Below are 144,179 nucleotides of genomic sequence, written 5' to 3'. Positions count from 1 at the left end.
TTCTCAGGATATGGGAATTTTTGACATGTGCTCTGACTATTGTCTACCATAAAAAAAAAAGACAAATAACATATCTCTTGTTGAAAGCAACGCTCTGAAATAAGGGGTTGCAAATGGTACGGCTTAGACATGCTTGGAGAATGTCCACTAAACTGAGACCTTCATCGAGAGGAGTGGCCTATGAGGTTTAGCAGCTGCCAGGCTAGTGCTTCATCTGACATAGCTACAATAGCTGCTTGGGTTTAGATATCCAAACTACATAGAAGTCCCAGTTTGGAGATTTCAGCAGAAGCAGACGCAGAAGCAGAAGCAGAAGGAATCCTAAATTCATACAGTTTTCCATGTATGCACTGCAAAACAAAACCTAGTTATACTAGGGCCAAGGTGATCAACAACCACAGTTAAAGTATGGTTCCTCTCACAGACATCAGAGAAGTCTTGTCTGCAATCCACCTGCTACACTTTCAGAAATGTCTTCTGAGTAAAATATTAACAAGGAAGTTGAGAGTGCCCTCTTTTACCTTTTGACCTCATTTTTCCAGTTGGAAAGGTTTTTAGTAAAATTAAAAATCTACATTTTCAGCCTTTGGCCTTGACCTTTTGCTTTCTCTGTTAACTTCATATAATTAGTCTCCTTCAGTAAACAGAAGCTCTTGGCATGGTTTGCTGCTTGAGTACCTTAACATCACCAAATCTGGAACAACCTCAAGCTGTACTTAAATTACATTATGTCTCCAGCCCAAAGGAATTATTTAAGATCTTTTTTTTCTTTTTTCCTTTTTTTTTTTTTTTTCCCAAGCAGTGTTATTTCGTTCCACAAGATTATTCACCAGAAACCCAGTTTAGAGGACAAGCATAAATAGACTTTTAAAAAAGCTCATAGAGATTTTGCTTGATTATAGAAAGTGAGAATGGATTGGTATAAGTAATAAAACAGGCAAGATCAACTTGCACCCATGGACTGCATGTGACCCAGCACAGCCCTCAGTGTAGCTGCCCTGTGCCATCTGCCCTGGCAGAGTTTTAATAAATAAATAAATAAATAAATAAATAAATAAATAAATAAATAGATAGATAAAATAAGCTTTGCTATTTATGCACATTAATGATAATATATATTTAATGAGGGCTGCTCTGGAAGTAATGCCTCATATTTTATGATCCTGGACCATGACATCAGAGGTGAATGTTGGTGGTATGGCAGTAAAGGCTGAACCTTCCCACCCAATATTCCATTACATGTTGTTGCCATGTGACAGATGGCAGCAGAGGGGCAGTCTGACAAAATGGTGTCTGACATGGAAATGCAGATGAAGCAAAAGTGTGGCACTGAATTTTTCCATGTAGAAAAAAATGGCGCTCACTGACATTCACTGATGCTTGCTGAATATTTATGGAGATCAAGGAGTAGATATGAGCACAGTGAGGTGGTGGGTGATGCATTTCAGCAGTGGTGACAAAGAGCCACTTCTGCTGGTGCAGGTTGTTACAAACATGGCATGCAGGCTCTTGTTCATGACTGGTGAAAATGCTTAGCTAATGGTGGTGTTTTGTAGCTGAGACCTTGCACTATCAAGCAGTGTTATTGTGCTCTTTGTATCTGTTGTGGTTTCTATGGAAATAAATGGGAGGCATTAATTTTGGAGTGACAAAGGTATATGCGGCCCTAGACAATTCCTCTTCACTCAGTGCAGCCCAGGCAAGACAAAAGGTTGGACACTCATGGCATAAACAGTGTTTTTTTCTACAAGAAGTTCAATTTGGCTTTTAATAGAAATAAAGGCAGAATGTTTTTATTTTGATCAGTGTATAGATTTGATTATATATACCTACACACATACATGCTTATATTCGTTATATGTGAAAGCATTTAATCACATTTGTAGGGTAATAAAATAGTTTTCTCTCTAAATAAGATGCGCAAATTCGTATGGAAGAAGCAAGTCAGATCTTAAAGTTTTGCTGTTACAATTTTGTCACAGCAATTAGATACAACTGCACAGTCTTCTCACATTTTGAAAAGGCAGTTTGGCTGCTTACAGTTGAGAATCTTTGAAAATCTAGACTTGAATTATGCAGTGAAGAGCACGCAATTTTTTTCCCCCAATTATTTTATGTTTAGACAATTTCTCTCGTGATTTGCTAATTGATCCTTATCTGTAAGCATTTTGAGACAGACGGCAAAGAAGATGAGATGATTTAGAAGCACCTCTTGGATGTGTCTCAACAACAAATATTAAACAGTGTCATTGTCTTGCTGATAGGATGAAACACAGGTGAGAGCTTTTTGACAGAATGCAAAATGTATGTAACTTCTGAAAACTTCTAGTTCAGGTAACACAGTGTCAAAAATTTAAATGGCAGCTTAGACAGAAGCCTTTTCTGTATTAACCAACCTCTACTTTGATAATTCAAGTAATACCTTTTTCTTAAAAATAATACTTGCAAACAGTATTTCATAGGTCAAATGGGATAGAAAAGTGCAAACTGAAGGTCCAGCTCAGCAGCACTGAATAAATTAGAAAGATTGACTGTCCTGTCAACAGCAGAGCTGTGTCTGAGGACAGGGGAGAAAACAGGATAGGAGGACGGGAGAATTTTTGGGAAGAAAGAGTGAAATTAACGGAGGGATCATGCTATTTCCATAAAAAAGAAGCTAGAAATTTGGTTGAAGAAGGTGAGGGATCAGGAGGAATCTCCAAGTTCTCAAGTTACTGAGGCAGGCCTGATATCAGAGTTCAGTGAACGTGCAGGTCATTAAGCAGGTACTACTTAAGTATCAGTCCATTGGAGCAGCAGATCAATAGCTGTCGTATTTCTAACTTACACTGAACTTTAACAATTACTTCCTCGGCAACAACCTGCATCATATTGTAAGGAATGTTTGGTCAAGGAGTGGAGAGCAAAGAGCACTTTGAAACCATCTTTCTGCTGTACTGGATGGTGCTGTTTTTGCTGTGCAATGGTCGGACATTTTAAAGGTTTCTCCCAGTCCCGTTGGCTTGCTAGAACCAAGTCTTTCTTCCAGAAACATTCTGAATGCTCATAATACCCTTTGAAATCTCTAGTCAGTACTATGATTTCTTTAATCTGTGCAAATAAAATATTGAACTTAGACAAAATCTGATGCTCTGCATTGTATGCATGCATATATTCACTGATCTCCCATAGTTACTTGTATCTACTCACGTGCACCTTGCATAGGAACCAGAGGCCAGCTGGACAGCCTTTGAAATGCAACACAAACCTGTGCAAGCTGGGTGTCTTTGAACACATAGATTAACCAGGAGCATGAGTTCCTGCCCCTTCTCTCTTGCAAGCACTGAGCATCTGCTCTGTGTCATCCAGTAAGGGAGAAATCCGTCAGTGCCATAGCAGAGTTATCCCTTCTCTCACCAAGAGCTGAAGTGAAGCTCTGGCACTCCAGAGTGCCCATTCATACACAGGGACTGCTGATATGCCCTGGGGCATGGTATTTCAGCACGAGGATCAATCAATGCACAGTGAGGACAATCCTATAGGATGTGTGCCTCCACAAGCAGCTTGGACAGGCAGGAGTAGTGCTCGTGCTACATCTGTGCCAGTTTGCAAGTTTGGGCAGCCTCAGGGAGGCTTAAAGCTATCCCAAACTTCTCCTGAACAAAGCTGAGAGCTTTCTTTGGTGCTTGAAGAGGCACAGCCCACCTTCTACTGCTTTTTAAAAAGATGGCATGCTTCAATGCCTTGTGTATACGAGCAAATATGATGAGTTCAGGGATGGCAGCAATACAGACTGCATAACTTTAATCTGCTAGGACAGTTCACTCAGTGGTGAAGGCAATGTAAAGAGATGACTTTGCCATTCTAAAATTGTTTTGGTTTTTTTTCTGCTGCCTCTTCTCTCCTTCAGTTCTTAGCATATTGGTTGGAGTACTAGAAAAAATTATTTTGTACAGGAAAAAATATATTCATACTGACTAGATATACTAAACTGAAAGTTTCTGATAATCTCCATAGGGAGTTACTAATCAATAGCAGAAGGACACCAACTTTACTATAGGAAAGAAGGAGAAGGACCAAGTGCAAGGAGAAGTGAGCAGCAAAGACCTACTGCTTACAGCCCTGGCATCCAATGCGAGGCTGAGTTATCATGAATTGGCTACAGCTGTGTATTTTCTTCCTGCAGCAAGAATGGAATTGAAGGCAGCTCATACCCACAGTCATATTGGCAGTATTTCTCAACCTGATTCTCTTCTCCCAGTGGGCAGAGCTCAAAAGTACTGGCCTTAGTGTAAAGAATGTGCTGTGGAAGCTTAGCCTGGATATGGTTCCCATTTATTTAAAGGCCCAGTGCAAATCAAAAGTCCTTGTAAAACTAGTTACCTAGAGAATACTGGTATTCTTACCCCATAGCTATCACTAATTTTAGAATTTTCCAAAAGTGAGAACTAAAAGGAGTTGGAAATGCTTTTCTGCTCTCTTGGCTTTTGTGCTGTTTAGCTCATGTTTTGCCACAACACTGACTGAGTTAGTTCCCTGGTGGTAAACCACTCCATTTGTTTAGAGGCAAAGATGAGATGTCCAGCCTCGAAATTCAAGGCTTGGCAAGGTTAAAGGAAAAAAAAATAATTAAAAAAACTTTCTAGGGTCAGGAAACAGTAACTTGATTGATTTCTGGCCCCTTTTCAGTCTCAGTGGCTTCTTCCCACTTGTACCTCTTAGCAAATATTTGATACAAGTGAAGATGATACACACATAGAAGGGATGATGTGATGTATCTCTGTATTTGCTTTCTGGCTGAAATTTAGAACTGATTAGTAAAGACAGGATCGATGACCTTTGTAAGATATGTTTTACTCCTACAATACAAGCAGCATGGCCTCTCCTATGGGAAGCAATGAAGGAAGAGCACTGAAATTCTTCTTGTCAAACTTTTAATAAATTCTGGTGTGGGTTTAACGACGTGTTCATTTTTACTTCTTCCAAGGTTAAGTCCTGTTTACCAGACTAGTATGGAAGTTACTTAAAATTGAGCCAACAATTCTTCCCTGGAAGGGGGAGGGAGATTGCTGAGGTCTTCAGGAGGATCTTGCACTGAAATCCCAGAAGAAAGAAATGGTTGCAGCTGGTAAGATGTGCTTAGTTTGTCTTTCTAAAATTGCAACTCAAAATGAAGGCATTTCCTTTTCTATGGCTGCTCCATGTTAAATTATGCTTGAAATATCAGTGACTGAGGAATCATGTTTTATATTCTGTCCTTTACTGTTATTGTAGTTGACTATTATAAATCCCGAGAAAGCTATAATATCTTATATCTAACTAATACAAACAAATGGTTGAACTTTTGTGGGGGAAAAAAGCTCTTTTTCAGGTCTGAAGTAGCTTGTCTCTTTATCTTAGGAAGCCAAGTGTGTGTGTCTGAAAGTCTGCTTGTTTATCATACAGGGTAGTAAAAGTTATTCCCACCTGCTACAAGCACTGCTGTTCTTCTAGCCTTGACAAGCTGTGATTCCTCTACAATTTTTTTACTTTAGATTTTTCTGAAGGTTGTGCAAATAACTGACTTGCTCTTGGAAGTTCACTATTGTTTCACTTTAAAATCTTGGGATGTCAAACAAGGGTTGAAAAATTGGCCCCTGTGAGCAGCTTTTGGCTTGCTGCCTCTTTGTTTCATCTGATGGCCCTTATTTCCTGTATTACATGTCAAAGAGAACAGTAACTCCCAGTTTTGTTTATTGGTGAGCTATATGCCTTAAGGTAAATGGATTCAGACTTTCTAACTGCACTTTACAGAGGAGTTGTTTATGTCCTTCATAGTTATTGTGCTAAACCTCTGCCTGCTACAGTTCTGTCTAATTTATTTGAAGTATCCTGTAAGCACTGTTGGCTTCATTCAGAATGAAATTATGATGGTTTTACCCTGGTTTAATACACTGTCTCAGTAACTGCGTAGTATTGTAAAAAATGGAATAGGAATTATTACTTAAAACAGGAATTATTACTATAACAGAGCAACAGGAAGAAAAGCTGAAAACAAACAAACAAACAAAAAAACACCCCCGAAAAACAAACAACCAAGCAACAACAACCAGAGAATGGCTCATCTTTCTTTCCTGTGTGTGTTTTCTTTATTCAGTCTATTACAGAAAAGTTTTGAGACCAGTTGTCTTGCCCTATATAAATATGAGAAAACATTGAAGTTATTTTTTCAGTTACATATCCAAGGTGTTACCAGCTGGATAAAAGAAAATGGATCAAGTTTTACTTAACGCTGCCATACATCATTAACCATTTGAGTGAGTGCTGTGCAACTAACATGGCATTAAAAATTTCCTTCAGACAATGTTATTTCCTTGCCTGGAGGATATACCTATTTTCATATACTAGCTATTTCCATAGGTTATAGTACAAAAAAAGAATATATATTAGGCTGAGTGAGCAAATCAAATGCACTTCAGTGATAGAACACATTGTGGACCATGGGAGACCCAGTCTTGCATTTGCAGGTATGTGGGTGATGGTTGTGGCAGGAGCCATATGTGAATGACAGCAGAGAAGGAGCTGGTCTGCATGCAGAGGCAAACTGTTGTTTTCCTTCCCACAGCTAAAATACTATATATCCATTACAGTGCATATCTATTTCACTGTTAAAATTTGGAGGGAACTTCAAAAAAAAAAAAAGTATCTACAACAGTCAGCACTAGTAGGAGTAACTGAGTAAATTTGTGGATAAGTAAGTTTGTCATTTTATCTTTCAGAGGCCAAATCTGATTCCAATCTAATGACATATAATGAAAGCAGACTTGTTATGCATCAGATACCAGCAGTACACAATCTTACAGTCTAGAAGTTCACTAGGTTGATTCTTTCCCTTTCCAACCTAAGACATGGTAATTCAGACTCCCAACAAGAAGTTGAAATGTGAATTCAAGTCAAAATATTTCATTCAGATGCGTTTAAAGTAATTTGTGTTTCCCCAATTGATTGCCAAATTGCTAGGAAATTCTATCAGCAATACTTTATTCCCTCAGCTCTTTTCCTCCCCCACAAAAATTACACTAAAGTCAGGGCTGATAGGTGCAATTTAAAGGAAGTATTTTTCTGTAAAATGCAAGCAAACCCTCATTCAAATGAACACTCCAGTTTATGCTCCATAAACAATTCTGACATCAAAATTAGTATGCGTTCCTAAGAAACACTGTTTACTACAGTAACAGTGGAATGCAGTCTTGTAATGCTGGCTTTCTTAACCGAAGAAAGAAAAGACGAATATGGTGCAGATAACTGTTGTAGCTTCTGGGGTAATCAAATTCTTGTCTCCACTTGACAGCAACTGATAGGACCTTTACACAGTGTGATCATATGTTTGACGGCAAAGCTGTTGCTTCAGCCCCATGACAAAGGAAGCGAGTTGGTTTCATCTCTCTGCTAAACATCCAAGCCATGACCAGTTCTGTTTAGTAACCCTCCTAACATTACTGGAAGACAAAGTTTGAAATCTTGTGACAGAAGAGAAAAATAATTCTTATGGTAGGATATTTTTTATACAGGAGTATCTGATGTATTCTGAAATGCCTGTGGTGTGTAGGGGACCTGTACAGAAGAAATAATACAGCATTCTTCTGCTCTGAGATCAGCAGAGAAGTAAGAAATAAGCAGCCAACTCATGCTGACCCTTAAAAAAAGGTGAGTCAGTTAATGATACCACAGAGTGGGAGTATCGGAAAGGAGGTTATAAAGGAGATGGAACCAGAGTCTTACAGAATAATGCACAGAGAAAGGACAAAAGGCAACAGTCAGAAGCTTTAACAAGGGAAATTCTAGGTGAATATAAGGAAAAAAATCCCCATGAGGATGTTTAAGCACTGGGCAGGGTTGCCTGGAGACTGTGGAATTTCCCTCCTCAAAGATATCAAAATTCAATTGAATGATGTCCTGAAGAACCCTACATAATATTGAAATTAGCTCTGCTTTGAGAGGCAAGGTGGGCCCAAAAAGGTCAATAAATATATTCAGCAAACTGAACCGAAAGTGAGCTATTTGGTGGCTGGTACACTATTGAATGGTGTGAAACTGCTGCATGGGGAAACTGTAAATGCAGGCTTCTCTATGTGGAAGCCAAAGGTGACAACCAACAAGGGCATGGTCTCTCTGTACCCCAAAAAGAAGAGCAGGGTAGGTCTGGTGACAGTAATCAGATTCAGCTGAGAGTCCAGTGGCCACCAGTCAGTTCACTGAGGTGAGGCAGGTCCAAGGTCATGCTGAGAAGTCAGGTCAGCAGGTTGGGTTCAGGATGAGAGAGGTACATGAGTGCACCAATATACGTATAGCATAGCTCAGTTGAGGAGCAAGGCAAGGGCCTGAGCTTGGATGTAGCCATGGAGGTGAAGGTGGGGAGGACCAAAATGTTAACATCATTCTGGTCATCTAAGATTTTGCAGATGGCCTTGAGCTGGTGCTCCTTTTCTCCAGAAAAGAGGAAGGAGAGCAGAAGAGGAATCTGAATGAACAGATAACTGCAATTTAACTCAATGCATTTTTATCTGAAAAAAATATTGCTCAGTTTTTCAAAATTCACTTCATATTTCTTAAAGATTTTTCAAGTTTCAGAGAATCTGTGGGTCAGAGAAGGGGAAGGCCTTATTAGATATATTCATTTTCCCTAGAAACCTGTGTGAGTTTTACAGCCAATTTTGGTGCTCTTTAGGAAGGAGAGCAGCTGGAACTAAACCAAAACTGCAAAGATATCTGATCTTCTCGTTGCTCTGTTAATTACTTATTACTTTGAACTGAAAATAATAATTGCATATTTTATTTCCTTTTTCCTTTTGTCAGCTTTCTCAGTTTTGTCTTCTTGATAAAGTTTATTAAATATTTTATCAGGAAAGGAAGTCCCCTTGTATTATTTGCTCTGTCAATCTCTTTCTCATAGATTCCCAAATTCACTTCAAGGCAGCACTTTGCAAGATAACAGTGACATTTTGGTCCTTGTTTCTTGTTTTTCCTGTTTATCTCTCTTCAGCAGCAATTTCAGATCTGTTTTGTTTGTGCTTCACTGTGTGACCTGTAGATATGAAAACACCCCACTGCCCACTTCATTGTAAGGTCACCAGGGGACCCAAGGACTGTCAGCAGCACCTTGCTCACAGACCTTCTTATTTTACTGTGCTGGATTGAGTAACCATGTGCTGCAGATACTCTTAAATAGAAAAAGGAAGAATTATTCTAGTAAAGATTAAGCCTGTAGAATAGAAAAAGTTACAACAAAAGCAATAATAATAGAGGGCAATACAGTATACCTTTGCACACACAGGCACAGCCTTTCCTGCTATCCTCTCTCTGTTGTAAACCAAAGAACAATGATGAAAGAAGACCTGGTAAAACTGGGTTGAAACTGTATCTGCAGCTGGGCAGGATAGTCCCATGTTCTGGGAGCTGATATTATTGTATATTGCTGTTTTTTTGTGGTCTATAATGGCTCCACCCTCTTCCCCTTGTACCACAGCATGCCTAATATGTGGCTGGCTATAGCTGTAAAATTGCTTTAAAAAAAGAAAAAAAAAACCTAAGAAGTTGGAGAGTTGCCTGTTGCCTTCTGTAAGTGGATAGAGAGCAAGATGAAGGCAGGCTGATTTGAGGAATTTACTGTTTGCATGGATGATTTGATGAAATTCAATTTTTTGAATACATCCCAAATGTATGTGATTATGTCTCTACTGATGCAGACGTTTGTCTGAGTATTATCTTCAATCATGAATTCAAAGATACTTACACTAGTAGAATTATCATTACTGCTATAAAAAGAAATCTTTTCTCTTTTTCTTCCAACAATTTGACTCACCATTCTGTTAAGCTTCATTTGTTCTTATTTAGAAGCTAATTTTCAGGTACCTGTTTTCAGTCCAAGCCAACAGTTTTTTTAACATTTTTTTTCCAGTTCAGCTAAAAATGATGCAAACTGACAGAAATAGACAGATTTCCAGGTACTGTTTGTCATCCTACTTTTACTAATCCCTGGTTTTACCTGTTTTCCCCCTGGCTGTTGGTCACTCTGTAGCCATTGCAGTGGACAGTTATGTGGAACACAAGATGAGGTAATTTCAGTATAGATAGTAAGTAGCTCTACATAGTTCTGCATAGATACAGCCCTGAGAAGGAGCAGTCAAGATAGAAAAATTCATGCATTTCTCATTCATGTCAACTTTTTCAGGATTCTGTGGAGGGAAAAAGAAAGTGTCGTATTCCATGCCAGGAAATTCTAAAAAATAGTAGTGACTGTAGGACGTTGGCCTGAACTTAAGGTTTGCAAATGCTCTAGAGCATTGGTCATTTTATATAAATGCCACCACATTGACCTTGGTCCTGTGGCTGCAGGCACAAGGGCAGTTTGGGACTGCAGAGGACTGTTTATTGCTTTGGGGATCAGTAAGATTTCTTTTACTGACATAACTTCTGTGTGAATTAGTGATGCATTCACAGGCAGTGAGAGCAGGCAAGAGACATGGTACAAGGCAGGAGGCAGGACTGGAAGAGGAGCAGAGCATGACCCTCAGTTGTAGGACTCTCTGAAGAGTGGTCTTGTGAGAATGGGCTTGCATGCAGGCAAGGAAAAGTAAGGAGAAAATGAGGGGGAAATATGTAAAGAATGGTTGTACACAGGAGGTAAGAAACTAAGAAAGAAGTGAATCAACTGAGTAATTGAAAATAAACTTTTATTCCTTTGTCTGAAGAGAAGTGTGACAAGAGATCATGTCACAATTTTCAGAAATATGTAATAGTTTGATTAAAAGCTTGAACATATACTGCATCTTGCAACACGTAAAGACTGTTACTGTCAGCAGATAGTGCCTTTATCTGGTGATAAGTTACTTAGAAATCACTGTTTCCTCTGATCACCTTCTTTGGGGGTTTAACCAGTGATTCTGAGTCATTCCGGGCAAGACAGGTACATGTTGAGATTGATTGTCTCTTTCAGTTTTCAGGCTTTTGATTTATGCCCACTGGCTATTCCATGAAGAATGGCAACAGCTCTATTTGTAGGGAGCAACCTGAATTGCGTATTTGAGAGATCCCCAGGGAACTTCTTTAATAATATTGTAGTTGCTTTAGTGTTCTGTGTTTTTCATGTACAGATCCTCTAAGAGTCTCTTAGATTCCTCCTCGGGCTCTGCACCCTTTTTTATATCTTTTATTCGAGTTAAGAATAAAATGCTCATCAAGCTTTAAGATTTATGTCAGAATGATTCCTCTCTTTTTCGTCTGTTGAGGCAAATGACTTGTCAGTGTTCTCTGTTTTGCTCTCCGTTGCATATCTCTCTGATCTGACCTGTGCTTTGCAGCTCCTGAGCTAAGCAGAGCTGCAGTTCAGAGCTCTTTCCACCCATGCTTGTCAAATTGAAAAACATTTTTGTAGTGCTGAACTTGGGAACTTAAATATTTTCTTACTCTTTTGTTTCTTTTTGCTGGTTCAAAATGAGTCATCTCCTGAAGCCCTACCACTTGACAATCACAATGAATAAAGAAAGCTATTTTCTTTTAGGCAGATCTTTCAGAGAGTTCAAGATGAAAAACATGGCAAACCAAAGGGTGGCTGTCCTCAGCCTGAAGGTGCAGCACTGTAGATGGTACAATGTCTTTGGCTTCTGTCTGATCAATGGGTGTTGAAAGTCACTTCAGAAGGTACATGGAAGAGTCCAGGTAAAGTAAGTTGTTTGTCAATAGGCTCTGCCTTATATAAAAGTCTGTGTAACCAGTGAAAACTTTTTAGGTCCAGTAAATAGGAAAACACTGACAAAAGAGAAACTGGAAGATTTTCTCTTTTTCTTGTTCCTCATTTGAAAAGAGGAACATAACCAGAAAGTTTTGTGTAACATTTACTGAGGCATGGTGATGATTTATGTGAGCATTCACTTCAAAAAGTGGGGAAATAGGTCCTGTTATCAGAAGGCACCAACTCATTGCAATGTCCAACAGAAATGAGAAACTTCTTACCAGGAACTGTCCTTGTCTTGTCCCAGCTCCTGGACTCTGCCTGGGAGATTTTGGGGAGACTGATGGGGGGCAAAAGGCGTTTATCTCCTTTTCTGACAAAATAGACCGTATCTTCTCTAGAGTGATCTGACAGGTAGTTTCTAATAACAATAAATTTAGTCTTGGTTTATTATTTTAATAGTTGTCTTGAGCTTAACTATAGCATTCACCTAACCCTAATCTTTTACATCTTTTTTTTTCTTTTTTTTTTTTTTTTAAAGTGTGTGAGGAATGTGCAATGGTTAAATATAATACCATATAATATAATATATTATAATTTAATATATATATATATAATATAATATAAACAATTAATATGATTCCAGAGATGACTTGACACATCCCATAATAATAGGGTGCACTTTGAGAGTTGAATTCTTACCTTTGTAGGTAAGAAATTGTGGAACTTAATGCATATGCAACACATAATATAAAAAGTCTTATAAATTTATAGAAAACGATGCTTTTTTTCTGGCAGCTCTAACATGTTACACAATTAAGTAAGTTCCAGATCTGTTATATCTGAAGTAACTTGGGCGTCAGTTTATTCTAGATGGTGGTACACACAGCCTGTGTGTATGTGTTGGCTCTTGAATACAAAGCACACTGTAACTCTAGAAAAGGTTCTAACTGTGATACACTTGTGTGCTGGCTGTTTCAGAGGAACATGGGACCTGGTTCAGTACCCCAAGTTTGGTGCAGTGCTGTGTGGATATAAACAGGAATCCAGATTTAGGTCGACTTACTCTCAGAAATCTGAGAGTCCTCATCTTCCAGCTGAACTATTTACAAATAGTGCACCCATTCCTCCATAGCTGGAGATCAAAGCATGATCAATGGCTGAAAGCACTTGCAAATAATATAGTTCTGCAATGGCTGAATAGATTACAGATATTTGATTTCTTACTTTTTAAGGGATTATCAGAAAAAGACTTACAAGAAATTTCCTGTGAAGATACAAGAGGAAAGGAAAATGGACTGTGGCCACTTGTCCAAACACAGTAACAAGGACCGATCCCACATATTTCAACTCTATTTGCTAGGCACATTCACATGTTCTAACCTACTTCACTCATGTGCTTACATTACTTTATTATTACTTATTCTCACTGGAAAGCATACTGATAGTAGAAAATAGACTTTGCTAACTGGGAGAACAGTAGTAATTATTCCATAGACACATTGTTTTAAAATCATATTTAGATAAATTCATAACTAGAATGATTTTTTTTCTAAAGCATAAAAGCTGTGCACTTAATAGCTGGATCATTGTATTTGTAATGGAAACAATTAATATTGCATTTTAGTGTCTGCTTTTGTATTAAGAACCAACAGAAAGATCCAGGAAGAAAAAGATTAGAGCCTATCTGTATTTTAAAAAAGCAACACATGGTATAAATATAAATTATTGTTTCCACCTTGTCTGACTGGGAGGTTCTGAAAGCATTGTGCAAATTAAGTCAAGTGATTTTCAAAACATGAGAGATGCTATTTGTACATTACCATCAGAAGAAACCATATATGTGGATTGATTGTGTACTATGAATAGCAGTAATAGCATTTACACAGCATTTCCAGCCATGAAAAAAATACCAATTAAAAAAAAAATTGCAAAGGGGGAAAATGAAGTAATGGCTTTTTTTTTTTTTTTTTTTTTTTAAATCATAGTTTTTCACACCATTATCTATGCTTGAGAATAAAACTGTTCACTGCCTTTAGGCAGATTATGCAATGAACTGGAGGTACAGTCTCTTGATTCTCCATATGTGACTGAAGTTTTATTATCATTACAGTGACATAAACCCTGGACTAACTTCTGCAAAGTTACACAGGCACAATAAAAGCCAGAATTTCTCCAGAATTTGGAGGATGATATTTGCTTTAGGAAAATACTGTTTTTTCAGCTTCTTGATCTAAAATTGAATTATGTGATCCTGGAAAAAAACCTTGTATCCAGGCCGTCTTAAAGATGGGGCAGTATCTTTGGTGGGAGCAATGCAGTGCTGCCAATCACTTATCACCATGATATTCAGATGTTACTTATTCATCTGTCTTTGTGCCAGTGCCCGGTTTTTCAGCTTTGCAGCCTCATATATCTGGTGCAGAGTGATTCCAGCAACTCTAATAGCTCTGATGAATAGGCAATGTCAAGACAGACAGTAAAAGAATAATTTGGATAATTTTTAGGTTAATTTCTACCCCTGTGTGTCATCTCTTTCTTTTTAAAATTAATTCCTGTAACATCTAGAATAAGAAGGTGATCATTAGAATATTAAGCAATTGGACAGAAATCTGACTGAAGCAGATTTGATCTCTGTGTGAATCATGTTGCAAAAAGCACTTTGCTTATGCTTCTTCAATACCAGTTCAAGCAAAGACACTTTTAAATTATTTTGAATAATTTGCAATAGCTAGATTTTGGAATCTCTCTGCATGCAGCACTGGGGCTTGACTTTTTTCCAGTGCTCAGGTGTTGGTAAGAAAGCCTTTTTTCAAAGATGCTTATTGCCCAACTGGCTGTACTCATTTCATTTCAAAATCTAATCATTCCTGCTATTGCTCAGATTCGTTGCAAACTCTCTTGAAAAGAACTGCCTGTTGCCACTAGCATTTTAAAAAAGAAAAATTCGATAAACTAAACATTGCCATTCCCTAGTGCTGAGTTGTGAGCAGCAAATAAAGTAAGCATAAGAAATATGACCAACAGTAGAAGTGGGAACATATTTAAAACTAGTCCTGATTCTTTCTTACTGCGGGAGAAGAAAGCTTTAGTTGTTATGAGCAGCAAAATTGAGGGTGATGTATTATTTTTAGGGGTACATTTAATTCCTCTTCTTTGTTATACTATCAAAGTATTTTCAAAAATTTTTTCTTAAGTCCTTTGGTTATTCTGCTATTTCAGCAGCTGGCAAAGTGAGGCTGGTGAGTGAAGATAATTCTTAATATTTGCCAGCTATTTAGCAACATTTTCATCAACATGAGGGCTTTTTGAACAACCCTCTCGTAGGTAAAGAGAAATTCTATGGACAAGATGAAGAAAAATTTACTGACTAGTAGACTGGTATATAAGAGAAATGCTGTAAGATGAAGATGGAGGTTTCTATGATAGCTGACGCACTTGGATATATCCAGTCTTCACTGGCATTTTCAGCACTCTTCAGAAGTACTTCTGAATGACTAAACTCCAACCAAACTCTTTGAGGCATCTCTTTGAGGCAACCTCTTTGACTCATCAACATTGTAAATACTTATAAATGGCCAGTACACCGGGTATAAATTAGGTAGCCCATGAAAAAAAGACCTAACAGTGTTTTACAAGCAGGAGATGGTGATATCTGCCCAGGGTTCCTGCGGCTGCTGTAGACAACAAGTTTGGTTTGTGATGTGGTTGGCTGTAGAATGAGCTAGGTAGGCTTATCCCATAGGAGATGTGCCTGGATGGCTTCCTGCCACGGTCAGGTGATCACATACGTGTAAGCTCTTGAACCAGAAGAGCCTTGCTACTGGTGAGGTGATGTAGACCAAGTATAGGAAATACGCTTTATCTGCCCAAGAGTAAGATATGACCCATGAAGTATGGATTGGCCACATCCACATTGCAAATGGAGTTTTATAACAGTGATAAAAAAGAGAAATGACATGATTTTGAAAGAAGGTCCCTTCTATCCCCAGGGTAGTGGGTACTGAAGTCGGTTACAACTCTGAACAGTATTGTCACGTTGAGCACAGAGAGCCATATCTTTATTAGCAGTTTCCAGGGCCTGAGAGCAAATTGTGGTGGGATTTATCTGACAAATGAAGGTGGGCTGTTAAAGTTCTAACCCTCTCCCTGTTCAGATGTCCCATGCGGTGCTGCATTCCCTGTTTAGAGTGGGACAAAGCTATACACTGTCCTTGCTTAGGACATTCTTCCTTCAAGCCACTGCCACCCATAGGCAGGACAGAGCTGTCTCTGGTGAATTCAATTTTATCCTGCTGCTTAGAAGCATGGTGATTTGCTTAACTCTGATAAGGATGACCAGCTTCCCTGGCTTCAGTCAGTTTCATATTGCAACCTTTCTGAGGCAGAGTCATCAGATCTCTCATGTGCCTCCAACTATTCCAGCACCAAAGGGTAGAAAAGACCTTGAGAGGATGATGAGCAGAAATAAGAGTACCTCCTTGGTAGATTCTGCTCTCAAACAAGGTTGAGTAGGGTCTGCAGATAGGAAATGCTTCAATGTGCCTATGGCTCTCACATCAGTGCACCACTGCTTGTCATGCTAGCACTGCAGTGATATTTGGGATGCTGGGAGAAATTCACATAGCTAATGTGCCATAGATCATTCTTAGGGTATGCACTAGAAAAGCTACTAAGTTATGTGAACATGCTGATGCTTAGAGCATATTTTACAGTGTTTCTCTCCCCCCAAATGCACATACTATGTAACTACTGAAAACAGATGGAGAGCTAATCCCAGAATTTAATTACCTTTGCTGTGAAAGTACTAATATTCTACAACTCTGTGTCATGTTTATTGTGAAGCAGATGTTGAGCTTTGGAATATATACAGAAAAAAAAATGCTTTCTGTTTATTTTCAGCACAGTATTTGTTGCTTGAGTCATTTGAGAAAATTAAGCTTGTGCCTACCAGATTCCTAGTGCACAGCAAGGTTCTTTGTAAGTTTTCTGTGGTTAATGGTGGTGTTGACTCCTTTATACTGCACTGCCTTAATGAGGCACTCATTCACAGTACCCAGTCCTGATGACACAAACTGGAGACTTCCACTCCAGAATATAAAACAAAAATTGCTGCTGCCACTAAGGTCAAGCCAAGAGAATAGAACTGTTCAGCAGCAATTTTTGGTGTGTGGGTTTTACTTCTTGTTTGGCTGCTTTTCTGCCAAATGGTGTTAAAGCGCAGTGTAGTTCAGTACTATATCTTTTATATGTTGAAGGTTTCAGCTGTAATTACTAGGCGACTTTCCAGATCGATACATTCAGCATTATAAATTCTAGATGCTAATTAAAGCATTTTTTCTATTCCCATTGATTTCCTTTTTTGTTTTTTTTTTTTTTTTAATTTTTCTTTTTCCATCACAGTCAAGAGGAACACTGTTGTTCCCAATCTCTGTGCAACAAGTACTGTCAAGCTCAGTTTGGTACGTTTTAGAGTGTTAGCTAAAAACAATACAAATGGCATAGCTATGGCTGGCTCCTCTGCTGCTGTGTGAAACAATTTAAGGGTAAAGTAAGTTTTACTCATGAAAAAAATTGCTCTAGCTTGCTTGTTAGAGACAAAAATACATCGGTTAAAAGGAAGAAAGGCTTTTCTGGGTGAAGTCACTCAAAAATTCAACAATTGTTTCCCATATCCTGTCAGTTAAGAAAATTTCACTGAAAAGATTTGATTGCAGTGTGGAAAAAAAAAAAAAAGCATGAAAGATTAAAGGCACAGAAATACAGGTTATTCCATACAGAGAAGGAAACAGCTGTGCCTGATCTGTGGCTTATGGGTTCCCAGCTTGCAGTTCTTTCCCAAACAGGGCCATGGGGATTCAGGGGCATTTCGAAGCAGTCAGAGAAATTGTTATATCCCTCCTTCCACACAGCTTCTGGCTGTTCACTCTTGTGTTGTGATCCTGTTGGCTTTATTGTGCCTTGCATCATATTGTCAGTGTCCTATTCCTGAAGTTTGAATTTGCTCTTGTCAGAAGATCTGGCACAGGCTGCCCAGGGTGGTGATAAAGTTGCCATCCCTGGAGGTGTTCAAGAAATGAGTAGATGTGGTACTTCAGGGCATAGTTTAGTGGACAATACTGATGGAAGATGGAGGGCTGGACTGGATGATCTTAGAGGTCTTTTCCAACCTTGGTGACTCTATGATTCTATTCTTCTAATGGCCTAGGGTCTAGCATTCAAGAGTTCGAACCTATTTAATCACATATTTTTTCTATACACATTGTGCTAGAGTATATAAAAAGATGCAAGCATCAATAGATTAATACAACTCTCCATACTACTGCCAATATAAACTAAGCAATGCATAAGGTACTTCACTATTTCAGTATTAAGAAAATAATAAAAAGTCATGAGACATTCAAGTTGCTAGTTAAGCCATGTGAAAACTTTATATAGGCCCAAACTAAAAAATAACTCTTGAAAACATATTTTCAGTGATATTTTAAGCTTCTCTAAGTTCAGCAACTATGATTTGAAGTGTAGTGCTATTTGGCCCTAGATTTGCACAGACAGTTTACATGAAAGTATATTGATAGCTAATACAACCTTTGCATTAATGAATGGGAATTAATGTCTAAAATCCAACTTGGCAGGAATCCCTGTGATCCCTCTTTGCTACTTGTGCATAGCTGCATTTATATTCTAATGGATAGAGCCACCTCAGTGATGATTTCTATAACTACTTCTTTCTAACTAAAGAAAGTAAATCATTGAACTCTTCACAGATATATAAATCACTATATGTAAGTATCTGTGAACTGTTCAAGAGAAGTACTTCAATATGTATGATTTAATAAAGTCATACTGAATCCAACATGTGTAAGAAAACAGAGTGTACTGGATTTTATGGATTACTGCTATTAGGATATGGAATTTCTTCTGCTGAAATCTTGTAAGCCACATAAAGTCATTATATGCCTATTAATGCATAAATATATACATGGATACATATAAGTAGAAATGCATTTAAAAAGCTCTGCACATGAAAAAATATATATAATCCTTTCCCTAGCATGGATATGATATCCACAATTGCAGTAACAGCTCTGATAACAAAATGCATTTATTACCATGGTTGACCATTTTTGTACACAGTCTCTGTTTTGAATAAGAAGATCTCTACATTTGTAAATTACATTAAAAATTAATCACACTGCACTATTAACCCTACAGCAAGAATTTTCTTGAGTTTGAGATGCACATTTCTCTGTGCATATTATTTGAATATATTGTAGAGGAAACATCTGAAAGCAGCAATTATCCTAAAATAACTACTAAAAAAAAATACCCCAAACCTTTTTTCCCCTGACTGCCTTCATAACTACAAAAGGCTTTTAAAATTGATTAGCATTCTTCATGCCTTACTGAACGCATAGAAGGAATAACTATCTAATAGCTTGCTGTCTCAGATGTTTTGCTCTCTTTTTTGTAGTGAAGTACATTATCTGATTCAGAGTGATTAGTCACCACTGTGACAGAAGTGCATTTGACCCATCAAAAAAAAGTAATGTCGAACCAAATTGGTGCACAACAGCACTGTCATTGTCAGTGGACAACCACACCTGAAAATAAGCAAACTTTTCACAGTTATTTTTAAGCAGTGATTTTCCCTCAAGGTGGAAATGTTCATGGGAGTTTATGCTACGTGTTAAGCTGAATGTGGTGAGGATGCACCTCAGGTCAGAGGGTCAGTTGGCAGAGCCAGGCTGGTCACTGCTCAGCATTTGTCTGTTATTTCTGCTTCTCACATTCCCTTCACAGCTTAGTTTTTATCTGAGAGGCTGTTGTAAACATGCAAAAATGCACTTAAGTGGAGAGGTGCCAGTCCTTCTTCTGACATGAAGGGAGCTCCACAGCCCCAGAGCTGTGAGAGGAGAGCTGGCTCTGTGAGAGAAGATAAGAGGGACTCCTCCAGCCTTGTCACCTTCTTGGACTTTTATGATTTTTGTTCCTGTGATGTTTTTATTCAGCAGCAATGGTGAGGCACTGGAACAAGTTGACCAGAGAGGTGATAGAAACCCCATCCTTGGAGACATCCAAGGTCAGGCTGGACAGCCCTCTGAGCAAACTCATGAAGCTGTAGGTGTCTCTGTTCATTGCAGGGGTCTTGGACTAGATGACTTTTAAGGGTCTCTTCCAACTCAAGTGATTCTGTGATTCTGTGATTCATCCTTGTTCTCTTACATGTAAATTCAACCAACAAAAATGTAGACTGTGACAGGTATTGTGAAGATGTTACATGAGGAGGAATTAAATAAATGCAACGCAGGGCTATTTTTCGGTTTTATAATACAAGAGAATCTGCTCTCTTAAGTATTTGCAGCTTAGATACAGGCAAGGGCTGGAGTCTTTTGCTATGAAAGACATTTATTTACAAATGATGAGACCACTAAAAAATACAGAATGAAGCAATTCTTAAAATCATAAATATGAAACGCAGAAGGTCATAGAGCAGATTAAGCATATCAAATATCATCTTAGTAAGTTGTAAAAGCTTGTTCTTTAAGCAAATGCTAAATTAAAGAGGGATTCTGCTGTCGGCAGTGACAATATGTGGAAACTCAGCCTGACTTTACCCTTTGTAAGGAGGGCACATTGTTTGAGTTGTTTATGTAGGTCAGACAAATATTACAGATGCCTAGGGCAAATCCTTTCATCGTACTAATTCCTACAGAGCAGCTCGCAAAGTACAAAGCAAATTGTAGAGTTCTTTTAAATTTCACTCTTCCTAAGAAGCAGTAGTATTTTAATTAACTGGATAATAAACCACAGGGCAGGAAGATTGGCAACATCTGTACAATCTACTCTTGACTGGACAAGGAGCCAGTCCTGCAACATTTTCATGTTTTGACTTTCATTCATGTTGGTAATCAGTCATTCTTACACCACTGTAAGCATATTTTCAGTGCTGCAAAAAGGCTTTGAATGAAATCCGAATCTGCAATGGAAACAAAGGTAAAATTTCTATTAGCTTTGCTCAGGAAAATGTCTACAGTTTATCCCAGTAGACATCCCAGATTCCATCTCAAGTATTTAATGGTAAAACCTCTCCAGGATGCACAGCGTGCAGATCCAGAGCTGCACTGGTTTTATACTTTGCTATTTTTTCATTTTGGTTTTGATTATGAAGCAGAAGCAACCTGGAAGACATCCCATTTTAAATGTAGTGCGAGGAAAAAAAATTGGTCTGATGGCACTATTCGTGGTATAACTGATCAAAAGTCACTGTCAAGAAGGAATCTATAGTATGAGATACCGAAGAAAGTATTGTCACCAGCTACTGTGTGCAGTTTGGGGCACCACAGCATAAGAAGGACATAAAATTATTGCAAAGCCTCCAGAGGAGGGCTACAAAGATGGGAAAAGGTCTAGAGGACAAGAAGTATGAGCAGCAGCTGAGTTTGCTCAGCACAGAGCAGAGCAGCTGAGGGGAGGCCTCATGGCAGCTGCAGATCCTCATAGGGAGCGGAGGGGCAGCGCTGAGCTCTGCTCTCTGTGACAGCAGCAGGGCCCGAGAGAACGGCGTGGTGCTGTGTCTGGTGAGGGGCAGCTGGGGGTTAGAGAAAGGGTTTGCACCAGACAGTGGGCATGGAACGGGCTGCACAGGGCACGGCCCCGAGCTGCTGGAATTTGAGGAGCATTTGGACTCTGCTCTCAGACACAGGGTTTAGGTTTTGGGTAGTGCTGCATGGAGCCAGGAGTTGGACTTGATGATCCTTGTGGGACACTTCCAACTCAGGATGTTCTACGATTCTGATTTTATGATCTTTCATTTGAAAGACAAAAGAAATGTCTTTGCCTTCAAATTACATTTTTAAAGTCGTTCCAAGGAGCGTAATGACAGTGAAAGCATGTATGATGTGTTACAATTTTCTGTCACTTCTAAATTTGAAAAAAAGTTGTCTTAGTACTTTGAACAATTTTGCATTCCAGAGTGATCATCTCTTCATCACCTCCTACATCCTGTGTGCTGACACCACCCACTCCATTTGGATTCCATTTCTTCAACCCATTAGCTCGTACCACAAGGCTGACCCCACCTACAAATACAGTTTGAGAAGAAAAAAAAACCAAAACTAATAGGCTTTTTAAATTTTAAGTGATCCATACCAGCTGTCACAGAAAATACAGAAACTTGCCAGACATAATGATCCACCTCCTGCTATTGTTGTATTGTTCCATTTTTTTCTTTCTTACTAATACTCATTTCTAATATTTATCAGCCAATGTGAATAACCAAAAGAGGCTTGTACCATGTAATATCTTTGCAAAATTGAGTTAAGAAGCTCTTGGAAAGAGCAAAGAAAGAAACTTCAGTACACAGTTTTCCAATGATTATCACTAGGCGTAATGTTCCAATTTGCATTTGAAAAGTTCCTCTGTATGGAGAAAACTTAGGGGCTTTGGTATTTTTCTGGAAACATATAAAACTGAATGTCTGATATTTTTTTTCCTACTAGTGCTGGGATTTCCCCAGTTCTATTGGGGAAAATGGGTCAGCTCATAGTTCTTACTGCAACCTGTAAATTTATGACAGTGTGACTGAACAGTGATCCACATGGAATGTCATCTTACCTCCATGAATTATGTACATATCTCAAAAGGTGAAAGATGGATGTAATAGCCAATTACAGACCACTGAGCTCCTTAGAGGAAGTTCTTATCTCTTGTTAGTTGTAGCTTTTCTTTTTTCTCTTGCCTAATTTCAATTGGAATGTTACCATAAATTTAAATATCTAATCCTAATAACATCGATTAATTCTAGTTTCTTCCAACTAATTCTAAAATTTTAGCTATGCATTTACATTTTTTTCTGTTACCTTTATATTTATTTTTAATTGCTCAGTCCTGAGCCATTCACTATAAAAACAAGCCATCTGTCTTGCATTCTTTTTTCCTCAGCCATATTTCATCCTGTTAACCTATTTAACTTTCCTTAACCTTCCTAAAACATAAAAAAAACCCTAATCACCTAAATCCTTCTATGCCTTTTATTAAAATAGGGGAGAGCATACATGTAATATTACATTTTTCTCATGTTTCCTATTGCCATTCCTTTGTCCCTTTTTTTCTTTTGATCACTGGTGCAAACTGAGCAGTGGTTTCACTGTCAACTCAGAGTGATACCTGAAACTCCTTCCAGCATGTTTTATACTAGACGCTGGAAGACTTTATTTGGCTTAACCCAAGCTAAACATATGTAAATACATCCTGTTGCCCGAGGGACTTAAATACAAACCTGTTCTCTAGTTGGATAAAAAGAGTCTTAAGAGTTCTTTTGATGCCTTGAAAGAAAGCTCAAATGCTATTAAGGACAACTTTTCAATTCGTACATTCATTTTAAGGCATATTTGAAACTGGTTCTCTTACTACATTTTAGCAGTCATTTGAGCATCACTGGTCAGGAGAAGTCTTGAACTAACTTGACTGTTAATCATCCAAATGATCTGTCTATCACAGCTCATGGAAATTATCAGTTAGGAAGATAAGGTTTCGGCAAGTCAATGACTTGCTGACCACAAATTGTCTAACCTTGGTTTATTGTGGTGCTGTTTTAAAGTAAATATAATTTCTTATACTGGTATTTACCTCACATTTATTTAAGAGATATAGTTCCATAGAATTAAGAAAAAGCTCCATTCTTTCTCTGAAGAATAATATCCAAATGGCCTATTTTTATTTTTATTTTTTTAAATTATGAGAATTAAAACAGCCAATCTTTTACAGTGGGATACCATAAAACAGTCTCTCTGTACGCATAGGCATATAAAAAGAAAGTAAAGTTTAGCTCAAAGAGATGAATCCATATGAAATTTGGGCTTGTACTGCTCAACCAGTTCCAACTTCTGCCATGTGCAGGGCTGCCCCCACCAGCTCAGGCTGCCCAGGGCCCCATCCAACCTGGCCTTGAGCACCTGCTGGGATGGAGTACTCACAGCTTCTCTGTGCAGCCTGTGCAAGTGCCTTATTAAAGAACGTCATCCTAACACCTAATCTAAATCTCTCCTATTTAGTTTAGGTCTTATCATGGCATTTTACAAATGGCAGCTTACAAACAGCAAACAAATTCATTCTTATTTGTGCTCTTAACACACTGTATTTCAGAGGGCCTAGCAGGGTTATATTTTGCTTTTTACTTTTTGGAATTATCTTAAGACAATCACAAATTCCTGTAACCTCATGCATTACTTTGTTCTTTAACTAATGAACTGGAGTAGGAGGAAATTTAGCAGAATTGTAGAAGAAACATGTAAAGGAGCCCTGATCATCCTCTCCCCGTGTTTCTCTTAGGTCACAGCAAAAGTGATGTTAATGCAGCTTAGCTTACCAAGGAAGGCAGTTGTAGTGACTCAGGTTATGCTTGATTGCTTACTGAGCTGTGATAACTCAATTATGAGCTCATGCACCAAGCCTTTGTCATGAAATTCACCTCTTCACAGGGTTCACTCTGTAATAACATCACTTCCAGAGAGGATTAAGTTCCATTCTGGACCCAGAATGGAACTAATTGCTCAGTTAACATAACAGCTGGAATCTTGGAATTTACAAATGTGCTTCACCATTTGGGTCTACATAGTTCAGATTTTTAGACTGCGTTTCAGATGCTTTTTCTGAACTTGGGCTGAAAGAAAAACATGGCAGGTGTCTCCTAATCATGCTTTAGTCTGATTTGTTCTTCCTGTTGTGTGAGGTGATGGGAGCTGTAACAGTTTGCATGGTGATCTCTGTAAGGAAAAGCACATAAAAATAGTAAAAAGGAAGAAAGAAAATTTCTGTTGTTTTCGTGTTTTTTTTTTTTTTTTTTTTTTTGCATTTGAGCCTGAAGATGAAAATTCTCCCATATGGCTGAAATACATCTTCCCCCACTAGAAAGCAAATCCCTGTGGAGTGAAAATTGGCTTCAGAACCCAAAGTATGAAATTCAAGTTTTATGTATATTTGAGATTTCAAGTTTTGCATATCTCTGTACCAAAAAGTCATTTGACTGAATTTCACATCAGAAAGAACTTTAGCAACTCAAAATCACTGATAGCAAATGGCAGCTTTCTGCAAAAAAGGCCCCCTTTTGAGGTTCAATAACTCTCACACACCTTTATTTCTACCACTAGCCAGTTTTAATCATCTACCCCTCACCGATATCTGTATTTTTATTTCCACAGCCTAATAATATAAACATATGAAAGAATAAAGTCACTGGAATCTATCGTGGGAAGCAGAATATAAGTAATACTCCATAAAATATACAGTTTCAGGGCTGATATTTCTTCCCCATAACTCCCAACTAGCCAAAAGCAGAGTCCAAATTGAGTTGAGTCGTTCATATGAAGGGACAAACAGCCTTATACTGGGACATACAGAACATCCAGAGAGCTGAATGTGGACAGCTGAGGAGATTCAAATTTAGCCAGAAGAAAACTTCCATCACGTATTTAATTCCAAAGATTTATTTTGCAGTCTTTGTGCGTGGACATGGCTGATCAAGCACACATAACCCACCAGCAATGCTTGTACAAAGAAAAACCAAGTAATGGTATCTCCCTGAAACTGGAGAACTGAATCTGGCCCCACACAGCACCACTGACAAACACAGGGCTGCAGACAGTTTGACACAATCAACAAGAAAACCAAACAACACAGTGGTGATATTTTCTGTGTTGTCCTCTTGCTGTTGGAGAAGCTATAGCAGCATAACGTTGGAAATAAAAATTACCAAACAAATTTTACAACACAAAACTCTCTTCAGGATCAGAGATGAGAAGTTACACAGTACCTACACATCTGCAGCTTCCTCAGAAACTTCCACAGCCCCAGGCAGAGGTGACAGCAGCCACTTCCTTAGCCAGCAAGCAGAGCATCTGCACATCTGCACCACTGCACATCTCGACGATGGAACTATTTGCAACTGAGCCATGGGCTGGAGCGAAGGGCAGAGGAGAGGCAACTGCTATCCTTGTCTGTAGTCACTGTCTGCAGAAAGTGTGTATATGGAGTGTGTGTATCTGGGCTATGGCGAGAGATTGGCAAGGGGGACACAACCCCTATTGTTAATAATGCACAATCCCCCAAGCTGCGATATGAAATTCTATTGGACGTCCTTTTATCAACATGCTTATAGCTGGGCTCCAGATGCAACTTTAAACAACTGTAAGATAATTTTATCCTGTTGCAGAAGTCCAACTGAACTGCTTTATCAGGCCAACATGATATTTTATTGAAGTTATCTGATAGGCATTATTTGTTGATAATGTTGCTGTAATGCACATCAATGAATAGCACTGTGTGCTACATTTTTCTAATTTTAATAATAATAATAATGGATTCTAGTCCAGCCACCTCATCTCAGTAAGATCACAGCATTTCATGTCAGTAGCCCTAATTGCAAAGTGATTTTCAACCTGAATGAGAGGGTCTGAACTTGCCAGTCTTGCTCTACAGGCAGTAGAAGAAGAATTTCTCCTGGAAATGGTCTGCAGGGGTGGTTTCAAGTTCATTTTTTACCTAGCCACCACTTAGAAAGCCTCACGAAACATGTGGTAGGCAACAAGAGCCACCAAAAGAAGACATATCCATTTGTTAGGTATACAACTTTAGAAGGGGTTATTGAAGACACCTTTCTTCATTTTTCTCCATAGTATTTGATTAGCTTCTATATCTCATAATCAGTTGGTATAGTCCTGATTCACTCAGTTTCTTAAAAGTAGCACCAGTATCATAAATCTGAATCTTCATTCTTAACTCTCTTCCTTACATGTATCTTTTTTTTTCATCTTACTTGTTGCTGAATCTCTATCCCAATAAAATAGCATAAATCCAGGCATAAAGTCTCAGAACAATTTTCTTCTGTTACCCAGTGGTGAAATTGCCCTATTAGGTAATCTATGCTTACAATGTGTGCAGCAAATATTCCATAAATAAATAAATCACAGTATACCCTATACATCATTTAGAAGTAATAGCTATCCGGATCTTTGATCTTAATTTACAGTATGAAACAAAACAATAAGCAGCTTATTAGTCAGGGAAGTCTGAACAGAACAAATACTAGAAAGCAATTCTCCATTTATTTCTCGCTCTATATATGAATATATGTATAGCCATATACACATTTATATTTTGTATATATATGAGTATATACATATATACATATATACTTTTTTTAAATCCCAAATTTATGAATTTACACATTAATAAATATAACTTATGGAAGCAGCTGGCTCTACCTAAATGCTGTACTTGCTTCTTGTGCCATACTCCTCACTGACAGTAGCACTAAGACTTACTGACTTTTCATATGAAACAACAGCTATTCAAGTGCTTATCTACACTGTTAGCATCCAAGTTACTCAAAGAAACAAGAAAAACCATTATCACAATTACAAACTGGAAATAAAAGTTCATTAAAAATATCCTAAATGAAAGGCAATGGATCGCCTACCACTTGGCAACCTGCTGAGTCTTGCTATCATGACATTACGCAGACCTTAAGGCCAGTTTTAAGAGCATTAAATAGCTTAGAAACTTATAAACATGGAGAAGGTCCAGAGCTTAAGAATTAAGCCCAAATTAAATTTATGTCCAAATAAGAAATAGGTTTCCAAGTTCCTTTGGAAATTTTGAGTGTTAAGAAATGGTGTTTATTTGGTTTCAGGGAAATTTTGGCTCCTAAGATTTGTTTTGAAAGGAACTCGAAAGAGAGGAATTGGTTATCATTTTACACAAACAGAGAATAAAAAAAGAAAGCCAACCCCAAAGAAAAATTAACAACAAAAAACACCCTTGGGAAACTTGGTATTTGATTTTCTTTTCAATGCTACACCCTACAACTACTATCAAAGTTCTTTCCCTTCAATATGAGGGTTAGATTTCCTTTCATACTAAAAATTCTAGAAATAGTCTTATAAAAATATGTATATCTATCTCACAGAAATGCAGTACCAGCAAACTCAGAAACTATAGGAAAATGATAGATCATGATTTGCAGGTCAGATAAAGAAACCAATCAGGTCCTGCAGCTCCCCAGTTATGAAAAGCTGGGAGGTCTTCATAAGAAGCAGAGAAAAGCCAAAACAGCTGGAGAAGGACTGGAAGGTTGGAGGAGCGTCACCTGTGTTCTTTTTCCTCACTTCTCATGTTTAGGCTTACTGTCTGGGAGCAAGGCAAGCTGGTCCCATTTCAGGTTGGCTCACATTGATTCCTAGCAACCCTATCCCTGCTGGCACTCCTTCCCACACACACCTCACCATCAGCACACAACAGCCCCTGGCCAACTACTGCTCCCCACTGCCAGTATGCTTCCCCAGGTCTATATCCCTCCACTCCATTACTTTGCAGGTGTCCAAGAAAACTCTGGCCCTTATTTATTTAAACAACTGCTGCTACTCTGCCTCCAACTTCCCCTACATCACCCTGGCTGCTAACAAGTTCACCTGTACTCACTTTAAAACATATTTGAGGAGGAAGTAGTTAATATTGTCACATTAAAAATACAATTGCTATAAACATACTCAATGAAAAGAACACATTTTTCCCCCAGCCATCCCAAAAGAACATCCCTGTTTTACATGATTGCTTGTTTTGTTTCCCCATTGTCCACTGAAGAAGTGAAGTTTGATTCTTGCTCAGCACTTGATTTCCTCTCTTCTGGGTAATGGTTCATTTCTTGCATTTCCAAGGAGACTTTATTTCTTTTGGCAAATGCGTGGCTGATCTCACTCAATGTCTTGTTCTTGGTTTCAGGCAGGACAAAAAACAGGTAGGTTGCTCCTGCAAAGCAGATGGCAGCAAACACGAGGAAGCAGTAGTTCTGTAAACCGCTCTGTGAACAGAAAACAAGTGAGATATGGTCATTGCATGCATCAAGGCGAAAAAAAGTCATAAGAAAATCAACACCAGGAATGGAATGAAAGCCCAAGTGGGTGGTGTGGAGCAATTTTTAAGCAAGTACAGTAAGTGCTGGCATTCACTGCAAGTCAGAGTGCCTTAGAAGTTCATAAAAATGCATGAATCTGCAGCTCTTCCAGGACCAGTGGCCCAAAGACAGAAGAACAGGCTGCAGGCAGAGGTGCTAGAAGGCACCAGGCTGGGGCTGCATGCACTAGGAGCAGGGGGAAGCAGGGCTTTTGCTGCCTGCACAGCTCAACCCAGCCTTGCACTTGTGCAATACTGCTGGAGATCAAGCAGGTTTTTCACCAGGCTGCTGTGAACACAACCTCTCAATTTCTAGGTACAAAAAGAAGGCATGCTTTTGTGATATCTTGCAGCTGTACATGACAGAAGAGAAACCTGTCATAGCCAGAGGCAGTGGCGTCACAGATGGTACAGCTCTGAGATTTGCAAAATAAACAAGGAGGAAAAAAGGCAGACATTTCTATCATTTCCGAGGTTACAAGAGCTTCAAGAAGAAAAAATTCCATAAAATGTACTTCATTCTTGCTGGAGAGGAGTGTGAGAACTACTATCCCTAACTCCTGAAGAAATTCAAAGGGTCCAGGATCCCTGTAGTTGTTTTTGAGCTCTTAAAGCAAATGTCTAATGAACAATTTTACTTGCTTTAATTAACAAGGGCAAAATTAACAAAAAGTGGTATCTCCAGATCCACAAACAAGGCAGTCTTTCCACAATGCCTTGTGTGAGGTCATGAATAGTGAGCATAGGGAGAAATTGATGTCTCAGACTCAATCTGAGATATTTGAATGGAGAAATCTGACACTGGTTAAAACTTGTGGCTGTGAGTTCCTAGACATACGTATTTACAATTGCCATTAAATGTATGTGCATGAAACAAACATGAAAATACTAAACCATGACATAACACCAACTTTCCACAAATTTTCTGCTATATGTCCACCATAATTAGATATCTCATTTCTATACTGTAGGGTGGGTAAGGAATCCTAAGGGGTTATGCAATTCCTGGGACTGTTTTTATGTTTCACTTGCTCAATATACATAATATATAGCATGGAAAAAGAATACGAAGTCATGTGTGGAATGAGGAATAAAAAAAATAAACTTCTGAAGCTTCATGGCTGCCTGGTCACAATGTTTTCCATGGGTAATTCATTACCTAGTTCAGCCCCTCGGCTCCTGACTGTAATAGGAAAGGCTTGAAAGTGCATCCTCTGAAACACTGCCTGTGGACTCTTGAAATCACTGACACATTTTTTGTTAAATCTTAGAAGCACAAACTCCTGAACAACCTGACAATCACAAGCCAATGAGCATGGGTGATGAGGAGGAAAAATATTCTGGGAAAGAAACTGATATGGCTTTCAAGCTTATACAGAGGCAAAAGCAAATGAATTTAGTAGACAGGAAAAAATAACTTCACAGTGCCTCATAAATCATTCTGTCATGTTAAAAAAATCCAAATTTTGCATCTGGCTTCTCTGCATGTGTAATTACTGTTCACTGCAATGGTACAGTTCCAATCTAGAATTATGTTTTTCCCATTTTAAGATGTTCATTGAACTAGACTTTCTCCTTGATGCAAACAAACCATTAATGCCCAGTTTTACTTAGCCTGACCACCAGTTCACTGTGCATCTTGGTAATGCTGCCACAGGTTTCTCCCAGCTTTGTCACTCCTGATTATTTCTTTGCTGACCATTATTTGAATTAGTGTTTATTAACTTCTTTGATTTGTGCTAACTGAAACCTTTTCTAACTGCACTGAATATTGTCATGACTGCACGATTTATTTGCAATTATTTTACATAATATGTTTACAATTACTGGTAATAAACTTGCTATCCTTAATTTCTGCATTTCTTTTAGATATAGCCCCCAAGGGCCTCCAGATGAAATTTCACAGAGAACAAGATAAAAAGTATTCTTTCTTATAAATCCTGCAAATGAGTTCTGCAGGAAGAGACCATTACTTTGCACTTCTCATGTTCAGCAGGAATGGAGCCTTAATTCTTGGGGAGGACCACCACAGGGCAATCACAAAATGATTGTAACTTTTCTCATCACCTATTGTTCAGTCATAATATTTCTTTAAAGCAGGTTATCATTTTACACACAGAGAAAAGACAAACGTTCATAAGCCTTTGTAACTCAGAGTTCAGCTAATATCTTCTGAATCCGTGTCTGCAACAGAAGAATATAAATTACATTACCCATTATAAGCATGAAATCTTCTATCTGCACTGCACACTGATAAAGGAATTAGGACAGAAGTGCAGAATAAAGCAGAAGGTAAATATCAAATCTTGAATCCTAACTCAAAAGAAACCTTTAATGGGGTATGAAAGGGATACAGCTCAGCCTAGATTTGTAATTCATTTTTATCTTTTTCTGATGTATTCTGAATTGATTGGTGCCAGAGGGAGGAATCAATGAGTGGATGAGTATATCTGATGTTCCTGTCAAGAGATGCTGAAGGTAGGGTAGTGCGCTGGGAAGAATGTGAGCACTGAGTTACTGCACACTCAGTCTGAGAGGGAGGTCTGTTGGGCTGGAGTGGGAATGAAAAAACTGAGGAAGAATTTCAATTAAAGCCTTTGGGGCCATGTGAAGTACAGATACTCTGCAATTCTGTGCACTTAGCCCATTGGGTGTGGTCTCAAGATCCCCTACTGATATGTGCATTCTTAATGACATAAGACTAATGATAACACACATAATAAAATTTGAAAAGTTAAATATTTTCCTATACTTTTGAACATTATTTCACTAATTACATGGAATAGAAGCTTGTATTTCCATCTGTTTTCCATTGTTTCTTCAGTGTATCCTCTTGCATGAACAACGGATGTTCAAAGCTGCTAAATATTTCAAGGGGTTTCCTGAATAACCAGGGCCCCATCTCTTGAGAGGCTCATAGTTATTCATTCAGAGTCGAGGTCAGATACACAAATGTCCTTGAAGGACCATGATTTCTGTGGGTTATGGAAGTCTGCCTTTCTGGGCTCCCAGCAGAGGGTATGAGAATAGCAGACCAGATTTTTGCTGCCATCTCTTCAAGAGAGCACCTTGGGTATTCCTAGTTAGTCAGTAGGCTACTAAATCTTCTTCAAAGTAGACTTAGAGTGAATTTTTCAAGGATGCCCAGGATATTTTAAAGTTAAGAACAAACTTTTAAACTTATCACCTTCCATTTTCATATTGGCTTTCTAAGGAGCTATTTAAAACTCCATGTTTCTATAAATGTCCTGCCACTTGAATCTTGAATTACTCATTTTTTTATCCTCTTTATATTTCTGCAGCTGATCAAGGCTCTGTATTCTCTGAAAAGTGGGAAATCAGGAAACTATTCATTTAAGACATGCATTTGATTACCACAAAAAGGAGTTAACGTCAAAGCACTTAAACAATTCTGCCAAATCAGATCCCCAACACAGCAAATCAAACCTGACTCAGACAGTGGCTTGTAGCTCTGTAATTGAGGTGTCTGAATAAGGCAGTGCAGCACAGCAACATCTTTTTAAACATAAAGTTTAACATATTCTCAGATTGTATAGGGCTGCTATTGGCATTATGCAAAACGTATAGGCCCAGTCTCTCCTTAAACAATCTCTCCGCAATCTCTCTTTAAACATAATGCTAAAGAACACTTTTTTTTTTTTTTTTTTCCCCCCAAGCTAAAAATTAAACACAAACAAATGGAAATCCTAGAATTAAAATTGTAAGATCTCTAGAATTCACAAAACAAACAAACCAACAAGCAACCTAACAGAAACTCCCCCAGATTTGCTCCTCAGGCAATAAATAGCAATTTACTGATTTAACTCACTTTATGGTAAAAATCAATTTCTAGGCACAACTGCTACAATGAAATTTGGAAAATTTATATTCCTGAGCATATACAGAAAAGAAATGCACAAATGAACAAATTCTGAATCAGATTTAGCAAGTTTACCAAACAAACATTTTTAAAACAGAAGTTCTGACTCCCAGCAAATATCAGATTTTCTTTCCAAATATGATACCAATGTGATTCCTTCCAACTGAATTACCTTTATACGCTTTCACTAATCTTGGAAACATAATCCAGAAACAAACAAATGTGTATCTCAATTTCCATTTGAGTTTTTATTTATGAACTCTGCCTGATTTCTCCATCAATTGCTGCTGAGTCTTACATAGGGACCTCCTGTTCTCCACTTTTGCTTTCTTATTTGCTTTTGCATTTCATAATAGTGAAGTCAATCACAAAATAATTTTCAGTATAGTGGACTGGGGGCAATCCAAGAAAACACACACATTATCTGCCCTAAAAGTTCAATTGCAAGGCTGAAAAAAGCAGGAGAGATTCCTTCAGTACCATCAAAACTTTAAGTGGAAGGCAAATTAATCCCTTTACCTTCCCAGTCTCTAAATTCCCAACTTGAAATGTCACTGCACGTGGATGCAATGGATGCTTGCATTTGGTGGTTACCATGAAGAGTCAGTAGCAGTCAAATTGGATATTTGAGGTAATGATACCAAATAATAATGGTTTGATGCCTTACTAAAAAAGTCGTCAGCAAAACAGTTATTCATGTGGATGTTTGGCTTTACTTGCTCTTGTTCAAATTCATTTTTGAATGAAAGGAAATGGATGAGAGAATTTGTGTCTTTTACCCCTTGTCCTTGAGATTCAGACATAATTTAAAGTTCCACTGAAGGTGCAGGACAGTGAAGAATGACAGAGCTCCTACATGAAATGTATTTCATTAAGTAAAAAATAGAGCAATTTTCAAAGTCACATACTTCAGTTTCATTCCAAACTCTCATATGTTTATTACCTCCTCATAAAGATAACAGATCTTTGTATTCTATACTTGCAGCAGCTTGCTTCTAATTAAGAGCATTTTTTTTCTCATTAACCTCCTGATAGCCTACATTTCATTTTCTTGTCTTTGAGGGATACTTCAGCCACTTCCCCATGGATACATATACTGTAGCTTGCATGTCAGATATAAAATAGCTTAAAATAACTTGACAGAGAGAACCTGCATATAGACTTATCTGTGCATACATTTGTTATTGAAATTTTGTACTTCTTAACAGAAAAAGTCAATATAAATTATTACACAGTTAGGAAAATCTTTCTAAATAAATGAATAGAAATCTCAAGTGTAAAAATAAGGAAGAAAAAGAGCAGAAGTTCAGAAGAGCCTCCAGTAAGAACTCACCAGTATTACTTCACTAAGGGAAATAAATTAGCTTCTGAAAGGGGGAAAATAAACACAGTCATGGGTCTTTGTATCACAGCAGTAAGCAATTTGAACAAGCTGTGTGACAGCATTACTCCATATTACACTGTGCCCCATCTGGATCATGGATCAAACCATGATATTTTTTCAAGACACTGTATTCAATGCAAAAATAAAATAAAGATGAAGTTTACTCAGTCTCAAGCTAGTGATAATTTGTACTTTGCCTCTTTCAGATCTCTCTTTTCTAATATAATAAGTTAAAAGCTTACATATGAAGAATACATATGAAAATTTAAACAGAACTGTCTTTGAGACCCATGCTTAAAAAGCCAGCTAGTAAAAACATTCACTATTTCAGGAATATGACCTTTCACACAGCTATTTGCTTTACTCTCCTGTCACCTCAATAGTTACCTCTGCCTTTTAGTGTCAGCATCTGGAGCACCAGTCCTGACCTCCCTACACAAGATAATCAGTTTCTCATTTATTATTGAAGCCTGCCCCACACCTAGTGACTTATCCACAGTAAAAAAGCACAGCCCATTCCATTGCCAATGAGCCAGAAAGGAGCTGCAGAGGTTGTTTCTGACAATATCTGACAGTTGTTTATTTCTCCAACCTCAACTCAACTATAACTTAAGACTTATATGCAAACCTTTGATAAGGTCTTAGTGTTCATCTCTCGGATTTACAACGCCATATATATTTGCTTATCAATATGCCTCAATCTACAGTTACAAAGAAACAGCACAAGAAAGTACATAATGGTAGATAAATACAAATATTATGACTTTGTAAAAACAATGCTTTTTATAACCAGACAAAACACTCAAACTGCACACTGATATTTATTAATCCCTGCAAAAATGAGATATTCTGTGCTGTTGCTCATGGCTGCAGAACACCATGCAGCTTGTAGAAGTATTGCCACAGACTTGCTGCAAAAATACTGCAAGAGAATGAGAAACGTTATCTATTTTGAGATAATGCAAGCTTATCTTGGGGCAGAAGTAAAAGGGGAAAAATCACTGCAGTCCTCAAGGACTGTACATAGGCCTGGAAGGATGGAAAAGATGGAAAGATGGTAAATAAATCCCAATCAAGTTCTCTTTCTTTTTTCTAGGCAGCTGCAGCAGCAACAAAGTTCTTCTTTGTCATCTAGACAGGGATCTACAGTATTCCCTAGTACAACCATGTGAAGAGATTTGAAGACCTCCATCAGTTGCTTCTCCAGCATTTCTAAAGATTTCAAACTCTAACTTTCCTTGCTGTAGGCACAAGCCCCACAGTACCACAGGCAAAAGCCAAACACAACGGAGGAGCAATCAGCTTTGCACATAGTGGACCTGTAAGCACATCTGAATACTCCTCTGTGATCCCTGGTAACTCCTCTTCCCCCATCTCCTTATCTTTAGTCCTTTAAGCAGTTAGCATGGCATATTAACAGAATCAAGTAGGAAATTTCAAGTACATTCATTGCAGATAAAAATGACTGTTTTCTTTCATTCCTCTCTGGCTTACTTCTGTTTCCACTGTGTTACTAGGAAAGGAAAGTGTATTCTACAGTGTAAATTAGTATATCCATTGAAAAATTCCAATTTCAATAAAATACACAGAGATATTTTAATGAGTATTTTTCAATATGCACTCCATATACACCACGGCCTTAAAAAAGAGACTTTGCAGTCTTTCTTCTAGAATGGGGAATTATTATGACAGAAAACTTCTGCAGCAGGATATTGCTTTCCCATGTAGTCTTTAAATGCCCCATAACATTCTAAGAGAAGAAACAGAAAAATGAAATAAAAATGCATCCGAATATTATGAAAAGAGCATAGTCAGTTGTCATGTCCTGAAATTAACTGCTAATTTTTAGTAACTCTTTGTATTTTTACAGTGCTTTAGAAAAACAACCTCTCCCTAGATAACATGTGATTTAATGTCCTGCTGACCTATCTTGGTACAGAAGGCTGCTACTGCAATCCTTTCTGAAGAGTAACAGCTGAACGCTTGCTGAACACTCCCAGAGCTTTTCAAGCATTTTTCTTCTGCTGTAGTTTGTTGTCCCATCTGCTAGCTTCAGCTCATCACATCTATTTCCACCCACATAAGCACTCATATTTCTTATTTACTATGTTGCCCTGCCCTTCACTATCCAGACCTCCTTACCATAGCTATTCCTACCAGCTATCACTCACTCTTTACAACATATTCCTGAACAAAAGTCTCCAGAGAAGTCAGGAAAGGTCTCAGATTTTCTATCCAGCAGCGTAAAATAGAACTGCAGAGAGGTGATGCCAAAAAATGCCCACAAGTAATAACTTTGAGTTTGGTGTCATTAATAGGTGTGTGCCTGTATCTACTTGTGTGTGTACAAGATTTGGGTTTTATTCATTTGAGAGTCTGGGAAATAGTTTCTGTTTATAGATGTGCCTATGAGAAAGAGAGCAGGAGGCTCATGGGCAAGCATGTTTGTATTACATTATTTAGCTATCCATCACTCCTCTGTTTAAGAAGTTCTTCATTAACTCAAGGACTGGAATAAATATCACACAGAAGGATGAGCTCCTTATGGCTCGTGAATAATTTACAGAAATGACAACACCTGAAATACATTCACTTGTGCTTTTCAGTCAACAGATAAATACCTATCAAAACCTTCACTCTCTTCTGTTCAGCAGAAGATTAAACAATTTGCAACAAAGCATCTGATAGGTGGAGGGTGAAACCAGTTAAATTTAATACAGAAATAGATGCAATTTTATATTTATCACTGTATAACTAACTGATAAATTTGAAAGCTAAATCAAACCTTCAGTGATAATTCAGAATTGCAAACACAAAACACACACCAGTGCAATTAGAGATGCAAAAGTCAATCAGTCAGTTTGAATGCTGGTAGTTTAAGACAAAAAAGAACGCACGAGTTCCTCTGGTCAGGTTTGTTGGTGGTTTTTGTTTTTGTTTTTGCAATGAATCACTACTGCCACAGGGAAAATGATCTGTTTCCTTTTATTATCCATAAAAGAGAGAATATATTAAGCAGCAATAAGCTTGCAGAAGGATGACTAATATAACCTTGAAGGCCTTCAGGTTAGAGATCCCTCAAATTTTCAAGTTGTTATGAAATTCATAGGGTTTCCTCTGATAAGTCAGAGAAGTTTAACACCTTCTGATCCTTTTGACATAAAGAAAATAACCAATCTTTTCTCCGTCTTCTGTCATTCACAGTCAGCCTTTCCTATCTCACATTTTTTTCCAGCTGGAATCATTTTAGTTTGCTTTCTTTCACATAATCGACATGTTTCCTGTTTTCTCTTCTAATTCTTTCCATTTTTCAAGATTATGCAACTCAAAGCATCATTATGTTATTCCTACGATTCCCTCATTATTTGCAGAGAAGGAGCAATTGCTGCTGCCAGCTCACTGCTTTGGATTTGGGATTCTGCCACCATAAACTGCAGCAGCAGCTACTGATGTAAAACAGCAAAAAGAAAAAAAAAAAAAGTTGAAGAGAGCCTTCTGAGCTACTTGCTGTGTAGAATTAATGAGACACTTCCTCTTAAGAAGGCTTCAACGTCAATAAAATCATGGAAAGCCAGGAACACAGATATGTAAAGATGTGAACATCTTTAGGTGCTTTTTTAAAATTACTTTTTAAAAGCCAAAATCTCTGTAATATGGAAACATAATTTTCTTCATTAAAACTAAACTGGTAATACTGTAAACACATAAAGGGATTTTTTTACGATGCAAAATCATAGATTTCTCAAGGCAATAGCAAACTTCATATGGATGCACACTAAAACACTCACAAAGCATTAATGTGCATGTGAAAGAAATAGAAAATGCAGTTTGCTTTTATATTTGTATTTACTTTTTAAATAGGACCTTTTTAAATAGGAGACCTATTGAGGGGGTTAGCAGAACAAAAAGGTTACATTACAGGGAGAATCCTGAGCTGAGTAAATTCATGCTGATGCTGATGACTAAGGTGAAGTTTTCAAAAACACATTGGATTTGTCTAATTGTTTCTCTGCTGAAGTTGGTAGATGTTCCAATGACCGCAGTGGGAAATTAATGACAACTCTACCTGCTTTTGAATATCACACCTGAAAAGTCTGAACCAGCAAGTCCTTTGTCTAAGCTAAAAAAAATAGTGGGGAACACTCACAGATTTCACTAGGCGTTAAAACAAACCTTAACACTTACAGCTCAGAGCAGTGGAATTGAAGTTAATGTTAACAGTAGCACAGTTTGGAAGGATGACAGCATTTATACTCATGTTAACTTTTGAAGGTGATCCAAGTCATCAAAATGATTAAAGCCATTTTCCTTTTACAAGAAATTTTAAATTGTGTCAAATGTAGATCAAGGGTCAGATTTTATAATTCTTTCAAGTTCTCCCATAAATTCTTTCAGACAGATAATTTCCAACAGAACTACTTAATTAAAGCAGTTTCACTCTCAAATGATAGTTAACTTATACAGGCTTAGAGTAAGATATAATTTTACAGTATGTGCAAATACTGGTGCACAGTACTGCATATAACAATGCATCATATAATTTTCAGTTTTAAGAAGTCACAAACAGGAGTAACACCTACTTTGTATTTATTCACCAGTTAGACTCTTTATTCACCAAATAAGAATTCTCAAAGCATAGGATAAACCTGAAGATGGATGTCATTATGGCTGCAGATGACAAGAACGGTGTGACTTATGGACACAGCCATCACATCAGATTGCACTGCTATAGCACTCCTGTTGGTAATTTGCCATTTAGGGTTGTTCACTGCTACACTGCTATTAATTTTTTCACAGGACAATTTTTCCTGAGACATTCGGATGAGATATGGGTAGCACAATTAAAATGCATCATAAGCATAGTAGAAATTTCATTCACTTCAATGAAAAGACATTTACTATTACCAGAAAATTACTAACAGCGTAACAACTATAGCGCAACAAGGATCAAGCATGTTGAGTACCTGAATGAAAGGGAAGAGCAGTCCGACTGCAAAGTTGGAGAGCCAGTTGACTGTCCCAGCTACCATGAATGCGGCCGGCCTCTGAGACTGCTGGAAAAACTCTCCTGTGAGGACAAACGGGATCCCACCTGGAAAAGGGTGCAAGAAATTGATGGTTTTAGTAAACGTCCTCTGCCAACAGCTTCTTTAATAACAGAGGCAAACACACTCTGTGTTGCACATTTCAGCAGCAAGCATTTCTGAGCGGACAATATGATTTATCAAAACCATATTTTAGAGGAATGTGACATTTTGCTGTTTAATGCCACTACATCTTAGTGACAGGAAACAGAGAATTCACACAACTTCCAGAGTGCCACATGATGAGCTAGTTATTAAAATAAGAATCACCATTTCTACTAAAATGCTTGAAATTCTGAAATTTGAGAAATATTCCAAAATACTTTTAGGCATTAAAAACTAGAAAGATGGCTCTGAAGAGATTAAATAGTATTTTTGGATAGTTATTGCCCACTTAATTTCAGTAATAAAAAAGCAAAACATTTGCTGCTCTGTAAGCACATTTTTCGTTGATGTTTATTTAACACATTCCCTTACTAGTTGGCACTTCTGGCAAGGTCTATTCCTCCCATCACCCAAGGACCCTGACCTCCATAATACCAAGCTCTGCTGAATACCAAGTTTGTCACTTGCATTTCCTTCCACTTAGGCAGTGGGCTATTTTGTACAGCACTGGCATGCCGTTGGCCTGACAATAACCCTCGGGGAACGGCTGTCTAGTGCTGAAAGTCCCAATCTTTCTTTGACTTCTTTCATTTTCAGTAGGATATTTCTATAGAAATATCTTCTGTTTTCATAGAATAAAACATGAATTGTAGTGCTGATTGGATACTTATTTCAGTTAATTAGACACATTTGCTTGCAGGATCATTTTGTAGCAGTTTGGAAAAAAGTTAATCTCATGACATTAGTCGTGTTTTCAGTAATCTGTTGCTACCAATTCCTAACTCAAGAACCTCATGTCTGCCTTTGTTATTATGCCTCATTTTCTGCATTACCACTTAGCTTATTAGGTAAGATCATAGAATCCTTAGAGTTGGAAGGGATCTCCGAAGACAGTGTAATTCAACTCCTCTGCAATGAACAGGGACATCACAGCTAGATCAGATCACCCAGGGCCTGACACAGCCTCACCTTGAGAGTCTCTAGGGACGGGGCATCAACCACACCTCTGGGCAACCTGCTCCAGTGCCTCACCATCCTCATTGTAAAATACCTTTTCCTTATATCTAACCTAAATCTCCCCTCTTAGAGTTTGAAACCATTTCCCCTGTTCTGTCACCACAGACCCTGCTAAAGAATCTGTCCCCTAAGATCCACTACTCATCCCTTATGTAATTCCTTTCTCTGTTTTAGGCATTTTAACAAGCTAATATGAACAATCAAAATCAGGTTAATTTCAGGAAAATTGGGTTGATCAGGACACATTTTCTCTCAAAAACCCCTATGACAATCCTTTTTCCAAAATACACACTAATTAAAGTGAAAACATATAGAAAACAATATATAAATATTTGTACACACACTGGGTCTTTCCCTTACATGTTTTTGTTTCATCTGTGTGCTTATATTTTGTTTTACTCTTTGATGCAGACCACATATTCTCTTCAAAAGGACAGCTGTGAACACATGTAAGTGCTGTATGGTGATGCATTGTCATGCAGCCCCTTGTGCTCAGAGCCACTGCACATAAACATGTGCACTAGAATCTGCTCTATCAAGTATGAGATAGTGACTTGTAAATACAGAACAGGATATGCAGTTGAAACATTGTCAGATATTCCTCCATTTCAGATCTTTCATACTCAGAGACCATGATCATGTGCATAAAAGGAAGGCAAAGTGATGCAGAAGAAGGCTAGATTATGAAGTAGTAGGCAGCGCTCCATTATCAACTAGTATGACTTTTTGTGAGAACATATTTACAACTGTAGCAAACTCAACTTTCTGTCCCAAAGACTGTCAGTATAAATTACACCTAAAAAAGTACAGAGTAAAAAAATATTTATTCCTATTTTATACATAGAAAACAGAAATACTAAGTGTTTGGGTCATCCGTGCCCCATTTTAAAGTCTTTCCACAAGTCACAAATAGTATCCAAATTCTTCGACCAAAAAAGTGATCACTGCCAATAGTATTTCAACTGTGTAGACCAGCCAAATAGGCATAACTCACTGAAATTCAGGTAATGATTATCTATCAGTCCTCTGTGGTTTACAGTGCCTATTTTGTCATGTTCTTGGGATTGGGGTTCAAATCCTATACTGTGGCAGGCAAAATAACAATCACATCTATCCTTCCAGTATCTGTTTTAGGTCTCAAATGTCACATGAGGCAGTGGTTTGCCAGGGCACCTGCCTCTCACAGAGAAGAACTGAATGACTGGATACATAGAAACCATGAAAGCTATTTATCTATGATCATTTAGTCTGTCATGCCTTTGCTGTAGGACAGTCTACAGAGGTGTTACTGTTCTTGTCAGTATAATAAAAATGCTGTTCTAGATCCATTTGAGAAAATACACATTGTACAAGAGAGGAAAAAAGCCAGAGGCAAAAATGAAAAAAAAAAAAAGTTCAGGACAGAAATATATCAGAAAGAATAAATGTTGTGGAAATAAAAATGCATAAGCATTGTTAGTAAAAAAAGGTTCTTTGAAATTCAGATAGCAGTATGTAGATACATATTAATCATCATTACAGTTTATTATTAGTCCTACTTATCACAAAAGCTCTTCAATCTAATTTGAAAATTAATCAATTAATCTTGTGATGGTAAAAATAGCATATTGAAAAGTCTAAAAAAAATTAATTTAGCGGTTCCTCGGAGCTCTCAAATGTCTAGCATAGAAAGAGGAAAGGTGCACAACCCTCAGGCAAAGCAAATCCTCAGACTTTCTCATGGCATAGACAAGAATTTCCACAGCATCACAAAACAGAGAAAGACAGTTTATACAGAAGGATGACTTAAGAGAAATGTATGAAACAATCAAGGAGCCTGAAAAGTAATTGGTGAATTAACTGAAAAACAGGACAGGCCTAAAGACAAATGAAAAGGTGGATGAAAGTAGATCGTAGCTGTATATTGCTACACGCCAGGAAGAGCAGAAACTTGACCTTATTGGGACCTAGAGCAGGGGATATGGAAGCCTACCAAGAACTATTTCATCCCTTAATGGAGTGAAATGAATAGAGAAATTAGGATAAGCTGAAGGAAAAATGTAAATCCTTAAGATGCTAACAGTGAAGGAAGCTGAAATCAGCTAAATTCATAACCCCAGGCATCCACCCATCACCAGCCATTTCAAGGTGCAGAGGTACTCAAAGATCTCTTTTCTCCTTAACTTGGCCTCTTTGAGAAAAAAATTCAAGTGCATGACTTGGAAGAAAGCTGCAGTATGCTGTGAACTGGTCAAGCCATTTTGTAGATTATGTCACTACTGTCTCTGATGCAGGTTTGATCCTCATTCTCTATCTTTACAGAATCTCAGGATTTTCCACACTGTTTTTTGAGTGGTTGAGTCATCATAACAATATGGCATCTTACTAACTGCTCCTTACAGTTAGTTTCAGTGTAAGGTACGCAATGAATTAATTGGTCTGTGCTGGCTGCTGTTCAATGGTTGCTTGGAAACCAGAGCCAAAAGCAGCCTAACCAATCCACTGTCTTTTTGAAATAGACTTTAAACATTTTTGTCATGAGTTTTGCAGCCTTATAAGCTTAAATTTGGGTAAAACGGCTTCACCATGAAGCTAACTGGTATTCTTCCTCATGGGTGATGAATCTGGAAATAGTGTTTCCATTAGGAGAATTTCCAAGCATTTTTAAGTGGAACAGCTTTATTTTAGCACTGATCAAAAAAATGAAAACATATATTATGATTTCCTGTAAGAATACTTTAGCAAAATAGGTTCTGAACATTAACTTAGAGAGGTAATGCATTGACCACTATACTTACAGCAATTCATTTCTAATACATTCCTGTTTTCAGCATTACAGTGAACATAATGGAAGAAGGTCTTGACATATTACAGTGCTACTAAAGATTGTTCCACCTGTTAACATGGTACTTCTATTGGAAATTGCTATTGCAGGCCTTGTATACCAAGGATCTGCTTAAAGAAACTAGACTAAGCCTATATGACAGAATTTGATGTGCACCAAAACATTTATATCTGTGCATTTTATTCATTTTCTTCCATAATTAGTGCAGTTACACATAGATTCAATGCCACTTGATGGCAAACATCCAGAGTCTCAACCGAATAGACTTTTATGTATGAAATTGTTAGATAGAACAGAAATAATATTCTTGCTGTACAAGCTAGAGATTTTCAAATACATATTTAGATTTGCATGAGTATCAATATGTTTTCCTTTCAAAATATTAAATGCACATATTGACTGTTTGTTCAGTAAGCAGTTACAAAAAAATACTGGTTAGCAAAAGTTACTTGTTTCAGCACAAAAGTCTAAATGCAGAAAATGTGAAAATTGAAGGAAATACAGAGATCCTAATTTTGTTTCTATGCAGTACCTAACTGGCAGTTGGTCCTAGTTATATCATGATTTATGAAATAAGACTGTTGAGAGAATAACTGCATAGTACAGGACAGGGAGACTTATTAGATTGGTAAACTGCCTCTAGAGGCAATGGAAATGGCATCCTACAAGGCAGGGAAGAGACAGGAACTCCAAGTTCAGCCCCAGCTGGCAGCTCCACAAAAACTGTGGGGTTTCCAGCTTCACAACTCAAGAGGCAGCTGAATGCCTTCCCAATAGGAGGGCTTGGAAATCCTGGAAAGCCTGATTAGTGCAAGATCTGCCAGATCTTCCAGTCCTGTGCTATGAGAGAAAGAGTCTTCAAGATGAGATGTTTTGACAGAGCAGGCAAGCACTTTGCAACAATGTTCTGTTTTGCTAAAAGATGTCTGTGTTGCTCTAGATCAGATCGAGCCAAACAGCTTTTGACCACAAGGCAAGGACTGATACAACCTAATAGGGCTGGAAAACAGAATAATAACTCAATGACAGGCTTCAGTGTGTGCAGTTCAACTGTAAGAAGACAATTCTGGAGGACAGCTGAGGGGGAGAGGCAATGGAAGTGAGACAAAGCTCCTGGAGGAAAGCTGCTGGTAAAGAAACCCAATATTCTTCAGAGAGACAGCAAAAGGATGTTAGCCTGTACCAAAGCCTTAGCTGCCAAAAAAACAAAAACCCAAACAAGCAGATGCACCTGAAAAATATACTACAGGAGATCTGCTGGTGAGGCACCCAGCACAACCAGCAAAAGTGCTTTCTGTCTCTGTGAGCCTATAGATAGGACATATTGATTTTTACAGAGATTCTGTGTAGCTGCCAGATTATTTTAAATTGCACATTCTACTTGGTGGAACAATATGCCCCTCCTTTCCAATAACGGTGTTACATTTTCAGACAGGACAACTGTATTGCTAGCTAACCCTGATTAGAGAACTGGGAGCAGAATGTGTGATAGGGGTGGGCTGACTCACAGCTTCATGCTACAGTTGCTCTTAAATGTCCCCAGCTCTCCACAGGAGAACTGTTGATCTATTACAGAGTTAAGGAAAACAGGGACTTGGATTGTACAAAACAACATAGTTGGTTAACAACATTGATTTGTACCATCTGAAGAGCTGGAGCTCTTCTGCTTTGGATTAAAGGCCACTTGAACAAAGGATGTTTAAAGCTTCATCAGTCTAAGACAAACCAGCAGTGCAAACCATAGAATCAAATTAGAAAACATAAAAAATACAGAATCTGGCAAAACTAATAATGTAGTAACAAGTACCTCACAGTTATTAACATTCTTGCTTTTAATATAATGCTGTTGGAAAAGGCTTTTGCATTTAATAACTAACATTTGGTTTAGCATCTATAAATTTGCTATTCCAACAGCCTATAGAAAATCAGTCCTGGAGGCATTTGGGTCTTTGCTGATGCAAGGTAAACCGCAACACTTTACAGCAATTTAAGTAGCAAAGCAACCCAGTACAACACGAGAACATACTAATATACTCTGCTGCAACATCATTGGTTTAAAAAAAATCTCAGATTTCAATTATTGACACTAACATGTATGACAAACAGCAGTAAGGCCACTGACAAACAGAAAAGACATAATATTTCTTCTACGTTCAGTTTGATAATTATTTTTAAAGTAGATGTTCCATATAATTTTTCAGTGCAAATGACCTAAGTATTCCCTTATCTGAACCATTTGATAATTTCTTCTTCTTCAGTGAAGTTCTCCCCCTCTTGAATAATAATTAATGCACTTTCTCTTAATTTTTTAGTTCTGTAAGGCACCGTTCTTAAGCAAATTTTGTAAGCACCCATTTACTGACTGAATCATTTTTATCTGAAAAATTGTTTAATGAAGGCAAAAAGCATACTACATAATTGAAGAGCCCCAGTAAGTTCAGTCTTTTTAAGACAGTTTCCTTTACTTGAGTTATATCTTCTTTTAAATGCAGCTCTGCTCTTGGAAGCCCAAGTACTAATTTGTCATAGCTTTTCCTTTTCCCTATTTCCCAGATACTCTGAACTCAGTCAGTTTTAACAGTATGATCTTTTTAATGAAACCTAGACCTGAAAACCAAGAGCAGAATGCAGTTTTTTACACTGAACTCTACCTCATTTTAGCCTAACATTCACCTCTGAGTCTGCTTGCTCTTCCAGCACAAAATGTCCTCTATTATTATTAGTTCATTCATAAATGTTTCAGTTACATGCAGGTCGTCCTGCATTATCCTTAGTTATTTCTACCTGGTGTGCCTTACCACTGCATTCAACTTCATAAGTCCAAATACCACTTCCGTGGTCATCTTCCTCATTAGTCAGTCAATTTTATCACCCCTTTTTAGCACAGACCACCCAGTCCAGCTTTGTCACAGCACCAAAACTTAACTTCTGCATTTTGCTTTTTGCAGATTTGCAAATGCATTTTTCCTGCTCCTTTTGTGGGTTTATATTTTAGCATTATCTGAAGATACCTCTTTCATATCAATTATTTGTTGTTCGTTTGGTCTTGGGCTTTTTTAACAAATTGATGTTCCTGTTCTACTGGAAAAGTTTTAGAGACTGAATGAAATGTAGTGAGTGGTAATACACATGAAAACAGGCTAGATGATCATATAGTCTTCTTGATCTTAATTTCTATTAAGCAGTAGTTGTTGGGTATTTTTTGTTTGTTTGTTTCTTGTTTCTGTAGAGCCAATCTTTGCTTTTTTATTGTAATAGAACTGGCAGTTCAGACATGAACCATTCTGCCAACTGATGCACAAATCCAAAAATGCATAATTTTTTTGGTGTTTTGCTAACATTTTCATTTTGCTTAGGGTCATTTTTGCACATATATATTGGTTTTCTTGTGTTATTTTTTCATGATGTGAAAGCCTAGAACTGCAGTATTTATCATGAAACACTTGGAAAATGAAGATCGACATTACATTTCTACTGCAGTACTAGCAATACTTCTTTTTTCTTCACCATAACTACTAAAAAAAATACAATTCAAAAATACACTCAACTTTTAGCTGCCTGTAAATAGTCTTTTAAACATCTGTTGTATTTTCAGATACATTTATCATATCAGAATCTTAATTATAGCCTGACTTCCTATTCTTCTGTTTGCACATGAAGAAAAAAATTCTTTATTGAGCTATGACTAAGAGTCTTTATGATATTATTCATTCTATAATTATTCTCAGTATCATTAAAATGATAATCAGATCCTGATTAAAATTACTTCTGTTAATATAAATTTATTATTATTTTTTTTAATGATCTTTAGAAAAGGAGTTTTTACTTTAATAAATGTAGAGAACCGTCTGTTACGTTTTCATTCACTGTAGGGACAGCAGTATCAAGGAAATGCCTGAAATAAAGACTTGTAAGTGTGATCAGTTCTAGATATAGGACAAAAAAGACAAAAGCCCTATCAAGTTCAGGCTTTTGGCTTCTGTAATAATCTACTGGGAAAAAAAAAAAAAAAAAAAAAAAAAAAAAAGACATCAGGTATGATTTATCTGTGATGAATTCAAGATAATGGCCAATTAGCACAAAATGCTGCTTGTCATGAACCTGCGCAAGCAAAAACAAACTCAAAAACTCAGTATGGCATGTCAGGCTTTTCTCATGAAATGTTTTAACAAACAGATTAATCATAATGGCAATACACAATTATGTCATTGTAAAGCTGTGTTCCTACTGAAGGATCTCAAGAGTTAGAATGCTGTACATAATCAGAGAAGTTGGGGCAGAAGAGTGTCTACTTGTCCCTGCTGTTTAAGATGAGTAACAGACTGTTTTCACTGTTTATGTTTTCTGGGAAATTTTGAAGTCTTTAGGATGTGGTGTCTCAAACACCACCAATTCAATAATTCAGCTGTTGCTACAGCTGCTACTGTTTCTGACTGTAGAAAGTTTATGAAGAGTAGCAGACGTGCAGTTACTGTGCCCAGTAGCAAATATCAATATCTGTTTTCAACCATACAGAAAGTCAAATAAATAGAGCCTAAAGATGTCTTTTCTTTACAAGTACCAACTCGAAAAATGACAGTAACAGTTTTGTTGCAGTAAGAGATTTAAATGTCTGATGAAGTGGAATCATTCAGAAAGAAGAGAGTCTTAAAAGCTGAAAAGATCCGGACAAAACTTAAATGGTCAAACAAAACCAACCTTCATCTTTTCCAGTCAGTGCCTCACATTGCTAGTCCAAGCCTAATAGCCCTAGAACATTTCAATCTCTACTTTTGAAATTACGCAGCAGTTGACTACAGCTTTATGATCTTAATGTTAGTGGTAATACACCTTAAACAGGTGAACAGCAGAGCTACAAGGGCCATCTCAACTGCTGTACCACTTGGATTGCTGGATAAGACCAAATAAATGAAAAAAAAAAAAAAAAAAGTCAAGATAGTTCCAGGTGTGATAAAACAACTGAGGTATAAATAATGTGTCTTTAAGACATGTGATAAGTGTTCACACACTTCTTTGTACTGCTGAAGCCTTATCAATAATATCTATACTTTTTGTATCCAGGGTAAATAATAACCTTCTTATGCTTAACAAGTTGAGTTAAGCCCTACAAAGCAAATCAGTGTCTGGATCCTAAAGATGTGGATTCAGGTTCAGCCTTGTCCCCAAGAAAACTGCCAACAAGCAGATTGCTAGAAGCTGTGTTGGATGCATTCTGGAGAAAGAAGAGACCTATTCTCATGTTTCCCTTGAAGCATCTGCAGCTGGCATTAGAAGGCAGCAATGCGCATAAGGCTGTGGTCTAGCACTGTGTAGCAGCTTATGTGTTCACATGAGCCCCAACATTTAGTTGTATACATACGTCAGAGTATGATTTATTTTTTTCAACAGAATGGAAGAACATCAGCAGAACTAAAAGTTTCCTTTCCTTAGGCATGAATTCCCCTTACGGGGGAAGCAAGGGGATGAATAATGCAGCACAGTTAGTGCTAGCTTTGACAGATACTTAGCAGACAGTTTAGTGACTGGACAGGAAACACCTCCCAGTTGTCAAAGCCAGGATAGCTGTTTTCATCACAACTGAATGTTCCCCACAAAAGTGGAGTTTCCGATGCAGGAAAGATAGATAGCATCTGGAGATTCCAAAGAAAAAACTGCTTGCTTTTTCATATACACACTATCAAGCTATGTTTGATATAATTCTTGATCATGCATTTGACCTTCTGAACTATTTTTTCCCCTGAAAACTTCCCACTGCTGTAACCTTCAGTATTTTGGTCTGGCTATTAAGACCCACTGTCCGATCCGTAGAGCAGCTTCTCATTGTTATACAAAACTAGTGAACATTTGCATTTAAATGTTGGCCATGGAGCTTAGCAGAAGGTAGATGAAATGAACTAAGTATTTTCCTTTTGTGTGCATTGCACCTACTCACAAGGAAAATGAAATATTTTTATTGTCTTGCATTTACTAGTTCTAATTTATTAGTTCTACATCTGCTGTTCTACATATTTATTAGTTTTCACTTTTGTAAATATAAATATTTTATACTAATTCACAGAAGAAAAAGGCTTTTTGATTATATACCTAGACGGCTTATAAATCGTGAATTTTAAAGCCTTCAATATTTTTACTAGGCTTTCCATTTCTACTCCCCACTAATCTGAATCATGTACATAAATTACTTATGCAACATTTGAATAAATTACTTTTTTTTTATGAAGCCTTAGAGCACATGGATACATTTTTTCAGCAGTAAACTTCTTAAGATTTGGAGTTGTGAGCCATCAGCTTGTAATTAGCTATCATTCAAGCAAACCTGCTAGTTCAGGTAAAAGGAGTGCTCTCAAGTGTCAAAGTGTTCGTTTTTTGAAGGCTTCAATTAAAATAATTTTAAAATCTATTGTTAAAGGGAGGAAGTTAATAAGTTTGCCTGCTGCTAAGAACTCCATGCGTCATCTTCAGCAATTCCAACAGATAGTTACCTTAAGAATACTAGAGGAGCATTTTACTTCAGAACTTCCACTAATTGTAAAGATTTAAATTACTTATGTAATAGAACTGTCAAAAAGTGCATACTTTACACTGATCTCTATAGAAAGAAGTATTCAAGCCAAACAAATATCCCAAACATGTGTTGAAAGACACTGTCTTTAATATAATCAAGGGACATGTAATTTTACCCTCTCCAAAATTCAGTGGTGATGCAACCATGTTGAAAGCAATTCTGTTATATTTTTTCCTTAACAGCTCAAAAATTCTGTCTGCTGAAAGGCAACGAAAAGACAAGTTATTATGTGAAGCCCTTCTACTTCTCATTCTTTTATCCCCTTGATTTAGTAGCAGTAGTTGAAAATTCTCCTTCCTCAAGTGTAGGTAGTAGCTTTTTCCATTGCTAAATGGAAAAGGATTGGTAAATCAGATCTCCTGTTGCTGTGTTTTGCAGCCCACATAAATTAAAGAAATGGCACTCTGCATTACTATGGCAGGCTCTGATTGCTGGCAGCTGGGTGGCTGAAATGGCACCCATAGGGCAACTTGTGTTGGATGGATGGCTGTCTGCTGCAATGGAGAGGCACAACAGGGCAGGGGATGGGACCAGAGATCCCTCAGAAAATCTTCAACTGAGACAATTTAAGTACGTATTACACTATACTTATATATCTCTGGGTCAGAGATGAGTTATCCCTGAATGCAATTGCAACTCATGTTTGGAAAATTTAGCTTCTCTTAGGGAAGCATTTAAAATCTACTGTTGTGACTCCAAAGGCCTTATGACTGTTAACAAACAAAAACTTAAATAACCAGGAAAACTAAAGGTTGTTTCTGTGTATCTGATACAGGAACTATTCAACTTTATCAAAGGATGCTTACCTGCTGGAATGACTGCAAAGGCTTATAGTTACAGAGTAAAAGATCCTTTGAAAATTAACCTAAACTTTCAAATCTACCATTTTTTAATTACATACAACAGCACTGATTTATTTGCTTCTTTTTAACACAGTGTATTTTTATTTTTCTAGTAAAAAAGAACGTTTTTCCACTTGAGCAAACTCCAAACACTTTCCTGAACTGTACTGAAAGAACGGCTCTGTGGGATGCCATGAGCATTAGAAGGTCTCACATCCCACTCTAAGTGGAGAAGCTAGAGAAATCACACAGAGCTTCAGTAAATGCCTATTTCAGGTGATAATAATGACACTGCAGTTTATTTCAGTACTTTTATGTCTACATGCATGCTATCACACCTTTCTTTGTATTTCACATCTGAGATTTTCTTTCTTTTCTGATGACATTTCAGACTGAACAAACCTCATGGCTCTCACAGTGACCCTTCCATCACAACTGCTCTGCTGTCATTACAGCTGTATGCTGGCATTCAGAATAAGAGCACAGACTGTTTTAAACTTTAAATACGAAAATGTCTTTGATATACCTCAGGGCACAGCATTTATTTCCTCCAAGTTCTCTTTTGTTTACTCTGTAATGTCAGTTTAACATATGCTGAATATACTATTACCATGGTTCCACTCTATCCATATTATCCATATTCAGCTGTTAGGAAAGACTACTCGCATTCAATAAACCATGACAAGTATATATTATAAAACTCAGTTATAAGACAAAACCCTCAAAACAGAGACAAAAATTAAATGAAATATTTTTATGAAATGGCTAATGGTTTCTTATCCATGCCTAAAATGCAATCAGTATTAAAAGCAACAATTGGAACATCTCACAACCATAATTTTTTTTTTTATTTTTATTTTTTAATTCCATCAAAGAGTGACTTTTATTTCCATTTTCTGTGATGAGTTTGTGCCTGGAAACATACTGCTGATATGATTTTGCCATCCTTATTCATACTGAATAGAAACTAGTTTTGAAAGTAGAAATAGATGCAAACTGACCCTGATTCACTTCTGATCCTATTCATGCTAAATTCAACCTTACACACATATAACCAAGCTCAGGATTTCTTCTCAAGGGGAGTGTTACTCACCCGCAGAAATAGTTAAACAATTTATGACCAGATAAACACTTTTGAGGTGCTACACAATATAAAATAATAAAGTCAGATGTACTATTGTTCTAAGTGAAATTTAAATCATGGGCTTCATGCTACATGTAATGACAGCTAGAAATCCTCTCTAAGAATATGTTTGTCTTTTCAGGCACACGAGCTTTTTGACAAATGGAAGCAAAGGTTGTACAAAATCTTTAGATCTAGCGTCTCACTTGGAGACAAAGGGAGAACAGAGAACTTGGACATAAGGGAGCACAGAGTTAGACTGAATCTGGTTCAGATCCCATCCTCAGCTCTTTCAGGCAGTATTTCATACAGTCCTTTTATAAATTTATAAGAGTTGTTTGCTTAGTTTCTCCTTTCACTGTTTCCACTGAGAAGCTAATACGGAACTGAACTCCAGTTATTAGGAGATGACTTCCAATTTTGACTCTAAATTCATTCCAGGCTACCTAGCACCTAGGCTTGCAATTTGTTGTTATTTTCTGCAGCAACATTTGCTGTCAACTTGTTCTCTCTTCTCAGTGTTATTCTCCCTTTTTAACGTGTATTTAGGAACAGAAAACATACTCTCAACCTTCTCTTTTGTTGGCATTAAGAAGATACTCTGCATCTTTTCTTGTAAAACTCTACTTCATCTTGATAGCAACCCTTCTTTGCAGCCTTCCTATGCAAGCTGCTGAATGAGCACTGTTGTATTCTAACAGTCTTCTCTAAGCCTTCATCATAACAATGATGATGTCACACTTGACACTACAGTATTTTTCACATTGCAATACAGAGAGATTATACGTAGCAATACGATGCATTAGATGCGTCTAGGAAAAGACATTAAAAAAACATGCATATAGTGTGTTAATATAATACTGCCTTTCAAATGACTTACATATAAAACAGGATCAGTTACAGAGAAGCTTTCCACGCGACACTTAGAGATATCATTCTTATGGATATTTTCAGGTCTCCTTAAATCTGCTCCTTGTTTCTAAGTCTCTTTTTCACTCTAACTGCCTACACTTAATGCATCATCTGTTACAGGAAATGAAGATGATGAAGTGAGACTTCAACCATATCAGTATACTTGAAGGGCTACCAAATCAACATAAATTTCCTGCACAAAGATAGCTTGAGCAATGGATATAAAAAAGCCTGTTCAGATATAGGAACCTTCCCCTAGTGCTTGTAGTAATAAAAGTTGATTTTTTTCTTTTCAGAACACTTTAAGAAACTCTTGAGGAATGTCCCAAGGAAGAAAAGATATTACTGCAAACAGGTGGCTAACTTCCCCGTGAGCAGGATGTCAAAGGAAGAACAACACAAACACCTCTTTACAGGTCTTACTGCAACAATACTGCCTTGGGTTATTTATTACCTATTTTAACCTATTACCAAAGGTTAAAATAAATCCAGTGGTTCAGTTTACTATGCCTCCAGTATCACTGAATTTGCAAAGGTTTGATATGAAAGAGCCGATACTGCTTCAGTTTCTGAAAGAATGTTATAAAGGAAGGATTGCATCAGAGCTAGCAATATTTTTAAACAATCCACCTCCCACTCTTCTCTTTAGTTTTTAAAGATGGGTCTTAAGACCAACATCTCAGTGCAGCATTGCCTCCTCCATTTCTCAAAACTGGAAAGGAGGATGCCACACTTAAAATCGTATTGTAAAGAAAAAAAAAAATCAATAAATCTCTTCATACAAAGGTGCATAGAAATGCTTAACGCCAAAGTTCTTATAGTTTGTTATGCTTATTTCTATTGGGAAAGTTGCCTGGAAGTCCACGCCAGCATTGCTGTAACCCCTCAATTAATCTGTTGGTTTTCTTTTTCACCACATGTCCCACCATCTGGGGTGAATCTCCTGACACATGGCACGAGAGTCATTCTCTGCTTCAGAGAATGAATATTTAAGCATTTTATACATACTGAAACAGCATCAAAAACAAGCAGTGAAACATCCTTACCCCAGCATACCTGACAACCTCCCTGACAGGTGGTGCTACACCTCTGCAGGAAACTGTCTCTGAATTGGACGTATCTTGGGACACTCCATTTGTTGTTGTTTTTTGGGGGTTGTTTTGTAGGGTTTCTTGACTTTTTTTTTTTAACTACTTGACTAGCAGGTAAAAGGGCTCAATTTTTAGCATTATAGAAAATTACCTCAAATTCCCCCTGCCTGCACAACCATATACATATTTTTCAATTCACCCAGCAAAATAAAAAATCATTTTCTTGCACAACAACTGTTGCAACGGCACAGTGGGTGGATTGGGAATTCACCAAAACAGATACAAATAAGAAGAACCTACTCTTCTCCTGTTTGAGTCAGATTTTAGTGTGGTTCTTCTGAAAGTTACACAGATTCTGCAGGCATAGTTCAACATGTTAATTCTGTATCTGTGAAGATGCAGCTGTTAATTGAGAACACAAGGATAACTGGTTTTAGTGTTTTCATTTCCTTAATCACTCGAACACAAGGTCAAAGAAGGAAGATGCTTTGCGCATACCTAAGCCAATCTATCACAAACTAAATTTCCAACAAGTTGCATATTATTTACTCAGTCAAAATATCTCTAATCAGTGCATTTGTTCATGACACTGAACCTGAACAAAGGCATGAATGCTTTGAATACATACTCTGATTAAATTTCTTTGAATTATGTTTTTAATTTTTTTAATTTGTTTTTACTTGTTATTGACTTAGGATTCATAGATTTAGGTTGGATATAAGGAAAAAATCTGTTACAGTGAAGGTGGTCAGGCACTGGAGCAGGTTGCCTAGCAATGTGGTTGATGCCCCATCGCTGGAGACTTTCAAGGTGAGGCTGTATCAGGCCCTGGACAATCTGATCTAGCTATGGTGTCCCTGTTCATTGTAGAGGAGCTGGATTAGGTGGCCATCAGAGGTCCCTTCCAACTCTAAGGATTCTATGATCCTATGATCAGTCCCTCTCTGTTTACTCTTTATTGGATGACACTTCCTTAAACGAAACATATATTTCTGGCAGGTCAGATGCATGGCCAAGAAAAACATTTCCATGAAGCTTCCACATTTTGAGGTGAAAACTATAAAACTATTTACCAATTTTGTCCACAAAACCAAAAATAATACTGGAAAGCAATATTCTTCTCTTTAATCAAGTGCCTTCACTTGTGTATAATTAACCAAATGTCTGAAAAAGCACAGTTCCCTAATTTATAGAACTAAGCAACTTTTGAAGAGTTTTTTTTTTCTCTTTCAGATCATAGATAGTCTATTTTGAACACAAGAACCCCTTTAATTTTTGAGTAAATACATGAAAGATTGCCTTCTGTTAATCATCTTCTGATAAAAATGATGAAATACCAAATCTCTCATGTGCCTGAACGTACCTGCTGTTAGCATTATTGTTTCACTGCTAAGCAATATGCCTAGAAAACATCTGTAAGCTGAAAACTTGAGTACAGAAAATTGAAACAAATAAAAAATGCAGTTTATAGTAACAGCTGATTCTAGCTGTAAGGAGCAGATGGTACTCATCCATATGCTATTCTGAAAGTAGGAGACCACACAATATATAAGCTATTAAGCAAGTATCAGACGTTCTAACAAGAGAGAAAATACTGTATTTGAAAGGCAATTTTATTATCTAGAAAGTTCTAGGAGTGTTTTCTGAGCTCAGTTCTCCACATTATTTACTTTTTTCAGATGTAATAATCCTTCCAACTACCAATAACTCGACTGTAAAAAGAATTCACCCTTCTGCAGATTCAGATGAGGATCTGTATCTGCAGAATCGTTACAAACCATATGGGAGTTAATCTGAAGAACGCTGAAATCCCTAAATAACTACAGATGGATTTCATAAGATACTAAGCATGAACAATACCATGATAATATTACCTGTTTTACCAATACAAACAAAGGATGCTCAGCCTTCTACAAAAGGTTAAAATATTAAAAATTTGCAACTTAATAAATAAAAATATGTTAATTTTCTGGGGTGAAAAAAACTTAATGAGCAAAAAGGTGGAAATTTTATTTCTGAGTCTTAGTCTTGTTTCATTAAACATACCAAACTACTACAGAAGAATATCAGATATTTCATTTTAAATTTTCTTGCGAAGGTGTTGTCTTAAAATATCATTGAGAGGAAAGAGTAAGAAATAGCTATTCAATCTGGAAAAGATTAAAAGTCTACCAGACCACAAAAACCTGAAGAGGAAGAAAGCAGGCCGTGTGTTCCATTCCTTCCAATGGAAAATCTAGAGGGCATCACATAAAGCCTAACAAAGAATGTGGTGATGTATCTGGCAGGCAATAGACAAGCAGATTTCTTTGCCAAAAGTTAGTGTGGATGATAAAATCTTGCACACTTTTAGCTAAAGATTGAACAAATTTATGGAAGATTATGAAAATCTTAAAAACTATATCTCAGGATGACTCAAAACTGAAAAAAAATCATTGTGTATTAACTGAAGACTCAGAATCCTTACTCACAAGTCATTTTTGCTTACCCAGAATTTGTTCCACTGAAACCAGTAAGAATAGTTTTAGTTCATAAATAAGACATGCATGATTCAATGCTTATTTAAATCTTACAAAGTTTGAAAGTAAAATCCCCAAAAGAGATCCTGCAAACTCGTTAGGCACACTGCCAAAATGTTTCAAAGCAGCATTACAGTTCATCACAAATGACAAATGTTGAAGTTTTTGAAACCTGGCTGGACTGAATCTTACCTTTTTTACCCAAAAGCGTAAGTTCATTTCGTTGTCCTCGTAGATCAATTAAATAGTACATAACTTGTGAGTAATGATATTCTCCTTTCTATAAGCCAGCCTTTACTGACCTAACAGAATCTTTAAGATAGATAAGATTTAATCCAGGCAGTTCATTGCTTTCTTTGTTCTATTGTGGAATAACGATGTGATGTCCTTTTTTTCTTTATGGAAATAGAAACATGTTGTGTAACTGTATGTGGGTTAATTAATTTAAAAAAAAAAAAAATTGCACTCTGTTATGCACTGGGACAGAAATAAGTACAGGCAGCTAAGCTGGTCACTGATGAGTACTACCTGGGCAGTGAGGGTGTATGACAGTAATCTGTAGCTGCATGACCAGCTGCAGCATGACATACTTGAAACTGGAAAAACTGTGGAAATCCCTTGGACTTGAAACTTTCTTATACTGGAATCTCAGAATGATGTTTTCATCCTTGTATATATATCTTACTGAGAAGATTACTCTTTTAACCACACTGTCATGTTTAAACACTTGACTTGCTGAGGAAAACACTGAGAAACATTTCTGCTATAGAACAATTCTGATCTTAAGATGTTCAGTGTATTTCATTCTGTGTATTTAAAGAAATGTAAACGTAGGCAATTACACAGAGTTCCTCTCTTTTCCCTCACATAAAGTGACAATCTTATGTCTGCAAGAGCATGTTCTTTTTAAAATAAGTGTTATATTACCTTGAGTAGTTCACAAATTAAAAATGATACATCCAGTTCATTTGTATTTCAATTATTATGGAGAAATATAGAAAATTTTACTATGCTGAAAATAGAACACATAAGAATGTCTTGATGTGCAAGTTCTAAAAATTGGTTTGTAGTATGGAACAAATTGCAATTTGTTTCAACGGAGTTTTCTAGGAGGAACAAAAGAAGATGCTTCAAGTAGCTGCACTTAATTTATTTAAGCTACTTAAAACACTGAAAGGGAAGTACCCGAGAAATTTGAAGTCAATAGTTGATTTCCAATGAAACAGCAAGAGCAGCTCTGTTCTACAGAATTCTTCTTTTTAAAAAGTTCTCAGTCTAAAAATCACACACCAGTTATACAAGAAGTCTAGTTGAACCTGAGATTTTAATAGAGTAGGAAAAGGTGATTGCAAGAATGCTTGTGCTCTTTGCCTTATGAGAAGAGTTGGAGGTAAGGAAGGAGGAAGCCTTACTATGACCCTACAGTGGGAGCATTAATGATCAAGAAGACTCTTCTCAAATGTGTTCCTAGTTAAGCCTGTTAGGCATCTTCCCTTTCCCAACCAACTATCATATGCAGAGGAATAAACAGAGAGATTAATAACAAACTGTTTTCCCAGAAATATTCCAGTATTTCCCATATTTTCTTCTAATGTAGCATAACTTTTCCTCAGTTTTTCCAAATGAGGATCCAAAATATTACAGCAACTTCATTAAAATTACAAAAAATATCAGCAACTATTTTCAGTGCAAGAATACCTGGGCTTTGATATACAGATTAACACAGAAGAACACGCACATACCTGGTCCAATGCAGAACGATGCAATAATTGCAAGAATGCAAAATATACTGAGGTAAGGAAGCCAAGACACATTATTCTGGTAGAAAAAAAGACATTAATATTAAGTGCATTGTACTTATCATCAACATTGAAACAAAACAAAACAATTAATAGTGTTTTCCAGAATGCTTCCCTATTTCAGAATTTAGTCTAGGACTATTTTAGAAAATCACAGCATTTCTGTAGAATTTTATTAGATTATTTGTATTGAAGGTCTTGCTTTCTGTTGTATCCCATAGAGAAATACTAGCCTATCTCCTGCACCACTGAAGTCACAACTCTAAGTTCTACTTCTTATTCTAAAGCTCAAGCCAATCCAGAAAAGAGTTTTTCCTTCTGCTACACAGATTCTGCACTTCTATTCTCCTAACATATTTTGGATGTGTAAAAGAGCAGCAGTGATGATGCACAGAGCTTCTCCAGACAAAGACTGGGCAGATGTCTAGATATGACAGGCTGCCTTTGAGTAGGACAGCACTATCTGAGCCTGCACAAAGACACCAAAAACACACTCAAGGCATTTTTAGTCATAACCTTTTTTTGACAACAAGCAGGGTCATGTGTGCAAGCAGCAGCTACTGGGACAAGAAAACAAGATATAAATGGTTCCTTAACAGACTTGTAAATGAAATCATCTATTTTCCTCACAAGGCAATCTGTGTTAATTTTACTACAAAATATATATTTCTTGATTCAGATCTCCAAACGATGGCAACTGGAAACACTGTACATGATTTCTAGTGAGATTTCAGGACACTGTTTTTAACCATCTCCATTAATGCTTGGTAAGAATACTATTATGTTAGGAGAAATTCACAGATTCCCATTCCTTTATCTATCAATTTCTTTTTCCATCAGCAAATGTGAATACTCCTTTTATTATAATTTTACGTTTTTTTTTCAAAGTTGATTAAGTTACATATCGCTATAGTATCATCCTGAGAGTCAGTGTAAAACACATTTGCTAAAATAGGTTATTATTTATTTCAGTATTAAATAATGACTTTAATTTTCTGACAGCTTTCTCTTACAGTCTGGCTTATTCCTTTATGCACAAAACATGATTACAGCTTCCTGGGCATTAATATAGAGCAAGTGATTTGTAGATCTGCCAAAATTAGACATTCTGGAGTTCCCATCTGAACTCACAACCAAGGTCCCTTAGGGCACTGAGAAAGTGAAGGTGCAAATACAGAGGAGATATAAGCTGCCCTGAGATCAACCCTAGGTCCTTTGTTCAGAGCAATATCCAATCTCTAATCTATAGCAGACCAAGACATTTCTGAAAAGAAGTGAAATAGAACTCACACTTCAGGGATCTCCAATAGCTGAATGTCCTCATCCATCAAACGGTGTTTTAAACCATTTAGCAATTCTTAGTCAACTTACAAACCTTGCAATAAAAGCTCTCTTCTGGAGAGCAGTCTTACTGTCATGACATGTATGTGAAGTAAAGCTTTCTTGTGCTACACATACATATAAGTCAAATAAAACTCTATCATGTTGCTGCATGCATCTGCTTTTCTTAACCAAGAAGTAACATTTGAAAGTCGGATTAATGTCAAGACACAGAAACAACATCAGGCAAGGAACAGCTTGACAGAAGACCACTCAAAAACATACTGTTCCAGACTGTCACTTCTACATCCCAAAAGCACTCAAAAACTGAGGGAAACAGCATGACAATGAAAATTGAAGATAAACAATGGAAAATGACTTTAGATTGGTTTATCTATCCTCCTTTGACCATTTGAAATATTTAGGGACATGACTTCTAATAACATCTGAAAACTTAGCCTTAGCAGAACATCTGCTCTTAGGTCTTCATGTATTCAATGAAAATATCAGAAATGTAACTTGATAAAAAGATTCAATGTAGAAACTTTTCACAATTGGAAAAAAAAAAAAAAACAAAAAACCAAAAAAACAAAAAACCATCCAAGCAGAAGAATAAGGTCAAAATATGCAGTATGAAAGTAAACTTGAGAAGACTTCTTTACAAGGTAAAAATAAAACGGGACATAACATTTCCCAACTATGGGTAAAATTGTCTTCATAACAGTTCATGTTATGCCATGAAATGAATTATACGAATTGATGCAAAAGCTGGTACAGCTGATCACAGCATTTTGAAACCACCAAATTTATAGCCAAGCGAAAGACAGACCTTAAGTCCTTACATCAAAACGATTAAAAATGTAAGAAACCTGTTTAAAACAGAAAAAAGAGAGCAAAAAATATATAGGAGCCGTACCTGCAAAGTGAGAGACACAGTAAGAACTGCAAAGAAGACAATCATCAACCCAAAACCCCCAATGAGAAGAGGCCTGCGTCCGAGCCGTTCAATAACTAAGCCCTGGAAAACAACAAGAGACATACGGGTTTCTCGATAAGCCACTGAAGAAATCAGAGAATGTAATATGCTCTTCTGGTAAATATGAAGATAAATGATAAAATAAGATAAATAAATAAAAACGATAGAGAATATTTTGTACGTATCAGCTATGCTATATGTACAGCATATATGTGTTCATAATTGTCTTCATAATTATATTTACATAATCTTACCTGTTTGGAAAAACAAATCAGCATGGCATCCTTTTTTAAGAGCTCGGAAAAAAAACAGTGAAACCACCAAAACCATTACTTGATAATACTTTTATGTATGCATTTCTCCTACTGAGCAAATGTAACCATATAGATGGAAAAATACGCAACAGGTTAATTCCACATTAGTATTATTAGTTTGGCAGATTTCTAAGTTACTACTATCCATTATTTATTGTGTAACAATTTCTTAATAGAGAGGACTGTACCTTAGCCAAATAAAAATAATATGATGGTTAGGATGTCAAGCTCAATTTTTTCTTGCTATTCACTTTTTTAGGGGAAAACTCAATCTGCTTTGATGGAATCACCTACAAATTTGCACCAAATTCATATAATAATGTTCTTAATGTTTTTTATACATCAAAATGTTGAAACAAAATACATCTCAGTTTTGTATAACAATTATTTCTTAATTTCAATGGTGAATTCAATATGTCTTTCAAAATGAACTTTAATGGTTTAAAAATTATGTATTAAAATATGTCTTTAGCATAACATAGTCTTAAGCACAGATTAAATCATTTTTCCTTCATCTACAATTGTTTTTTAATTTCTGTTTCTCTGAATTAAAAAAAGAAGTTAGCCATGATGGAGTTTTAATTTCAATAGCCAGATAAAAGAAAAGGGGTTATAGAAGAGGCATTTATTCACATTCTGAATTTAAATTTAACACCTGAAAATAAATTACCTTTGTAAATAGTCACAAAATCTGAACACTTTTCTGTTAGAGAAGAAAATAGATTTTTGAAAAGCTGCAACATGAAACTTTTTTTTGCTAGTCTGAGTCATTAGACTAATATCTATCATAACATTTTTCTAATATTCTGCTTTCACTGACAACTACTATAATTACAAATTACGAAATGAAAATGATAAAATGATTTGGTGAAGCTCAATATTTCTCACTTCAAATAACTTAGAGTTAGAATTTCACAACTGTTTGTCACAGTTATGCACTGGAGACTGAAATCCCACTTTCAGGCATCCCTCAAGCAGAAGATAAATTGAGTAAATAAAATGAAATCTGGAGCAACACCCTTCTATTTATTTATTTGTTTGTTTGTTTGTTGCAACAACACACACCATTGCATTGTGAATATCTAGAAGAAACAGGGTAAAGGGAAGCACAGTCAATCAGGGAAGAAATTCCTCTTTCACAATGCTGGCCTCAGCAGCAGTTGATAGAAAAGGCTTTAGGACTTAGCACCCTCTCAGCCTGCAGAGGTGGTCTTCCACACCGCAGAGCATTGTGATGCTGCAGAACGCAGTGAGCAGTCAGCTGTAGCATTATTTCCTTAAATGAGGGAATATACTCATTTTGACAGTTTCCACAGATTCCATAATAGAATTTATTTCAGAGCAATGTTTAAAATAGACTCCCTCTGATGTTATTAAGATTTTACACTGCACTCACAGAGCCCAAATGTTCTGAAACTGCAACTTCTGCACTGCCAAGACCCTACAAGATGCCAAGTATTTTCAACTGTGATTAATGAATCCATGCTGAAAATACGTGGCCACGTATAAAAATGAAGGATGTGAAATGGTCTGATGAGTTCATCAGAAGATGGAGACTTCTGCAGTGTGTGCAGCAGCGGATGATGCACAGATAATGTGGCATAAAAATGACATTCCCTTTTTCAATTATAAATTGGTGTTTGCTATTAAACAATCTTGGTGTTACACCAGCTGGTGGAGTTTTGTATTAAAAAGGAGTGAGTGCTGAACATTTCTCTCAGAGGAAAAATGGTTCACAGAGGATTCATGTACAAAGCAAAACGCAAAAAGTGCTAGACAGTTTCTGGTTGTCAAGCTCAAAGAAAAGCAAATCCCAGCGACAGAAGACTCCAAAGAGTTTTGTACATATACTCATGCCTGCATATGTTGAAGTAAGTATTTTGGGCACATTTAGGCAAATCTAGGTGGGTCTGAGGAACCCCAGTTTTAACTGTGAGCAGCCAAGCACAGACAAAGTTACAGCAGGCCCTATGTGCTATCTGCAGAAGATAACAATACTTCCTAATGTATTCTAATTCTTTTTTTTTTTTTTTTTTTTTTTCATTCAGAGGTAATTTTCCTTGAGCTGAAGCCAAGCTTCCCAAGCATTCATCATGCTGCAGATTCAATGTCATTTATTTAATACAATGGCTCTTAGGAACTTGAATGTTTCAGCTTCTGGACACTTCCTACGGATTTTGCCTCAAAGAATTTATCATTACAATTCCTGGTGGTATATCTTGTGATTTATGGAACGGACCAACTTCATCTTCTAGAGAAAGTAAAAAGCTATTTTTGCACTTACTCACTGGGATACTACGATGTACCCAGCTTGCTGGGAATTGTTAACTCATTTCCAAAGGTGATACTAAGTAAATCACACTGACAGCATTACAAAACCTGGTGTATACTGACTCAGAAGGCTTCTCCTTTAGACGTGATCAACCTGAACAATTATGGGTAGAAGCACTCTATTTCCAGTTTAAAGATAAGGACTCTTCTACTTCACTTAAATGCATGTCATACTTTTTGAATCAGTAGTTCTAACCCAACAAAATACGCACAACCCAAAACACTCACAACTACTTGTGGAACAGATTCAAATGAGGCATAGAAGTACAACTGAAATGGGATACTAGACTGAGTCAAGCTCGTGAAAGGCAAGAGCAACAATTTAATGCATGCTCCCTATCTGGTCAAAAATTACAGTGGTAATTTTTGGTATAGTGGTAACAGGCAGCATATATGCTTGGAAAGCAATGTCTTTGTGGGGAAAGAGGCAGTCAGGTGCAGAACCACCCCATGAAATATTAACAGGTCACAGTTGTTCAAACATGAAAAACCAGTCTGCATCAGAAAATCCTCTCAGAAGGCCCTATTTTTTATTGGGGCTTAAAATATTGTTTGACTAAGTACACAGATGCTTCAACAGCCATTCCATCAAGCATTTTTCACTAAATTTTAATTAATAAATTAATTTTTAGCATTTCTTAAAAAACGTTATGATAAAGCATCAATATTTCAAACTTCTCTGCTGTTTGTTCTCATTTTCTTGATGGAAAAAAAACCTCAGATGAAATCTGGTTTCCTTGGTTAAAAAAAGAAACAACCAAAAAAAAAAAAAAAAAAAACATGCCATAAATAGGACTGTAAACTGACAATAATTTCATTTTTGGTTATGACTATACAACTCCAAAACTTGTTAACTTGCAAAACCCACCAAGAGGCCCATGACTCATAGGAAGTTAAAAATGATTCACTAGTTTTCAAGTATTTATAAGTCTGCATGCTCCACTGGCAATTCTTACCTATTGAAGACTTGTAACAAAAATATACTACTTGGCAGAGTAAATGAAATAATAACGAATTCAGCATATGCTGTAGTAAAGTCATAAGTGAATTTTACAAGTGATAATACACTGAGTTGTTTGCCAAATTGAGTAGGTTGATACATATGCAAGTGTGATCATAAACACACATTTGTAGAAACCTGTGCCCTGAGTCATTGTGATTAACATAGCTTAAATTACTGAAAATGTGTTTAAAAAAAAAAAATTGCAACCAAAATCCTTCCAACCAAAATGTTTGTTGATAATAAGGCAACTGATACTTTCTTTTGTCTGACAGGAAACACGTGTGAATAAAGTTTAAAAAGCAAATGTCAATCTTTTCACTTGAGTCAGCTGCTGATACTGGGGGGCTGACATGTTGGAAGCAGATCACATTATAAAAGATCAGACAAGACAGGGAGAAAGATGAATATGTAAGCAAGTTCTGCAGCCCAAATGGGAGGGCAATGAATACTATTCCCTACTCACTTCCTGGCTCCAAATCATACTAATAACCCTATTAGATTTGTTTCATTTCTCAGCTCTATACGGAAGTCTGATTTCTATGTTAACATTGAGAGTAACCATACTTTCTTTTCCATGTATTTTGCAAGTAAATATGAGAAAAACTTTATGTCTAGATTCAGATTTAATGTGACATGCCAACTCCATGTTATTTCCCTTTTAAATAGCTGGGCTGAAGTGGATAATCATATTTATACCACTGACATGTCTATTTATGACATAACGTGTAGTATCACTCATTCAAGAAAAGAAGAGTAACAGAACACTGTGAGTTACAAATGGGTTTTTGATTTCTATTTTTATATCCTTTTGCCTCTGGTATGAATTATACAATTGCAAAACAAAGAAACAGTACCTAAACTGGACTTTAAAGGTACAGCACCACATTTGATCACATAAGCACAAGCCTTAAATGCCTTCCCAGGCACATCAGTTCGCCTGAATCCGTATTAATGCCATGGCTGGACAAGATCACAGAATCACAGAATATCCCAAGTTGGAAACGACCCACAAGGATCATCGAATCCAATTCTTGGCTCTCACGGGACCTCCCAAAATTCAAACCATATTTCTGAGGGCAAGTCCAAACACTTCCCAAACACTTCTTCAACTCCAACCCTTTACTACTGCCCTGAAGAACCTGTTTGAATGCCAAGCCTGCTTCTTGGTAGCTACCAGTGTAGGGATCACTATCAACAAAGAAACTGATTTCTAAGTTTCTATTTTGCAGTAAACTATCCATAAACAATCTCACCTGACAGAGAAATTTTCCACTCAAAGAATATGGTTTCCATATTGAATGTCTGCTGGGCTAGCCTGACCAAGATGCAGCCCACACACAGGTTTGTTCCATCTTGGTAGTGACTGGATCAGCTTTCAGGGCAGCACACAAAAACCCACTAATTCCTGTTCTGTGATTTCAATAAGCTGTGGTATTTTTGGTGCAAAGTTCTTACTATCGATGATTTATTTATTAAAAATACCATGTCTGTCTTGTGTCAGGCACACAATTATAAAAGATAGATTAGATATTGACCTTGATCTATGATAGACTATCATAGCTGGTGTTTTATTTTCTAATGTTAGCTTTTGAATACCCTGAAGATAGAACAGACTGGAAAAAAAAAAAAAAAAAAAAAAAAAAAAAAGGAAAGCAAATAACTCAAAAAACATTTTTAAAGCTTGAAAGCATGGAGTTGTGTCTACAGAACTTTCATTTTCTGAATATATCCTGCAGAAAGATTTGTACTAAAGAAATGCAGTCTCTAACAGACTGTCGCTCAAATCTACAGAGTGGTGTTTCATAAGATATTTTTTTCCTGGAAGGCATTACATCATTAATTCCTTGCATGTAATTTTGTCTGTCCTAAAGCTCTACTGTAATAAAACTATTTAGAAGGAATAATGTCCTTGCCTAAAAATGATCACATTGACCATTTATGGATTAAGGCAGCATGCCTTAACAGGATCATAATTTGCAATTCACCTTGCAGTGAAAATATGCCCACATGCACTCCAGCACGTCTGGGAAGTTTCTTAGTCAATATCTCTTTTCTACTGCTTGTTCTTTCTCATTACTTTTCTCAAATATATAAATCTAAGCACGTCTCAGCTCACAGATTTGCTCTATAAAGATTCCACACATTTACATTTGAAACTGTGAAATGAAGATGAAATTTGTAACAAGTAATTAGTGACTCGTTGCATCTAAAATAATTCAGCGTTTTATATTCTAAATGAATCACTAGGTATTTTTTTTTTTTTATTTCACTTCTTAGAATGCTTAGTAATGGTTTCTTGGGACTGAGCAAAGCATCTGTAAATGATTTACAAATTCACACAATTGAAATTTTATACAGACAAAACAAATTAGCATGGTAGGCAATTTTAGAAGCCAACAGTTTGCTCACGTAGGCAACTATTTATGGCTTTCTACAATTACAGATGATGAGCTGCATAAATATTTTCATTGCCAGGTCACTTTTTCCCCTCAAATCTGCACGCAGTAGCATACTGATTAGAGACTACCTTTTTCTACCTCTAAATTTATTAATAAAAATGAGGCTTTCATAATCATGAAAATCCCCAAAATCTTGTGAGTCAATGATAATTTCTGAGAGCACTGGATCTAGGCAGAGAGAGCACCTATCTTTTATTGCACATGGAGAAGGAAAACAGAATCCCTTGTCTTCCCCAGACACCGGGATAAATTATTAACCAATCAGTCTGACAGCAGCTAGAAGATAGTAAGGTGATAAGAGCAGTCAAAACAGATTTGTTCAGTGCAGATCAGTACGGCTCCTTTTGCTGTCGGGGAGAAAGCTAAGCAGATAGAAAGAAAATGAAAAACATGATGGATTGTGACTTCAGTAAGCCTTTTGACAGAGTTCCACATGACACTTTATATTTGTGCATATGAAGCTTTTCGTTTCTAAAGTGCAGCACTGGGAACCTTTCATCACTGAATTTCATCTTATAAATTTCAGGCCACAAGTCCTATATTTTAAGATCTTCTTTAGTTCAAACATTATTGAGCCATGCTCTGTGCTCTGCATGAGCCCCACAAATGGATAGCAAGGAAGAACTGAAGATGATAGGCCCCATTAATAGAACAGTCTTAATATTGTGAAATCATTCCATTCAATTGTCATCTCTTTCCACAGAATAGATGTATTCTTCTCTCAAACGGCTGCCATTAATAATAATAATAATTTTTACATGTATCTTAAAGCAGAGTATCATGAACTTGTGAGAGATAGGGATTTCCATATCATACTATCTCCCCATATTAAAAAGTATGTCCCTTAAACAAACAAACACACACATAAATAAGTGATGGTTTATGAAAAAAAAATGTGGAAATTCACAAAAATCAGAATAAAAAGGTCCTTGTGACTACCAGAAAATAAACTTGATAGATATATTTAGTTTAATATTTTGTAGGTCATAAGCAATTGCTGTGCCACTGGAAAGGATTTTTGCCAATGTCATCCTTCTGACATTTAAAATGCTTGTCTGCTGTGTCCAATATTTTGCAAATACACTTGGTGTAAGATATATGAAGATAAAAAGAAATCTAACAAGGAAAGGAAAGAGTATTTGCTCCTTTGCAACTTTCCATTCCAAAGACCTGTCTATTTTTTTCTTATTTATTGCAGTGTAAACAGAAATGAATTTCCTTCAGCAACCAGTGGTGTAGTCACCTACTGAAATTTTCAGTGTTAATTTGCTCATTTAATCTGTTTTCCTAACCATCTTTCCCATTTTGAAACAGGAAAGAAAAAAAAAGGAAATATTTGTGGGTAATTTTAGCTATTAACACCTTCTTTTATGTTCAGCACACAGTAGAATTACATTACCTATTGATGAGCTCATGTATTATGAAAGTATGGTGCTTCTTCCCAGTAAGTGAGATAGCAGAATTTAACTCCAGGAATAATTTTGTTCTTCCCAATGATCTGGGTGACAAACATTTACTCCTTTATTTTAAATGGCTGAAGAATTCCCCTCATAGTTCATAAATTACCATAGGAAGTGTCATTAAAGCATGCCCAGGAAGACATACTTCTGTTTCATCAGTCCACACTGGATGCATCCTCCTGTATTTTGAACAAGACTTCACTAACAACACTGCCTCCTTTCCGGCAGGAACATGGGAGGGCTCTGAGATAAAGTACTACAGCAGCCACTCTGGTTGAGTAATGAGTTTCACTTATGGTGCTTTAGGCCTTGCACTCCGACCTTCCTCCTCTTCACTCATACAGAGGACAATTGGATTTAGAATTAAATCCAGAAATAGCATTCTCAATTGTTTTTATTAATTACTACACTTAATCTTCAACATACTATTCTGGCCATGTTTTAACCTACATGAGGAAATAAAATTGGTAACTTAAATATTAAGCATGTTAATGAATTCTTTAATCTTACTTACAGAAGAAACAGCAGCAAGGGTCTCTACAGCACCAGTGCTTAAAGTAACATATGGGATTGTTTCTCTGTTGATTCCAGCTTCACTAAAGATGTTGTTTGTGTAGTACCAGATCTATATGGGAGAGAAGAGAATGAGTTATTAATCACTGTGGTTTGGAATACAAGCCTTTGTCATTCAGTTCAAGTATCTCACCTGCCAGACACCAGATATTGAAATACTGAGTGCTCCTGGGGTATTGAGAGCTGGGCAAGATGGCAAGTGAAGAGCAGGTATGAATTTCAGTGGATTAATCACAGCACCATTACACTTCTGCTTGGACTCAGACAAAATTTCAAGGAGCTCTAACTCAATTTGCTTTAATTCACTTTAGGAATAAATCAAAGAAACTCACTTTGAACAATAGGATACAAGAATACAGAGTCACACCACTTAAAAAAGCAAATTTACATGGTGTTAGAGAACACTTCAGAGATACTTAATAACAGAGGAAAGACCAGAAAGAAGACACTGAGAGACATGACATAAAATGTTGCTTTCTGGACAGAAGGTGTGAGATTTCATTTTGTACTTCACTGCAATGTGAAAATCTGCAGTCAATTAATTACAACTTCTCTGTGGTTTTATTCTGCTTTAGAACCAAGATATAATGGTGGAATATAAATGTTATGAATGCTATGCATCAGAGTTACGTTTTATCAGGTGAAAAGACACTAATATGGATTCATTTACTGTTGTCAATTGAGGTCAGGTTGTCTGGTATTCTGTTATAATCGAATAGATTAATATGACCAGGGCTTCACCATGATTTCTATTCTACATGGAAGCTGGCGATTGTACTGTTTTTGAACAAGTTGGTTTTAATGAAGCCTTAAAATTGAATAAATGTACACAAATACCAGCAGGACTACTACAGAAGTCTGCCATTTGGTAATTTCCCCTGAGAGGGACCTGAGAGACTTGCCTGAAAGAGGTCCAGCTTTCCCATATGCCCTGTCCAGATGGTGATTATTGAAAAGATCAGACTGACTAACGGGGCACTACAGACAAAGTGAAGGGTGAGAGCTATGACTTAAGAGATGCTTTTGCAGTTAGTGAAAACTTGCTGACAGTGACTCACACCCAGTAAGTGATTTTGGACACATCTAGATAAACCAAGAACCAGGTTGACACATCTGTACCTCTCCTTTATTTTCTGAGCTTTGGGTGACTTGTCAAGGTCAGTCAGGAAAGCCAAGCAGAAGAGACAAGGAAGCTGAGCTTGTATTCAAGTGTTCCAATACTTCCCTTAATGGCTTTCATCATTCACTTTTGTGCTGTTCGTTTTTTGTTTCTGGATGAACCAGTTAATCAATTTCAGAATGTAAATTTAATGTGAATAATGTTATCATGTGTAACATGGTTGGAGAAATAAAGTAGAAAGAAAACAAAGATAAGGCTTGAAATAGCTAACTCAACACACAGGTCAAAACAAAAACAGTTTTTCTGAGGCACTAAATTATACTTTAAAACATCTCCAGCTTTCCTTTTGGTCTGGACTCCTGACACACAGGCACAAGATATGAGAACGTGATTCTGCTCTGCCATGGAATACTAGACAATTTCTGTCACTTATTTAATATCCATCAATGCCCCAAACCTTCTTCCCCTGGAAATTTAGCTGTGTCATTTTATTTCGCTTATGTGATCAATAACGTTAGAGAGTCTGGATTAAAATCACAGAATAATTAATGCTGGAAAAGAGCACTAAGATCATTGAGTCCAATGACCAGCCACCCACACTATGCCCACTAAACCATGTCTCTCAGTTCCACATCTATATGTTTCTTGGACACCCTCAGGTACAGTGACTCCACCTTCTCCCCAGGCAGCAAATTCCAACACTTCACCACTCTTTCTGAGAAGAAATTTTTCCTAATATCCAACCTGAAATTACCTGGTGCAACTTGAGGCCATTCCCTTTCATCCTACCACTGCTACCTGAAAGAGGAGGCCAACTACCACATTACTACAACTTCCTTTCAGGCAGTTGTAGAGAACGAAAGGTCTTCCCTGAGCCTCCTCTTCTCCAGAAGTTAATTTCAGTTCTCTTCTCAAAAAAATATCCACGATGAGGAACAAAATGGCTTATTAGCACTGAAATCTCATAATTAGGGAAACCAAACAAAACAAACATACCTTACCTATACAAATGTTTTCATAGTTCACCTTAAAGTGTGAAAAATCTGGCTCTCTCATAGCACTTTTTAAAAAAATTTTAAAAAAATATTTTGATACTAGAGTTCCAATCTTTCTAATGATCTTGGAAAAAAAATACTTCCTATTAAGGTTTGTAAGGCTATACAGATACCTGAGACAAGTCTGAACTAGTAATAGTAACTAGTAACTACTACTACCTTAGTAATCAAGGGCATTTACACTTATCATCATTGATTAACTCTGTGGGGGGAAAAAAAAGAAAAACAAAACAATCCTAGCTGAATTATCCCTTAATGCACAATCACAGTGAGGAGTCACATTTGCAGTTTATTTCAGCAGCAACAATATGCAATAAGATGCAACGGTCTGAAGGACACTTACTGCATTTAGCCCACAAAGCTGGTAGCATCCCATGGTGACTATCACAGTGATGACTTGCCACCGTACAGCACGAGTTCTAAGGAGCTGAAGCACTGACACTAATTTGGTGTTCCTTTGGACTCGACTCTCTGCCAGAACTTCTTCGACTTCTTGAGACACGTCATCTTTCCCAAGGAAGGTCTGAAATGCTACAAACAGAGAACAAACCTTAAGCTAGACACTAATCATTTGTAACAGACTTGTTGCATGATACATGAGACAAGCCAAAGACAATAATGGGCTCCTACATAGTTATTCTTCTGCCAAAAATATGATTCTATTCTGGGTATAATCCTTGCAATTTATTTCTGAAACCGCAGCAAGAATATAAATAATTTAGCACCATATCAAACCTCTCCCCATACTATTTCATATATAATACAGCATAAAGTCAGAGTCAAAACCCTGCATAAACTGAGAAAGAAGAGTTTAATATAAAAGCAGTTCTTAACGTTATTTAAATTAGCTACTTTTGTGACCAAATTGTATAGCAGATTTTATTGTTGTGGATTGATTGGATAGAGAAGTAATAATATATAAAAATGTGGATGAGCCTGATGAAACAAGAAAGGCAAACATTTGAAAGGAATACCTATTTGTCTTCATAGTATATAATTTTCAATAGCATATAAATAAGAATTAACTTCTTCAATGTGTTTATTACTAGAAAGGATTATCCAAAGAGGTTCAAAACTTTCTATCTGTTGACAACTTACATTTACATGGTAAATATAAGCAACCAAACGTATGTTTTCCTGCAAAAAAACCAACTTTGTATTATATTATTGCATGTTGTTGACTACCTGAGATACCCTTCTAGTTTGAATGATAAAAGCTTTTCCTCTCACATCTCCTCCAAAAGGTACTACAAGTGAATACCTCCTGGTGCAGGTGGTGCATCTCCACCAACCTCGTAATACAGATATGGTATAAATTAATGATTATTTCATCACAATTTAATGAACATAACCCAGGGGTTGGCTTTTTAAGAGATATTTAAAATGTTCATCATCTTGGAATGACTGCAGAGAAACAATTACATTAAACATATTCCTGTAACAAGGCTTTGTGACCCAGTAGGATGCTTACTCTAAAAACAATCCTTTACACAGCAGGTCACTTAATGTTGCTCCTGTTAAAGGAAATAATGAGTTATTTTTCTTAAATGATTAAGTTGATTTACTTATCCTAAGAGCCCAATTCATTTTTGTTTTATCCACTGCTTTGCACAGCACTGCATATAAATCAGTAACCTTCACATTTTCTGCCTATTCTTTTGGATCACAAAAAGGACTTGGATGGTCAAGAAAGCCAAAAACATTGACTAGTCAAGACTCCATTTAGGTTTTGAAGTTATAAAATTTTCTCTTCACTCAGTAGATAAAAAGGCCAAGTAGTGGCCATTTGATGCTGTGAGGGAATGACCACATGTACAAGCTGGCCTAAACCAGCGTGGTTTTCTCCATCACTTTGGTGAGTGTGCGGTGCTGCATACTCTGCCAGGCAGACTCTAGTTAACAGAAGGCATCATTTTTCAAAGGATGAATGCTTACCACCTCTGTGTGCTGATTTGATTCATAACATTCATTTATTCTGATATTCAGTTTCTATTTAGGGAGAGATCAGAATTTTTAAATTCTCTAGGACTGCTTGTGCACTGTCCTTTCACGTAGTTCTTATAAATCAGAAATGAAGTAACAAATTCAGAGCTTAGAATCAAGAATTTAAGCTTCTGGTTTTTTTTGTTGTGCCACTACCCACTAATTATTAAATGACTTGCAAAGCACTAGTTAGAATGAGTGTGACGTATTTAAAGGCTATGACAGGAAATGTAAAATTGGAAAGATGTGTAGTATTGGAACAATCTGTAGCATGTTACGATCAATGTCTTATGGTTAAATTACACTTTTGTCAGTACTGCTAGAGCACTGACAAATTAAAATTCAGATAACTGTGAGAATAACCAGGCATGTATTACAATATTCTTCCTCGAAATGATTCTCATAGATTTTTAAGCGTCTAGTTTATTGGTCTAAATTAGGTCAGTGCACAATCTTCTTGATTTTTTTCTGTCCTTTGAATTCCCTGCATTCCTGTAGGGCACACAAGTAAAAAAATATAGGTGCAGTCAAGTAAAATGGAAGCAATCTGTCTGTTCTGCACAAGGGACCTTGCTGCACTTTGAGAGGGACCAGGAAGTTAAAAAAAAAAAAAAAAGACAAAACAGCAATTACCAAAAATTACCAAGCACAAGGCAGGAAAAAATATAGACACCTGCTTTCTTTTTCTTCCCTCCCTGGTGTTAGGAGCAGAGATGTAAAAGTCAATGGGAAACTTTGACAGATGCATAAAATTAACAAGTCAAGAAAAGTTAGGAAAATGCTATGCTATTCACGCATAGTTTTCAGTAAACAGCAGTAAAAATTTTTCCAGCTACTCAATACATCTTTAAAGTTCTTTCATTAGCACTTTTTCAGTACAGTAAGAATCACAATTTTTTACATAATTAATGTGAAAATAAACTCTGCACTAATCGGGAAAAATTAAAGGTCTTTTAATTTGTTATTTTCAATTCTATTCATTTTGCATTTTATACCCCTGCATTACTGGCACTGAGAATCACAGCAGTCATTCCTACCTCCCACTGCAATGGCACATTTTCTGCTTCCCTCCATAGGGATACCTTGCTTTCATGTATGTACCCTGCTTGTTACAGTTCTAGCAATCTTTAGAACTTCTCCAGATTTCTTTTTAATTTTCTTAGACCAAAAGATCTTGATATTCAGCAGACTAAGATACATTGCCTTTATAAACAGTAAAAGAAGTGAATGTTTCCAGGCAAGAGAAAAGGAAATAGGAACTCTTACCATTTACACTACTAGTTTCCATTTATCTCAGCTATGTGAAGATGAAACATTTGCAAGTGGTTCAAGGGTCTGAATAAAATCAATATGTCTCTTCTTTAAAACTGACCAGGCTGTTCTTAACTGAAGCTGCATAAGGGGGACTCAGCTATACATGGAATTCCTAATCCTTTTTCCACTGTAGTACTTCCAAGACTGTGCAAAGGAAACCAAATTACTATACAGAATACTATACAGAATTACTATACAGAAGACACTTCAAAAGACCAAAATGCTATTTTGTGGCTTACAGAACAGAGCCAGCCCCTTGTATGATGAAACAAAAACAGGTGTGGTAACTGCTAGTAGCTGGGGTAATATCTCTCACACCTTTGAAAACTTGAAAAATGAAGCAATACAAAGGTGTTTGAATGATAGTGCCCTGTGTTACCCAGTGATATGTTCATTTTCATTTCACTGATAATGAAGTACCCTAAAACTGGGGTCCTTAACACTAAGCTTTGTCTAAACTCTTCTCAAACAGCATCTTCTTTAGCTACTGTCAAAGACAGTACTGGTCCGGATGGACCCAGTGAAGCATCTTCCATTAACACTGGCTTCTATTCTGGGTACTGGAGGACATACAGGGAGCGTCGCTGCCTCAGTGCTTGCAGAGAAACCACCTGACTTCAGTGTTTCTGAATCAGATGTGCAGTAATTTCCTCACAGTAACTTTACATTATAAAAATATTTGATAAAATGAAAAAACCTGTTTCCTCATACCACTGATTTTACCAGAGAACTGAATGACATAGTACTGACTACTGGAAGTATTTTGCTAAGAGAGATTTAATCAGCTATTTAAATGTAGTAAAATATTAATTAACTACAACCATGTAGCATAACGACATTTAATACTAAACTCCAAAGTTGATATTCCAGCTCAGTAAATACAGCTGCAAGCAAACGACTCGCTCACAGATCTGTGAGCTAGCATCTAGTCTGGCATTATGTCTATACCTGTTCTCACACCTGATTTTATAGACCATCAGCTGCCTATGCAGATTCACCTGAAACTAGCCAAGATGTTCAGAGAAAACAAAATAACAACATACCACCTTCAAACAGCACAATAATTGATAAACTGAACTGCACCAAAGGTCCATTAAACCAAGTAAATTTTCTAAAAGACATGAGGTTTAGGAAAAGCTTGCAAACAAGGCAGACACACTGTAGTAATTCCATGTTTTGGCAGCCAGCTCCATTGTGGTAGAGCAAGTATAGCTTATAATGCTTAGAGACATATGCAAAAAGCACACACAAACAGGAATAAATGATAGGTGACCTTCCTGACACTAATAACAACTTCATCTAAATCACTAGATTTGCAGCATTTTTTTGTTTCCTGCAGCAACTCTGATTTTAATGTCTCCTGTACGTGTAGACTCCATGAGGGGCTTTGTAATAAAAATAATGACTTGCTTTTTAAAATCAGATATGGCCCTGCTCTTTTATCACATCAAGAGGTATCAAATCAAACGACATCCTTTTAAGAGTTTTAAAACTACATTATTTTTTACACCAGGTGCAATGCTTCTTCAATAACCATGGGAATTTAAATGTGTGACTGAACACAGCAAATGAACAGATTTTGTACGTCACCAGCAGATGTTACTGTGACATTATATCCAAGTTATTTGACCCTTAAGACATAATAATGTTATGGTTCTCTGGGAAGCTAGAGTGCCAAATGATTTCCATTATTGGTTTACATGACATGTTACTGTAGCTGCATTGAAAATACAGATTTTCTCTTTGAAACAGCATTCTTCAGAAGAAATGTATCAGCTCCTCAAATATAAGTAAACAATGCTGTAAGTCACAAAATCATTCTGTTTTATCACAATACTACTCCTGGTCTTGTTTGCATTGCTACGTATCCACTAGCCACAGTCACAGGCTCAGGATTCATTTGGCATGCAACAAATATCCAACAAATACCAAATTCCTGTTTCACCATCATAGAGTTTGAGTCTTAAATTAAGAGAATAAATTGGATATAATTACAGCCACTGATTTCTTTTTCTTCCTGTTCCTACCCTGTTATCCTTTGCTTCCACGGCTTCCTACCAATTTAATGGTGATCTCCTTCCAGGGTCTTTCAACCACTTGAACATTTATTTCTCCTCCATCATCTGGTGAGCATTAAGATGATACAAAATAAATGTCAGGCATTTTTCTTCTTTCTTTCACTCCAAGGAGAGGGGACTTGGGATGGTTCTTCCCTCTCTCCGTTATCAGACTTCTAACTTACTGAGTGAAGCAGGATTATAGATTGTGCTGTGAGTCCAGTCAATCATTCTGCCCCCAGATAGTTCTCCAGCATTCAGCAGTGAAATAGAAATACAGGATTTGGGTTCAACTAATGGTGATCTCAGGGAGCCAGATTGACACCAGGAAGACCAGCAGTGCTCAGCTCCTAGCACAGCTTTTAGCATAGTATCCATAAGGACAAAAGTTATCTGGACCCTCCTCACTCCTGTGCTCATGAAATAGTTTGTCTCATAGTGGTGTGTTTTACGCTCAGACATGACACCTGCCTACTCTTGCCTTGTCTTTTCTCTTTTTCATCACTTTGTTCCTTTTTTCCTCCTTGTGTCTCTTATTTGCCACTTAAAGCTATCATGCTCTTTTACGTTGCTGGCAAAAAAGAGAATGAGGCCACTTGTAATTTGGTAGTGATAATGTGGTTATCTCCTGAGGGCAGAAAAAAAATGGAGAGATTAAAGCAGGCACAGAACTCTGTGGAAACTCAGTGACCTACATTATCCCATTGGATTTTTATTGCTCTAAAATAATTAGGAAGATTAATATTGCCATTTCCATTTTAGAAACTTTTACATAGAATATGTTATAAAAAGAATAATGTAGTCATTTGCCTTAAATACAGTGGACATTTTGCAAATAATGGTTTTATATTTCTCCAAAAAGGCATAATCCACAATAAAATGTATGAAATTTGCACGAGTAGCCTTGTTCCATTAGGGGAAAGAGGAAAGGATTTAGTCACAAAACAGACTCGCACATTTCTCATATTAATATGCAGATCCAACCTAAGACAAATAATTCAAGAGCATTACTGTAGTCATCATTATAATGGAGAATACTGCATTGTCATTAATGGCTTATGATCAGTAGCTTTTTCATAATTCTCTGGTCTCCCTAATACACAGGCTTTCCCTTACGCATTTCTACAGATAAAACTAAAATGCAGACCATTTTCCTTGATTGTTGATTCAGTTATTCGCATTCCTATTTTGTGAATCCCTCCCACTAGTTTTCATTATTTTACTGCATTACAGAGGCTCAGCTCTTGTCTCATCTAGATTTCTCTGTGTGCCCCGGTGGGAAGGAAGTCTCCAAATCCCACCCATCAGGCTGAAAGTGCAGGTCTCTCTGGTCATTTTTCACCCAGGCATTCCATGAATCACACAGGCATCTTCCCCACCTATCTGTATACGAAACACACATAGAATCAAAGAATTGATCAGGTTGGAAAAGACCTTCGAGATCATCAAGTCCAACTGCAACCTAACCATACTACCCTAACTCTAACAATCCTCTGCTAAATCAGGTCCCTGAGCACCACAACCAAAAGATTTTTAAGCACCTCCAGGGATGGTGACTCAGCATACAAAGATACTCTCATTTGCAAATCTATGTTAGGAGAAGGGAGATTATAAAGGATGTGCAATGGTAAGAAAACTGCTTATTTCCCTTATGTGCTTTAAAATAAGCCATGTAGATACTTTACAACAGAGAAATATAAGATTATATGATCTATACTGATTTACAGGGGGGATTTTATGGATTGTGAACAGCTAAATCCTATCTAACAACCATCCGTACCTATTTTGCATCTGATATCCCAACAGGCTGCCTTGCCTGGGAAGCAAATGGTCTTGGACGAATTACTTGTTAGTAAGTAAAGAAAGGGAAGGAAATTGATTGGAATATATTGACATTACTGTCCTAGGCTCATAACACATATTTATGTAGATTCATGAGTTACCAGCTGTATTGAAATCTCTGCAGACTACATTCAAAAAGTTTCTACATATACTACATTGCATATCAGGGTTAAATCTTGATTTTGGAATTAATCAGATCCAACAGCTTCTATTCATATCCATCAACTTTAAAAATCTAGTGATATCAGACTCCTTTGCTTTTTGGTGCCTAATTTTACTGCTATACTTGCTACAGTGGCTCATGAAATCCACCTTCTCATCTGCGGAAACCTCATTAAGCTACTGGCTGAAGACCCTTTCATCTCAGTTACCATATCACTGGAAATAAAGTGTGGGTAACTTTGCTATTCTGATGTCTTCTACTTCAAAATCCACCTCCGATGCTTCTAGATTCATTTTCAAACATTTTTAGAGCACGTGTGCTGAAAACATCCTGGACTGCGATTGGCCTGTTACCAACAGTAAGTGGTGTGAATTTCCAAGCAGGTGGGGTTATTTTCATGAGAGATTCTGACAGTTTCTAAGCTCTACATGCAAGAGACCCAGCTCTACTGCCACTAGTGAGGTTTCCAAGCACTGTGGAAGTACTGTGAATAGATCTGTAAAGCAAGTCTAACATTATGCAACATGATTGCAGATGCAGGCTCTTTGCCATGCATAGCTCTGGAAATACATTTACAATTTTATCAGGTTGAACAGAGATGGTTTAAGTTTGGCACCAAAAGACATTTTCTCCAAGCCCAGGCATAGTGCTACAGAACTGAGCTACTCAACTGCCTGCCCTAAGCTGCTTGCCATGGTTTCCCTGATGGATGGTCTGACCACAATCCGCAGGCAAGCCATTTCCTTTGTATTTTCTGGAAAAGCTGTTTTCTGCCCCCTTAAATCTCTGCAAAGTTCAGAATTCTTCTCGAAGCCAAGTTTCTTCTACAATTAAAAAAAACAAAACAAAACAAAACAACAAACAAGCAAGCAAACTATCTGATCCTAAGAGGGTTGCTCTGAAAGTAATGCCTCCTGTTTTATTATTTGGGTCACAATGTCAGAGGTAGATGCTGGTGGTACTGGGAGTAGAAGTTGAATCTTCCTGCCAATATTCCATTAAGTTTTGTTGCCATACAACAGATAGCAGCAGAGAAGCAGTCTGACAAAAGGGTGTCTGACATGGAAATGCATATGAAGCAAAGGTGTGTCACTGAATTCCTCCCTGAGGAACAAATGGCTCCCACTGACATTCACTGACACTTGCTGAACATTTATGGAGACCAAATATATTACAAGCAGGCTTTTCCCTTCTATGTATGGTCCTCTTTTTAAATCATCACTAGAATAAGTAAAAATAGACTTAGTGTGATGGTCTACTGGAAACTGTAACTGGCCATAGTTATTTCAAAGGGCAGAGTAATATCTGTAATAACATCAAAAAAAGTTTATACATAGAATGTAAGTTAAGAGCAAAATATTCTGGTCTGTGTCTGTGAAACTGAAGCAAGCAATACGGGAGCACTGAACATTTTCAGATAAATAGGTGTTTGCTATTTTTATCGAACTAACAGAGGTTGTTGAGTCACAGAACATGCAGTAAACAAAGTGACTGTGGAGCAAAAGAAAAAAGAAAAAAGTGCTTTCATTAAGAAAATGGCAAAGACTATACATAAAGGACAGTTATAAACACTGAAATCATCTTTCACTCCCCAGTGAACATTGCATGTAGTGTCTGACACATAGCAGGAGGATGATTTGAGTTTCTATCACCAAGCATAACATTATATAAGTTAGCTTGCTGGAGAAATTCATATACAAGAAAAAAAACCAAAGCAACAGTGATTTTTAGTGACATACAAAAAGAAATGCAAAAGGCAAGGGAAAAATAATTGCCAAGAGCATATTTACACTTGGAATATTTTGCTTTTGCTAATATAAAAATTCCTTTCCAGACTGCATCCCTACAAAAAAAACCAAAAAAGCTTTCTTACAAAAATCCAAGTAATACAACATACCTTTTTCTGCCTTACTGGTATTATGTTTTTCAAGTAGGAGGTAACGAGGACTTTCAGGAAGAAAAGGCAGAATCACAATTTGTACCAACGCAGGAACAACGATCACTGCAAACAAAAAAGGCCACCGAGATTCCTGCAGACAGATGCAAATATGATAGTCAGTAGTATTCTCTCATAGTGAAACTAGGAACAGAAATACCTATGATGGAAAGTGCTGTAAGTTCATCAATTTGAGCCAATGAGCAGGGTAACATCTTCTGCCTGAGCTCAGTAGGGAGTCTGAACACTTTTGTCTTAGATCTCCTTTCTCAAGGGACAAGGAAGACAGAATTTAGGTCATCAACTGACTGAGCATGGAAAGAGAGGCAGGGGAACTAGAAAACAGCATTACTTCACACATTTTTCATCTCCTTTGACATTGGCAACCATACACACAAAAATATTTATATATACTCAAATATATATAAATTTATATATATTTATATATATAATCAAATATATATAAAGTCATCCTCATTTGTATCAATATCACACATTCATCAAGAAAACAGAGTTTGAATTTTGGGTGATTCTGTGTGGAGCCAGGGGTTGCATGATCCTCGTGCATCCCTTCCAACTCAGGTATTCTATGATTCTGTGATTATCTTTAAGTAACAGCAGAGTTCTATCTTTGCATGGTTAGATATAGCTGCAGGCTGTCTCTTACTCCAATCTCACTAATCAAAGAAATAAATGGCTTAATGATCCAATTGTAGCATAGGTAAAATCCTGATAACAGCTGATCTGCAGTAAGTTGCAGCCAATTATTCTACTTCTTCAACTGGTTTCCATGCTAATTAAAGTGTAAAAAAATGGGTTTCATCTATCTTGATGCCCTAATCATGGAACCTTGAAGAAGTCCTCTCTTTTACAGTCATGTAACTAAGACTGACATGTTATACTCTTTCCCAGTTTGAATTAGCTAGTCCAGATCCCAGCTCAATTTGTATTGTTTCCAAATCCATGAAACGAAGTACTTCCCTCTTGCCTCGCAGGTGGTCTCCTGGACCTCTCCAGCCAGGAGCAGAAGCACAAGGGCAACATGCAGCATACCCAGCAACACAAAGCACAGATGATTTGTTTCCTACAGTTCCCCCCATGTGACTTCCAGAGCCCTATTTCAGTGCAAGTTACAAGTGTAAGGAGTTGCACTGTCCAAACAAAATCATATGAAACTGCTGAACCACTGGCAGTTTTCAGATAGAATTTGACTTCCACACTTTTCTTTTAAATCAACTAAAACAAAGTTGTCAACCTCAAACATATTTATTATTTAAAACTAGCTGTAGAGAGCACCCTGAGGAAAGCTATTTGAGGAAGAGTTTGAGAGAGGCAGTAAGGAAAGCTTATCTATCTACCTCAGCTAACTCTGAAAAGAAGATGCTAACAAGTAGCTGGAGAAGAAAGTTGCCTGAAGTATAATTTTCTGCAGCAAAGTGGCCTGCTATCAGTCCATGTTCTTAAGATGCCTTTTCTTTCAGTTTCAAGATGCATTTTTCTTTAGTAGTTTTCCCATTAAAGTTCAACATTCATCTATTTAACTCAATTCTTTCTAATCTGAGAATTGGTCCTTAATTGAAAAGCCTGCTGAGACTTCAGTGCACCTACTGCTCAGGCATAATGTCTAGCACATTTTCAAAAGCTTGGCTAGATCAAAAGCAGATTGCACCGCATCCTCTCTGATTGAACTCTGAAAGGCAGAGGGAGTTTGGATCCACTTTCTCTCTCAAAATGAATCTATCCATTCAGACCCTAAATTTTTCCTAAACAGATCTGGCTACATTTTATTTCAATATAATTTTCCACAGTCAAGTCAAAATTCAGAAGTCCTCCGGCTAATTTCTGTTGACAGGTTTTATCTTATGTTCTCTCACTTCAGCAGTACAGCTTCTCAAACAGAACACACAGCACACCATGAGAACCTGAGCTGGGATATGGGGTAGTTTAACAACTGCAGGGAGAATGAGAGGGGTATCTCCTAATTGGACTTTTCTGTTGTCCTTTCAGTGACAGGTTGTTTTTGTTTAAATCTCTAATGAGAGTAAAAAAAACTTGAGAAAGGAATTTTTCAAAGAATCCAAACATCAATCATACCAGTCCTTCTCAAAGTCTTTGTTACCATGAGGTAACATGGTTCAAGATCCTGTTCCTTCATTCTGAATTTATTTATTATTTTAGATTTCAGTTGAGTGTAGAACTCTATCCAGTATACAAGCATTAAGACTGAACAATTATCAGTCTTATTTTAAAAATGAGAAAATTAAACTTAAATTATAACTTTAAGAATCGTTAATAAATCACAAATGCAAAACGGGCTCCTGATGTTAAGAAACTTAAGAAAACAGGCACTGTTTTTTAAAGTTGTATTCTAAATCTGCCTGTAAGCAGACATTTATTTTAGACAGTTATAAAAAAAATCCTGTTTAATCTCTATCATTTTTTCCTATAAATACTCTTACTACATACTATGTAGGTTTATAAGGCTTAAGAACTTTTTTCAATATCTCAATAATAATAATAATAATAATAACAATAATAATAATAATAATAATAATAATAATAATAATAATAATAATAATAATAATAATAAATTTGCCCTTTGTTGTCACATCTTATTTCCTGTAGGTTTTTCTCCACAATACCAAGGACACTTTTTAAAGTGTGTATTATTATGATGAATATTCTGCCACCCTACTGGGACTTGCTTGGAATAATATTTCTACCTTATTAAAGTCTCCTAGACCGCATGGTTTTCTACTTCACTTTTCTATCAAGTAACTCTTCTGAAAGTGTTATTTTGAAATAAGTAGGAAAAAGATTGAACTTCTGAACTTATACTCCACAGTAAATAACACACTCTGACAGCATAATAGAATTTTCACCTCATAAAACACTGAGCTTCCTTTATTTCCTCTATGAAGGATTTCTGATTTACTTTTTATGATGCTAACTTCTAAAAAGAACTTGAGATAAAACAATCAAATATACTTTCACATTCTGAAGGAAGTTTGATCATCCCTGAATTTTGTAATTTAATTGAACTCGTACGACTGTGATGACACTGCTGTTTTGCCCTTTAGTATGGGGTAAACATTTCGTTTTGATAGGAAAACTTAAGAAATTTATTTTATTTTTAACAGTGTGCATATTATAGAAAAAAACTCACATTGATAAGTGACTAACATCAGTGGAAATGTTTCCATCTATTTCAAAAGGTTTCAAATGGAGCCTACTACAGAACATGGGTTCTACTTGTTTTTCTGTAAATTTACATTATCTACATTCATATTCTTAATCTCTATACAGAAAAGAAATATTAGGACTAAACTGAATTTATAAGAGCTACATTTGTTGGGATGAAAGCATAAATACAAACTGCAGAAAATTAAGCTGAATTAGACATCATAAAAGGAACTAAAGAAAGAAGGGAAACAAAAGGTATCCTGACGTTTTTAAGTAGGAACAGAACCTGTTCTGGGACAGTGCTCAGAAGCAATAATTAAATGAAGACACAAGACATTTTAGGAATGACTTGGAAGCTACTTCAGTGCTTTGCCTCAGTTGTCACTAAAGAGAAGAATAGGGGCATTACTGAAAGGAAAGAAAACAACCCCATCACATTTTATCTCACAAAAAACTTAGAAGAGCATTAAATATTTTAATTACAGAGGACTTGATTCATCACCTGCTTAGAACTGGTACAAATAACATGTCAAGATGGTACGATTTCAATTTTGAACTGTCACATTGTGAATATTTGCTTAGGCTGAGACAGGAAAAACCCAGCTTTGATCTATTTACAAAAGACAGCTAAGGAGAGGAGAAGTTTGACAAACACATACTCAAAGGTTGATATAATAAAGAGCAAATCTGCAGAATTATGTGGTGGTGGTAAATATATATATGTGTATGCGTGTGTGTGTGTAAATCATGACTAGGGTTTGTCAATTAAACAAGATAAAACTATATTAGAATACAGTAAAGCAAACGTTATTATGTCAGAGAATTATTGGCTAAAATGTAGAAAATGGAACAAGTTAAGAAGTGGAAAACAAACTAGCATACGGAAAACATCAATAAGCCCTGCTGACTCTTGCACTATTGGACTGTATGCAGTTCAATGGCCTATTTAATTATTAGTTATGTTTAACATTTGTTAATTAGAAAATTTTTATTGATAAAGTGATAAGACATTTTCAACACAGGAAAGGCTAAAAATATACACATACATATAAAAATTAAAAAAGAGATAATTGAATTGTTGTCTGTCGTGTAGTAGAAGAGGGAAGATGGGCTGTGTTGCCCTACAAATAGCTACTCATTTTGGCAAAAAAAATTGTCAGGCCAGTTAAGTCTCCTAACACAAGACTCATAATAGGAACAAAAAAAATGAGTGAGGAAATATATAATTCCTATAGGTTCTATTATCTCAATAGACAAATAATTTTAAAATTTATTTTAAAATCATAGTTTTAAAAGCATAACAGCCACCTCACAGGAACTTTTGTAACTTTATTTTGGCAAAATATAATCACACATATGCAAAGAGAATCACATCTACTGTAATTTCTAGCTGCTGTGAAGCATCCTGCTGCAGCCCCAGAGGGATGCAGGTCTCCTGGGTTTTGTGCATCTGCTAGTCCCATGGGGACACCTAAGGTACGCTAGTGTTCATCCCTGGAGTATACCACTACTAGCATCCAATAAGATTTTACTCCACTTTATTTACTTCTGGCATATAACTAGACATAATGAAAGTGTTATACTTTTCCATTCTACACAGCTAGATATTTGAAATCACCAATAGGACATGCTGGGAATTAGAGAAGGACCTTGGAAAACATTAGGGTATGACCCTTTTCTGCTGCAATGGAAGCATCAAAGCCATGATTTCTTATTCTACAAAAAGCATGCATCCATGAGGCATAAGCTACTTTCATTTCCATGATGCATCACAGAATTGCAAGAGTTCACTGACGTAAATTCTCCTCTCTCTCTTTTTGCTACAAGAGTTCTTTATTCTACATTTTAATAATATGTAAATTCTCAATCCAACCTTGAAAGATAAATATCTTTAACCATAGTTATTGTCATGGTTCATGGGAACATAGAGATATAGAACAAAAGAACTCAGAACAGTATGAGGAAGACTGATTGACTCATACTTTGTATTATAGTGCTAATGTGCAAGATCTATTTGAAAAGAATCTCAATTTTTTTTTGTTTGTGTCCATCTACAGACTGTGGGCCACCAGAGTAATTCTGTATTACTTTCTTTTCTTGTTTGTGACATACAGACTGTTTTTAAGGAATCCTCGAACCTGAATCCAGAGTCTAACAAGGAAATAAGAATATTTAATGGAGTTTCAGGTAAAGACAAAGAGTAGCCTTCAGCAAAGCAGCCTGTAAGACTATCTGTCGCACTGCTTTTTTAGTGCAAGTGAGGGAGTATTTTTGAAAGAATTTGGTAAAACAGGTAAAACAGCATGAAAGATTCCTACACAAACACAGCTGTCCATCACTTCAAATATGTGATTTTCAAGGGGTCTTGTAATTCATTACAGTTTGACCAGGGATCTACAAAAGTTCTTAAAGCTGATTTGAAAAAAATCACCTTTCGAACTTGGATGAAGAACTGATTTGAAACGGACTCATTAGAGTAATCTTTCTTTACCAGACACATAGTACAGCTGCAGTATAGATAAAATTCAGCAAAATTTAGAAAATTCTGAATGTATCTAGTAGAGGCAAAGAAAAATCTGGAAGAAGACATTGTGCCACTTAAGGTCTATTCAGAAGGCAAACTCTGTTTAACTCTGCTTACCCAGTATGGGGTTGCCGATAAGAGCCACTATCTTCACACAGCTTTTTCTCCTCAGCAAGACACTTCCTACCTTTGTTCACTTCTGCTCTCTCCTGCACCTTGTATTCTCTTGTTAAAATGGGATGACCGAAACTACCTTCATTCAAGAGATGGACACATCAGGAATTTTCCTGTTTGCTTAACTATTATTTCTCCCCCTGGAAACACCTATAGAAATTGCTCAGAAAGCGTTGCCCTAATAGGCCTTAGGAGATGAGCAAAGCAATGTGTTTAGAATGACATGCTACCCACTATGAAACAGTGTAATCTATCTAGACAAGTATGATCTATGAAGACTTGGAATGCATAAAAAGGGGTTTGTGAATTAAACAAAATCTACTTTTCCACTGCCCTGCCTACAGCAGACATCTGTTCTGGTCTGAGCAGCAGCCAGAGCCAGGCAGCCACAGGGGAAATTGCAGCAACAATTCCAGTTTTACCTGTCCTGATTTCATACATATATTTTTATATAGCTTTCTTATTGCTATACAAAAATGGAAAAGATACTGAATCTACAGTCTACAGCATTTAAAAGATGTTAACACACTAAGGAAAAGCTTTGGAGTGAAACACAGACTTACAGAAAGGAGAAACACAGGAGAAACACAGCTACAGAAATACCTGAGAATATGTGGAATATGCCAGAATTAGGCCAGAGAATATTCCCTCAAGATCATAAGTGCACATTTGAACTTTTAGAACTGAGGCTGTCAGTGCACTGGGAAGGGATCTGTAGGGAACAATCTGTCAAAAAAATTCTCTGGCTGATTTAATTTCAGAATCACAGAAAGAAAGAGGAAACACCTGAAGGGCAGTGTTTTAACAAATGACAAGCCTGAAACACTTTCTGCTTATTGTAAATGTCTGTTTTCTCCTTCAACATGCAGAAAGCTGCACACGCTATATAAGCAAAAATGTCCTAGATTAAATAATCTTGTAGCCAGTAGCAGAAATTCAGCGCTCATGTTACGGCAGATAACATGATTCCATTCCTGTGGGCCAACACCAAGTTGTCATCTGCAGTTGCCATGGCTTCCTGATGAATTAACAGCTCTAGAATACAGAAGGCTAAAATGAGACACTAGCAAATAAAAACAAGTATATTATCCTCACAGTAGAATCATAGAGTATCCCAAGGTGGAAGGGACTCACAAAGGTCATCGAGTCCAACTCCTGGCTCCACACAGGACCACCCAAAATGAGACCCTCTGTCTGAGAAAGTTGTCCAGATGCTTCTGGAACTCTGGCAGCTTGGTACCACAACCACTGCCCTGGGGAGCCAGTTCCTGTGCCTGACCACCCTCAGGTGAAAACCTTTCCTGATATGCATGCTTCATGTGTCAGGCAGTCACGTGGCTCAACAAGAGCTCCAAATACCAGTTTTCCTTCCCTGTAGCAATTGATCATGAAATTTCTCCAAGGAGGATCTCAGTGTACTTGCTTGTACTGTCCAGATGTGGCCTCTTCAGAAGATAGACATAACTGTTGTTAAGTGTTGCTAAAGAATGGACTGGGGCCAAACATCCAGATATAGTCTCAAGGACTTAGTATAGTTCTATGTCCATGCAGTATGGAAATCAGTCATGTGTGAACTTGAGTGAAATTTTTTAAAACTTTCTTTAGCTGTTTGACAATTAAAGGAGAATAATATGTGAGCTGCATTCTAAAAAGCTCTATTTTCTTGTTTAAGCCAATAAAAGAACCCAGACAAGAAGAATATAGCTCCCTTAATTAATTAGAGGACCATACTCAATCATGAGAATGATGAGTAATTCTGTCTAAGTGTCCTAAATAGGCATCAAATAAGTTGCTGCTTTTTCTTGTGTTTTCTGGTTGTAGCTGCACTCTGTATTCTGATCACCAGACAGCTTTACCACAGTATAATTTCCCAAGCCTCTACAGAGATATAATTGTTGTGGTTTACCATAGGCCATGACACATCGGAATCAAAGCCTTGAATGAAAAGCACTGCTGCAATTTTGGTGAATGGGTCCTGTGTGGAGCCAGGAGTTGGACTTAGTGATCCTTGTGGGTTTCTTCCCACTTGGGATATTTGGGATATTTTATGAACATAAAAATTAGTAGTGATGGGGGGAGACCATTTCTATAGGTGAGGAAAAAAAACAAAGATATGAAGGGATTAATAATACTTGACCAAAAGAACAATGAAAATAAACTGACAGAATTGGTTATGAATAAGGAAGGAAATGAGAAGATTCTCAACCGTCAGCACTTCCAGTAGAATGCTTAGGAAGGCTGCTGTGATAGGAAAAAAGAAATTAATATAGAAAATCTTGATAATCTTTCTGAAGGAGAAATCATGACATAAATTGTGTAGAAAGTAGGAAATTGGACAGTGTGGCACAGGGCAGCACTTCCTCACTTTTTAACTTCTGTGCTTCAGACATTTTCTGCATGATCTTGGAAACAGAGATCAGACCAGAAACAGAGATCAGAGTTGCACTCATGGACTGCACAAGGCCATTTACCCCCACACCAAGTCTGGATCTGTTGGCATGCCTCCTGCATCACCTGTACTAGTTTTATAAATAAAAGTTTGTTAGAAATCACTATGGGGCTGCTTAACCTACTTGACACAATGAGCAGTAAGCACTTTCTGAATTGCCTCAAGTAATACTCAGAGCTTCAGATCTATTTTCATCACTTTTCTACATTTAAATGAACACTGTTTCATTCAGTAAGTGAAGGAGTTTCCAATTAGGTTATTAATAAAACCTTGCAAAGCTATGCCCCAAAGCCTTTGTAAATCCTTTTCTGTAGAAGGACTTCTATAGAACTACTGAAGGCAACAATCACATATAATCCAGATAAATGCATCAAGCTCCAATTTAAAAGTTAAATTTTCTGCTCAAGCTACTTCAGCCAGAAGTCTGTTCCAAACATCACTCTGTCAAATTTCAGCAAGTAGTTTCTCACAGAGAACACTTCTTGTTAGCAGTGTTATCTCTGAGATTCCACAAGCCTCTCTAGCCTCTTCCTTCTAAATTAACAAGGTGCAGTCAGTTCCTCTTCCTTCCCTCTATTTCCTCAGACAAGCACGTAGTGTTCTTATCACCTCCTCTTGTAAGAGAGGAAGTTGGCCATTTTTGCAGCCCTTCTCACATCAACTCCTGTTCCAAACAGCCTCTTCCAACAAGACGTCCAGATCAGCCTTTGTCCCTCCTTTCTTTAGAAGCATCACAGCTTAGATACTATGATTAATAACATCAATACCATAACCATAAAAACTACAAAAGTTTACGTGAAGTTTTAAAACAAGATTAAAATTAGGTCATTGCTAGACAGACTTAACCAAGGTGTTTTTCTGGATACTAATGTCAGCAGTTATAGTTAAAGTTATCACTGATGACAAGCTCCAACAGATTGGAGCTTCCTTCTCTAGTTGTTTTAAAAAAATGTATAAATTTCAGACACATAGAATTATACCACAGAATGTCACATTACAGCCTTGGCCTATGTTGTAATGAAAATCATTTCAGAATTCTGAGGAAAGGAAGAGTTTGCTGTAAAGTGACAACTGAAATCATTAAGAAGACACTGTGAACATGTAGCTCTCTCTGAAATATGTGGCTGTGGGTCTAAAATACTGTCTTCACTTCAAATATATAAGAGATTTCTCCAACAAGAGAAAGAGGAGAAAAAAATTTAGTGATCTGGAAATAATTCCATAAGCTTTCACACCATTACTGAAGAGAAGCCATAATATTAATCAGCAAAAAGCTCATATCTAGAAAGCAGCCAGTAAGCATCTTGAATGTACATTTAAATGTAATTAAATACAGTGACAGAAGTTTGAGAGAAATTGCCATGGAGAGGAGGAAGAAAGTATTGCAAGAGCTAAAGAATCCTGAACAGGATGCCATATTTGATTCCTTCCACCTTCAACAGAAGTGCCTGGCAAATTCTTGTTCCTCTCTTACTGATATCAAGGGGAACATCACACAAAGCTATGAAACAAAATCCTGGCTCGACTGAAACCAACAGAAAATTAGATAGAGCCTTCAAAGTGGGATAATACTGCACTAGGAAATCATTTCAAATGGTTCTTTCCCTCCAGTGCTAAATTTTATTAATGCATTAAAAGGAAAATACACCCACAAATCCAACTAGATAAATCAAGCTAATTGCCATAATTTCACTGGAACAATGCTAATTCAAACAGGCCAAAACTTTACTAATCCTGAAAAGGAATGATTTTACAGATAAAGTATATTTCCTCTTATATAAACTGTTAACTTCAATGATGTAATACTAACTACTAGTATACTGAACCAGTTTGCAGAAGCAGAATTGCAATCTTCTTAATTTGGAAGGGATAAAGAGAGAGAGAGAAGAGGATAACAGAAACAAAAAAAGCAAGAGTGATATGAAAACAAGGAATAGGTAAATTCTATTCAAAGTATCCCAACGATCTAGCAAGGAAATATGTATCTTCACACAATACTTTAACTTCACAAGTGCACTCCTGGTTTGTTTGATTAGTTTTTAAATAAAATTTACCACTTAAGAGTTGACAGTAAGCAGCTGAAACAGCATCTTAACATTTAATATACTCTTTTGTAAAACTCTGGCTTTCAAAGCAAGAAAGAGGACATTGTAGAAGACAGGCAATGAAATGAAAGCCAGTTAAAGTTCTTACCTAGGATCTGTTGCCTTAAAGGAGCGGAGAAGAAAATAATCTGTACTTAAAAGGTAAGCTGAATCAAAACATTCACCTTCAGGAGTGCTCAACAAGAGAAATGAGTCCAAGGATAAAAAGACAAAACTGGAGAACTGAACCGACCAAAAGAAAAAGTCAGGGAAGATGCTATGGTGTGTTTACAAAGAAGCTGAATTTGAGTGGAAATGGGAGGAAAAACTCTCCTCACTTTTCAACTGTTTACTACTTTTGCAGGCTGTCAGAAGTGATTCTTTTTTCAGGTTTCATTATAAGCTGATTGCTGCAGACATTTCCTCCACCTTGGCTTGAAAACTCTTCTCTGGTTCAAAAGTATTTCCAAGTGCCACCCTGAATAAATCTTGACTTTGTTTTTCAGAGTAATGACGACCTCCAGTGGCCACTAAGTTAATTTCAGCCTTTGTGAGCAAGGCTATCCTTCTGTATCAGAACAGATATCCTCTTTAATATGAGTACATGTTAATTCTTCTCCTTCATTTCCTAAGTATGAGTGCATTAAAGAAGTGCTATAATCACTGGGCAAGGCTCAGGTTCTTGTACAACTTCTAATCAAATAGTTCCAGTTATTACTTTGAAGAACTGTAAATAAAATATACAAAAGCTCCCAAACATTTCCATGATATTGAAAGAAACCAGAAATCAGCATAAATAAAAGTATATCAAGTAAGAGCACAGGGTGGGAAAACATGCATATATACATACAAGCTGTTAACATTTCTTGCCATATTTACCAAACTCAGTTACACACACACTTTTAAAAGACGTAAAAGAAACCACTTTCCAAAGTGCTTCAGAACAAAAAAAGCAACTGAGCTGTTTTCTGCTTTTAAAAGAAACTCTGTCAAAATATCACTCTTTACATGAACTTGCATTCTCTCACAGAATATTTTGCATTTTCAAAGAATACTCTGAGATAGGAAGTCTGCTGAATACTTACTGTCCCAAATATCTCTGGCAGCCCCAAGACTTGCCCCATGAAAACACCAACACAGATGAAAATTGCTGTAACCTGACCCAGTGAACCACGGATTTCCTTAGGAGATATTTCACTCAAATACATGGGAAGGGCACTCAAGGAAATGCCTGCAAATGAAGGGGGAGAAAAAAAGCATGAATTGTCATACCACCTTTTCAGTATACCAAGTACAGAATGAACATCTATTGAAGGGAGTCTAACCATTTAGCAGCCATGGGAATGATTATGTCTACAGGCCAATATTTGAAGAGAAGTAGCAAAGATTTCTGAGGAGCAAGAATCACCACAAGTGGATTTTATGTTTTCTATCTGTTCACCACAAAAGAAGGAAATTCCAGTTTACACTGGTGCAGGTAAGGAAGAAAAAAACATCAGGCCCAGAGAGCAGACAGTGTCAAATGAAGCATTTTTACCATAAAAAGTGTCAGCAGATGTTCCTCTTAATACAGGCTTACTGCTGCAAAGAACTTTTAATAGCAGGCATGAAACAAGGATGAGCATGCTGCTCAAAACAAGGAGAAAACAAATGCATGACCCTGGTTATGCATACTGTCTCATACTGAAATTGCTCCAAACATTCAGCCATCTGGTGGTAATATGAGACAAGGTCAACATCAATATTACCCATAAGTTGTACACTGTAAATGAAACACACATCTACATTTAAAGAATTTAAAGAATTTAAAGTTTGTGCTTATGGACAGCATAGCCAAAGTTTGCTAGAACTGAGGTTTAGCAATACAAAAGCAAAAACGCTTTCCATTGCTTAGGTTCATGTCATTATACAGATAGGGTGAAACCATCTTAGAGTCATTGAATCATGATGAATCTAATCAATTCATCATATCTGCCTCTGCATTAGGCAAACTTTCAACCATTTAGCAACCTGTAAAGCTGCTGAGACCTTCATTGCCAGCTGCAGGACTACTCTGGCGCAGAGGTGCTTCTGAGTCACTTTTAAACTGAGAAAACAATATTGCTAGGAGCGAATGACAATGCCCAAACCTTCTTCCTACACCTACTGCTACTAGAATCAGATCCAACAGCTTCCAAACACACAGGAGAAAGAAGCTTTAATAAATAGGCTACACCCTCACAGCAAAAGGACTTTCATTGCATATGCTGTGGGAGTTGAGGAAGGAAATTGGGAAAAACAATCAAGATGGACACCAGCAGCTGGGGGCAATTACAGAGTCTTCACTGAATGCCAGATACTCCAACCCTTGCTCTACTCTTTTGTCCCAGTGAGTCTAGTCCCCAGGATGCCTCTTTAATGCAAAGAAAGATCTAACTGATGGAGGTGAGAAAGGTTATATGCAGTACAGGCATTACATTAGGTATAGCTTGATAAAAGCTTACCTGCATCAACTCCCATTATAATGCGGCCCAGTATGAGCATTTCAAATGATCCTGCCAGCTGGGAGAGTGACATCAGTATTGCAGCTGTCACTGCAAAGACGTTGTTGAGCAACAGTGTACATTTCCTATGAAGAGAAGATACTTTATGTAGGTATCAGCACCATTACAGACAGATCTTGTCACGTTCCAAGCACGTGAGGCTATTATACTTGAATAGCTATAAGGAAATCCAAAAAGGGCCTAATAAATGGTGCTTTGTACACTCTGTGTAGAGTCCCAAAGCACAGTATTTTATGTAAACGTATATAGTTCCAAATCTATATCATAGCTTTAAAATAAACAATATCATGGTCAACAAGAGAGCTGTACTTCAAAGGTACACACACTAAGAACCCAAGAGCCATGCTTGGGACTCTGCATATGAGCAGAAATAAATGTGTCCTGGATTTCTACGTGTGTAGGAACCAGTGAATATACTTCCAATTACAATAAGCTAATTTAACCATAAGCATTTTTATTTGACATTTAAGTTTTGCCATTTTGAGAACTTTCAGACATAAACCAATTAAAATGTACACAGAGGAAAATCACTAGTTGTAGTGCTAGAAAAAAACACTTGGGCTCACAGTGGTGAAAAAATATCACTCTCTTCCCAAAAGTCTAGAAGTTAACTAAATTATTGGTTTAAATCTCTCTCTCTCTCTTTTTTTTTTTCCCCAGATTTTGAGTTATTTCACTGTATAATAGCCAAACTGGAAAAAAAAAAATAAATTCAAAGCTGTTCATTATGAAAAAATATTTCCTTTATTAAATGAAAAAAAGAAAACAAAAAAGAAATACATGAAAATATATTTTAAAAATTTCCAGAAAATCCCCATTTCTCATTTATGCTATGCCAAAGGATGTATTTCTTGGAGTTTTCATTTTACTGAATCTTCTGCTCAAATTTGAGGACTCATTCATTCAGCACTGACTCATGAGTCTCATAACTTCTGAAGAACAAAACACTTCATTAAAGAAATAATATGTAGCACTTCATAGTCCTCAGACAGTCAGATCTGAGCACTGACATGGAATGTCTTTTTTGGAACTTATGCAAGAAGCCTGGTTAAAGATATAAGGTCAGTAGCTCTGCTGTAACTATCTTCAGTTGAGAGATGAAGAAGAAAATCTACTCCATCTCAGATTAAAATTCCCGAAAAGAATCATATATGTGGTATACTGACCTTTCAGTATCTGAAGGGGGGTAATAAGAAAGAAGGGGACAGACTTATTAGCAGAGAAGTTTTGTTTTGATCTTGAGTTATAGTTCAATACTGAAACCTACAGTCCCATCCACAACAATTTATGAGGGAAACAATGGATTTGGCAACAAAATGAACGTGGAGAAAAACATCAGTGATTATGTTAATTATGAGAAATCCATTGACTTTGACAGTAAATTATGTAGGCTGACAATATACCAATTTTACTGAAGAACTGAAGTGGTATTACATTTTTAAGTATCTTCAAGGGATTTGCAGCCTCTAAGTATTGTGATTTCTATGTAAAATAACAGAAATTATCAGAGAAGCTATCTTCCCTTTCTTTTCAAATGTGGGTTAAAAAAAAAAAGAAAAAAAGTAACACAGAGGTTCACATTCATCTTGAGTTCAACACATAGGCAACAAACAGAATCATCTCCACCATTGAACCAATCACCCAGTAGGTTACAATAGATTAATACACTTTTAAGAAGAAGCATTTTGAATACTTATATTTAAATTACTTTTCCAAATTTCCCAGATTTTTTTTCTTTTAAGACTGTTGGAATGTTGGTTGAATAAGATTGTTTGAAATCAAACAGTGAAAGAAAAACAATTAATTTTAAATTTGTGCTTACCTAATGCAGTTGTCAAGAGTGCTGATTTTGTTATTTTTAAATAGATATAACTTTAGAAGGTAACATAATTTGTATGATAATAAGTAATGTCAAAAATGGAAACGAGTCAAGTCAAACAAGTGCTATACATTTATCTGAAGTTATTATTTTTATATTTTTCAACAAAAAATAAAATAAATAAAAGAGCTTACACAACATGCATCCTTCTCTAAGAAGTTAGCCAATGACCACTTATTCAGAGCAACATGCTGGAGCATAGAAAAAAAAGCAAGGATGGGCAAAATTAAGCTGCTATGCATAGACCCTGACTCCCTGATCACTGAAGTGACCCGTGGTGATGTCAAGGGTGAGGAGTGGATTCTGGAGAGACATCTAATCTAGGAAAGCAGGAAGAAAGGTTTTTCAATTTTTGCCTTCCTTCTTTCCCACTACTTGATCAGTAATTATTTATTTTAATCAAAAGATTAAGTTAAACTCCTCAAGTTCAGTCTGACTTGCCCATGTTCGTAACTTGAAAGTCATTTCCTTTCCTGTATATAACCTGTGTGTATTCTCACTTATGTTCCCCTGTTTGCAAGTTGGGTTGTGATGAGCAACTCAGGGGCTCTTGGCTGCCACTTGGGGCCAGCTCACCACAGCCATCAACAGAGGTAACCACTCATCATACCTCCTAGGAAAAAGAACACAGCAAATACTGTTCCGATTTAGTTCCAGTCAGGTCATGTTAGATTCAGAATTGCTATGATCATAAATTAGCTGTGCTCTCCTGGTCACATAGGGCAAAACTGTATTACCATAGAAACAAGGCACAAAAAAAAATAAAAGGAACACATCAAATACCTTGTTTATACTGTTTATATAACTCTAATATAAGCAATATAATGATACCACACTTCATAGGACACTGTACCAGACACTTTCACTTGGGAAACTCCAGCCAATCTAGTCAGATAGATGCTCACAATAATTACAAAATGTAAGTGCACAAACTTCATGCTAACTCATGATAGGAAAAGACACATACTGGTCATTGGTCAACCTAATCATACATTTCGCATCCAAAGCAACAAACTGATGAAGCAGTTCTCAAATGGTACATGAAACTTAGTGAAGTGTAAATAGCCCACCAAGCTCCCACACAGCACATTTCATTTCAGTCTTGCTGAAGGTTTTAGTATCCCTATTTTTGTAACTAGGTAAGCAAGCAAATAGGGAGCAAACTGAACTCAATCTAAAGCTAACTTGCAAAGCAGTGTCAGATCTAGAAAAGGGAACCTGGACTGATGTGCGCCATGCACTGCACTATCCTGACCTATAGGAATGCAGACAGTCATTGTTTGTTAAAATGACCCAAATGAGACCAAAAAAACCAAAAACCAAAAAACAGTAATTGGGGTTTTTAAATACATTTATCACATAATTCATGACAAACTGTCTCTTTGTCACATATTGCACTACAAATACTAGACAAGCGGTCATTTAAATGTAAATGTCTTTGTTCCCTTTTCTGTTCAAGTAATTCAGAACTTTTTCCAGTCCAAAGAAAGAAAACATTACAAAAGGAAGAAGCAATGAAAACACATTTGGTTGTCTGAGCACAGAGCATTTTTTCCACCAGCAGCTATCTTCTAAGAGAAACAATATTTTTTACAACCTAGTACCAAAATTTGGTTCTCTCTTAAGATTGGATATCTGTTCTGCTGTAGAAATGTAATTTCCAATTTTATACTCATTTGGAAATATTAATAAAAGATGAGCCATGTGCTCATCAGATTACTTTAATATATATATATATATATAACTTTAATATATATATATATATATTGAAAAGATTGAGAATCTCATCAGAATGTGTTTTTTTCCAAAATTTCATCTCTCATTTGCTTTCATGATAATGGAGAAATCCAGAAGCCAGAACAAAATCCAACCAACAACATGACCTCCACTGCTGCAAAAATTAATTTTGTTGGTTTTTCTTTTAATTAGGGATTTGAATTAATAACCTTTTTGCATGAAACGCACAACTATAAAAATTATTGAATTAAAGTGTCCTCAAAAAATGTCTCAAAATTCATTAGCAATAAAGATTCTAGAAGTTCATCTTAGGGGCAGACGTGATACATTATATAAAAAGTACAGGAAGAAATCTAGGTGTTTAAATAACATTCAATGCCAGTAACAGAATGAATACTGATCACTATTCTAGTTACCAAGACAGTCTAGATAAATTATTTCAATTGCTTTGTTTGAACATAGGACTTCTCCTTAAGTGAATGAAAGCCCTTTGAAAACCTTGCTCTGAATCTCTCTTGAAATATAGCTGTGCTTAGAAATCCAGTATTCTGAAAATTATGTTATTAATCTTACAGTTTCATATGAGGCAAGAATGCTCTTTTAAAAGTCTCACATTATTTCTGACTAATGCTTTTGATCCCCTTAGTACATTATTCGATGTCAGTATAAATAGAGCACACTTTCATCATACACACAATTCTTCAACCTACACCTGGACCATTTAACAACATAAGTATTTTACTGTTGTGTCAACACTTCACAATGTGCTCTTCAATTACTGTACTGATATATCAGTCTGGCTTCCTAAAGCAGACAAATACACTGCAGTGTGAACAGCAAACTCAAGAACTACATTTTGATGAGCAGCCAATCGAATCTCTCTGAGAGATACAGTTCCTCCCAATCTCCAATTAAGTATTCTTACACTGTATAGATGAGAACACTGTCTTCATGACTAAACAGGGATAAACATCATAAACACAGACAGAGCTTCCAAAGATTTAGAACTCAACCCTGGAAATACAATATGCTCTCATCAAAGAAGTATGATTATGATTGGCATAAGCCACCACCTCAACAAATTTTCACACAAACCTGTTCTACTCTTCACCAAAAAACAAGTCGTCTTTGAATTCATTTCTTACTTAATTTACTAAAGCAGAGATGATTCAGTGGCAATTCCAAAAAATTAAATAGTCTGACTCAAGGAGACATTCATATATTCAATATACGTGTTAAAAAGCAAATTGATGGATAGGCAGTAGGAATTGTAAAGAATCAGAAAAAAAAGTGACTATGAAAACAAGAACACAAAATCAAATTGAGAATTGACAGGACAAAATATGTTAATTGTATGGGAACTGCTGAGTCACGGCCTGAACCTCTGATTGATCACCTGAGCCGAGCAATGAGTCAGCCAGGGGAGCACAGGTGAAAGCAATTCACCTGTGCTGCAGGAAGGGGTGGAGCCTGACTCCACCTCTCCTAGACCCATTTAAGAGTTGACTACAAGTGGGGAAGGTTCTCTCTTCTGAAGATCCACTCCACTGGAGTTTCCTGAGTGAGCCCATGATACAGGTAAGCATCCTATCTATTCTCTTTGCCTTGCTTTGCCTAACTCTCTTGTTTATTTCATTATTATGGTATCTTAATGTTATTTGATTATACAACATTCCTCTATACAATTTTCCTTGATTATACACTATCTTAATATTCTTTGATTATGCATTAATTAAAAGCATATAATAGATTTACAAAGTAGAGTATAGTGAATTCTTAGAAGCACAAAATGGAAAAATGTGAAATTGCATTGTTTGGAGTAAAAAGAAGAAAAAAAATTAGAGGAGTTGAAAAAAATGTAGAGACAATCAAGAAAAAAAGAAAATGAAGCAGAGGATTTGAAAGCAGGGGAGTTGAGAGAGATGATATATAGGATCAGAGTGCCATGCAAAGTATGTGGTAGAAATAGTGAAAATGTAGAATATAAGTAAGAACAGTGAAGATGGAGACCTATATTTGAGCCTCTTATTTCTTTGGTGGTTCAATCAAGCAGAGATTATAAAATGATTTTTCATTATTTGTAATTTCTTATTAGAGAATTAATTAATTGAGATTTTATAATTAAGGAAAAGCCAAATTAGTAGTTAAGATGCATGTTATAGTTTTTTTTATCCAACTCCTTCCAAATATAGAGAAATTACTAATCAATTTTAGAGCTCTTTAGAAGATAGTATGTAAGAAATATCTAGCTGTTACCTACTGCAAAAATGCAAAGTACACTAGCATAAACACTTGTAAAATATTTTCTATGGTCAAGATTTAATCAAATATTTTGTTGAATAGTGGTGAATTTGTCACCAAGAAAGTGGAAGAAGAAATAAAAACTTCACTGTAGTCTGTTTCTTCAAACCCTATTTTAAGTTCACACAAGGATGGAAAAAGAAGAGCAAAGTTTTACTACTGTGTAATAACAGAAGTTGTTGAGATGTAAATGAAACATGTTTTATTTGTGTAGCTTTGAGATACACAGGAGACCTGTGGGACAAAAATCTGTCAATCTTTTCTAAAATGTTTCCTATTTTTATGTTTTTTCCTCTTGCACACTTGTTTATTCAACATTTTTGACACCTCAACATGATACCAATTCTGAGCAAATTGTTTCTATTTACTCAAATATAGCACAGTATGGTCAGATGAAAAGGTATTAATTTTACTCTTTGAAATTCACAACTCTTAGAAATGAGATCTTGTAACTTCACATTCTAGTAGAGATGAACAGGGTTTTAAAAAAAACTTACAAGTAAAGATCTCTAGATAAGCTAGGTTAGGAACTGCTTTAGAAATCAGTAGTTTTCCAATGCACTTACCGTCCAAAGAACTTCACAATCGGGGTAACAATAATAGCACCCACAAGGCCACCAATGGCAAAAATGGAAACAGTTACAGACCAGAGGAGAGTCAGGGTGCTTTCATCCACTGAGAAGCCGTATCTTCGTTCCCAAGTTTCATTGTAGAACTTCTTGATATACTGAAAGAAAATACATAATTATACATATAAAAATTCCTGTTAAAGGATGCAGATCACAGAAATTGGGTGAATAAACAGCAGCTTGCTTGCAGGAATCGCATCCACAAACTCTCTAGGCAATCCACTCCAGCACCTCACTTCTCTCAGTGAGAAACTTCCCCCTGACATCTAATCTTACTCTTCCTTCCTTCACTTTAAAACTATTCCCTCTTGTTCTATCACTATCTACCCATGTGAAAAGTTGATTTTCCTCCTGTTTATAACTTTTTTTTCAATACTAGGAGGGAGGTGCTCCAGCCCTCTGATCATCTTTGTGGCCCTCCTCTGGATCCTCTCCAAAAGCTCCACATCTTTCCTGTGTTGTAGGACCCAGACCTGGACACAGTACTCCAGATAGGGCCACATGAGGGCAGAGTAGAGGAGGAATGTCACCACCTTTACTGGTCACCTCTTTTCTGATGCAGTCCAAGATACCATTGGCTTTCCAGGCTACAAGTGCACACTACTGGCTCATGTTAATTTTCTCATCCCAGGACCCCTAAGTTCTTCTCAGCAGGACTATGCTTATGGAGTTCTTCTAGCAGTCTGAAAACATCTGGGATTACCTTGAACCAAGTGCAAAACCTTGCACTTTGTTTTGTTGAACCTCATTAAGTTTACATAGGCTCACTATGAAGCAATAAGTTTTCCAAGTGCACCATGGTTTCCAACTCATCCTGCTTATTTCCCATGCTGCATGTGTTGGTATAGAGGCCCTTCAGATGGGCTTTCAGAACCCACAGCCTTTGGTGTGACATCACTCATGCAGCCATTCATTCAACTGATCTGTTCTCCTCTTTCTGCCCAGATCCCTGTCTCCAACTGGGAGAACTGTGAAGAACACTACCTGTGCTCCCAATCCCTCCAAAATCTTCCCTAGGGACATAGAGTCTTTTTGGAAAAGCTGAGTAACCTGGATCTGTTCAACCTGGGGAAAAGAAGTCTGAGAGGAGATCTGAAAAATGTTATAAATTTATAAATATCTAAAGGGAGGTGGGAGGCAAATGGATGAGGCCAGGCTCTTCTTAGTGGTGTGTAGTAATAGGACATGAAGTAATGGCCTAAAACTTGAGCATAGAAAGCTCTGACATCAGAATCCCTTTTTTATGGTAAGGGAGACAGAGAATGGAACAAGTTGTGCAGGGAGATTATGAAGTCTCCTTCTATGGAAGAATTCAAGACCTGGCTGGATGCCTACCTGTGTGACCTATTGTAGGGTAACTTCTTTAGCAGGGGGGCTGGACTCGATGATCTCTTGAGGTCCCTTCCAAACTCCATGAGTCTGTGATATTTTTAAATTTCCTGGTTGCTGCCTCATGCAACTCAATTTGAAACACCAGGAGGGGATAGTGGTTGTCTGGTTTTATCATGCCAGATAATCTCTTCTTGATGTCCTGAACACAAGCCCCCAGCAGGCAGCAAACCTCTCTAGAGGTTATCCGGGAGGCAGATAGGCACCTCAGTGCCTCTCATCAAAGAGCCTCCAATTACTAAGACCCTTCCACTTTTAGTGGCACCAGACATGACTCTGATCACTGGTTGGATCTTTTCAATATCAACTGGTATTTGTGGACTGATGGAAGAAGGGAGCCTGCACATCTATGGCTTATTTATGGTAACACAGAACCAGTCAGCTATACAAAATAAAGGATGTATTAAGCCAAGCAACAAAAGTTAACATTTTTCTCCCTAGAAATTCACAGCCAAGATAAATAATTGCTGGAAGAATAGGATAAGAACTTTTAGATGTTGGCTTGATACCAAGGGGGGGGGGAAGCCACAGTAGCAAAAAAAAGAGCTAGCTAAAGTTAAGAATCACAAATTGCTTCTATAAATAAATTATAGCTTCGTACCTTCACATTTACATAGAATGTTTTTTGAATGAAGTTCAGGCAGTTAAACAAGCAATTTATTTTCAGTAATGAAAGAAGTATCAAACGTGAAATCAGACACCTAAGATGCAGAAATAAATGTCTTCCAGACAACTGAGTTCTCTTAAAGAAACAAAAACCTGAGACCTGGCTCTTCCTGTCTTCTTGTATTTTTAACAACTCATCTATCCTAAAGCTTATGCTTATCCCCCATGACAGCTTAATTCCTCCTAAGACTTCCATAAGTATTCTTCCAGAATATTTTTTGAAAGTCCGAGAGCCTCTTGATTCTGTGCAGAACTCCAGACTCCTAAGGGATCATTGCCCTTCACAAAAGCCATGTCTGATCTTCCCCAAATTCTCACTTTTGTATTACAGTTTCTGCTAGTTTGTCAAGTGCAAATATCTAATTCTTAAACTGTATCTTTCAAGTCTGTCCCTCAAAATTACTTTTTCCTTCAAGTCACATTAATTCATTCAATTTCTCTGTTATTTATGTTATCTATAAGAAATGATATGTAGCCTGTATTTTTAGGTATTTTTTACAGTCTTATGCAAGGCATTTTATCAGTTGGATAGAAAATTGACTAATTTTATTCCACATCTCTACTGATTTTTAAAATGCATCCAATACATCCTCTATAAAAAGCGTTCCGGCATGGAACCTTCAGAGACTTTTCCATTCCAAAACATAAATTCAGTTTTCTTGCTCTGTCCTTGTATTTCTGGAAAGTCATTTTTCAGCTTGATCCATCAGCCTTATATCCCCAGCTCTCTGGAAGTCTTTTCTCCCTTCTGAAAATACTCAGACCCCATGACCAGCTCACAGTTTTAGCCATCATGCCGGATGCCGGAGTTTATTTTATTTTTCTGCTTTCCTCATATGAGCACAATCGTAATTTTCTGCTAGATGGCTTTAACAACTACTCTTACTCTGATGTTCAGTTATGCCTAATTTTCTCATCTTTCTAAAACGTAAAGGCTTCATATCCCCAGTAGGACATTTTCTATATGATCTTTGTATAAGCATGAGGCATGACATGATCACTCCTGCAGAACAATTCTGCACACCTGTGTGATACAATCCCTCACAAGCTCCATGGTATCTCAAAGTCTCATCAGGCTCCTCTCAGATTTCATCAGGCATGACACAGCCACTGAAGTATCTTGGGGTAGCACTCAGAAGGATAAGCCTTCCACCAAACTCTCCCTGTTTAGGCTAGGAACTTCCAACCTTAGGTGTTCAAGCTTGGTATGCATGAGCTATTTAACCTGAGGCCTTTATATAGCTTGAAACAGAATCTCTGCACATGCCAAGTACATTAGAAAGGTGGAGGTAGAACATACAGTGTACTGTCTTCATTCTATTAAATTTCTGGCTAGATTATCATGCCCTGACTCTTAAAAGAAAGACAATCATACCTCATTATTTCCATTCTATTTTATATGTTCCCATACAAACCAAAACAAATTATTAGATGAAAAAATGTCCAATTGCACGTGGTTAACTTTGCAGCAAACTATATTTCATCAAGAATATCCAAATAAATTCACCACTAAATTGAGTAATAAATCCTATCTCTAATATCAGTACTCAGATTATATTTAGATTTTGATATCTAGTTTATTTGAGATTCATTTTTGATAGCAATGAATACTAAGAGAAAGCATTTTTAGAACACTATTAGCATTTCCTGCTAATTCTAATAACTAAAAATAGTATGTAAATTTTTTCCCCTTGTCATGACTAATTTCCTCAGCACTGTTTTCTTATTAATAATGAAACATTAGGCAAGTGTAAATATTCAAGAAAATAAAGTACAAACTACAGCATTTAAGAATAAGAGACAAACAAGCCATCATGTATATTTCTTTTGCCTAGATTTCCACTGACACTAAATGGGAAAGTATTAACACATGCAGGTTTTGAGGTATTGCACATGGAGATGAAAACCAAAAGCAAAAAACAAATCTGATTCAACAAATCCATTATGCATATCCTTTACCAGTGCCCAACCATCCTCTGGTGCAGACCCTTTCCTCACCCTCCAGCTACCCCTCCCCTGACACATCTCCATGCCATTCCCTTGGCCCTATTGCTGTCACAGAGAGCAGAGCTCAGTGCTGCCCTACACTGCAAGGAGCTGTAGCTGCCATGAGGCTTCCCCTTATCTGCTCTGCTCTGAACAAACTGAGACTGCACGTCTCGCCCCCTAGAACTTTTCCCATCATGGCAGCCCTCCTTTGGATTCTATCTAGTTATTTTATGTCCTTTTTATATTGTGATGCCAAAACCTGCACACACTACTCAAGGTAAGGCTGTGCCAGCACAGAGTTAAAGCATATATAAGCATATATATACACATGCACACATATATGGTGATTTTTCTTGTCTAACCTTAAATAACTTATATCAAGGGGAGATAAGAGATGGTCTTTTGAGAAGAAAAATGAACTGGCTCACAGTTATGAGGGCTACTCACAGTTACCCAACTGGCTGACAGTCAGCTATATGTTTCTGCAGCTACCCCAGTGCCAGCTCTAAAAAGGATGCAGAAACACAGCTACCAGCAGGAAGAAGTGATTGGCAGGGGGAAAGCACACCTGCAATGGGTTATTGCTCCTTCCCATAGGAAAGTGGAGGACTGAGTAGTCAGTACAGACAACTCCGCACTGGGCAGATCTGGTGCAGTTTGTTTCCCCCTTGCAGCAAGTCAGATCAAGTAACAAACCTTATGAAATGGCTTGTGGTAAAGTTCCCAGCTGAGAACTGCAGGGGCATTTCCCTGTGGTCTGATGAGCTGGCACAACTTTCAGCACAGGAAGAAGACATACAGAAGGGTTTGCACACAGAGTTCATAGTTTCAGCCTTAAATGAACTTCCCCTGTACAATTCAGTGATTGTGATGATGTGTTCAAACCCTGTCTCCTGGAAACATCTCATACTTTTGTCAACAGTCATTATCAAGCACTTTCTAAATACCCCTGAAAGCATTATCTAGCAATTTCTCTTAAAGTTGGTCAACAGGAATTGTACTGAAGTAAATAGGAGCAAAAGATATGCAGCATCCTATGCAGAGATGCCCACTACAGTGTTGGCTGTAAGCTGCACATGACCAAATCACATTATTTGCCTTAGCAAGTTTATAAATTAAACTCAACTTACAACTTTTAGGAGTATAATGCACTCCCACTATGATCTCTTGTAAGAGCACTATATTTGCAGGTAAAAGCCTCAGTTACCTCACATCATTCCCAACTTCACCACATTTGGTGACACACAGCCACACAGGTGAAGACATATGGAGCAAAGGTTCTGATGCTGCAGGAATCACAATGTTGGTACAGCTCATTCCTCCTCACTGTGGCTATGAGCAGATCTCAGACTCTTCAGCCTGGCCAGTGCAGGATAGGGACAGGAAGGTGGCCTGTTCCAGGCAAATGGATGACACAGCTTGACCTGGGATTTACAGAGAGGACCAGGGGCCACACTAGCATTCTGCTCTTGAATCACGCAACTATGTACTCTTTTTCACTGGAGTGTATAAACAGGACTATTCCTGGGCCCTACCTATTGTATTGTTTAACACAAATAAGGAAGATACTAAGCTCTCAAATACTGCAACACCACTCTGGAAAAGGGCAGACTTCATGCATATCTGTCCACAGCATGACCAGAACCACCAACATGGTACCAACTTTCTGTCCAATAGCCACAAATAAAGACTTTGAGCAAAACCAGACAATCCTGGAAGTACTACTATCCATGATACTTGAAATTTAGCATTCTTCATGGTATAGTTGCAACCCCAGTCTGTCCAATTTCATTCTTGTCTGATCACCGCCATAATCAATAACATGGTTCAAACCTAGAGATCTGAGCACTGGCAAGCAGCATTTCTGATCACCCTTTCTTTCTTTTACCCGTGCAGAAAGTGGTAGGAGAGTTTTGATTACCAGATGGTCCATTTTTCATATTGCACTTTTAAAAGTTTAGAAGTCAGACAATTCACACTTCTCCTCTGACAGCACTGACTCAGTGCAGGAAAGATGCCTATCACAGCCACAATCAATACTATTGTTCACAGAATTTCAGCTGCCTGCTGATTCTGTCTAAGCCATACTTATCTCCTGAAGATGGCAGGGTGAGGTGATGCACAGACATGCCATACTAGAATAAACATCCAATCTGTCTAAACCGGTGTTATTGGTACAAATGGTACCAGGAGCTCCAGGAAAATTCCCAGAAGCTGTCAAGGGAACAACAAAAGCTTCCTACAGGGTGAGTCAATTTCTAATCCTTCCTGTTGTCGCTTTATCAAATATAATCTGAATGCAAAATGTAAATTTCAAAATTTCTTCTTCCATTACTTGCATGAATATTGTATCCATCTTTCATGTGACTGAGCAGCTCAGGTAAAGCTTAGCCACACATTCTAATAATAGATTTCCATAAAAGAAGGAGCTGAACTTTGGAAAGGAACTTTTTAAAAACAGAGTATCAACAACTCACTGAAAAATAATTACTAGTTACCTATTTTAAAAAAAGTGTTTCTTGCAACTCTACTGAATTGCTTAATGTGCTGCTTGATTTAATTAAGTGTCTGTAAGCCATCAGTATGAAAATACAGCATTCAGATTTCCATGTGATAGCTGATATTTTAATGAAATCCCTCAAATACTGTACACTGATTTTACAATACTCTTCTCATCAGACATTGCAACAAATTGTCAACACAGCAGTTTCAAAATCAGAACCAAAGAAATGCAGAAGTGGCCCATTATTTAAGAGCTGCAAGAGACATTTATAATAGCAGAACTGTGGGAATGAAATGTGTCAGCCTCCAGAACTGAATGAACGAAAGTTGCTGAATATGCACCTACAGCTACCATATATTCTCTAGTCAGAAAGACAGGCTATTAAAAATGCTTTATCACTCAAAACTGTGCAAGATTTAGCATTATTCTGTGTTTTGGGAATTTTCTTGTACAAGAAACCCTGCACAACTCTTCATCTTGACAGCAGCGTTTGCTTTCCTGACCAATACTGAATTTAGTTGAAAACCTCACAGACACCAGAAACAGCTGTTCAAGCACAGAAAGGTTAACATACAAGATTTAACTTCTTCCACCACATCAGCGGGATGTTAAGGGCAGGGTGCTGGAGAGAGCACACTAGATAGACAAGGCTGCCCTCTACTGGTACTTAATTCCAGTTGTGTCAGTAACTTACCACTGCAGGTGCGTTCACCACAGAGAGATTGTATCCATAAAGAAAAGATGATCCAAAAGCACCAGTTAAAGATGCTACAATTAGACTTCCAGACCAATTCTGAAAAACAAGGAAAAGGTGTAGCCACTGTTAGTATACTTCAAATAGAAAAACTGCAGACTTTAATGCTGCTTGTACTGTCTTGCACAGCTCCTGCAGGCAGATCTTCTTCATGCAAAGCAATGGCCTGCAGCACTTCCCATTTCTGCAGACCAAGAAACACTAAATCTGAAGTGACAGCATCTCAGTTAACATTTACCAAGGCATAAGTGAACATTTAAACTTCTTTCAACCTCACAAATTCTTGCTTCAATCTCCCTATTGGCCCCCAACACACACACACAAAAAGTAAAATCTTATAGAAGCATATCTCAGTGAAAGAGACTTTGGCAATGTACACCACCACCACAAAGCACATGGTAACATACAGTTGATGCAACATGATTTGGGACAGACCTGACTTAGGGGATAGTCTAAGAAGTCAGTGTGCTCCCCACCCAGTCCCATAAGAATAAGGATTAGTGAAATTCTGAGCATTAAACAAACAAACAAACAAACAAACTGATGCCCACAGCCTAGATATTGTAACCCAGATGTACCTCTCCAACAGTAACTTGCTGCCATACACACACATGCTCTCAGACAGAGATACCATCTGCTCTTTTCCCCCAGCATCGTACCAGTAATTCACCCTCTACAACTTTCCTCCTTCCACTCCCTACCCCTCCTCCTGCATTTAGCTGATAGCCCCAACCTCTATTACTAACTTCTTCATCCATACAAAAAGCAACATTGCTCAGATATCGGAGTATCAGTCAGTTGATTTGAAGCTTCCAGATTTCAGGGTCCTTTCCATTTCATCCAGCATTACTTTCTGACACTCAGTTCTGCTTCTGGATTTTGAAGTGCTGCACACGTGACCAGGGCCAGTCCTAATTTAATTCTCAATAGATTTCCTAAGAGAAATCTGCATTTTGGTGGCTGCTTGGCAATTGTTTTGTACATCACGGAAGATGACAGCTCACCTTCCTTAAGAAATTTCAATAAAGTGGATGACATTTTAAACATCTTTTTTTATTTTTAAAAAGTCTGCTAAGAATCTCAAATTTCAGGAGCAGTGACTACTGGTTTATGTTCAGCCTGATTGCTCATTGAAGCCTCAATGCTTTTGAAAGGAGAAAAAGCTGTGTAAGCAGGCCTTGTAACCTCAGCTTTATCTACATCACGGAGAGTAGAATCTATATTTTTCGTCAGTGTTCCAAAGCTGTACATTTCCTTTGGGAAATGAAGATCTGAAGCATCAACTACATTTGAGCAGGTAGCACATGGCATAACAGCAGTGGTGATGAATAGGAGCAAGTTCCTCCAAGACAAGTACAGTAGGGAAAGTGGCTGCAGTGTGGTTTTTGACACATGCTGGGGTTCACATTGCCACCACACAGTCACTGTCACTTGAGTTCATGGAGAAATGATGGGATATCCACTGATAAAGCAGGGGCTGCAGCACACAGCTCAGCACTCATGGGGTCTGCTGTGCTCTACAGCTGCAGGTCTGAAGGTCTCAAATGTGCCCTGTGGGACAGCCCAGTGTGGTTAACTTCTTCCACATGGCGTGGTAGCCTTTGAAGAGATTACACAGTTCATTAACTGCTCTATTTTCAGTCAGGTCAGGAGGAAGTGTACAGCAGGAGAAGAAAATCTTGCGTAAGAAATATATCCCATTGAGTTCATTAAATAAGCCAAGTACAATTTATTATTATTAGCCAGCTTCTTAAAATGAACCTGCCACACACACAGCTTTGCAGCATTACTCCAGTAATAAGCAGCAGAAATTTCAACATAAGGCTTTATTTAGGTGATAACACCTTGCCCGTTATTTCTCAGAGTTGATCAGCCATTCCTTCACTTCTAGGAGTCACTGCTACTCTGTATGAGGGACAAGTGGTGTCTCTCAGGAGTCAGTACTGGGTCCAAGGCTCTTTATTATCTTCATCAATGGCATCAACAGAGGGATTGCGTGCACTCCCAGCAAGTTTGCAGATGACATCAAGCTGTGTGGTGCAGTTGTCTTGCCCAAGGGAAGGGAGCCATTCAAAGAAACCTAGACAAGATCTAGCAGTGGGGTCCAGGAGAAGGGAAGGCTCCAGAGAGACCTGAGTGGCCTTTCAGTATCTAAAACTGGGGCTATAAGAAAGAAGGGAACAGACTCTTCAGCAGAGTCTGTTGTGACAGGACGAGGATAAATGGTTTTAAACTAAGAGAGAGGAGATTTAGACTGGATATAAAAAACATATTTTTTAAAAGGGTAGCAAAGCACAGGAACAGGTTGCCCACAGAGGTGGTGGATGCCCCATCCCTGCAGATACTCAAGCTCAGGCTGGATGGGACTCTGAGCAACCTGATGGAGCTGAAGGCGTCCCTCAAGCCCAGGAGAGTTGGGCTTGATGGCTTTTTGGGGTCTCTTCCAACTCAAATGATTCTGTGATTCCATGAATTTAGAACACTGGGGAGATACACGGGAGTGTTCCCAAAGGGTTCATAAATGATAAGTTCTCATGTGGTAATATTGCTAAAAGATCTGCTCCAACAACATTAAATACTTGGGAAAGATCCTGCAAACGAGGTGTTTTGGACTATGAAGTCTATGCTTATTAAAAACTCCAGTGAACACCTGAAACTTTCAGTGCAAACAAATTAAATGCACACAGGGTTAAGTAGCAAATAAGGCAGTACAAATGATGGGAGTGCTGTCAAATTAGAAAAACCAACATCCACTATTTTCAAGTGCTGCAGACAGCAAGGTTTAGAGCATACTTCAGCACCATGAAGTTTTCTAATATATGACCTGCTGCAGAAGGCACACAGAGCCTCATGCAAAGCTTTACAGATCTTGGAACATGAGCTTTAATTTCTCCATGACCTGTCTCTCCTCGTGCACTACTTCAAATATTTGCTCAAGTTTCAGCAATGTCAGATAAAAGCAAAATGAAACAAGAAGGGGAAAAGAGGAAAAAAAAAAAAAAAAAAAAAAAAAAAAAGCTCAAAATAATATTAAGTCTGTGGCAATATTTTAAATAAATAAGTGAATAAATGAGCAAAGCAAGCTAAGCCTCCAGCAATCTGTCTGATAGTGGCTGGGAAACAAGAAGTGGTCACACCTTCCCCAGAGGTGCTCCTTTCCTTTACCACCACCAGCGTGCTGCTGTTAGCACAGGCTGTCACCCTGCATAAAGGTGCAGTAAGGAAGTTTCATACTGGACCAAAGCAAAGACCCCTGGTCATTGGAGAGCTGCTTACTTGTAAGAGTCCATGTTTTTTGCTCTTATCACAGATCACAGAGCTCCGATAACCCTTGGAAATGTTTTTACCAACTCAACTTCTTCATTCAGCACACAGTGCAATGCTCATGTACTATGAACCTTCAGTTGCTTTTGTTTTAAACGTACACTGGTTTGCATTTCAGTTTTCCAAGCTCTATTCGAGCTTTTGCTTTTTGGTTAGTGGGTGACAGCCCCCTTTTCAGGTTAAAATCAAACACAGTTGCAAGCAGTAAACACCGCACAGGCACAGAAGGAAGTTTTAGGATCTTTCAATAGACGCTGCTAAGGCTTCTTATTGGCCATACGCACCTGATTTTCGCGCACCCGACCCTGCACACCGCTGCTGGGACGGCTCCGGGCAGACAGGTGCGCGCCCACCCGCGGCCCCCGGGCTGCTCCCTGCCCTCCCCCGCTGACCGCGGTGCAGCCCCGCTCTCCTCGCCCTGCTTGCAGGAGCTGCTCGCCCAGCAGGCTCTCTCCCACCGCGTGGTCGGCTCTGCCCCGTCCCCGCCGCCGCCCTCCGCTCCCGGCTCGGACGGCCACGGTATTTTTAGCTCAGCCCAGACGGCACCGAGCGGGGACGGCTCCGCGCTGCAACCTGAGCCCGTCCTCACTCACGGACTTACTCCGGCTCCCACGGCCGCCGTGCCCCAGCCCGCTTTTCCTCCCTTCCTACCCAGTTGAGAAAGGTCACAAATCCTCCCCTTCTCCCCCCGAGGCCGAACCCCGCAGGGGTCCGCACCCCTCCGCCGCCGTCCCCGCTCCCCTCGGGCTCCTTACGCTACTTGCGCTTCTCCCCGCGCGGCGGCCGCCCGTTTCCCGCGCCACCAGCGTATCCGCCTCGGGCGCCGCCGCAGGCTCCATGCCGCCGCCTCCGCACGTGCGCAGCGGCCGCGCATCTCCGCCGGGCAGCGCGCGGGGCGCGGCCGTGGGAGGCGGGGGAGAGCGAGGGGCAGCGCGGCCGTGCCCGAGCCCCGCTCCGCGGCCGCAGGGATTGGCCTGTGCGGAGGGAGGGATGGATGGGGTGGTCCAGAGCGCGCTGCTGAATAACTTAAGCAAATAGCCTTGAGCCCCGGGGAGGCGGAGGGTTTCCGCGCTGTTTAGGGGGCGGCGGTCAGGTGCACTGCCAGAGGGAGGTCAGCGCTTCCAGCTCTTCGTTCCGCAGGTGCCTATTTGCAAACATGCATCGAAATGCTGAGAGTTAAGCTGCGCCTTCCAGTTGGCAACGCGTGAGCCTCAGACTAGTACTAAGTACGTCTGGGAACTATTCCCAGATGTCTGCAGTCCGTAGTGGTGTAAATCTGCACTCTTTCCACTGCTAACGTGCCACATGCCTCACAACTACCTCACCGTTCCCAAAGGCACAGAAGTTCAGCCATAAAGCACAGCGGGTTTGAAGGCAGACTGTAATGTAGAAACTTGGAGGTGTCATAGAATCATTAAGTCTGGAACAGACCACTGAGATCATCCAGTCCAACCACCATCCCATCCCCACCATGCCCACTATCCATGTCCCTCAGCAGTTCTTGAACACTTCCAGGGACAGTGACTCCTCCACATCCCTGAACAGCCTGCAGTGCCAATGCATCACCAATTTCTGAGAAGAAATTGTTCCCAATATCCAACCTGAGTCTTTGGCCAACCTGCATCCTCACCACACATCGAGTAAAGCAGCACTGGAACAGAAAGCCAGGTGGTCCTTATTAACATGTGAAGTCATTGTTAATGAGATGAATTGAGAAACATCCGCACAGACAGATAACCCAAACAACACTTCTAATCTTTTTGAGTGGTCACAAACTGTAAAAAAGGCAAACTAGGAGAATCAAGCCTCTAAAATGCATGGAGTGCATTTGAGATTAATCAGTATCTGTATTTTATTGAGTTTCATTTAACATAACACAGTGGGAGCAGCTCACTGCAGTTGACAGATGCCAAAAATATGGCTGTATGTGGGTAACACATACATTATTTCCCACCTTAACATGCTGACCTAATGACAAATACGCTGATAGAAGAGTTGAGGCATTCACTTACCATCTTTTTCTTCACCTCCTTATTTTGTTTCATCCCCCCATTGCTTTGTTGCTTGTTCTCCATTCTGTTACTTCGTCAGTTGATAGCTGAGAAGGAAAAGAGGGAAAATTGCAGCAGCATGCAGCAAGTGTGCCGGGTAGGCACAACAGCATCAAAAATGCAGTTAAAAATAGCCAAAAATACATAGCAACTGTGCTATGGTCATCCACCTGTAGGGCTATATTAGGATTTGTCCAAATGTTGGGTCAGAATGATTCTGAGGATTCTCTCACCTCCTTACATTAGCTGTGCCACTGTGTGAATGCTTCTGCAAATGATGGGTCTATTTATTCAGTGCCCTGTCAAGAAAATTCCTCTCTAATCATCACCACATGTGCTTCAACAGTGTTAAAAGGCATTTTAATAATCACTTATTAATAAACTAATCTGATTTCTACAGTTTCAAGTAGGGTGGCTTATCTGTTATTTGCACTGTGCTTCATGTCATGGTCTTAGGCAGATCATCAATCTGTTCAGTTTGTCCTGAATATGGGTTATGGATTCTTCTGCATCAACATCTCAAGCATATCTTTGATCTTTGAATATTAATGTATATGTAAAATGGTAATGATAGATCCTGCCTTGAATGCAAGGTGTCTGTTAGACAGGAGTTTAAAAGACAGTGAGCTATGATACACAAGGACTAACAGTCAATTTAGAGAAAGAGCAGGTTGGAGCAGAAGTTATGTTCAGATCCTCATGCATACAGGAGGTTTTCTAAGCAGAGATCCTGTCTGACAGAAGAAATACCATAGGCAGTGCTGGGGCCATTATTTCTGAATGGTTCCAAGAAATCAGGCTGAGTTTTAAGGTAAGAGGAACTAGGAAAGTGTCTGCATTGTCTAATCACTGAAGCCAGAAAAATTACTGTCTTCCTTCTTTACCTCCCAGTACAGTCAATACTGAAAACCTAGAGACAAAACTTTCCCTCTGCTGCATAGGGTTTTAGTCAGTTGCTAAATTTTTTTAAGAGAGTTTTCAAGGTGAAAACTTTTCACTATAAAAGATATACTTAATCTTACCACTGGATATTTCACCTGTTCCATGCCATGTTTAACAAGAATGCCAAAAGTAATCCACCAGTATTCCTCTCTGCAGCACCCACATGCTATTTATTTTTTCACATTTAAGGCAGATAATTAAGTTGATGATGTGTTAAATGTTACACTTCTGACAGAGCGCCAACAGACCATCATCTAACTGGAAATTAAGAGCTTACTGGATGGAGAGTATATGGGGCATAACACTGAAACAGGAACAGCATGGGCTCAGCCACAAGCTGTCGGGTAAACATCTAAAGAGAAATGTTAACCTCTCAGCTACACCACTAGCAAAGATAGATAACCCGTGTCTCCCTTTCATAGACACATATTAATATGGCTGAATTGTCTTAACCTCTTGTTCTCTGAGCAATCTTTAAAACAGCTTTATAACATTTCTGGCCAGCAATAGCTGACTATGCCCCATCTGCAGAGGTGTTCAGATCAAACTGTCCCTCCTGTATTTTAGGTACCTCTAGTTTCAGAACTTTTTATAAATACCCAGTGGCCTGTGACACACATCCAATGTGATATAGAAATTAAGAAATCTAGGCTGGAGAGGGAGTACAGATCACTGAAACTCTTTGTGGGTTTGCTAGTGTTCCTTCTGCAGTCTCACTGATTTGTTTGCAGGGGAGAGATGTGAGGCTAGAGCAAGCAGAAACAAGATCTTCTGATTGCAGCTTCTCACAGCATCTATAGGAGTGACATTCTGCTTGGGAAAATGAATATGTGGAGTTTGCACTGCTGCTGCTGATTGACATTCATGGAAATGCTTTAACAGATGGGGGAAACAAGTGCATTCTCCCTGGCAGTTCATGTTGCTAGCGCAGGAGAAATTAGTTAAGATATAGATCCAGAAACATTGTCTTATTTTTTGTTGTAGAGTATGGAACAACAGGTCTCTCCTCCCCCCAGTTTGTATAGTTAGTTGAGAGGTGAGCAAAAAATCAGGATAGTGCACTTACATTAGGTCTTGCAGCTCCTTCTGTTTCAGCATTAAAAACAGAGCTGCACTTGTTTGCCTACACATCCAGCAGTTTATTTACCAAAGTATATGTTGAGTTTAATTTAAATATATTGAATCCAATTGATTTCTGTGATTTGTTAGCTTTGGATGCTGAGACCTTAGGATGTCTCAGCAGCTTGCAAAGTGAGAGCATTAGAGCAGGTCGTTTCCAACCTTGTGATTCTATGATTCTATGATTCTATAAGCTTACTCTAACCTAGGATTCAGGCACAACAGAAGCAAGCTTCAGGCAGTTCAACTGCAAGTTAGAAGTTATGGTGACAAAATTCCACTTGATGGCCATGCATCCTTCCACATCTGTCTCCTGAGCACAAAATACACAACCTCTATTAAAATATTATGTCTGAGTCAACACTGTAGTGCCACACACAGAGAAAATGTGGAAGTCAGAAAAGCTGCTTACAGCTGATGAATTTTTACACTTCTCAGAGTAAGCCTTTTCAGGTATAGAACAGAATAGCTTGGTTTCTTTTAAAAATGGGAAGAACAAGCTCTCACAGAGAGGGAACACTGAAATGCAGTGCCAATCATAAAGGTTTGGTATAAAATGTTGCTATAAAAATAACACTAATTGACTCAGTAACTCCTGTTGTACCACGTAACAATCCAAATGTGGGAACTAGATCTTTAAGGTGCCCTCCAACCTAAGCCATTCTATGATAGACTATGTCTAATGATTGTATCTCACTTTGCAAACATCTCTTTTTGTGAGGGTGCTTCTTCTCCCTTCGCTTGTTCTCTCATTTGAAAGGTAAAATTTCCCAACTTGAGTGCTTTTGTTTCCTATGCACTCTACTGAATATAACAGGAAGATTCAGAAGACTAATTTTTATTATTATTATTTAGTTCAGATCTAAAACTCTTGTAAAAGAGTGTGGAGGGGAGAAGCTTAAATCTCACTCCTTCACCTACCTTGTGTGCTTTAGAGCTACTACTGCTAATTTTTCTGTGCAACTTACAGCCAAAATCCTCTATGGCTGAGCACTTGCACCTTTCAGGAAAGAAGCCATCCCTGCAAGGTAATGGACTTAAACTCAGCACTTCCCTGTGCTCCCAGCTTCACATATCTGACACTGGTGTATGACAACTACTTGTATAAGTCTGTTCCTTTTCTACTGAAAATTGCACATACATACTCATACAAAAGAAATCCACCACTGATTATCAAAAATTGAATACAGCAGGGGGTAACAAGGCTAAACGATAGGTTTTGACACCCAAATCAGGAACAATTTATGTTAGATCCTCATAACTGCCAACTGAGTAAAATATGCTCACGGAATTTCATTCATAACAAGGGTTTATTTTCTCCTCAAGTAGTGTTGCTAAGATAGATCTATTCTTATGCAACTGAGATCGTGCTTCTCGTACTGTTTGCATAAAAGGTCAAACGGTCTCAATATTAAAGTGTCATCTGGAGTCAGGCGTGGCATGACTTCAACGTGGCACAGAGCATTCCTATGGTACTGAACCATTTAGCAAGAGTTAATCTGCAGAACAGACACTGTAGACACGCCAGCTTCCAGAAATACTTGTTCTCTTAAGTAATTAATTGATACAGTATTACAAAGCTCGTATAACTCTTTCATCCCCGGTATCCGTGGCAGTCCTGAAGTGTTTACAATGTGATTATTTCTGTATCTCGGTTTCAGCATTCCAGACAAGTCATAAGATGATCCTTATTGAGAAAATAAACAATTTAAGTTCTATTTCAAATTAAGTTTAGCTTTTTAATGTATAAATTAATGGAACATTTAAAGCTATGATCTGTAGAAATCTATTACCAAGGAGAAGAAGACAGATTGTGGAGCTAATGACTGCTCATTCAGATGCTAAATAATTGTCTAACACGGGAAACCATTTGTTTAGACATTTCAAGAAATTGGTTTGTATGCAGATAAAGCTATCCGTTTGTGCCCACATCAAACCCGTTGCCAAACTGGAGAAGTTGCTCCAAGCTATCCACTTCAGCATCTAGGCATTACTTACCACTTATCCAAAGTACTCTTCACTCGCAGTTCTCTCCAGCGTTCAGCCCGTTCAGAAGGTTGTTACAGCAGTCCTCCTCTCTGAAATAAGGACACTTAAAATATTGAACAAAACGTAGTGCCAGCTTTAGCTTTTTTATACCTTTCCAGAATGAATAAATAATTAACAATAATTAGAAAAAAAAAAAAAAAAAAAAGTAAAATGGTTAGGCTGGAATTTGTGCAATAAATCTTTCCTAACCAGTAGAAAATTAGCTGCCTTTTATGGCTGCAATACTACACAAGAAGTCTTTGTTTCTGCTGCTGCATAATGTTAAAAGGCTTTACTTCCCACATTTGAACCAATAGATATTTGAAATGCAAGTGCCTGAGGCTAGGACCTGCATTTGTGTACTCTTATTTACGTATGGCCTGGTTCAGGAACACCCACAGCATTCCATGTGCTCTAAATGGCTTTTAATAGTGATGTGTTGGACCAGTACTTATGTATGTAGGAGTGCATAGTACTGGCTAGGAGTCATCTCTTTACAGGGTTTTCAAAGGTTGGAGACAAAACATACTGTATAGTAACAAAAAATACAGTAGCTTGTAAAAAGATTTAACTTCATTGTTGTTCTGGCTTTGTGCCACAGATAGGAACTTTGTATCAATGTTGGTTTAAGTGCTAAGCAAAACATGGGTGAGAACAAGGCTGTAACAGTTTGCTCTTTGCTGTCAGATCCGCATATCCCAAAGATAAGTGTAGATAAGAACACTTAGGTATGAGAAGGTGTGCTCCATTTTGGCTTTTCCATGTTAGCATGTATATTACTTACTCTGAAAATCCTATGCACATTACATTAGGCTCATCAGCATTTCCTCAAGGGCATTGATAGCTAGTTTAATTGGATTATCAGTATGCTTGCAGATGCTAAACTATCCAAGATGCACTAGGCAGAGAGGCACCAGTTGGCTGAAATTCTGAACTCTGGATGGGATTGGAAGTAACATTGTTCAATTTGTTATTGGTGGTACCTGGTTTCTATTTCAGGTTATCATTATTCTGGCTGCATTCATAGATCTCTTTTGACCCTGTTGAGTAAATCTCAATAAAAGAAACAAAAACATTTTCTCAAAAGATATTGCCATTCATTTTGCTTCAGATAAACATGGGTGTCCTTCTCCAGCTACAAGATGCTGTTGTGAAAACATCACTTTTTTTGGGTCAGGAAAGAAGTTCTTTGAAGTATTTCCTAGCAAATTTTATCTAAAAGTATCATTAAACTTGGCATCCAACATCTTAATTTTAAGAGAAAAAAAAAAAGTCTTGTAACTTAACCTTTTGTAACATAGATGTTATGATGATTATAAGGAAATAGGAGATTCCTCTCATCAGTATCTGGAATGAGAATGAGGGAGCAAATGAGGTTTGAATGAATCTTGTATCTTAGATATGAGTGACAAAAGATGCCATCCAGGTTTACGCACACCTAATTGACAGTTTATGCTGTCTATATTTTAACTGAAATCTTCATAACTTTTAAACTAATCCAAAGTGGTTAAGCTGTAGCAGTTTAACAATATACAGTCCAGATGTGCTACTTCTTAATAGCACCCCTCATTTGTGGCAAGGTCACGTTACTCAGCATGTCCCATGATTCGCATAGGGACAGTAAAACAAGTAAGAGGAGACCATAAAGCTGGCACTGCTATGCTACAAAAGCAGTTAAATGTGGCTTTATAAGCTTTGGAAAGGCGTGCCAGTTGACAAAACATGAGTTTTATTATGATAGAAGAGCAGCCCACTGTGCTAGAAATAATCCTGTCAGACCAAACAAAACTACTTACTTGATCCAAGTTTTCCCAAGTTTTAGGTCCAAGTTTATGAATTTGGCCTATATCTACTTGGTTAAGAATACAAAGAAATCAACTCAAGGGCAATTTACACAGATAGAACCAAGAAACAGGACAAATAAACAAGAATTGCTTTGTTAGATAGCACACAAGAAATAAGCATTTTAATTTTAAATTGAAATTATAAACAAAAGAAAAAGACATCTTTGCAAGCAAGCTTAAGTGAGAAGCTCACTAACTGAATATTCTGGGAGAAGTCAGTAAAATTTTGATTCCACATTCAGTAAGATTTTTTTCAGTGTTACGAACTTAGAGATGTCAAAAATAAATAACTAGAGAATATACCATATTTGTAGCTACGTGTGGAAATACTTGTTCACACTTAAAAATGTTGTTTGTTTCCGTGCAGGTGAGTCTATTCACACATTCAGTCTCAAATTAGGAAACCAAACCAGATTTCAGTTCTTCAAAAACTCCTTGAAGTTTCAAAGAGTAGAATACAGTTTAGCTAAAACAACAACTGAAAGAACAACAAAATCAACAATAAATATATGAACATACAGAGTATTTTGAAAGATTTTGAACTAATTATTCCATATTACTGATTTGGATCAGCTACAGCAGAGTATTTGTCAGTTCTTTGAAGGAAAATGAGGTTAATAATTTCCCTTTGCTGTGTTGGTCATTAGCATTGTTTTAACAGTTTTCTCTTATTTACACATGCAAATCTCTTACGGCATCATTTGGGAAAAAAAATCTGGGGTTTAATGTTATTGTTACATTAGGGTTATTTCCAGCATTACCTCCCATGCAAATGAAAGCTAGTTAAATCTTCGCCAAGTTATTTCCAGTGAGGTCAGCCTGGTGTCCACCTACCATTTAGTAAATGTTAAATTAAATATTTACAAGTAGAAGCTTTTCTACTGTAAGGTCACGCCCTGAGTTAAGACCAGAGTTGCTCCTGGATGTATGTTCTTTCCAGGTGAATAGGAAATAACCTAAATCAGGACTATGCCCCAAAATAAAGTCCTTCTAGGGTGGGAATTTGTAGCTCAGTACTAAAGAAGACCCCTCATTTAAGGTTTTTCCACTGAATTTCAGAAAATATCTTCAAAACTTCTAAAACTGAAATGTTTGAGCAGCTTATTTTTTGCCTTTATTGATGTTGCAAGTGAGGAAACTTCTGCTCTGCAAAGCACTGAACTTGAGCTTCCCCCTTCTCTGAGTAGCAGTAGCATCTGCCTCCAATAGGCAGGGGAAGACTTTACACATCTTTGATTGAAGCCTCATTATAGGCACCCAAGAGCAGCAGGCAAACAACTATGTGAAAGAGTTTTCCAACCAGGAATTTAAAAATTCTTGTTACATTTAGTTTTCTACTCCCCTCAAAACCTTTGGAGGAGAGATAATGATCTTTTTTGAAAGATTGTTCAAACTACTAACATTCTAAAACAAGGCACTTCCAGATGAAGCTCTGTGTTCTGATGTACACAGAAAATCATTCTTTTTGATTTACTTCTTCCAGCCTTAAATATCACTCATGACCTCTGCAGAAGGGGAAATAAAGCAAAACTTCTTTACATGCATTGCATCCTCAGCCAGTCTTCAGCTTGTTCAGAACTTGAGTTACAGGGCTCATTCTTCAGCTCTCTGGGAGCCACAGGCCACTGCTGGAGCCCAGAGTCCAAGAATTCCTTGCACTGCTGAATGTGCATAAAAGGAGGCAGAGCAAGTCCAGAGTAGAAATATCTACTTGTGTTGCTTTTGCGTGAAGGTCAGTCCTGGAAATCAAGCTAGGAAAATAAACTTTGCCAGCCTTCACCCTATCCAACCTGCCAGGTTATTTTAAATAGTCCCAAATCCCAGTTTGGCTTTGAGTGGTCAGATCTTTTCAGCTTGTTTAACTGTAGCTTTAGGCCCTATATCTAGCTTTTCCTTGTCTAGAGACTAAAAATAACACAAGGATATTTGTGTAACAAGTTAGTCTCTGCACAAATTCATGAAACCTGGCAAGCAGCAGCTCAACATTTGTTCTCTTTGCCAATTACCAAAATAATCCCTTCTAAAAGAGGAGGACAACATGCTGTAAGAACTGGCTTCAAAGTGTTATTATTCTCCTCTATGTAAGTAAAACTTTGTGTGTAAATATAGTACAACTCAGTATGTTGTGAACATAGTGTTTTTGCCTCACTTTGAGGAATGAGTGAGTGATAGAATGAGTGAGTTAGATCCTACTCTCCTCCCTACATGCCCCCTTCTATCTTTGACTGTGATTTCCAGAGGCATTTAAGCATCTTTCTTGTGGCTTTAAAAACATTGCAAAAATACTTTGCCACACTCAGTAGGTCTCAATTACATGAATGTGAAAGTCCCTTACATTTCTACGTGCTATGAAATTATGGAGAAACTGAGGGGTGAAGTGCCTGCTTTGCATTTCAAAGGCAAGTGGGGTCAAAGTCTGTTAGTTATTACTACTTTCAAGCATTCTCAGTCAGGGCTCTGAGCACATAATATGTCCTGGGCTCAGGGCCAACACGGTTGATGGGTGCAGGCATTGCATGCACCCATCCATGAGGAGAGATCTGATCTGTGGTGAGAAGCTTCACAGACGTCTCCCCCTTCCACCTTCATTCTTGATGGCATGGTGGTGTTATCAACTGTTGTTCTCAGTCCAGGATAAGCTGACCCCAACTGTTGTCCTCACTAGCAAGTATTAAGCTTGCAGCTGAGGTTCAGACCAGCCTCTTAACCATGCAATCATCTGCAGATTGCTGGTCTGTGTCTGGTCCTGGGTGCTGGGATCATCAGCCTGTTGCTGACTTGTTGACTTCAGTTCCTTAGGCCTGCCACTTCACCAGAAAGCATCTGCAGTTCAGGGCTCTTGGCTGAACTGAGCCACTGCCATCAGGTAGCTTCTGCTCTCTGTGCTCCTGCCTGTCCTTCATCTGCAGCTCATGGCTGCTGCAGTCTAACCTACTGGCCCTCCTGACCATGATTCTGTGCCCTCACCCCCTTTTATCTGACAATGCCTTTCTCCATAGTTGCTTCCCCAAATCCAAAAATGCCATCCAACACCAGTGAAGAATCCTAGAATGGATTGGGCTGGAAGGGATCTTGAAAGCGATGTAGTTCCAACTCCCCTGCCATGGGCAGGGACATCTCCCTCTAGACCAGATTGCTGAAGCCCAATCCAACCTGGATATTTCCAGAGATGAGGCATCCACAACTTCTCCAGGCAGCTATGCCAGTGCCTATCCAACCTCTGAGTAAACAATTTCATCCTACTCTCTAAAGTAAATCTCTTTTCTCTTAGTTTAAAGCCATTACCCCTTGTCCTATTACTACAATCCTCAACAAAGTGTCCCACCTCAGCTTTCCTGTAGGCCTTGTATGTACTTGGAAGGCAGCTCGTTTCAAGGCCTCCCTTGCAGTTATCATCTGCTAGCTGAAAACACAGGCTGCAGCAGGACAAAGCTTGTTTTAAAGATAACAATGAAAACAAAGTTATATTACCTAACATACATCAAAGGCACCATATATAGTAAATTCAAATGTCATGAGGACCTGCAAACCAATAAAGAAAGAACCAAGGACTAGAGATGCATATGACTGTCCCCACCTTCCCAGTCAGGGTAAAACCATCAACCTTAGGACCCAGAGGAGCGGGGGAAAAGGTAAGGCTCTTAAATCCCAATTATACTAACAATAAACATGCAATTGTTCATAAATTCTGTACTAACAATAAATTCTTAGCACATCTAAGTTGTTCTTCCTCTTCACCCAGAAGCAATCTCTTGACCTAACAATATTTTCACTTCGTGCTTTCATTTCCAGAGTTACTTGAACTGTGATCTCTAAAAAGGGAAGTGGATGACAATACAGATGTTTAAAATAGTATTTTTATTTGTCATACGTAGAATTCTATTGACTGGTTAAATCTAGTATGGACAGAAAGAATTCTCCATAAAAAGATTTGCTTTGTCCTATCTGCAAGCAAGTTGCAGTGAATTTTTTCTGCAGTAAATTTAAATGTCAATTTTCAATCAAAATGGTAAGTAACATTTCTTAACCTTAAGTAATTTACTTAACTTCTTGTGTAATTTGTGCAAATAATTACCTGAACAGGACAAAATATTCCAGGAAGACATTTGAAATTTATTTCATAGTGACTTCAAATGAATAAGACATCTTTGTATTCAGCTTATGGAATAAGAAGCATTGACTGAAGTCCATTATTTTGCATCCATATTTACCCTGCAGAGAGGAAGTATAATCTGTGACAGGCTCTACTTCACACAAGGTTTAGCTGAGCTTACCTGCAGCAGTAGAACCATAGAATCATAGAATCGCTCAGGTTGGAAAAGACCTTCAAGATCATCAAGTCCAACCACAACCTAACCATACTACCCTAACTCTAACAATTCCCTGCTAAATCATGTCCCTGAGCACCACATCCAAACAGTTTTTAAACACACTCAGGGATGGTGCCTCAACCACCTCCCTGGGGAGCCTATTCCAGTGCTTAACCACCCTTTCTGTAAAGAAGTGTCTCCTGATATCCAACCTAAACTTACCCTGGCACAACTTAAGGCCATTTCCCCTCATCCTGTCACCTCTCACCAGTGAGAAGAGACCAACCCTGCTCTTGCTGTAAGCACCTTTCTGATATGGAAGAGAGCAATAAGGTCTCCCCTCAGCCTCCTTTTCCCCAGACTAAACAGCCCTAGTTCCTTCAGTCTCTCCTCATAGGGCATATTCTCCAAACCCCTCACAATCCTTGTTGCCCTTCTTTGGACCTGGAACGCAAGGTTGTGTGCAACTTTTCATGAATAACTTCTCACCAGTTCAAATTCTCAATGAAATAGTCCCTACATATTATTTCTTTTGCTCTCCCTGTTGTGTTGCTTTTACTGCAGCGGTCAGATTACCGCTGAAAGAAAATAAAAGAAAAAGAAAGCCTACCCAAGGACTTTCACAGTGTTTTACACTGCACTGTTACACACACAGATTACTGATGTTGAAGGAAGCACACCAGAGAAGGTATTTAAATTCCACTGAAAGGTCTAATGCATTTGGCAAATGGATCTCTATCAGAGAGAAAATTGTTTGGCTTTTAACAGAATAAACTTCCAAGCAAATGTATGTACAGCTTCTCAGATATCAAGTTATCATCTGCACAGCACCCTGTGATAGTACCAGAACTTCCTTTTGGCTTGATGCTGGCAGCTATCATATCAGGTTCCTTTTGCTTCTTCTGTCTCACTTATGCTCAAATATTTCCCACACTAGCTGTTGACTTCAAATACTGGCTTCTAAGTTCAATCAGAGTTGATCTCTGCCCACTCTTGCTGCAGAAGATTTGCAATTTGAGCAAGCTACAGTATTTTTATCTAATAAAATGTGTAATCTAATATATGAAAGAACAATTTTACTTAATGATTTGCCTCGTCTCAGTGCTTTTCACTAGATTATCAGAAGGACCTAGATCATTTCACAAGATTCAAGTTTTATTGCGAAGTATATCAAAATGATGTGACAGTGACTGACATATCTGAGTGCATGACTATATATTTTGAAAATGCAGGAAGAAGGTTACTATACTGCATACTGTTGTTTCCAGGAACATTATGTTCATGATAAGACTTACACTGTTAGTTAAGAAAACAAACCTGAAAACAGAAACAGGGATCTACAAGTAGTAGACTCTAGTCCTTAAGGAAGAGTGTATGCAGTTGTGGACTTATTTCCTGTACAGAATATGTACTGAAAATATGTAATTGTTAATTGGGTTTTTAGTATAGAGTCCCTCAACTCATGGCTGTAATGAAAGCCAAGGTTCTTATGTGACCAGATCTGTGAAGCATAATTTAAACCTCCAGACCAAGAGGAGGTACAACAACATACAAGTTACACAAGTGCTAAAACACTAGGCATTGGTCATATTTTTGACTTTAGTTACTTCTGCAAAGTTAATTTCAACACATGTTAAAGCAGTTCCAAATGCCACCATTATTTGCAACATGTATTGCTCAGTCTAATCTGAGTTACTTTGAAAAGCAGAGCAGTTGTGAGAATAGCTTTTGCTTAACAGACTCCTCTGGGTAGTCAAACCTAACACTGACTGCAGACAGTTGCAGAAAGACACTTTTTGATTTATATGGTAGATGAGCCCATTTGTTCATGTAGACAAATAAATGTAGAAAAGTAAGTCTCAGCATATACACTGTAACAAACTGACTGGTAGAAATTTTAATTTGGGAAGACAGTGAATCTATTGGGGATCACTTTGGTTCCCTGAAGCAGAAAAGAAAAGCAGAGCATTAGAATAAATCTTAAGAGCCTCTGTGTTGTTACAGATCCAGACTGCAGTAAGCAATATGTTCTACTCTAGATATTTCCTCTCACAGAATCATAATGGCTTAGGCTGGAAGGGACCTCAAGGATCATTAAACTCCAACCGCCTTGCCGCGTGCAGGGCCACCAATCTCCACATCATAGGAAGTAGGTCCAAATCCCTTTATTTTTCCTCACCTTTATCTCCAGCTTCCCAAAATTGCTGGAATCATGATTCTTGTTTAAGTGTTTACTTCCTTTTCAGAATAGTTTAATTGACGTTCTTGTCTTCTCACTCACATTTTGTTTGACAATTTCTTACACTGTTTCTCCTTCAGCTGAGATATAGCAGTTCATCAACAGCTATGGGTGAAGTTTGGCAGTTCTTGGCTATCTATACTTAAAGTCTGGGAACAGGAAGTATCTTAAATATGTGAAAGTCTATAGATTCTTTTACTACCCTGTTTTTGTAGTGGAGTAATACCACCCAGAGTATTAAATATCATATGTCTGTCATGCCTGCTTTATTTTCCTCTCCAGACAAAACCTTTGAGAGAACTGAATGTACAATTGACTTTCAGAGTAATTTTGTTTGTTGACGTTGCTCAACAATGGCTTTGGCACATCAGGTGTGTAAGGCATGCTCTTGAGACCCTTAGAGTGCATATACATATATAGAATCACAGAATTACCAAGGTTGGAAAAGACCCTCAAGATCAAACAATCCAGCCATCCACTGGTCACCAATAGTTCACTAAATGATATCCCTCAACACAACATCCAAATCTTCTTTGAACACCTCCAGGGTCAGTGATTCCACCACCTCCCTGGGCAGCCCATTCCACTGGATGACCACTCTTTCAGAGAAGTAGTATTTCCTAACATCCAGCCCAAATTTCCCCTGGCGCAGCCTGAAGTCATTCCCTCTTGTCCTATCACTAGTTTTACAAAAGAAGAGGCCGACCCCCAGCTCACTGCAATCTCCCTTCAGGTAGTTATAGAGAGCAATACATACATATAATAGTCTCAATTAGTGAGAATAGGTCTGGTCTAAAATCAGCTCAGCCATTCAGGGAATTGTAAGCAGCCAAATATGTCTTTCAGGAACTTCTGAAAATTTTAAGCAATACATACAGTCAATACTTCTCTGATCTTATGCATATTTTCTCCTTCTCATCCCCACTCCACTGAGAGTTAAATTCTGAGCACATTGCCAGCAAGTCTGATAAATAACAAAAATCAGCTCAATGGATGTGTAAGTGTAAAACTGTTTAGTGATCTTCCATAACGTTATGGATCATAACGATATGAAGATAAATTATTACTCTTATCCCTGAGTTGTCTGCATGGCATTTAAACTTTAAATCAAATAGTGTAAAATGTGCAACAGTGTTTCAAAGAAACCACTCCATGTTTTAATTACTGATTACCAACAAACAGTATGACATTCAAACTGAACCAAAGACTGTTTTTATCAGCTGTGCCAGAACAAGATAATCTACAAGCAAACATGTTAATGTCACAGCAGTCATATTTTCCAACTTTGTGCTCAAGATCCTAAGAGCTGTAGAGAGAAAAGACACAAAGGAGGGAAACAGCACTAATTTGTCTAAACTGAACTTCAATATCATGTTTCACCACTTAGTATGGACTGTGTTCTCTATCCCTAAATTCTATCCTAGCCTGATGTCAAATCTCAAACAGTTTATAACAGTAGGAAAATTGTCTGGCTATTTCACTAGGCTGTAAAGCGTAACCCAGGGAAGCCTGAACAGTAGAAAACTAAGTTGTCTAATAATCATTGTTTCAAAAGAGACACGTAGCTTCTAGATAGCCTGCCAGAAACAGCTATCTAGCATGCCAGAATAACACATGGACAGAATTTAATGTAGCTACTGTTGCACCTGTATGAATTCTTAGTGTGTCAAAGAAAATTATACCTGCTATCATAAATGCTTATGCTTTAGGAGAGCACATATGCCAGGTGCCATAGGTATATGTATGTTCTTCATGTGGAATATGCTGCATAAGTGTAACTCCCTGAGGTAGTTCAGTGCATAAATGCTCTCTCTCGCAGATTAGAGAGATTTCATACTTCTTTTTAAGCAGAAATTTGGAAGACGTTATTTCTTCCATTTGGTCTCCTGCTGCTGTTCTGTACTGCCTTTCCCCATTCAACCTCTCACATCATTTGAACTTAAAACACAGAGCTCATTCCTGAAGCTGTAACCCAGTCTCAGCTCCTTTTACCTCTCTGCCAGACTGGGCACGATGCTCAGTTCTGCCTACAGCCCCCACATCCTCATGACTTTGTCATTTGGTCATTTTGATTAATACTTATTATCCTTTACATACAGAGAAAAAGTGCAACATTTCACAGTATGCAATTGTTGATTTTGCACAAAGCTTTAACTAGTTTTAACTCATCAAGTCCTTTTTGCATATAAGTAATACTGCCCTAGTTGTAGTAAAGAACAGATAGTGTGTTGTTCCTCACATTTCTTTTTTAGAGACATCACCCGTGCTCACACTTCACCCCAAAATCTAGAACAGGAAATACTAATACCAAACACTATTAATCACATCAGACTCTATGGCATTCAAACCTCATCAAGTAACCTCTATCCTGACCTACAATGATTGATTAAAGCTTAAGATCCTCTGTTGGATAAGAGATGCGAGGACAAGATAATCTCTCAGATGATGTTAGATTGCAGCACATTTACATACACATCTTTGTTCTGACGCACACTTGCGCATATGAGTCCCACATGAGCCACAGCCCTCTCTGCCCAAATCGAGACTTGTCTGTATTATGCAAGTTCTTGGCTAACAGTGGATTTCTAGGACAGCAGATAAAATATGGTGTTATTCCCCATATCAACACTTCTCTGATACAGCTGGCTGTAGGCAAAAGCTTAGACAAAACTCCACATTTAGACACTGAACATCCAAACCCATCTTAATTCACTACCACTTCTAAACTGATGTTACCTTGCCTAGCAATACAGGTTGTTCCTAAAAAATCCTTGGTGATTAGAGTGAGGGACTCTGCAGATGTGGGCAGTGAAAGGCATGATGCAACAGCTTGAAGTAACTACACAGATTGAGAAAAGACCTTACAGCTGTTAATCACATACTGCTTAACCTCTTTTTCCAGTAGCTAAGAGGGAGGAATCTGACTGTTACTTCCTTTTAAGTTTTCTCTCTACATGTTCTTTCACATCTACAGGAATTACCTTGAAACACCAACAGCTCAGCAGACAAAATGTTTTTAGCTATAGTTTATTCTCCTCCTCAAGTTGGAGTTTAGTGTTTTTGCATGAAATAGAACCACTCCATATCTGTAACAGTCTGAGATTACTCCAAACCTTTAAGTGTAAAAGTTGATACCAAACTCTGGCAATACATGTTCTGTTATGATCTCACTATATCTGCTTCATTTTCTCAGGAGTTCCAATGAATTACTTCTTCGCTCTTCTGAAAAAGATCTTGCTATCTGCTGAAGTTTGTACTGGAACAGCTTTCTATTATAGAATAAGAAGATTTTTCAGCTGAAAATCCAGATGTTTCCCAGTATTTCCTATTTATGCTTCCATTTAAAATTTAATTAATAATGCAAAATAGCTTCATGACCACAAAAACCTCAAATCCTCTATCTTGGCAAGTTGTAAATTAAGCTGCAGGATTAAAATAATAAATGTTTCTTCTTCACACTCCATGGTGCAACTGAAAGTCTGTCTACAATTATAGCAAGGGGATTTGACTACTCCCTAGCTAAACAAATCTTTACGACTTTTCCTCCTTCTCATTGTATGCATTGTTTGTTCAAGAAGTTTATTCTCAATAAAAGTCAAGGATGAGTCAAAAGCTTCATTGGCACATACACTTTAGCACTGGGGTTAGGAATGAGGAACAACTTCTGGCTACTAACACAAAGCCATGAGAAGAACCAATGCCCCTTCGTAAGATTCCTCTACAAGGGACAAAATGATTCATTACTGATTCATTACTTGTCCACTTTCCTCTCCTGTTCATAGGCCAGTTCAGTTTGAGTTAAAAGCCAGCAGTAATAATACATTCTTTTCAAGCAGTTTGAAATACAGCCTGGGATCAGAAATAGGGAGTTCATTTTTATTTCAAATCTATCATTGTTTTTACAATAGGGAGGGACTGAATATTTATATTCAGCAATTTGATTTACAGTTTTATGAACTATGAAGTGATTTCTATCTCCAAGGACTCACTCACTGGGAAACATACACCCTTGAGGTATAATCCTCCAGCATTGGATGGGAACAGCCATCTCATGCTTCTGCACAGCACTGCTTGTGGGGCTTTGATTTTGAAAAATCAAACAAACCAACCCAGATCATCAGAACTGAGCAGCAGACTTTCCAGTTCTTTGGTTTTCTCCTTACAGCTACTTTCTTCCTCTTCTTCTCCCCTCCTTCACTGCCAGGAAACATGGAACAAGTTATCCACAGCCTGAGGACAAATATTATTCTCCAATTCAGGGAGAAAAGGAAGGGGTGAATAAGGAATGAGGTTGCTTTCACATGGGTGAAGGTTACAGGGAGAACTAACGCTGTCTGGCCTAAGTAGCTGGGAAGAACCAGGTCTTGTTGCTGAAGGAGCAAGTAGAGCTGCATGCAAAAGCTGGCTGTCCTGCTTCAGTGGTACAGAACAAGGCAGGCAACCATCTCAGGTATCAGAGACTAATGCAAACATTTGGATTTTAAACACATTTTTGCACATACTTTTTCATTACACATAACTACATTCACTACAACAGTCTCACTCACTGCTAAATTAAGGGGCTTCACCTGCCTAACTTCTCTCTTTGCGCTTCATGATTGAGTGCACATAAAGTTTCTACATATTCCAAGTGAAACATTTTAGGAATAAACTGTTATGCAGAACTCCAAAGCACTGGGAAGAGCAGGTGAGATTATTTCTTAACAGGTATGTAGAAACAAATACAAAGGAAGCTGAAAATAAGCCCATAAGCAAACCTACTGTCTTCACTTCTGGTGCAGTCAGTTACTGCCTCCTACCCCTGAAGAAGAAAGGCCCTTGCAGAAGTAAGGCATTTTATAGCCTTGGCGTACTGTTCATCTTAAAAAGATTGAAATGAAAATCTACTGCAAATTAACAAAATTTATTGAGAAGATGGGTTTGTTTTTCAGATCTTCTTGGGCAGTTAATGATAATTGCCTGCTTTACACACTAGGTACATAAGTAAAGGGCTGTTTTATACAGCTTCCTTTGTTTTTCTTCTATCATGGGACTCAGGAGATAACAAATAAGGAATAAAAGATCAGATCCTTAAGCCTTTAATACTCTACAGTAGACTTTTTTAAAACTAAACTAACACGAGAACAGCTTAAATCTACAAGAAAATCTTTCTTCTATGAAAGCCTTCTTCTAGCGTCAACATATATAGACTATGTAATATAGAACTGGGCCCATTGGTTAAGAAATGTCTCATCATATGTACAATAAAATATACAGAATTAGATCCTGTGACTGAGTGAGACATATCTTAAATACTTGGTCAAGGTTATATTGTACCAAGTCTTTCAACCCTGCCTCCCAGTTGAGAAAACATCTTTCACAGTTTTAAGAATGTATTTTGATTTAAACCATACCCCATTAGATCCAGTGGAGAGATTCTCATTATCTTACACAAATCACTCTTAAGTAAGAGAAAGGATACAGACTTGTTTGTGCATTGCACATTTCTATACACATTACTAAATACATTAAGAAATCACCATACTTGCTCTTCTTCAGATTTTACTATTGTAAGATTATTTCTTTGTAGGCTTATTCCAAACCACAAGATGAAGACTCAGATTTTGTGCCAAAGACTTGAAACTTCCCGACTTTTTTTTTTTTTTTTTTAAATAATGAGTATTTTGCTCTACTTGGAGACAGAAGAAATTTGCAACAGAACCACATATCAAGTTAGCATATGATTAATCTATGTTTGCAGCAATTAAAAAAGCATTAGGGTGTCTTCCATCTCTGAGGAGCTTAGTGGTTTCAGAACAATGCCTTCTGAAGATAGAAGGTGTATTACATGCATAGCTTTCTCTCAGAATCAGATTTCCCTTAAGAACAAACCTTTGGTGAACCAGTAAACAGATGAGTGGTTGCTGGGCACCTTCTGCTGTGCTGGCACACAAGGAAAGCAATGAAAACGTGAAGTGCCTCTTCCTTTCCTCCCAGTCAGCAGAAAGGATGAGATTAGGAAAGACAGCAACCCCTGTCTGCAAGTCAGCTTTCAGTCAGTGCATTGCTGATGGAGGTGGGGAACGTGTGCCAGCTTTCTCCACTGGCTGAAAGATGCTAAGGCCTCAAGCACAGCAGCCAAATACCCTATAATACCCATTCCTCAAGAAATGTCTTCCACTCTCCAGCACTTCCACTTAATTCCCACATGAGGATGATAAGCTCTTAGCATTGAGTTTCTAAGAAGCGGAAGGAGCTGAGTGGTAACTAAGAAATAACATAGTCAGCAGGCAATGAGAAATTTACAGCACCTGAGCTGGCTTAATATTAACCACTTAAATGTAGTATATTACATGAGAGAAAAAAAGATCATTCTTCAGGAAAAGTATGCATTTATTTTCTTTGTTTATTAGTTTTCCTGTCAATAGATTAATTGTCTTTCTGAGGCTTTAATTGAAGTACAACAGCACTTATCTTAGAAGGTCTTTGGGCTAGTAAATATAGAAGAATTTCCCATGATAGACATTAAAACACTGATAAAAGTATATGTATATTTTTTATTCTATTATCTATGTATATCTTGTTCCATGGTTGTCTTATTTTATTTATTTATTTATTTTAAATTTGACCTTACCTTGTAGAGAGCTCTGCAGGAGAAACAAGCTGAGTACCTGAAAAATAAGCTCACCTAAGTAATCTTGTATTTTATAGCTTCAGTCACGTGGATAGTAATAAATTAAAATCGAATTGGACTTCTGAATCCAGTTGGCTCTTCCAAGTTACTTTCAAATCACCTTCCTGCAGCTCAGCCTTGGATTTGACCATCAGAGATTGACAACTTCCACTGAGGCGGTACAATCCAAAATGACTACACACTACTTGAAGAGGCACTGATAGAGAACATGCTGTATTCACATTAGTGTCACAAGGGTCTAAGTGTGCTTCCTCTAACATCTACCATATCTTCTGGCTTGGATCCAGGGCACAGTAATAGCAGTGCCAGTAAGTATTATGCATAATACACCCTTTTCCCCCAAAGAGCCATTATAATTGACATTAAATATTTACATAGTATTGCCTACAAGCCCCAGGATTAGAATTCTATCCAGAAGATAAGTAGTTCCTTAGTAGGGAGTGCAAGGCACTTTGAGTGAAGTACATAAGGTGAGAACAACAAATGGGAGAACAAGTCCCACTTAGTCACAAGACACAATTAAACCTCATCCTGTGGGATGCTCTGAGCCACCATGCTGAAGGGCTGTTCTAAAACATAAAATAGATTAAAAATTAAAGTTGGCTCTAATCAGTTTTGAATATTCCAATTCCATCTAAACCCTGCAGTGAATTAAACCTAATAGACCAAATAAACCCTGTATAATCCCACTAACCTTCAGTCACCAAGTGATCATTTCACCAGCTGGATTTATAGGAGATAAGGACAGTTTTAGCCACACCAGTGCACATCAGTTTAGTGGCCACAGAGCTGCAGGTGGGGAAAGGCACAGCACAGAGACCAAGCCCCAGACCTCACCTTCCACACTGGTGCAGGAGTCTCAGTGCTGTGCTCCTGCAGTCCCCATAAATGTATGTACAGTCAAGAAAAAATAGACTACGTATAGATAGCACTACAATGCATCTTAGGGAGATTTCTCCTGTGAACACTGACAAAACACTGACTATGACAAGATAACAAGCTAAGTTTAACAAGTTGTTAAATCCACCCTGAATAAGTTAAACTGAGCTTAGATAAAGGCTGGGAGAATGCAGGCTGCAGATGAAGACAATGTATAAGTATTCAGTTAATCCTTGACCACAAGAGACAGTGCTGATGCCTTCTGTAACTGAAAGGCTTCTCTGAGGAATATATTGAGGGTTTAATCCAGGGACTAACACCTGGATGCTTCACCTATTGAAATAATGAAAGAAAATCTATAAACTTCAGTATACACTCAAGTATACATGCAGTTCAGCCATATAGACTTATTCTCCATAAGGAAGAATTTAATGGACTGTTGGTACATCAAGGATGATAAATATTTTCTAGCTTTAGTGTATATTATATGTAAGCTTTGAAAGTATTTATAATTTCTTAGCTATGTTTCTTTTCCAATCTAGAAAGATATTTAAGATGATTTTAAGTAGAGTACTGGATATTAAGATATGTCTACCTTAACACACAAATAGAAGAAAATCCTTGAATTAGGAAATCCTCAACACAATTGTAGTAGGTATGTTTAAAAAGAATCACACACATTAAGTCTTTGTCTGAACTGTAAAACAGATATATGTACCTGTAGAGATAGTTTAACCATTATAAAGTATAAATCAGAATGTAAGAGGCCTGGTCATTTGAGTTCTACATAGATCACAACCCATGTCAGCATGTTGTATGCTTGTAAGACTGAAAAAGAGCACAGAATAATCACCTACACATACCCTTAACAAATTAAGTCAGCACGCCTCAATTCAATACCTCAGCTTGTAAGCAAATGTATAAATACAGAGATTCAAAAATAATATTAAATATGGTCTTCTACTTACTATATCCTTAATTTAGGCTGATACTCATCCATTCATTCATGCCCCTACACAGTCTTCCAGTAAGTCAGTCTCTCCTCTTAAGCAATGCCAACTCTCTTTTATACTGCTTGTCCTAAGAGCGCTACTCCATCCTAAATTCAGATATACTGACTAATTAAGCAAAGCAGTTCAGCTGCATTCCCTCAGGTGTTCCTGGAAGGGAGGGACTCAACCTCAGTCTGAGAGGAAGTTTCATACCTGGTGGGAAGACAGACTAATTTCCTCTTTTTTTTTTTTTTTTCCTGTGGATATAGCTGTTGAAAATAATTTAAAATAGAATGTGAAATATATTCAATTTAAAACAAAGCCAACAGAAAAATTTTCATCTTATTCAGTATTTCTAAAGTTCTCAGATTTAAAATAAAGCAAAATTATAACAAAATAAACATAAGAAAACAGTGATTTCTATAGAAATATGATGAGCTAACCCTGAATTCTTTCAGAAGTACTTTCATTTTACTTTTAAACTTTGGTGTGTTGACAGGGATGAAACTACTCTGAGGAAAGAGTACAGACCTTTACACTCTCACAATTTAGAGACATTCCCAAACTGGATTCTCAGAGAAAAAGTATAACTTTGAGATATTTTCAATAATTTGTTACTTAATTCTTTAATATTCAAAGTGATTTCTATATTTGTAAGCACTGGTCTTAAAATGTGATTACAGGAGAAGGACTAAGGGCACACTGGGCTGCAAGTCAAGAGAAGTGATAATGGCTGTTGAGGTGATGTTTACAATGGCACCTGTGCAGTGTTGTGTCAAGCTTTGTGTCTCCTGGGATCTCAGAGAAATGTGCGCATGGATGGGAGGTCAGATGAGGGTCATGAACCTGTTATGAGGGTTCCTAAGGGATCTCCTTAGCTTGTTCAGTGGAAAAACAGGAGGCCTAAGGGTGAATTGAATTACTGTCTTCCACTTGATGGCAAGGGGGGAGGTCTAGAGGGGACATAGATGAACTTCTCTCAGAGGCAATGGTCACCAAATGCAGAGGGGGAAGTCTTGATGGTAAATACGACAAAAAGTTGTATTCACAATGGCTAATGGAAATAAAGAGGCATCTGGAGAATTTCTGGTTTCTGAGTGACCTAAGTTAAGGCTAGAGTTAGCCTCATATTACTAGTCCAGAAAGCTGGTCTAGGAATTCCAATCAAAATTATTTCATGATTTCACTATGAGCATTTTGATGATAGGCAAGGTTTGGTAATGTATGTTATACAAATCCCCTTAATGAAATAAATGATTCTAACCAAAGAACTTCACAGTTGTCACACTTCATTTTAGATCACTTCCTGCATATAAAGACTACAAAAGCAGTTTAACTAATAGATCCACTGAAGACACTGTCATACTGATAAGTTTCTATTTTAAATCCAGTTTGAATATCTAGGCAGGATTTGGGAAGGGGAATACATGTATACAAATCTTTAAAATTTCTGTTTAAATCTGGAAATGAATTGAGAAAACGCGTTAATAGTCACAAAATATTTCAAGCAGCTCTTCATTCAGCACTGGATTTTGTAGTGTTGGACTTTTAACTAAAGCACGTAGTAGGCCCTTCTCACATTTACAAAGAACAGTTAATTTGTTATTTTTCCCCATATTTTTCCTCCACAAAATATTCTCCATCATATTTTATGTTTTGTTTTCATACTTGATGTGCTTATGAATGGTCTGTGAGTCATATTTTCTTTAAATTTTTAAGCGAAGTGTAAGTGAAAATTTGGGAACTCTTCTAACAGCTCCATAAACATGGTAGTAGTTTGTAGTAGTTAGTAGCTTGAGTGATTAATTCCAGACAACAAACAAAATTATTCTAGAGTTAATTGATAGGTCTAAACTAATAAACCCCTAGAATGTAGGGAATTGAAAGACTAGGATGTATTTGAAAACTCTGCCAAATTATAAATGTAATGTAGACTCATGACCTTCAGTGATATTTTATTTCTGCTCCATTTTGTTCCTTGGCTGTACAGCAGATAAAGCCAGTTATTGCTGCAGTCTAAACATGGCTTATGATAAGTGTTTAGACAATGGGCTAGAAGCCAGGGTTGGATAATAATTAAGATTGTTTTCACATTAGAGTTTATTTAGGCTGTGAAGCTGATAAACTGGAGTAGTTCGCAGAAAAAATGTTAAGGCCTGCTCCTATCCCAGAATTTTTCTGATTTATTCCATTGCAATTATGTTGCTTACTATTAGCAGTAGTTATCTCTTTTTTGCTCCTACTCGTGCTTTAGTTTTTTCCCCTTTCCAGTCCAACTACATTTAATGTATCACCCATTCCTCCCTTCTCTGTAATTGGGCACCTACATACCACATGTGCTCAGAAAGAGCCCTCATCCACAGAAGTCCTCACCCTTCTTACTCTGTGCCACCCAGCTCTCCCCTACCCTCAGGTGCAAATGATTATTTCTGCTCCATACTGCACAGTAGTTGAGGTTTCTGGTATCTCAGCACAGTGGTCTTTAGAAAGCAGCTTGCAGACAGGTAAAACCACACAATATTTTGATTTTGTGTGGAAGAACATAGAAAGCTCCCTCCACAATGGGAGGGAGATTTTTCCCAATTATAGAAATGAACCTTGGGTGGATATTCAAGTACAGTTTAAATAAAACAACAACAACAAATCAGGTTGAGAGAATATTAGACACTTGATTTATACATCATTGAAGTACATTAATATTTTTACCTTTATAATCAATCCTTGTTTAAAGACGAGGAAACTGAGGCAAAGATATTGTAAATTTCACAATTTTTATATCCACCAGTAAGTTATACAGAAGACATAACTGGAGATCATCTGATTTTTCAAAGTTGTGAGTGCTTGTCAAGTCCTGACCTCTGCTGCCTGACTGCCTGTCTCTTTTGTGCAGATATATATTTAGTGCAGCAATATATTTAGTGCAGAAAATATATGTAGGTACAAATTCAAAATCAGAATGCCTTAAAGAAATAAATGTGAAATGCAATACGAGGAAGCAAAATGTTAGAAAAGACAGAAGGTGAAAATGTAATTCTCAGATGAAGAAATAACTTACTGATCCAATTGGGTGTACAGGCCACAATAAACACCACTCCAGCATACTTATTTTGGGAAGAGAGGCAGCTGGCACTGTAATGGTACAGCATTAACTTTTAAAAAGTAACTGAATTAACCCAAAGATTCTGAGTCCACATTTGGGCTTTTTTCAAATCCTCTTCCTCTGTTTTATGTACACTGGCTTTATCTCAGTTCATCTTAAAATTATATTTTTGGAGGTTCAGTGGAAGGCATGAAGCCTTCCTGTCTGCACAAATCTGAGCTTCTAGAGAAGTCCTTGACATTCTTCCTCAGAATCTTACGACATTTTCTTTCTTTTATTTTTGTGTGGTCAGTGGATATTTCCTTCCTTTGTTTTCCTTTCAAAGAGGTGTATCTCTGTTTTAATCCATGAATCATAGAATCACAAAATCACAGAATGGCTGAGGTTGGAAGGGACCCTTAGAGGTCTCCTGATCTCCTCTGTTCAAGGAGAAGCTTGCCTAGGGTCTTGTCCGGATAAAAGGGCTCTTTTATGCCCCAGGGAGAGATCTTTTCCCAGTGGGCCATCCTTTCTCACAAAGCATGCAGAGTAACTTGAGACTTCTGATTTTTCCCTTCTGGAAAGGAGTGAGAAAACTGAAGATGATGGCAGAACACATCTGCAAAATTCCAGCAACACTTTCAGTCCTATTTTGAGGTGGTGCAGGCTGCTTCCATGTCAAATTGTGGTTGTTCTTTTTTTTTTTTTGCTTCAGTTTCCTGTTTGTAGATGGAGATTTTCTACTTATCAGCCACATTTGAGAAGCAGTGATGGCTGCTCTTGCTCTATCTGTAAAAGTGATTCGCTGAAAATTAGAGCACTTTGTAAGCACTTTGGTCACGATATTCACCTCCTACTGTGATCTGGACTACTTAGTCAGACTTGGCATTTGTAAAGGCATAAGGAAACATGTTTACTGGAAAAGCTACTGTTCTTTATTGCTGATGATTTTATTATGGATAATTGCACATCTTCCCTGATTTGGCTGAGAAAATATAAAACCAAGTTAATGTAGTTAGCAGGCTGGCAACACCTACAGTTTTCTAAAACTTATATATTATTGCTGACCTTGAAGCTGGCAGTGTTAGTGTACTCACTTGTCCTAATAGCCAAAATATATGGCAGACCAAGGACCTTTAACTCTTTATTGCAAGATGAATGTGAATTTGGAAGAAATACATACAGATAATGTCTACTGATATGAAGAACAAAGAAGGAAAACTTTCTTCCTCACTTCAGCTGTATCAAAGGCTTGAACAGTGAAATACTTAACTATTCAGAGAAGCTCTATTTAATGCAGATTGTGCCAGTCCTCATTTTATATATGTATGCTGTGAGAATCCTTCTTTGTTTTCTTGGCTCAAAGCTTGCTTTCAGAGTCCTTTCTAGACTCTGATTGACTTATTGAGGAGGCCAGTGATGTGTGCTACCATGTGAAAATCCACATCACTTTGTGGACATTTGAAAGCACCTTTCTCCAGAGCTGCTTGCCTCCGGAAAAGAGTGCTCAGGAGTGTTCACTGGTGAAAGATCTGGCCTGTGACTAAATAGCTCCAGCTTGGTATGGGAAAATTGGGGAATGATGCCATCGTGTCCTGTGAAAAACAGGATGCAGGTGGGCATCCCTGCTCCCTCTTATCTGCTGGCAAGGCCCGGAAGACGGGAACGAAGGAGTTTCTACTGAGATCCCAGAGCCAGAAGCTGCCACTCTAAGGAGAGCTGATTCAACCACTTTGGATGTGAGCTGTCACTCCAAAGAGAGCTGACTCGACCACTTTGGACTTATTTATAAGTTGGTACTACCACTGAAAAGGAGTCATCATCACCATGGTCACCGTCATTGTCAACAGAACAACAATGCCCGACGACCCACCACTAGTGAAGATCAATGGCTGAACTATGAACTATGCTGGGTCCATGGTGGTGACTATCCCCCTCTTGCTTCCTATAAAGACTTCTTGCTTATTCTTTATCTTTTCTATCGCCCTCTTTCCCTTCCCCATTACCCTAATTCATAATAGTGTCCGTCCTCCCCTTCCCCATCTCCCTGATTAAGATTTGCAACAAACTGGTCAGACCAACATTTGAACCACTGTTTCTTAATCTCATGCCAGGTATACATATATTAAAAAGAACCTCCTCTCCCTCCTATAAATTGGTGCAAGACATATGTATACTACAGTAGAGTCTACAATTATAAAATCAAGTATTCCTTTTCAATTCTACAGTAGAGAGAATCAGCTTACCACTAGCCTTGACCTTGGACTAACAGTTAAAATATGTCTTGGATCATAATGTCTTATGAAATGCTGCATTCGCTGAATGACAAATTTGAACAGTAAAATTACCTGTAGATACATACCAATCAGTCACATCAATCAGGAACTTTCAAGCATATTTCCAAGTGGACTCTGAACACCAGGAGATTTTTAAAAAGTTATTGTTGGGAACAAATGACTTCAAAATTAAAGTAACCACTCAAGTGAAACACAATCCATTTGGAGCCAAATCTTGCTTGCTACCTTCACATAGTAAGAGGAAGACATGCACATTTTGCATAAAGATGAACTGTTATTCTACCCATTGTTTTTCTAGCACACTGTTAGCAGCTTTCCAAACACATGATAGAAAAACCTAGACTACAGGTTCAGAAAGTAGGCATGTGGCTAATTTTTTCTTGATGTGAGATCAACAGATTTTGCAAAAAAATGTAACAGCAAACATAAAAAATAAATTGTATCAGCTATGTCGTAATAAAATTACATGTAAAGGATCAGACAAAGAAAAAATTACAAAAAAAAAGGACATTTATACAATGAAACACAAAGGTATATATTTTTAAGTAGCTAAGTCACAGTTTATAGGCAGTAAAAATATAAACTTTGCTCTCAGTATCATGACTTTCTTTTATATGGAGTACTCCCCTTTGACATCAATAACCACACACTTGAGCTTTCACTTCATGAAAAACAATTCCTTATTTATAATATCCTATGAAAATAAAAGATGTAGATTGCATCCCACCTCTATTACTCATTTCTAGATTAGAAGTAAATGCTTCCCTTTGACTTCAGTGGAATTCACTGGTAGTTGTTTAGAGGTTTTCGGAGCTGGATGTTTATCAAGGATGCAGAGAGGATCTGTCTGTAAAGATAGAAGCTTCAAGGACACAAGCCTTGGTTTCTCACCTATGGAGAACATCTTAGAACTGCTGTTTTCAAATCATAATAGTGAAATCTGACTTTCAAAACCTACACAGGCCGGTTTTAGGCCATTATTATCATTGAGAATATGTTAAATAGTGGATATTATCCACTTTACATTTGGGTTCTGCAAAATGTAGTATCTCATTCCTTTTCACTGAAATTTTATCAAGTTTTGAGAAGATCATTTATGGAGCCTGCAATGTATGAAATATATGACAGCTTTTCTCACATCAGAGTCTTTAGTTGCATTATTTTCTATTGCTTATTACATCAGTACGTTTTGTATATGAAAACAATTAATATGTAGTACATATATTAATATATAACTGCAATCAAGTATTAAAATTAAATTCAATATTAAAATACATAATTCAGTATGATACTGCCTTACATAAGGCATTTTAATATATTGTATTATATAAATCTTCAGTTTCCATTTGCAGACTTGCAGTTTACTGAGGCTTATGATTTTCTGCTTGCTACTTCAAGTTTGCTCTTTTCCAAGAAGATCAGAACAACAACAAAAAGGATTTAGGAGTGGAGTGAATTAATCTGTCCAGCATTATGATACAGAGGACCTTTTGCCTAAGTCGTTGAAAATAATCCAAGGATCTTACTGTTAGATCAGATCTGTGGGGTCCCAGTTCAACAGTCTGGATGAGCTCCCATGCAGAATACTCTATGACAGGCTATGAGAAGACACAACAATCTCGGGGAGCTTTAAGCCTTTGAAGATGTGAATGTCTGTCTTATCAAGTTACCTGCAGCTGCCACTTGGGAGGCAAGGCTTCTTGATCCAATGCCTAGCATTGAGCCTGGCAGTAATATCTCAGCCTGACACAGTCCCCTTTAAAGTCTGAACCTCCTGATTTACCAGTGATCTCTGGTTTATAGATGACTGATACAAACAAATGGATGAACAGAGGTAGTCTTCTTTTCTTCCTTTCTTCCTTATTTCTTTTAATATTCCATTTGTTTTTGTTATCAGGATAGCGACAAGAAAGCGAAGGACATTTAGAAACCATTCTATTTACGAAGTGCAGTGCCCTTCTTTGCAATACATCCTTCACTTCTGATTTCTTTCCTGAGGCCCAGCAAAGCCAAGTTTTGTCAAGCTGCTGTAAGTGCAGCTCTGTTCCTCCTCTGAACTTTTGTCTGGCCCAGGATCAAGACCTCCTACTTATTTTTTTAATCTTTCCTGCCAAAATCTCCCTGTGCATGCTGTACTCCTTTTTCTTCTAATACCTACTGTCTTTGTTCACATACAGGAAATGCTCTATTGCTCCAAGACCTCTTTTGAGGGTTAAAATAATGTATTTTCTGACTTATGTCATTTCCTGACAATTCAAGGGCTTCATTTGTCCTAGTGCAATTGTTAGTAGCTCTTTCTTTCCTACAACAGAAGCACTGCCCCTCTGTGACGGAGGAAGCACTCTTGACTGTGACTGTTATGGGTCCTGTGTTTGGAAGAGACCGCAGTGTGTGGGAATATAAATGGAGAAAAGCAAACAGACATTGCTGTAAATCAGGCCGTTTATGGAACAGCACCATCCCAAAATCTGTGGGAGTCTTTGACTAACTCCGTATTTTATCTTTTAGGAAAATCTTAGGAATTTTCTTCCCTGAGAGCTCCTGTTCTTTGACTCTTTGTGAGTGCAATCAGTCCTCAGCTGGAGACTGGGGCTGTGGGAGCTGCCAAGAGCTTTCACCAACGGGAGCAGCCATTTCATCCCTTCACTGGATTCAGACGCACTGTTCTAGGATCTGCCATCATCTCAGATCACAGTCTTTTCAAATCAGATTCAGAAACACAATGCTTCAGTTCTATGTGAAGAATATAACCTGATCTAAGCTCTCCCACTCCAACCTGAATGTGTAAAATCAAGAGCTTTGTAGTTGAATAACTTCATGTAAAAGGTAAGAGTGGCCACATTATCTAGGGCAGAAGCTCCACTGTAAATACTGAAAGAAATATTTTCATTGCTACATGTTGAGCTTTTAAAAGGTTTCAGTGTTCCAGTGAGAAGAGTGTACATGCACATGCATGTTCACAAGTGTGAGCACACATGGCAATAAGCTACACAATAGATGACTGAGGAAGAACACTTTCTTTCACTCTCTCTCCATCCACATTTAAAAAGCACTTTCAGAAATGCTGCAGCCAGCAAAAGGCCCACAGGTGCATACCTAACAGACTAACATAGGATCAGGGCGTGAAAAAGTTTATCTGTAAAAATAACAAAATTCATCATCCTCTGTTTCAGCTGCTGAGTCCATTACTCAGAATGATAGTATCAGGAATGTTTTACTTCAAAACTGTTGGGAAAACAAACAAACAAACAAACAAACCAAAAAAAACACTAAGAGATTAAAGCACTGAATAAACTTAAACCACAGGATTTTTCCCTGAAATATCCACTAATATGCCTTTTTGTGTCCTGCTTTTCTTCTGCAACAAGAACCGCTCTTCTGGTTGCCTGTATCCCAGAGAATGTTCCATAACAGTGCTGGAGCCTGCCTTCTGGAGGCAAGGCAGAGTGCTGCCATCATATTGCTCTGCCAATTTTGTTCAGTCCGTAACAATTTATTTTCAGAAATGGCTTCATTTTCACTGTAAAGGCAAACCATTCGAGTATTTTGATAAATCCTACTAAGCAGATAAGACATTAATGAATTTTAAATGTCATGTTTTAAGTTATGTGGCACTGTTTTTTGGAGATATGTAGAACAGTAACAGACCCAAGGTGAACAGGTAGAGCATGACTCAGCTCTTACCTCATCTCTGCTACTTTCCCACTGCCACTTCTTGAATTTCTTTCCTCTTACACACAGTAAATGACACAAAGAGAAAACACAAATGTCAAAGAAATGAGAAGCAACCACTCCTTTTTACAGGATTTACACATTAGCTTCAGGAAGAGAATTGCCTGGGGAAAATGATTTCTCTACCTTGAGCATTCCTGAGTTTCCTGCAGATGTACATCCTGATGACGTTCAAGACCAGATTTGATCTACAAATCCACACTATTTTTTATTAGTTAATGGTTCCTGAATTGTTGGCAATATGTGTTTAACCTCCTTCCTATACACTTACTACAAAAGATAAACTGTGAGTAGGAAATACAAACTCCTTCTGATAAAGGAAGTATGATGAAGAATAACAATTGATAAGAACAAGACAAAACAGGACAGTTTAGATAATGTATAGTAACGTGTAGAGTTGGCTTAAATGGCTTCTTACCTTGTCCATTTTAATTTTCCTTTTTTAAATGCCCAAGTAGTTACTCTTTTAGTTAATGCAGAAAGGTGTGTGCTTCTTGGTTATATTTCATTTATAATTACTCTTCTTTTTTTTTTTTTTCTTTTTAGTTTTTGCTTTTGCTTTTTAAAATATCTCCTCAAATTTATGTAAAATTAAGAACAATTCATGTAAAATGAAGCATAGTTCAATAAAAATAATAAACACTGCTAAGAGTGCTGATAAGATTTTCTTCATTTTTGTAATGTAATCCTTTTTTTTTTTTTTTTTTTTTTAAACATTCCAAGAAGACATTTTTAACTGGGTTAATTTTTCCTTTGTCAAGTACTGCTCCGAAAGTAATGCCTCCTATTTTATTATGTTGGCCAATGATATAAGAGGTGGGAGTTGGTAATATGACAGTAGAAACTGAACCTTCCCAATGTTCCATTACATTTCGTTGCTGTGTGACAGCTGCAGCAGAGGGGCAGTCTGACAAAATGTTATCTGACATGGAAGAGCACATGAAGAAAAGGTGTGTCACTGAAATCCTCCATGTGGAAAAAATTCACCCATTGACATTCACTGATGCTTGCTGAACAACTATAGAGAGCAAACAGTGGATGTGAGCACAGTGAAGCAGTGGGTGGTACGTTTCAGCAGTGGCAACAGTGACAGTGGTGCTAGTGCAGATTTTTTATGAGCGCAGCATGCAGGTGCGCAATGAAAATGGTGAAAACGTACAGCTAATTGTGGTGACTATGCTGAAAAATAATGCTTTGTAGCTGAGAATACCAATTAGTGTTATTGTGCTCTTCATATCTGTTGCAGTTTCCATAGAAATAAATAGGAGGCATTATCTTTTTAAGTTGGAATGTTCATTCGAGGAAAAATGCTCTAAATAATTTCGAAATGAGTCCTCAAGAAGAGGAGCTTCAATGCTATATGCTGGGGGGATAAAAAACATCAAACATAACAGATTGTATCTCTCTTTTTTGGACAATTCCATCTTTATCTTTGACAGTCAGAGGGTAGCAATACCTTTCCTTGTATTGACCTAAGTTGTTGTAAATGATATGGATATCAACCTCATTTATAGCAGAGTAATATCAACCTAACTGATATTGTAACACTCTATAAACGATGATCTAAGATGTTTTCTTTGTCATTAGCTTCAGAATGTAATAGTGGATGTGAAAATTACCTGCTGAAACCAGGAATGATTAAATGCATTTTTTATTTGTGAATCTTTTGGTTAATGATTAAATTTTTAACCCTCAAGTCTCAGCAGCACCCTGTAATGCTACCTTTCCTTTGTGGGACAGAACCAACAGTAAAGGAACAACCACATTTGAAAAACTCCTTTATAAATGGCCTAGAAGAATCAGGAGAGACTGTAACTGATTTTATTTTATTTTTTTTCAAAAGCAGAGGAAAAAGACATACACAGAAGTTTTCTGTAAAAGCTGGAGGCAATGAACACACACACACACAATCTGTAAAACGAACAGTAACCACTATATTGATTTATCTCTGTTGTGACTGATCTCTCTGATATAGAAAAGAGATCTTAGCACTAGGACGGTGAAATTTGCTGAAATGGCTATGACAGCTGAGTGTACGTTTCACAAGCTTACCAGAGGCAGAGGTGGCAGGTGGCTTCCTGCCTACATTTATTTTTCTTCCTCTTACTGGTTCAGATGTATGTTCCTCAGGGTTCAGATATAGCTCCAATCAACTTAATGAAATTTGCAGTGTCCT

The 144,179-nt window shown here is 37.6% G+C and overlaps 1 protein-coding gene and 1 long non-coding RNA gene across 2 annotated transcripts; both read right to left on the bottom strand.

Moving 5' to 3' along the window:
- Nucleotides 1-25,129: 25,129 nt before the first annotated feature.
- Nucleotides 25,130-110,708, bottom strand: SLC2A9 (solute carrier family 2 member 9). The gene is made up of 12 exons (XM_031588379.2): nucleotides 110,574-110,708; nucleotides 106,435-106,533; nucleotides 99,131-99,291; nucleotides 92,588-92,712; nucleotides 91,190-91,335; nucleotides 79,652-79,784; nucleotides 70,739-70,926; nucleotides 68,162-68,272; nucleotides 60,021-60,122; nucleotides 57,728-57,803; nucleotides 38,868-38,995; nucleotides 25,130-28,547 (listed from the first exon to the last, which is right to left on the bottom strand). Exons 1-12 carry the CDS (start codon nucleotides 110,655-110,657, stop codon nucleotides 28,290-28,292), a joined length of 1,611 nt encoding a protein of 536 aa, XP_031444239.1. The 5' UTR covers nucleotides 110,658-110,708; the 3' UTR covers nucleotides 25,130-28,289.
- A 4,548-nt stretch (nucleotides 110,709-115,256) lies between these two features.
- On the bottom strand, nucleotides 115,257-132,930 carry LOC149918287 (uncharacterized). Its single transcript, XR_016466521.1, has 4 exons — nucleotides 132,872-132,930; nucleotides 130,965-131,001; nucleotides 115,929-116,008; nucleotides 115,257-115,617 (listed from the first exon to the last, which is right to left on the bottom strand). It is a non-coding gene; the product is annotated as an uncharacterized LOC149918287 (long non-coding RNA).
- Between the last annotated feature and the right edge of the window lie 11,249 nt (nucleotides 132,931-144,179).

This window comes from Phasianus colchicus, chromosome 4 (genome assembly GCF_987193195.1).
Source record: "Phasianus colchicus chromosome 4, bPhaCol1.hap1.1, whole genome shotgun sequence".
Taxonomy (NCBI): domain Eukaryota; kingdom Metazoa; phylum Chordata; class Aves; order Galliformes; family Phasianidae; genus Phasianus; species Phasianus colchicus.
The sequence above is the reverse complement of the archived record's forward strand: the minus strand, read 5'-3'. Positions and strand labels throughout refer to the sequence as shown.

Coding starts and splice junctions, on each gene's coding strand:
- SLC2A9 (XM_031588379.2), bottom strand. CDS start 110,657: ATGGAGCCTGCGGCGGCGCCCGAGGCGGATACGCTGGTGGCGCGGGAA. Junction 91,336..92,587: donor TATAATGGGAGTTGATGCAG/GTAAGCTTTTAT, acceptor CTTCATTTGCAG/GCATTTCCTTGAGTGCCCTT. Junction 38,996..57,727: donor ATCGTTCTGCATTGGACCAG/GTATGTGCGTGT, acceptor ACCCTTTTCCAG/GTGGGATCCCGTTTGTCCTC.